The 144,179-nt window shown below is 43.2% G+C and overlaps 2 protein-coding genes across 4 annotated transcripts; one reads left to right on the top strand and one right to left on the bottom strand.

Moving 5' to 3' along the window:
• The first annotated feature begins 11,857 nt into the window (after nucleotides 1-11,857).
• LRRC66 (leucine rich repeat containing 66) lies at nucleotides 11,858-26,445 on the top strand. Its single transcript, XM_063459969.1, has 5 exons — nucleotides 11,858-12,410; nucleotides 13,680-14,132; nucleotides 19,413-19,582; nucleotides 20,248-20,587; nucleotides 23,950-26,445. The coding sequence occupies exons 1-5, from the start codon at nucleotides 12,392-12,394 to the stop codon at nucleotides 26,268-26,270; spliced, it is 3,303 nt and encodes a 1,100-aa protein (XP_063316039.1). The 5' UTR covers nucleotides 11,858-12,391; the 3' UTR covers nucleotides 26,271-26,445.
• Nucleotides 26,446-55,320: 28,875 nt separating this feature from the next.
• Nucleotides 55,321-112,668, bottom strand: DCUN1D4 (defective in cullin neddylation 1 domain containing 4). 3 transcript variants are annotated; one of them, XM_063457998.1, is made up of 11 exons: nucleotides 112,540-112,668; nucleotides 104,563-104,633; nucleotides 99,070-99,109; nucleotides 98,468-98,582; nucleotides 77,912-78,003; nucleotides 75,700-75,764; nucleotides 64,835-64,926; nucleotides 63,254-63,362; nucleotides 62,674-62,778; nucleotides 57,687-57,789; nucleotides 55,321-56,826 (listed from the first exon to the last, which is right to left on the bottom strand). In XM_063457998.1, exons 1-11 carry the CDS (start codon nucleotides 112,556-112,558, stop codon nucleotides 56,771-56,773), a joined length of 867 nt encoding a protein of 288 aa, XP_063314068.1. In that variant the 5' UTR covers nucleotides 112,559-112,668; the 3' UTR covers nucleotides 55,321-56,770. The 3 variants fall into 3 exon arrangements, with proteins under 3 accessions (XP_063314068.1, XP_063314067.1, XP_063314069.1); XM_063457997.1 differs by having other exon boundaries at nucleotides 75,700-75,770; nucleotides 112,540-112,667; XM_063457999.1 differs by lacking the exon at nucleotides 112,540-112,668 and having other exon boundaries at nucleotides 75,700-75,770; nucleotides 104,567-104,633.
• Between the last annotated feature and the right edge of the window lie 31,511 nt (nucleotides 112,669-144,179).

The raw sequence follows: 144,179 nt of genomic DNA, 5'->3' as shown, positions 1-144,179 counted from the left end.
AAAATAAAAAGAAAAATTAGTATAGCCATACCAATCTGCATTAAAGCCTTTTGCCATCCTGTCATCCAACCAAACCATCTTTCCCAGGGATCTTTTATCCCAGAATTCCTTTTTAACTCTTCAGACAAGTCATTTAATTTTTCTATAGCTAGTGTGACTTTACCATTAGGGCCTGTGTTTTCTGGGATGTAGGTGCAACATGTCATAGTGTCGGGCAAAATCTTACAAACCCCTCCTTTTTCGGCTAAGATCATATCTAGGGCCATCCTATTCTGAAAAGTCATTTGGGATGTGGCCTGTAACTGTTCGGCCAATCCCTGGAGGGCGTCTCTGGTGTAATTGACAAAACGCTGTTGATTATAATAAATGTAATTTATCCAATTTAGATTCTTGTTTGCGGTAACTATGGTAAAAATTGATTCAAATCCTGCAGCAACTTCATCCCTAGCTTTAAACTCGTTGGGCACCCCCCTGGGCACTCCAATGGCATCAATATATACATGAGGATCAAAACTTCCTTTCACTGGGGCGTCACGTTTAACCTTAGTGTGGCTAAACTCATGGGTGTTGAGGTGTGTGTCAGAAATAATATGTATAGGCATAATGGCCTTAGTTAAAGTACACTCTCCCCACCATTCTGTGTCCATTCTGGATCTTAGCTGTAAATCCCCACACAACCAATAAATGTCCCCTAGTGACCTAGTGTGATGTTGCAACAAACGTACAGGGACAGTTCTATATGTAGCACAATAGCCTTTGGAAAAGTTACCTACAAATTTACCAATACCATCGTACATGGCATAGCAAGTGTAATTACCTTTATATACGGTAATACCATCAGGGGGTTTGACGTCTTTGGCTAGAAGAGGATACTCCTTTGTCCATGCAATACATATGGACCTGTTAAAATTATAGTGATAGGCAAAAAGGCTTAAAACACATTCTTCTATATCTACGGGTAGGATTAAAGGTACGGTACCCAGGTGAGGCCGGGCACCTCCACACACATAACATGCGGTTCTATTATGCTTATTAGCATTATATTTCATCCATTCTAACCATAAATTTACATCATTAAAACCTGTTTCAGCGGCCATGGTATCTTCAAAAGTGGGGTTAGCAATGGCCATCATGTCTTGAAAGGTCTGGATATGAGGTTTTAATGGGTTAGGGACCATATGGGTGGCCCCTTGCCACTCAGAAGAGTTGCACATATCTTTAAGGTAGAAATGCCCTAATTTCTGGTAGGAACCCTTTTTCCAGTACATTCCCATCACATACTGGTCTGCATCTGTTGGGCTTGGGCGTTCAATGTTAAGGATTAACTTCATTGGTGTGCTCCCCCCAGGCTTTCTCAAAGTCATTCTCTGGAGAAGCGATCTACCATGATCATCTACTTTAGCTACGGCACTTTTTGGTTTGTAACCCCAGGCAGGCCCGGCATTCCACCCCGCCGCCCCCCAATGGTCACAATTGTGCCCCCATTGTTTGTCAACTACACAAACATATGGGTCTTTCGAATGAGGGATATCTCTATAGATGCTCTGGATTTGTGGTGTGGGAAATGGGCATTCTACAATATCACAATAGTCAAAGGTATAAGTAGCCACCTGGGTGCATGATGAATTATACCAGAAGGTGTACCCACTAATGTCTTTGGTAATGGCTACTTGCTGGGCCTTCATAAGGCTAATTAAGGAGAAGATGTACCAGAGATACATGTTTGTGCGATATTCGCTTCCTCTGGGGCAGGAGATTTCTTGCAGTGGGAAGCGTGGATCCAATTTGGCCTACCGGCCAATTTGACGGAGGTTGCGGTAATCAGGAGAACTTGGAATGGGCCGTCAAATCTCGGTTCTAGGGTATTTTTCCGCACAAACTTCTTAACCAGGACCCAATCTCCGGGGAGTAGGTTATGGGAACCTGTATCCAATTCGGGATCTGGAATTGAAGAGAAAACTTGGGCATGTATTTTGTTTAGGACATTTGCAAGTTCAGTTACATAGTCTACTAAAACATCTGATTGGAGTTGCAACTGCTGCGGATAATAACAACCTAGTCTGGGTGCTGTCCCAAATAGAACCTCATATGGGGACAGTGAATGCTTCCCTCTAGGTGTGTGTCTAACACTAAATAGAGCTATTGGTAGGCTTTCTGGCCAGGGCATCTTTGTTTCTTGTGACATTTTTAACATTCTGGTTTTTAGAGTGCCATTCATGCGCTCCACTTTACCACTACTTTGTGGGTGGTAAGGGGTATGGAAGGCTAGAGTCACCCCTAGAGCAGTCCAAATTTCTTTAGTCACAGTTGCTGTAAAGGCTGGGCCTTGATCACTCTCAATAACTTCTGGGAGTCCGAATCTACATACAATATCTGTAAGTAGGCGCTTTGCGGTTGTTTTTGCAGTGATATTGGCCACTGGGTATGCCTCTGGCCATCCTGAGAACATGTCCACTATGACTAGTGCATATTCATGGGGCCCACTCTTGGGCATTTGGATGTGGTCAATTTGAATTCGCTGGAAGGGGTACATGGGCTTTGCCAGGTGTTTCGCAGGTACTTTAACTGGTCTTCCTGGATTGCATTTTGCACAAATGACACAGGCCTTGCAGAAGCTATTGATCAATGTTGTGATTCCAGGTGCTTCATAATACTTCTGTATGAGGGCGGCCATCAATTCTTTTGACAGGTGTGCAGGCCCATGTGCCCATTGGACAACTGCTGAATACAAATTTCTGGGAAGACAAAATTTGAAGTTGTTGTAATATATTCCGTCCTTTTGGACAGCTCCTTTCTTTTTCCATTTCTGGATTTCTTCAGGAGTGACTGCAGCTTGCTGTTCTTGTAAAATTCGCAAATCAGTAGGAAGAGTTTGCAGGGCAAAAATAGGGACTTCTTCTTCTTGTCCGGACACTTCTTCATCCACTTCCTGCAAATCCCTGGCCGCTAACTTAGCAGCCTGATCAGCCAAATGGTTGCCCTTTGCTTCATCTGTATCCAATTTCCCATGGGCCTTTACTTTCAAAACGGCCACTTCTTTGGGGAGTAGGAGGGCATCCATTAGCTCCTTGATTGCAGTGCTGTGTTTGACTGGTGTACCAGCGGTGGTAAGAAATCCTCTAGTCTTCCAAATTAGGCCGAAGTCATGTGCCACGCCTAGAGCATATCTTGAATCTGTATAGATGTTGGCACGTTTTCCTTCGGAAATTTTGCAGGCTGAAGTCAGAGCCTGTAATTCAGCTTCTTGTGCAGACATTGCTGGTGGTAAGGATGATGATTTAATAACTTCATCTGTTGTGGTTACGGCATATCCTGTGTGATATGTTCCACCTTCATCGGCATATCTCGATCCGTCCACAAACAGGGTAAAATCCGGATCTGGTAATGGGTTCTCATGCACAGTTGGTAAGTGCACTGTTTCCATTTTCATCTGTTCAAAACAGTCATGAGGTGTTTCTGGGTCATAATCATTCTTTATGACCAGATCTTGGAATTCCTTTTCCAGGAAATGGCGTGGCCATGCTTCTAGAAGGTCAGTTGTTGGGTATTTGACAATACCATTTTCCTGTAGCTGTTCTTCATCCATGGTGGCCCATAGTTTTGCCATAGGCCCAAGATCATTCCATGACCTTGTCTTCAACTTGGTAACAGGAATATGTGGGATAGCAGTATCCCAATGACGGTAAAGGTAGTTAAGTTGTTGAGGTAGCTGGATCAAGACCATGCTATTGCCTTCAGAGTCACAATAGAAGTCTTGTGCAGTGAGCTTTACATCGGTCCGGTGGTAAAGCTCATCTTCATAGCAAGGTTCAGGAGTAATGTTCGGTTTGTACCACATGGTGCAGAAGGCGTAATCCGGGCCTTCACAGAGAGGTTTTTCGCCTTCATAAAATGTCAAATGTGGATGCATGACTTTCTTGATACATCCACAGAGCAGGTGAATGTAGGTTTCATCCGTGATAAATCCATAATAGATACCCCCCTCAGGGAGTGGAAGAAGAGTGGACGGATTAAGCACCTGGCATCTTTGGATGGAAATGTTGTCAGGCAAAAGAAGATGACACTGTAAGCGCAGGTGTCTGGCTGGAGACACGTGCTTGAGCTGGACTTGGTTGATGATGGCAGAGATGTCATGAGGGGCCAAAACAACCAGAGGGTGGCCAAGGACCAGGTCTGAGGTCTTCTCTATGAGTTCTCTCGCAGCAAAAACAGCCCTGAGGCAGGAAGGAGTCCCTCTGGCCACAATGTCCAGTTGACATGAGAAATATCCAATAGGCCTCTGGCGGCCTCTTAAGTCATTAGTTTGGGTGAGCACTCCTGTTGCGTGGCCTTGTCTTTCAGAGACAAACAATTTGAAAGTTTTGGAGTAGTCAGGGAGGCCCAAGGCAGGAGCAGAAGCAATGGCTCGTTTGAGAGTAGTAAAATTGTCCATAGCTTCTTTAGTTAAACAGAAAGGGTCAGACTTAAGTGCGTCATAGAGAGGTTGCATGAGCAGAGAGGCTTCTGGGATCCATGCTCTGCAGTAGGAAATGAGGCCTAGGAAGGCATGAAGAGACTTAGAAGTCCTTGGAGGCGGAATATCCAGCACAGCTCTTACCCGGTCCCGAGTAAGATGTCTGGTACCTTGAGATAGGCAGTGTCCAAGGAAAATTACTGAAGGTTGGCAGAACTGTAGCTTGATGAGCGAAGCTTTGCATCCTTGTTCTGCCAAATAACAAAGCAGACTAATTGAGCACTCTTCGGTGGTTGGTATGTCATCTCCACAGAGCAGCAAATCGTCCACATACTGAAGCAGAACAACTTCTGGGTGCTCGGCTTGCCACGGGTCAAGGATGGTGGCCATGGCCTTTGCAAATTGACTTGGTGAATTTTGTGCCCCTTGGGGCATGACAGTCCAGGTATACTGTTGCATCTCATGAGTGAAAGCAAACAGATATTGGCAGGATGGGTCCAGTGGGACACTGAAAAAAGCATTTGCTAGGTCAATAACTGTGAAGAATTTTGCAGATGGTGGGACTCCAGAAAGCAGAGTATGAGGATTTGGTACAAGAGGGGTGTCCAGGACTGTAGCTTCATTAACAGCACGGAGATCCTGAACCATCCTGTACTTCTCTGGCTCACCCTTCGGAGTTTTCTTCTTCACAGGAAATAACGGGGTGTTGCATTCAGATTTACATTTGACAAGGGCACCCTTCTCCAAGAGTGCCTTAATGTGGACAGAAATTGCAGCTGACTGTGCTGGTTTTAATGGATACTGTGGTTTTCTTGGTAACTTAGCTCCTGGAATAAGCTTTACCACCACAGGGGGAACATTTAGGTGACCTATGTCCTCTGGGCCTGAGGACCATAACTTTGCGGGCACCTGTGTTTTTAATTCCTCTGGGAAATTGGACCTTAATTCTGCTGTCTCCTCACGGGGCTTTTCTAAATGCAGCATCAGAGGCAAAGAGCATAGGGCTGAAGTGTCTGATACAGACAGGGGTGTAAACATTTCTACCTGCCCATCCGGGGTAAACGTGATGGATGCTTGCAGGCGTGAGAGGACATCAGCACCTAACAGGTTAATGGGGCATGTGGAGGATACTACAAAGCGAGCGAGCAGGCTAGAACCAACTCGCAGCGGAGATGTTAAAGGGCTACGTCTTGGCTGGCCATCCACTCCAACACAAGAGACATCAATACTGGACAGGAAGGATGGGTCTGGCAGGTCTTGTTCTCGCAGAACACTACGGGCTGCACCTGTGTCAACTAGAAATGTGGTGGGGTGGCCTTCAATGGGTAAAGTCACTGTGGCAAGTGGCCCCCCTTTGTCCCCTGTAGACACTGCCATGACAGGGGTCACAGACACAGGCTTGCCAATTTCCTAATCATCTGGTTCTTCAATAATTGGAATCTTTTTCTCGGTCTTGGGGCCTGGGGCAGGCTTAGAGAACTTTCTGGGTGCCCCGGGTTCCTTTTTAGGTTCCGGACAATCACTTCTGTAGTGTCCCTGAGCCCCACAATTAAAACAAGTTACATCCTCTAATCTGGCACCCCTGGTGCCAGAGGTGATGGGGGTAGCGCGGGCCACCATGAGTGGAGCTGGATTGGGTCTTCTTGGGGTCTGAACAGATTCCAGACCTCTAGCAACTAAAAGCAGGGTATCCAAGGGAACAACCTTGTATTCAGGACGTGCAGCAATGATTCCTTTGCGTATAGAGTCTTTAACACCTTGGACAAACGCACCTGACAGCATTTGTGAATGAATCTTATCTGTAAGATCAAACCCCAAATCTGTGAACATTTGATACAGTCTTGCATGAAACCTTTCCACTGATTCTCCTTTATCTTGAATAACATCAGTAAGGCCAGCAGCCTGATCTGCAAGTTTGTCCTTAGCCCATTCTCTTAATTGGGTGCAAAAAGTTACTCCAGAGGGGTAATCAACATCACTGCTGAGCAGATCTGTACTGAGGTGTCGGGCCATGCTTGGCCAATATGCATCCCCTGCTTTGATAGCACAAATGCTCAGTAAATCACGCCATGCGGCGGAATAAGTCTTTTGAATTTGAACTATCCCTCGGTAGAAGGGCATAGGCTGCTTTTCTGGGTCAGGGAGTGATTTCATTAGAGCACTAGCTTGAGTGGGATTAAAAGCAACATATTTAGGAGGGGCCTGTTCTCCCCGACCCTTGTGGCCAAAGGGGTCATCGATAGAACGATGAGTTGGGGCTCCCGCGGCAAGTTCCGATGAGACATGGGACACCCTGTCCATCTCGTCATCATCGAATTCTATGATATTGGCTCTTTTACGCGGTGCAGGGCCCGCATGAGGTGAAAGGGTCGGTGGTTGGGAACGAGCCCCGGATGCAGGGGTGGCTAGCGAGTCATAACCTGGGGATAGGTAGTCACCGGGAATTACCGGCATCAGGGCCGAACTGGGGGCCGCCATATTGGTGGCCGGAAAAGGTGTTACATTAGGGTTAAGGGAAGGAGTGGCGGCCATGTTAGATGTGGGCACACCCGGAGCAACCTGTGCCGGACTGGGCATAACCGGAACTTGGGGAGTGGCTTGTGGAAGGGGTAGTGGATATCCGGGATAGGGCAGGGCCATGGGATAAGGGAAGGGGTAGGGCCAGGCTGGGGAGGGAAAGGAGGTGGGGTATTGGGCTGGGGCGGAGATGGGAGGGGACGGAGAGGGATTGGTAGGGGTGGGTGTAGAGGGAGGAGCCGGGGTGAGGGTGGACGAGGTGGTTGGCTGGGCGGATGCAGAGGGGAGGGGATCATTAATGGAGAGGGATTGTAGGGAAGGGATGGCAGATGAAATGGTAGGGGAAGGTATAGCAGGTAGCGTAGGGATGGATGAGGATGATGGGAATGTCAAAGATGGGGAAGGGGAAAAGAAAGATCCATCAGAATTCAGGACCGGGCAGACAGGGGAGGTAATGGGATGGGTGTTAGGAGGATTGGGAGTGGGGAACATAGTCGGCTGGCTATCACTTACGGCTGACTGAACCTTGGGGATAGACATTCCCTGGGCGCCGGTTTTGGGCGCTGGCTGAGGGTAGACCCCAGCAACACAATTATTATGATACACAAACAATTTCACACCTTTGTGATTTATCTCTTCCTCAACCCAACCTTCTAGCTGAATAGCCTTCGCTACTCTATACCATGCTTCAGCAGTCTTTAATAAACCATTATCTGTAAGCTTGCCTTTCTTTTCCGTCAGTAACCTACGCCAACTTTCTGGTTGCAATCTTCCACATGTCGGTACAGCAATCTTACATACTTTTGCAATCTTTTCAACACCTTTAACCATTTCCTCACCCTCTCTGTCTTCGACTAAATCACATGCTAACCAGCCCTTACTGGGCTTGTTTAAATCCTGTCCCATAATCCCTTTACCCCTATACCAGCGTCCTAGATATAGGGAGAGAGAAGGAAAACTGAACAAGAACGTCTACAATGCTCGACTGCCACCCGAGAATCGTGGGATTTTCTCAGGTGCGTCTTCCCAAAACGTAGACTAGTCACTGAATCCGCCTACCCGGGGTGGTAGACACGGATTGGAGCGAGGTGAGAAGTGTGTGACCAATCACTTCTCTTTCAAGAGAAATGGGAGTGGACAGTATAATAATATAGGAAGTTTAGAAAAGATGAAAGGTAAGGAAAAATCCTTAGAGACAGACACAGGAGTTCATGAGACTCCTAATAAAACGGACAAGACAACAATACAATTGAAATACAGTGCATGCATTACAGTTCAAATAAAATCAGCAATAATCCCTTTCCTTCTACATGTGCTTACTCCAAAGTCACCTTTCTCAACCTCGTAGTGTCCCCGCTCGGAGAACGACTTTCATAAGTCTCACTACCAGCGGCCAAGGATAACAGCTAACACCGGCCCGAAATCCTTTCCAGCCTCCCTCTACTCTGCAGTCCACAAGAATGTGGCCACGTCTATCCTCACTCCCGTAGTGCCCCTATAAATCCCACTTTATAAGTCTCACTACTACGTGATGCGAAAAACAAGCAATACCTGCCTGAATTCCCCCAGGAAACAAAGTCCCCTGCCACAAGGCTAGGTCTCCTATCACAATTAAATAATCGGTGGGCCCTCAGCTCAACTAGAGCCGAAGGGTCCGGGTCAGGACGTCCCCAACTCAACTAGAGCTGGATGGTCCGGGTCAGGACGTCCCCAACTCAACCAGAGCTGGATAGTCCGAACGCGCACAGTGAAGCTAGCTAGGCTATCAAAGTGACACAAAACGGGATCACAGGGAAACTGTGATTCTACACAGATCCCACAGTTCCACAAACTTCTTTTTCCTTACAGCCACAGCCACGAGGCTCCTAAAAGAAGTAAACAGGCAAAGAAGACCCCCCAGGAACACATCCACGGGTCAACCCCTCTTTTTCCTTACAACCACAGCACCGTGGTTCCTAAAAGAGGTAAAACAGGCAACAGAAGACCCCCCAGGAACACATCCACGGGTCAACCCCCCTTTATCCCAAAAGAGGTAAAATACAAACAGACAGACACACTGAAGACCCAGGCAAGTCCCCTCAGGTCCACCCCCCTTTATCCCAAAAAGGGGAAAACAAGCAAGACAGAACCCCAGGCAAATCCCCTGCAGGTCCACCCCCCCTTTATCTCAAAATGGGGAAACAGGCAAACAATTCAAACACACCCAGGCAACAGATAGACTAAAATGCAGGTAAACAAGTGAGTAACGAGGCACCGGGCAAGATATTACCTGTCTTTGATGTCCTCCCGGGAAGCAGTCACAGACACGTGGACGGGTCAATCAAAGGGGCCGGAACGTACCGGTGGCTCTGCAGAAGTCTCTACCGTGTATCTGGAGGTGATCAATCTCCCTTCCTTCCCCCTGGATTCCTCCGTCCACCCTTGTCTTCCTTAGGACGGCTCACCGGCCAGACATAGCCCGGTGCCCCACGTTGGGCGCCAAGTTGTTATGGTACTTTTTGAAAGTAAACCAAAAAGTTCAGAGTCTATCTGTTCCTGTCCAAATCAATAAAATTAAATTGCGTATATACGCTGAAGTAATTAAGTCTGACACACGAGGTTCAGGTTAAAATAACTTCGAGAAAGTTTATTGGCAAGTGAAGAAAAAGCGGGCGCGCAGGCCCTTTTAAGAGGCATTTTGCGTCATCATTGATTATTAGAATATCAGCAAATAAACATCATCAATTGGATTAATTGTTAAGTGACGGAGTTAGTGTCTTACCTATTGGTTAGTAAAATTAAGAGGTTAGTCCCGTGCCCACCCATCAGAGGTGGGATTATTCTGGACACGGGTGGGGGACAAGGGGGTCCTAAGCGTCATTTTACACGGTCAGTGATATCAGGCTTTATGTCCAGGTGCAAGGTCTCTTATGAATAGAACATTTCATTACTACTGTGTTCTGTGGCCTTCAAACTGTACTATCTTACAAGCTCTTAAGGAGTAGCCAGCAAGTCTTAAGGAGTAGCCAGCACCTCCTGGTACTTGTCCTTGAAGGAAACACGGTCTTTGTCTACTGTATTAATTGGGTTGAGAAGTTCAGTCACGTAATGTAGTTTTAAAATGAACAAGTTAAGTCATGAGGACAAAATGGAGGATTGAAGAAGTCAGGTTAGGAGGACAAAATGGAGGACGAAGTCACAGTATAAAGTTAAAATGGAGTTAGTACAATAATTCAATACAAGTACAATAAAGATTTTTAATAATTCCACATCAAGAGCATACTGCTATACTCTCTGGAGCAGGAGAGGTCTACCCACTGGAAGCTGGATCCCTGACTTGGGTCCTGGATGGGTGGAGGACAGCGAGACCTATGCTGGCTGTGGGGTTTACGGTGGTTATAGTGTCTGGTGGGGTGCTTATAGTACTCAGGGATTACTAGGAAGCAACGATTGGCGGAGGCATCCAGTCAGGGTGCCAGGCTCCTTCTGACCCGTTCTACTCTTTGCAGACCCTTTCTGCTAATTGCAGAACCTTTCTTCTCCTTGCTGACCCTTCCTGCTCCTTGCTGACCTTCCTGCTCATTTCTGTTCCTTTCTGCTCCTTCTCCTACTTTACCTTTGTGCTCCTTCTGCTCCTTTACCTTTGTGCTTCTTCTGACCATTCCTGCTCCTTGCAGACCCTTTCTGCTCCTTGCTGACCCTTCCTGCTCAATTCTGTTCCTTTCTGCTCCATCTCCTACTTTACCTTTATACTCCTTCTGCACCTTCCATCTCATTGCTGACACTTTCTGCTCCTTTATGTCCCTTCCTGCTCATTTCCGCTCCTTCTCCTACTTTACCTTTGTGCTCCTTCTGATTCTTTCTGATCCTTTACCTTTGTGCTCCTTATGTCACTTCCTGCTCCTTGATGTCCTTTCCAGCTCCTTGCAGACCCTTTCTGCTCTTTACTGTCCCTTCCTGCTACTTGCAGACCCTTTCTGCTCCTTGCTGACCCTTCCTGATCATTTCTGTTCCTTTCTGCTCCTTCTCCTACTTTACCTTTGTGCCCCTTCCAGCTCCTTGCTGCCCTTTCCAGCTCCTTGCTGACCCTTCCTGCTCCTTCTCCTACTTTACCTTTGTGCTACTTCTGATTCTTTCTGCTCCTTTACTTTTGTTCTCCTCCTGACCCATCCTGCTCCTTGCAGACCCTTTCTGCTCGTTGTAGACCCTTCCTGCTCTTTGCAGACCCTTTCTGCTCCTTGCTGACCCTTTCTGTTCCTTCTCAGACTATACCTTTGTGCTCCTTCTGATTCTTTCTGATCATTACTGCCCTTTCCTGTAGGCTGCCCCTCCTCCATCCATCACTTACCTTATCTGTAGGCTGTCTCTGCAGTCTGGGAGTTGCTGGCTGTACTCTGTGCTGTTACCCCATGGATTCAGTCAGGAGAGAGAAGCAGGGATAAGCTGTAGCTTCCTATCCCTGCCTCTCTCCACACACCGGCACTGGTATTGTAGTTTTTTTTCAATCATACCGGCACAAGTAGCACTGCCCCTGGTTGCTGGTGACTGTTCCCTGGGGCGAAAAGCTGTACTGTTCTGCCAAAATCAGGTCCATTGGGAGGCTTACCTTTGATCCACAGAGTGGTGTAAGACAATGTTTATCACATTCATACACATGCCAAATGTCATTGGGGCATTAAGGTCCTGGAAACAAAGTCGATGTCTCAATGTTGGTGTACGCACAGTCTGTGAATGCTCAGCTACGCAGGTCATACTGGGGAAGTTTGGAGCTATATATATATAACACCTCACAAATCCATATATTAAAACCCATATATCACATCTTCTACCTGAGTAGGACCAGTCACACTGAGGTCTAAGAGCTTTTTTTGAAAAAAAAAATAGTTAAACATTACCAGCCCTTCTCTGGGACACATTCCTCGTCACAATTCTACAGCATACCTGCTACCTTTACCCAAAACCTGGCAGTCTTTAGAAATTCAATAAACACTGCAAAATACAAACTGACAAATAACAAAAAACAGGTTTGTAAGAATTGTCAGCGCATATCTTAACTGAATGGTTCATTTGACAATCACATGCACTTTCAGACTGAAAGTACCAAGTGGTTTATTAGCTGAAACTATGTCATTGATTGCATATTCACGGTATATCCTGTTGTAATTATGACTGTAGACTTTGATCAGTAATAAAGTGGTGGGGAGTGGATCCTGGGACTAAAGGTGATTGTAGTCTTTACCAACTATATATTATTATACACATCCAGAGCGGAAAGCACAACCATACTATTTTGCTCTTCCAAAGGGGTTTCCCTTACTCCACTAAACAAAAATATGGACAGAACAAAATATCTAAAGTGTAAACTGGATGTCTCCAGATGAATCACTGTTTGGGATGGTTCGGAACTAAGAGTACTAAGCTGAATGACTGAACTGCATATGAATGGTTTTAGAAACTAAAGGTAAGTTGAAGGCTAATTAGAAGTATTTTTTTTTTTTTTTATAAAATAACTTTTTATTGAAATTTTTTTTTAGATTCATACCAATGTAGAGAAGAGAGAATAAAAGGGTGAATTTTAAAGGCACTTCTTATATAAATCTTGAACAGTACAATCTCAATAGCATCTGTAGCACTCAGTGGGCACTCATGTTAACCCCCACATTTGAAACCAAGGTGAACAAATACAAACGTAAATGTTTTGGTGATGAACAACCAAAAAATTTAAGTTTGGATTTGTTCACCTTGATGTCATACAAATGTAGATTCAGCAGTAAATAGACCATATGAATTTAAAGTTATCAGTTACAATACAATGTATACATAAATTAGTGTACTTGTGATTTGGTACAGAAAGAAAACATCTGACTTGCACGAGTCTGTGTTACAATGATGGCAAAACACATAGGGGAGTGTTATAGGTGTCATTCAGACGCAGCCTGTCAGTATTAGCAATGTTAAGTGGAATTAATGACTTGGTGAACGGTGAAGGTAGAACAGAATACATTGTTAAATAGAGACCCAGTGAGGTCCAATCCCAGGTATGAACTCGTATACAGTGTCAATAGATTGTCCCCACAACAATTCTCTGTATAATGGTTGCATAGCAACCTGGGAATCCAGACGTGGAGGGGAGGCAGTGGTAGAAACAGGTGTAGTTGTAGGTATTATTTTACACTATTTCTTTATGAGGTATCTGTAATCTAGAGAACAATGTCTTGACAATAAAGGGAGAAATGTGAAGAATTCAAAGTGGATTTCAGATTTAAGGCTAAAACAGTTGAACTCGAAGCATAGCTGACATGTAGATTTTTCCTGTTTGAATTCCCAACAATTTTCACTTTAGTAAATAACCCTGAAGGTTCGCAGATCAAAGAACCACAAAGTGCTGTATCTTTTTATTTATCTTAGGACTCGTATACAGCTTAGCAATAGGGCAAACCCTGGAAATGTCGTCACACAGATTCTTTAAATTCCAATGCATATATCAAGAATTACAGTTCTGAGTACACATCAGAGAAAATGCATACATTTGTAAATTAGATCATCTCCTGTATATAATTTGCATATATTTTTATTGAAAAATATAAAAAAAAAAAAAAAAAAAATATTCTGCAAAATGATTTTCAGATAGTCAGCAAAATACAGGCCCACTGTCTTTTGATAGAAGAAGAGTGAGCAGATAATCAATATAGTATTTTCAGTTTTGTTTAAATATTTTTTTTTCATGTAGGTACGATGGTGTTTGTTGGTCTTATTGCTCTGGTTTCCAGCCTTGTTGTTGTTGGATCTACAGAAGTCCAGGGAGCACGGTCCATGTATCCTTTTTCGAAATGTCAGTGGGATAAAGGATACTCAATGATTTGCTCATTCACTGGCATGACAGCCTTGCCCTTGTTTGACCCAGGACAAAATCCTAGGAGCAAGCCTTACTGGTTCAGCTCAGTAGATCTGTGGAGGGCAATGAAGCATATAGATCTGAGTAACAATGTGATACAAACATTCAACGTAAGAACATTCTATAACTTCATTGGCTTGGAAACATTAAATTTAAGCACAAATCATATCTACAGGGTTTCACTTTACATGTACGGAAGGGATCGTAAACAAGATGTAAAAAACGTGATTCTGCCGGCATTGAAAACCCTACTGCTTGATAGAAACAGATTAAACGCTCTTCCAGAAGGTAAGAAGCAGTACTAAAACACCCTAGAATTAGGGGTACTTGTGATATGGATACCTGTGCTTTCTGCTGTAATGGGGAGAGCTAATCCATTTGTTAATGCTGCCATGATAAATGATCAGGAAAATAAATGGCTGTAACAAGCTACTTTATCAGTACAGGAAATACCTGCGGGAATGTAGTCCTTTATTATTCAGGGAAAAAATTTCCCTAAGAGACCATCATGTATGGAATATATTGGACTACTTGACTACTAAATATTTTTACTATTTAAGCTTCTTCGTAATGTTAGAAGTTTATCTTATAAGAGTCGGTTATTGTTGATTCCAGTTTCAGTTCTGCTTACTGCTTGACAGGTGGATGTCAAGCAGATTAAACTGATTTAAATACGGAGCTAAAGCATTGCACAGCTCACATCTGGTTATTAACCCTGTTCCCTGGTTACCTAAGCGTTCCCTGGTTACTTAGTACCCTGGGAAATCCTGCAAAGTTTTGTTAAAGAGAGGACCACTGTTCTTTAGCATGTTACCAATATGTTCAATTGTATTATTTCCAGGTTGACAAAGGGTCTTGGAGACACCTATTTTTAGAGTACATTTTTAGAGTACAAACTCTATTCTATTGTATTCTATTGAACACATATACTCTGAAACATCTGTGTCTCATAATTGGCAATGCTAATAAGCAGAGTAAAAGGAGGCAGGACAATCAGGGCCACCACGAGACATTTTGGGGCCCCTAACTTAGCTCAGGGTCTGGGCCCCCTGGGGCCCACCTCCAAATACCGCCCACTGGGTCCGCCTCCAAATACCGCCCACAGGAACACACACACTGATACAAAAGGACACAGATACATACCAACAGACACACATACTGAAACAGACATACACGCATACAGGCATACATACTGACACACACATACTGAGACATACACACAGGCATACGTAGTGACAGACACAAATGCTAACATACATACAGACACACATGCATGAGGACATAAAGACACATACATACATACAGACACCAACATACATACATGCACACAGACATACATAAATACATACACACACACATACATTCATACATACATACATACTGACAGACATACAGACACACATACATTCATAATGGCATACAGACATACACAGACATACATTCATAATGGCTTACAGACATACATACATACATACAGTCTGACATGCATGCATATATACAGACATACATGCATACAGACATCCATAAACACATACACATGTTCATAATGGTATGCAGACATACATTCATACTGACATACAGGCATACATATAAACATATATAATGACATACAGACATACATATATACATAGACATACATACAGACAGACATACATGCATGCAAACATACATACATACAGACATACATACACAGACATACATGCATGCAGTCAGACAGACAGAAATACATAGACATACACACAGACATACATACAGACATACACACACATACATATATACAGACATACACACAGACATGCATGCATCAAGACAGACATACATAGATATACATACATACATACATACATAGACATACATGCATACAGACATGCATACAGACATATACATACAGACATACATACATACAGACAGACATGCATAGACATACATACATACATGCATACAGACAGACAGACATACATAGACAGACAGACAGACATACATACATATACATGCATACAGGCACACACACACATACATACATACATACACACATGCATACAGACAGACAGACACAGACATACATACATACACAGACAGACATACAGACATACATACACATACATGCATACAGACAGACATACATATACATACACACAGACATACATACAGACATACACACAGACATGTATGCATCCAGACAGACATACATAGACATACATGCATACAGACATACATGCATACAGACAGACATACATACAGACATGCATACATACATACACATACATACAGACAGACATACATACATAGACAGACAGACATACATAGACATACATGCATACAGACATATATACATACAGACAGACATACATACAGACATACATACAGACATAAAAAATATAAGATAGGGCTGCGCCAAGTGGAGAAAGATAGACCAGTAAAAATTTCACTAGGATACCAGTGGATAGTCAGGAATAATTGATAGGGTATGGTTTCTTGGTAGAGGTAGGTGCGTCTGGTGTTGACCGTTCAGTTTATGAAAACAAAAGAGAGGTAGAGGCAACCAATGGTGCAGTATGTCTAAAATTCAAGGCGCAGTAGACAATATAAGTAGAGAACTCACATTTGGGAGAGCTATGGCCAGCTCTGGTGTGAATTGCGTACAGCGGTATAATCCCCGCTTATGGGATATGTAGGGAAGGGGTCTCCGTCAACACAGTCTGGTAGTCCAAAACTCAGAAAAGAGATAGAAAGCAACAATAGTGCTCTCAATTGTGATGGGGTTCAATGTGCAATAGGTAGAGAAAGGTAGAGAACTCACATTTGAGAGAGATGTGGCCAGCTCTGGTGTGGATAGCGTACAGAGGTATAATCCCCGCTTATGGGATATGCAGCGGAAGTGCGTCCGTCAACACCGTCTGGTAGTCCAAAGCTCCAAGAGAGAAAGGCAAAAAGCAACAATAGTGCTCTCAATTGTGATGGAGTAAGAGAGTAAAATAGAAGATAAAATAATACTCACAAAGATAGAGCAGAGGTACTGCTCAATGGATAAGCGTTGGTGGTATGATCCCCACCTGGGATTTCTTGGAGTACTGGAACAGTAAAATTGCCAGTGGAAGTAAAAGTAACCAAGAATGTTAAAATGCCAGGAATAAGTAAAAAAGTTTAAAGTGCATAGAGAGTGCAATAAAAAGAGGATTGGTACGGTAAAGTAGCCAAAAAACTTTTATTGTTCTAAAATACACAGTAAAATACAAGAGTAGATTTGTACTGGACTATCTTTCTCCACTTGGCGCAGCCCTATCTTATATTTTTTTTCTATCTGTGTTTTATCCACTGAAGGACTTGAGGGGTTCTCCTTCATTTGGGTTTCTGCCTACCTCTACTAATTGTGTGTTAATTAGCGCTGAATTCTTTCCTTTTTGTGTTTATCTATATACATACAGACATGCATGCAGACAGACATACATAGACATACAGACAGACATACAGACATACATACAGACAGACACACAGACAGACAGACATAACAGACAGACATACAGACACACACACACACAGCTCATTTTCCAGCCAACCTCCTGTCTCTTACCTTTGCAGGAGGGTGGCTGGGGATGATGGGAGTCGGCGCGGCTCCCTCTTCACTGGCGCGCGTGCTCCTCCCGCGCAGAGTGAGCTGGGAAGAAGTGACCACTTCCTCCCAGCAGCACTTGCGGCTGCTTTTTTTTTTTTTTAAAGGGGCCGGTCGCGCTATACCAATGCCATATCGCTGACCAGGCTCTGAAGGAGGGGGCCCATCGGGTGGCCCTAAGTGTGTCCGTTATGGTTGTCACCCCCTGATGGCGGCCCTGAGGACAATGATGCAACTCATATCTCTTGTGCAGCCAAAAGGGGCAAACCCGCTCATTAAACTAATTAAGTTTCGGAGTTCTCTGCATGGCCTTAGTGCATTGAGCGTAGGGTGAGTGTGTCTAATGATGCACACAGTACACTGGGGACTGTTCTGTGATGTCACTAAAAGTGGGACATCAGAGAGCAAATTTGGGACAGTGGGACACAACTCTGATAAAGGCATTGCCCCGCCACAAAAGGTATATAGCTCAGTCACTGACAGCACGGAAAGATCTGAACAATATAAAACCTGCATTAGAGGTATCACAACCTGTTTATAGTGTATCTGTCTGTGTGCAGTCAGGTTATGATTTAAAAGCCACTTCCTCAGTCCTGTTGGAAGTAGAGACTGCGAGCATACCTCTGATAAGGAAGTCTTTGCGGCATAAGGGGATTATTACAGAAGATCAAAGAAATTTTAAGTGTTATGCTTAGAAAAAGGTAACAGGAAGGCTAAAGTACATGTCTGAGTCACTGCACATTTTTAAATTATAGTATGTCATGATGAATGTCTGGCACTCTAAAAATATAACAAATATCAGATAGCAAGAGGCTGGTCAGTAGAGCTTACTAATATGCATTGAACACATGCTAGGGGTCATGGTATCATAGGTAGTGGTTAAACAAGTGATGACAGTGGCAGTGTCCCTTCTGAGAAAGTAGGTATGTATAACACCAGGTACGCACGTTCAGTAAATCAGTCCTGGGCTACCCTATGCCCTCCGGGCAAACAGCGCAGTTCAGCATGGTGGTGATCTACCATTGGGGCACCAGCCTAAGTAGAGTGAAGGTTTCTGCTCCTGAGATCTGTGGTGTTGGCAAGTGCTGCGTGCAGGGACATCGCCCACAATCCTGCTGTTTGATGGGGCCTTGACTTCCAGCCTGTCTTGGTAGTCTAGATTGCGGCGCCTTCCGCTTCTTCCACCTAGCAATTTTCCGGATGGGTATCCTCTTGTGGATACCCCCATTTTGGGCAGAATGTGTGGGTCGGCGAGTGGATGGAGGCAAGGTATGTGTCAGTGAACCTGCCACTGTAGTGCCAAGGCGACTGGTTAGTTTGGACCAGAAGTCAGCAAACAGAGCATCCAGTTTATTCAGTAAGGAGGGTAGTTGGTCACAGGACAATGGGCCTGAACGTGGCGTACGCCATTGTGCAAGCGACAGGATTGCTATTACTGATGATAGGCAACTGGGACACCGCCACTTCAGCACTTATTGAGAGTTCTGGGATAGCCCTCACCGGCAGGGAGGGTTAAAGATTAAAGTGGAGAACACAGAAGAAAAATTAAGTGGTATGAGGAGGGATTGGCCGCCTCCATCTCGCCAACTTTAAGTAAGCCTCTTGTAGGCCGCAGGTCTGCCCCTGTTAAAAGCCACTGTTCTCGGTTAAAGGCAATAACAGATCAGCCACCATGAACTCCTCCTGTCACCGGGTTGCTTCAGTTGTCGATTTTTAGGGTGTAAGTCGTCTGTTTGTGCTATTTTAGAGAGTTCTGTGAGGAGCTCTTGAGGTGTGCAACTGGTCAGCACGGCAGTTAGGCTCCGTCCCAGAGTACCCCTATTTTATGGCAAAAATACTGATATTACCATCTGATTTACATAAATTAATTGCTTGTACTTAGATATAGGTGTTTTATGTATTTGTTTATTTTTTTGAGTAGCATGTTACCAATTCTTTACAATTTTTCTTCCCCCAAGGACTTGGAAATCTGAAATCTCTGCAAACCCTGCAAGTATCATTCAACAGCATTACTCGCATCAACCAGGATGATTTTGCAAACTGCACTGAGTTAAAGACAATAGATTTGAGAGGAAATAGGATCTTTGAGATACATCCAGATGCATTCCGAGACACCATAAAACTCAAGGTTGCTTTCTTAATTCATTATACACTTTGTTATTAATTAGCAATGAAAACTCACTAGGAGTGGATGAATCATATATATTTTGTAAAGTTTCTAACACTTCTTTCTTTACCTGTGGAGGAAACAGCTTCAAACAAACAAACTGAAAGGCTGTAGTCCTAACACAAGTGGAGCAATGTATCTTCTGGCATTCTAATACGAGCTAATATTTCCTGAAACATCGGACTTTTAAAGTTTACCACAACTACAACTCTCTTAATTCAGGCTGGATTACCAGACTGTGGGAGAACAAATGTACAATGAAAATGTTCATGCTAACTATGACTGTTCAATCAGTTAAAGGGTTCTTGTTGGTATGCCCCAAACTTGAGAAAAGAAACAATAAAGACTAATCTCACCCTTTTATCTTGTGCTGAGCGCCTCCTTCAATATGACAGCCAGTAGAAGGGAGTGTTTATCCCTTTTCTGCAAAAGGTAATGTTTCACCTTGAAGAGTTACAACTGTAGGATCACTGCACTGATACCATTTTATTGAGATTAGGTGTCCTGGGTGACTTTAGTAGTCCATTATAATAATTGACTTGCTAAGATGCTGTCCATCATTTTCTCCAAACTTTGATTGATTCAGTTTAGTGAAGATTAAAATATTATTTTGTGTATCTTTGCAGGTTCTGAGCCTAAGAAGCAATGCACTCATTTCATTTTCACCAATGGTTTTCATGTATTCCCATATGCTGCCTGTAGATGTTGATATATCTGATAATCCATGGACATGTGACTGTAGATTGTGGGATTTAAGAAATGTTCTCAGCTTCCTGTCTGCTTATATGAACAAGGAGTGGAATGTTACTTGCAGGGCTCCTATTTATGCTGTTGGACAACCCCTGCTTAGTATCAAAGCTCTCCATTCCGCCTGCGCGATGTCTTTGGATTCTACCAATGCAACAAAAATAAATGTTACAGCAGGAAAACAGATTGTTCTAACTTGTGACATAAGCAACGCATCTGGTACGTTAAATGGCTATAAAATAATAAAAATCATAAAGAAAAAGCATTTATAACCTAAATCACAGCACATGTTAAAATTATTCTTTATTACTGCTTCATAACTAGGTCCTTTACAAACTTGTTATTTGAAAGCTAAATTATTGCAGAGATAAAAAAAATAATTCTCCAGCTTAACCTTCCTCCAACCAGAGGTATATTAAAGGAACACTGTAGTCACCAAAAGAACTTTAGCTTAAAAGGACACCATTATCACCAAAACAACTTTGGCTTAATGAAGCAGTTTTGGTGTGTAGATCATGCCCCTGCAGTCTCAATGCTCAGTTCTTTGCCATTTAGGAGGTTTGTTTGTTTTTTTATTTATTTTTTATTCTCTATTTTTGTCGTGCACATAAATATTACAAGCAGGCATGAGGTGCCCCGAAAGCAGTCCTCAGGCTTTTTCCTCGCGTAACATGCGGGACAAAAGATTAACAGGCACAATTTTTTATATTTTATGCAACTCAGGTTAAGCTTGTAAGATTAAGTATATACTGTACTAAAGCTTAGTCAATGTTTATGCTAGTCTATAGATGTTACAGGTTATGCGTGCATATTATGATAACTGCATAGACATGTTGGTACAGTTTAATTATAGTAAATGTTCAGGCTTAATTTCAGTTAGTCACTTTAATACTGTTATTAGACGATTAGTACTATCATCAGTCGCTTTGATTCTATAGCGGTGTAGCTAAACATACTTCTTGTCTGACTAGGCATGGAATATGTAACTACATGTTATGCTAAGCTTAACCAAAATATTTAATAGCTGGAGGGCAAAGGCAAGAAAACAGAGGGAGCATCAGCACTTAAGATTGCCCTACAGCTTTTCCACCCCCAGTTGGACTCCATGCCAGCAAGGTGACGTTCCGTGGATGCACATTTAGAGACCTTCTTTGGTCGTGAAAGAGTTTTAGTTTTTAAAGGGGGACACAAGTTCTGGAGACTGTTATATGAATTCTAGTCCCGTTAAGTGGCAATATAGCATGGCGGTGTTGCCTTTTATAGTTAACCTGTGGTCTTGGCGGGTGCCTGTCTTAGGCGGCGGACCAGTCGGCTGTTGTTGCCCCCATGTGGTGATCTGGGCGGTGTGGCAGGTAAGGTCAGTGCACTATGACAGTGTCCCACTCCGTGTTTTATAGCTTTGGGCTCAATCAGTTTAATGCAGCTCCGTCACAGCTTGACTTGTGGGGTCACGGCTTGTATTTGCTGGTTCCCTTGCGGCCCGCATCGGCAATCCGCCCGTGTGGAGTCAGGAGAGGTGGGTGCGCCATTTGGCCTCTGATCGTGGGTGGCTTGTCGTGCCGTCTTCGCCATTTTAAAAGCGGCCTCTTTTCACTGTGTCCGCTCTGCTGGTGCTTGAGTGCCGTTGTTGCTGCACTCTGATGGGCTGCGGGGTGGGGACCGGGATCACCCCCGCCGGTCCAGAGGGGGGGGGGACAGGGCCAGATCCTCCTAGCCTCGTGCTTCTGCCTTGCCGCTGGCGGGCAGGATAGCCGGGCAGCGGCCGTCCACCCCACTCACCGCCCGAGCGGTCCCCATGTGGATGACGGGGATCGTCCCTCCGAGGGACTAAAACTTCCCAGCAAGCCTCTCCTCGGGACCAGGGTGGCTTCATGCACTGGGACACAGCTACCAGTCTTCGGGTGAGCAGGTAGGTAATTTTTAAATTGCCAAATCTGGAGAGTATCTCAGGAGCTACTCAATTGTGCGTCTGTTCGGCATGGCGGTCCGGCCCCGCCCCCTGCCATTTAGGAGTTAAATCATTTTGTTTATACAGCTCTAGTCACACCTCCATGCATGGGACTTACAAAGCCTTCCTAAACACTTCCTGTAAAGAGTCATCTAATGTTTACACGTCCTTTTGCAAATGCAGTTTAATTTAGAATTTCTTATCTCTTGCTCTGTTAATAGTTTGCTAGACCCTGCAGGAGCTTCCTGTATGTAATTCAAGTTCAATTTACAGAGCAGGAGATAAAAACTTTTCACGTAAGTGAAGTGGAACCATTTCGCTTACATGCAGGTTGTGTCAGTTACAGCCAGGGGAGGTATGGCTAGGGCTGCATAAATAGAAACAAAAGTGATTTAACTCCTTAATGGCAGATAATTGAGCAGTGGAACTTCAGAGACATGATCTATACACAAGAACTGCCTCATTAACCTAAAGTTGTTTTGGTGACTATAGTGTCCTTTTAAGGTTGTGCAGGGCCCTATGCAGATTGGGCCCCCGTCCTAGTGCCCTGGGCTCTGTTTCTGTGAGTGATGTGTGGAGACTTTTGTATGTGTGTGAGAATATGTTTAGGGGCAGAATATTGTGTGTGTAGCAGGGTGAGAGTTGGTTGGGGATCTGCGTGTGCCTGTGAGTAGCTAAATGTTGTGTGTGTGGAGTGTCTGAGTGTGTGTTTGCTCCTCTCCCCCCGATACTACTTCCTTTTTCTGGTGAGACTTCCCTGGCGGTCTGGTGGGGAAGCAGTGTGGTCTCCCCTAATATTGGGAACAGACTTTAAGAGATTCCTTGTATTCCTGTTACAGTTAATTACTCAGATTGCTGGCTTCAGTGCTTTGAGACACTGAGAAGAGCCGAAGCACCTCAAAAAAACTTTTAAAGTAGTCAGCACCTGATATTAATCTAGTGCTCTAACGGGTAAGGGGAAACAGGGCAAAGTGGGGAGATACGTTTTATTACAATGCTAGCTAATTTGGGCCACCACACAGCAAGAGTTGTAGTCTTTCTGAGCCTGGGCCCAAGGCAGTCTCCAAAGCCATCCTATGGGTAATCCAGCTCCGCATCCAAGTTTAGAAATTTTTTCTACATTTTCAATCTGGTTTCAGTACGATACAAATAACTTTTCAAAAAAATAAACCACTGTGCCATTCAGAGTTATACTTTCAGGAGTGCCCTGCTGCCCCTGTAAAGAGTCATATAGTTTTATATCAGTTTGCCTTCTTACCTGGGGTCTGGTGGGCACAGCTCACTGTCTGCTTCCACTACCTTTGTTGGAGAGCCAGAAGTTCCCTAGTAAGAACTTCTGTTATGTCTCCTGAGCTAACTGGTTCATTATTGTCTGGGAGCGTCAGCTGATTGCTTTAAGCCAATGAGCTGAGCCTTGCAAGACTTATATTAGAAGAGCTAACAAAGATAGTGGGCTGTAGTGGTTATGGTACTTAGAGTATTCATTTAAACTATTCTCTTTCTTTATAATGGTTCACTAATTAATTCTGATGATGAACAGGGCAAATTATTATATAAGCAAATTAAATATTCTGTATTAATTGTGGGAAAACAGACGAATGCAACTCAAATGTTTACTTTTTTGTTCTTCTAGGTAATCAAAACACATTTTGGTGGACTCCCCGAGGATTAGTTTTTGCAAAACATAAAGATTCCAATAATTTCATTGACAAGATGAAAAACTTGGTTCTCACAATATCCAGTAGCAATGATGAAGGATTATACCTCTGTGTTTCTTACCTTATGCAGAAAAGAAAAGTGTACAAAGTATATGTTCATAAAGAAGATTCAACTACACTTCGAAGGAGCCCCAGAGATGTCCGAGCAGAAGTTACCCAAGGCAAGACACAACAAGAGTTCACCCTAGCAGTCTGCCTTTCCGTCATCATTTCATTCATTTGTGCATTTTGCCTTGGCGTGTTTGTTAGGCCATTTCTTGAGAAGCTTTGGAAAAAACGCTGCAAATTTAAAAAAAGCAAAAAACAAAACTCAGAAGCCACCTATGAGAATGAAGGATTTACAGAGGAACCCTCAGTAGATGGGGCTTTTAGAAATGTATCAATGAATAATAAATGCATATTGAGAGACAAGTCTGAAGCAGACTCCTCTTCTGGAAGTTGTATCATTATCCACGAAGGACAAAAAGGGGGTACTTTAATAGAAAATACCAAGATGACTAATCATTGTGAATATTCCAACCCTAGTGAGCATAATTCAGTTGTGAAAAAAGATGTAGAAAGTGAAACTGAATGTCATATACAAACTCCTTCCCCTAGCATTGTTGATGCAAAGTTCCAGAGACGCGGGACGTATAAAATAATGGAAAACAAAGGTGAAAGTTCAGATAAGGCTATTCCAGCCAATAATAACTTCCCTGAAGTCAAGCATGTTGTATCCTGCGAAATTGATGAAAATCTACATGGGAATGACATTCCTCAAATAAGTCAGAAACATCATCAGTCAGAGACAATTTTAAAATATCCTGACACAACTGGTGTAAATAATGGAGAAGGTGTAACTTCTGAAATATTGAGAAGCCCTAAGCATAGACAGCTCTTCCTAGCTGGAAATCAACATTTTCCACTGAATCCAGAGGTCAGAGGAGATGAACAAGACCACACAGCTTCCAATCTGTCCAATGGTATGGATAACCTGTTACATTCCAGAAATTCAGATTCTGAGCAAAACAGACATTTACATTCTTCGGATATGCACAACCAGCATGCTAACAGCAGTTCTTCGGATGATGGATCCATCTTCAGTTTCAGCCTTTCCAATTCTTTGTCAGATACCTCTGAGTTTATTGACATAAATAGTGAGGATGAAGTGCGTGACACTCAGCCACATATCAATGATTTGGGAGAAGAACTGAATGTAAAGTCATCACAGTCCCCTTGTGAATATACCAGTATGAGTGCTAGTGATCTCAGCACGTCTAGAGTTTCAAAGAAAAATACAGCTTCTCCAGCTCAAATTGAGAATACTGATTTTGTTGTGAACGAAGGCCCAACTAATGAGGGTATTGCCCCCATATCCCAATCAAGTCAGGGCAATGAAAACAACTTCTTCAAATGGGACTCGCAGGACAGTGCATCTAATAAATTTCATGAAAACAACAAAAAACGTCCTTTGGAGACAGCTGAGCCTAGGGCAACAAACTCTCAAATGTATATCACAAGATCAGGAGGAATCAGTAATGACAAAACAACCGTTAATCACAGTCCATTTTTAATTTTACAGAAGCAGTCAGAGACAACAAACATGGATCAATGCACAAGTGGTACATCACTCAGTATCTCTGATAAAAGTGAGAATGCCAATGACATCATTGATGTTGCTAGGACACAGCAATGTATGCAAACCCAACATTCTGACATTACAGCTGCTGCTAATGATCCATATAAAAGAGAAGCTGTGCTACATTGGTTGAAAACTTCTACAAGTGACTATGTTGCAGCCCAAGCAACAAATCTTGGAGATCTGACATCTGAGGATGAGGGTTCTTTGGAATTTAACTCACAAGAGAACAAGAGAAGGGCTTCCCTAGATCGAATTTCACAAGTGAGCAAGGAGGACAACTTAATGGGTCTTGCCCCAGAGGAAATGAAGGATTTTAATTCCTATGAAAGGAAACCAACACAAAAATCTTCTGACATGGATGATCACCTAAGTGGGCTTGACAAATTCTATAAAAAACATGAATATAGTGAACATGATTTTAATGAAATTAATGCAAACACACCTGTTATAGGTTTGGACACAAACGTTAACGGAGGGACCACATCTCTTCCTCTTAGCATGAACATGTGGCCTTCTTCTAAAGTGTCAAGAAGTCCTGGGGGTTACTTTATAAAAAGGAAAAAAGTTTTTGATGCTTTTTCTGCATCCATGAAGAATGGACAGAATATAAATTAACAGGTATCCAATAAAAATAAATACATTTAAAAAAACAGAAACGTAAGGGTTAAATATTAGCACAAACAAATATGTGTGAATGTACCTAGAAACAGATGCAGAAATGTGATGCATTTATAGTACATGTATGATATTTTATATAACAGTGTAATACATGGTCAAGAAAACAAAAAAATATGAGAAATAAAGCAAGTCTAAACTAGCGGAAACTGCAAAACTTCCAGTCACTAGGACATTTGCCAAACCATGAGCTTGATTTAATGTTTTTAGATAAGAATTTCAAATGATTTAATATTTAGAAAAATATTTTTATATTTTTGCTGTATTGATATAATATATCAATACAGCAAAATATATTCCATATATATATGGAAGGCAGGGCCTGAAGTTGTGGGAGGGACTTGGTTCCCCCTCTTAAGGAGCACCAGCCCTGCACTCACTACCATCTCAGGTCTGGAGATTTGCATACCCTAACTTCCGGTCCGTGCAAATCGCCATTTTCTATTCTGAAAACTCGTGGAAACATTTACCTGGTCCTGCAGCTCCTGGTCAGCTCGCACACTGGTTCCTGACTCCGCGGAGACTCAGCAGGTCTTCTTTACCTCGCCAACCACCCTCCGACTGGTGCCAATTTGAATCCAAACCGTAAGTCAAGGCTGCCCATCGTGCCGCTTCGAGTCATCCTGGGCTGGCCCTATCATAATTACATGCTTCTCCCTTCGTGTTTTTTGTTCGTATGATTCTTTTTTTTTGGAAATCTTTTTATTATGATATTTTCATGTTGAGAAAGGCACTCAATTGGTAAACAGTAAGAAACTCGCAGGTTTCTGTTCTCTGTAGGCAATGTTAAGATAGTGAAGCAAGTAGAATTCAACATACATTTCAATAGAGAGACCCGCGGGTCTCCGGGTATGATAAGAATAGCTATCCAGCATAACATTTACAGCGTGAGTATTATATATTGCGAGACGGTAGCTTTATACAGAATAACATGTATGTATCATATTAAAAGTTTCGATCAACAGGATTATATGCAGTAAACAAACATTGGTTGCATACGGGGTAAACCGCTCCCAACACAGAAACATGAGAGTCACCTAGCACTGTATTACACGAACAGTAGGGTACGGTGTCAAGGAAGGTATAGGAAAGATGGGTTCAGACTCCCAGTGAGTTCTGATTTGTGGGTCAGTTAAGTTCTCACAAAGTAAACCTAACACGTCGCGTTGGCGGGTGTAGTCACGTATCGTGGTTAGCGTCACTGTAAGGTAAGAATCCGGTCGTATAGGGATACATTATTGAGGTATGAGTGGCCCTCATATAAGGTCGGCACGGATTGGTTCCCACGGTTTGGCTGCGTATTGCCGCGGGAGGGTGTCCTACAGTCCTTGTCAATAGTGTGCTAATCTATGGTTGTTGCTCCTCTTGGCAGAGCCCGCAGTGCGCGGATATCCCAGGATGTGAATTACATAAGTTTGTTGAGTACAACGCAATTGTCAGGCATGAGCTGTGGAACCATGTCATTACAGTGTGTTTCAGCGTTAGCGTGAAGTTGTTCGTATGATTCATGGCATATGAACGCTTAGGTTATTCATTCGGTCAGAATCACTCAGTTCGGCGGGCTTTCGGGAGCAGACGCACAAACGTTTTGTTCAAGCACACGAACTAACCTCATTCGTATGGTTTCGTTAAATTGATAGTGTTCGGTTGTATGCACACATAGCCCTTCTAATGGGCCGTTCGTATATTTTACCGAACACTCTATTTCGGGATTTGTAAAACTGCCGATTAGTTAATTTTAATTTGCATTTATGTTGGTTATATCGACCTCTGGTGGTCAGACTAGTTATTACTTATTGTATTATGTGAAGCCAAGTAAGGCTAAGTATTGTATTGGTATGGGTAGTTCAGATAGGAACAGGAATTTTTCTGCTCGGCTCATGATCTGATTTCCATGCTGTTACATATGTTTCTGTTCCACGATACGTTCTGAATTTCTGCCAAAACTGCCTTTACTCCAGACATTCTCTTTTCGCTGAAATACAGGTTCCACTTTACTGTCTCTAGTACATAGATATCTAAACACGTACGTTATATACATATACCATTTTGAAGTGTTTAAATGTTCTACATTGTGTATGGAGCATAGATTATGTGTTTGGGTGATTTAAAGCCTATAAGTGATTATAGACCTCTTATGTTTCAGTCTCAACGGCATCCACAGGGGGCTGCTACTCTACCACCTTTTTCATCTGGTATAGGTCAGTAATTTACGATTAATTGTCCACTTAGGGTCTTACAAGGCCTGGGTACTTTTGTGTAATTTCTGCATTACTAGGTTTAGGCCATCCTTGCAGCTTTTTGATTCTTTGGTTCCAGTCTCCTACATTTGGATAATGTACCGGTAGGTATCTTGTTAGCAGTGGGGAATTAAGAGTACATATCGATATAACCCTGCAAAAACTCACAATTACTCTCGTAGGTTACTACAGATCGCCTGTATCACCTTATCCGGCTACTTACTTTGCTCATCAGGTACGTCCTTTTTTCGCAATTTTCTCCCAACCTCCCTACCCCGTCTGGTTCATAGTCTAGTTATACACTGGCATTGGAGCATATGAGCCTCTAGGTATGTTTTCTGGCCTTCTACGCCTTACGTTAGTGGTCCTGCGAGGCCATCTCCCATCCTCAATTCGGAGGTACGACATTCCCTCGGGCCAATTCATAGTTAGCTGCCTCGCTTGGTTGCATAGAGAGGGCCTCACCTCTCACTCCCATTCTGTCTTTTGCTGTTACTTGTCACGAGAGGCCAACACCCCAACCTTAATGTCAATGGCCACGTACCCCACTCGGGCCAATTCATAGGTAGTGCTTCTCACAGCCGCTTGGCAACTAGCAATGCCTCACCTGTAATGTTACTACCTAATAGTTTCGCCGCTTAGCATTAGTTACGGCAGCCAGTTGGGTATTACCCCAGGTAACCTTCTATTTTGTTTTATAGCATGTCACAACTACCAGAAGGCGGGGAAGAACTGTCTATCCCTAGTACACGGGCTAGATCAGTCACTCCATCCCGGGGTGGCGACAATGCGAGCCCTTCATCCCTCAGGTCCTGGACCATTCCTAGGATCACCGCCAAATTGAGGAAAAGGAACATCCCTTATATAGACTTATGAATACTCAAACTGATAACACCGGGGCAGATGAAGGGTCTAGTAGCGGTCAGTCTTCTGATCTGCAGGCTGTATTGTCTTCGGTCCTGACCTCCTTGGGTCGTATTACTGATAAGCTTGACAAAATGGACGCAGATAGCCAACAGCATTTGCTCATGGCTCTGGGTAATCCTGACGCTATGGTTTTCCCCGGTCCTCTTCCTCGTAATATTCCAACTGGTCCTAGAGAACCACATATTATTAACTGGGCACACATGGTGCCTGCTAACCTTAAGAAGGACATCTTGGAAGGGAAGGATGTCAATTTGATATCACTGCTCATTGCCTCCCAAGATGTCCTTGAAAATAAGACATTTGCATATGGGGACGTATTGGAGGTACTAAAAGTCAGGGACCCCAGGCTGAATCGTAAGCTATCCATCCCTGAATTCGTATTGGCTTTCGGGATCTTCAGGGACGTATTATACTCAGTGTATCCCTATAGGAGGGAAGAATTGGATCTCTACCTCCACAAGCTGGTGGATTTGGGGCACAAGTACGGTGGTACGTCTTTTTACGACTACCACCGTGCTTTCTCCGCAAAGGCGTCGGCAGCTCTATCCCAGTTTAATTATCAAGCTGACTGGAATGTGCTGGATACGGAGCTTTTTTATCAACAATTTGCGGGCCTAAAGACGCCAGCTTGTGCCATTTGTGCCTCCAACTCTCACACAGCGAATCTGTGCCCTAATACCCCGGAGGTAAATACCTTCTGCCCTCCTTCCAATATGACGCCCACAGGGAGACCAGGCAAGGTCCTTAAGGATAAACTGGGCCGCGATATAGTGTTTCTGGGAAAGTCACAAGTATGTAATAACTTTAATACGGGCACTTGCGGTTACAGTGCCTGCAGGAAATTTCATGTCTGCTCCCAATGTTTCCGGGCTCACTCTAAAGTAATGTATCCAAATAAATTATACCCCAAGCAGTACCTTTCGTCTCTTAATGTCTCACTGCTGAAAGATTTATTGTGTGGTCACCCATCTCAACATCTAGTGGAATTTTTGGTGACTTTCACTTTAGGATTTCACACGGGTATTATCCATATGCCTACAGGGGTCTTAGAATGTAAAAACTTAGACAGCCCTGGCAGATCCTGACGCTATTGACTACTCCAGAAAGAAATTGACCAAGGGTTTGTAATTGGCCCTTTCGACTCTCCACCTTTCGCGGTATGGAGAACTAACCCCATAGGTCTGGTCACGGGTAAATCCTCCAATTAGCAAAGGTTGATTCTTGACCTCTCTGCTCCCCATGCATTACCTACCCCAAGTCTTAACTCACTCATTCCGTCAGAAGAATTTTCTCTACAATACGCAACCATAGATAATGCCATCACTGCCATCCTCTCAGCGGGGGTGGGTGCATGGCTTAGCAAAATGGACATAGTGAATGCATTTAAGCTACTTCCTATTCATCCGTCCCTGTGGCCAGAGGCGGCTGTCTAATTAGGCAATTTAGGCGGCACATTGCACATTGGTGGTAGCAGCAGTGGTGTATCCTGGTTTTGTGCTGCCCTAGGCAGGACAAAACTCAGGCGCCCCCCCGCGCGCGCGCCCCCCCACCCAACCCTTCCCCCCCCCGTCCCGCCTTCTAAATACACACACACACACAAATTCACTGACAGATACGCATACACTAGCTAACAGACACACACACACACACTCACTAGCAGACACACACTCACTGTCAGACACATACACTCTCTGATATATAATATAATATATATATATATATATAATATAATATATATATATAATATAATATAATATATATATATAATATAATATATATATATATATATATATAATATAATATATATATATATATAATATAATATAATATATATAATATATATATATATAATTTAATTTAATATATATATATATATAATATAATATATATAATAAATATATAAAATATATATAATAATATATATATATAAAATATATATAATAATATATATATATATATATATATAAAATATATATAATAATATATATATAAAATATATATAATAATATATATATAAAATATATATAATAATATATATATAATATATATATATATAATATATATATATAATATAATAATATATAATATAATATATATATATATAATATAATATAATATATATAATATAATATAATATATATATATAATATATAAATAATATATATAAATAATATATATAATAAATATATAAAATATATATAATAATATATATATAAAATATATATAATAATATATATATATATAAAATATATATAATAATATATATATATAATAATATATATAATATATATATATATATATATAATATATTATATAATAATATATAATATAATATATATATATAATACAATATATATATATATATATAGAATATAATATATATATATAGAATATATATATATATATATATATATATATATATATATATATAATATAATATATAAATAATATATATAAATAAATAATAATATATATAATATAATATATATATATAATAATAATATATATATATAATATATATATATATATATATATATATATATATATATATATATAATAATATAATATAATATATCATTAATTTAACCTACCCCCTCAGCCTCCTTACCTTTGGGAATGCTGGGGGGGTTTCTTTACCTCCCTGGGGTCTAGTGGGGCTGCCGGTCGGGCTGCTGGGCTGGTTGCTGGGCGGGCGGCTGGCGAGGGAGCTCTTCCTCTGAGCTCTCTGCTCAGCTCCCTCGCGCGCCGCAGAGTGAGGCTGGGAGCCGGAATATGACGTCATCTTCCGGCTCCCAGCCTCACTCTGCGGCGCGCGAGGGAGCTGAGCAGAGAGCTCAGAGGAAGAGCTCCCTCGCCAGCCGCCCGCCCAGCAACCAGCCCAGCAGCCCGACCGGCAGCCCAGTTAGCCGCAAGGCTAACAAGGCATTTGCCCTGGGCATTTGGGGGCGGCGTTTTTTGCCGCCCCCTGGAAAATGCCGCCCAAGGCAAATGCCTTGTTTGCCTCGCGGCTAATACGCCCCTGGGTAGCAGCACTATTCTTTCCACTACAATCTATTTTAAGCGCCTGAATACACAATATTTTTGTCAATTTAGGCAGCCGCCTAAATCGCCTGAGGGCAGACTGACATGTCGGGTTCTCTGTCTATGACCGAGGACCCGACACAGGAGGGGGCCCGGCGGCTTGCACTTTGTGCCGCCGGGTGCGAGGCCCCTCCTGTCAGTCCTCCCGGGGAGAGAGCCAGCCTCAGTCTGCAGCTCCGCCGGGTGTGAGCTGCAGACTGATGTCTCGCTATCTCCAGCCAATCAGAGCGTTGCCGCGGGTTACCACGGCAACGCTCTGAATGGAGATTGCGAGACATTCCCCATGTGGTCTGCAGCTCTGCATCCGGCAGAGCTGCAGACCATGAAGCCCACTGGACCACCAGGGACAGAATGACCCCACCGGACCACAAGGGAGCCATCCAGAACACTGGACCACCAGGGACAGATTGACCCCACCGGACCACCAGGGAAAAAGGTAAACCCCCCCTCACCCTGCCACCCCACCTGTCACCCCCCTAACCCTGACACCCCACCTGTCACCCCTTGTCAACACCCTCTCACCCCCCCTCACCCTGCCACCCCACCTGTCACCCCCCTAACCCTGACACCCTACCTGTCACCCCCTAACCCTGACACCCCACCTGTCACCCCCCTAACCCTGCCACCTCACCCTGCACCCCACCTGTCACCGCCCTAACCCTGACACCCCACCTGTCACCCCCCTAACCCTGCCACCTCACCCTGCACCCCACCTGTCACCCCATGTCAACACCCTGTCACACCCTCACCCTGCCACCCCACCTGTCACCCGCCTAACCCTGACACCCCACCTGTCACCCCCTGTCAACACCCTGTCACCCCCCTCACCTTGTCACCCCCCTCACCCAGCCACTTCACCCTGTCACCCCCTCCTCACCCTATCTCACCCTGCCACCGCATCTGTCACCCCCTCACCCTGCCACCCCACCTGTCACCATCATCTCACCCTGCCACCCCACCTGTCACCCCCTCACCCTGCCACTTCACCCTGTCACCCCCCTCACCCTGCCACTTCAATATTTCACCCCATCTCACCCTGTCACCCCTCTCTCACACTACCACCCCACCTGTCACCCTGCCACTTCACCCTGTCACCTCCCCTCACCCTGCCACTTCACCCTGTCACCCCCAGCTCACCCTGTCACCCCTCTCTCACACTACCACCCCACCTGTCACCCCCTGTCACCCCACCTGTCACCCCACCTGTCACCCCCATCTCACTCTTCTACCCCATCTGTCACCCCTCTCTCACACCATCACCCTGCCATCCCACCTGTCACCCCCCTCTCACCCTGTCACCCTGCCACCCCCCTCTCACGCTGCCACCCCACCTGTCACCCCCTCTCACCCTATCTCACCCTGCCACCCCATCTGTCACCCCCTCACCCTGCCACCCCACCTGTCACCACCATCTCACCCTGCCACCCCACTTGTCACCACCATCTCACCCTGCCATCCCACCTGTCACCCCATCTCACCCTGCCACCCCACCTGTCACCCCCTCTCACCCTGCCACCCCACCTGTCACCCCCTCTCACCCTATCTCACGCTGCCACCCCATCTGTCACCCCCCCTCACCCTGCCACCCCACCTGTCACCACCATCTCACCCTGCCACCCCACCTGTCACCCCCTCACCCTGCCACCCCACCTGTCACCCCCTGTCACCCTGCCACCCCACCTGTCACCCCATCTCACCCTGCCACTCCACCTGCCACCCCATCTCACCCTTCCACCCCACCTGTCACCCCCTCTCACCCCATCACCCTGTCATCCCACCTGTCACCCCCTCTCACCCTGTCACCCTGCCACCCCCCTCTCACGCTGCCACCCCACCTGTCACCCTATCTCACCCTGCCACCCCATCTGTCACCCCCCTCACCCTGCCACCCCACCTGTCACCACCATTTCACCCTGCCACCCCACCTGTCACCACCATCTCACCCTGCCACCCCACCTGTCACCCTATCTCACCCTGCCACCCCACCTGTCACCCCCTCTCACCCTATCTCACGCTGCCACCCCATCTGTCACCCCCCTCACCCTGCCACCCCACCTGTCACCACCAACTCACCCTGCCACCCCACTTGTCACCACCATCTCACCCTGCAACCCACCTGTCACCCCCTCACCCTGCCACCCCACCTGTCACCCCTCACCCCGCCACTTCACCCTGTCACCCTCTCACCCTATCTCACCCTGCCACCCCATCTGTCACCCACCTCACCCTGTCACCCCACCTGTCACCACATCTCACCCTGCCACCCCATCTGTCACCACCATCTCACCCTGCTACCCCACCTGTCACCCTCTCACCCTATCTCACCCTGCCACCCCATCTGTCACCACCATCTCACCCTGATACCCCACCTGTCACCCACTCACCCTGCCAACCCACCTGTCAACCCTCACCCCGCCTCTTCACTCTGTCACCACCTCACCCTGCCACTTCACCCTGTCACCCCATCTCACCCTGTCACCCCTCTCTCACACTGCCACCCCACCTGTCACCCCCTGTCACTCCACCTGTCACCCCATCTCACCCTTCCACCCCACCTGTCACCCCCTCTCACCTTATCAACCTGCCACCCCACCTGTCACCCCCTCTCACGCTGCAACCCAACCTGTCACCCCCTGTCACCCTGCCACCCCACCTGTCACCCCCTTTCACCCTGCCACCCCACCTGTCACCCCCCATCACCCTGTCAGCCCCTCTCACCATGTCACCCCCTCTTACCCCTCTCTCATCCTGCCACCCCACCTGCCACCCCCTCACCCTGTCACCCACATTTCACGTTGCCACTCCATCTGTCACCCCCCTCTCACCCTGCCACCCTATCACCCGCCTATCACCCGCCTCTCACCCTGCCACTCCACCTGTCACACCCTGTCCCCTCTCTCACCCTGTCACCCCCTTCACCCTGTCACCCCACCTCTCATATCCTGTCATCCCCCTTCTACCCCACCTCTCACCCTGCCACCTTGCCCTGTCATTCCCCTCTCACTCTGTCACCTCACCCTGTCACCCCCCTCTCACCCTGCCACCCCACCTGTCACACCCTGTCACCTCTCCTCTCACCCCACATCTGACCCTGTCACTCACCCTGCCACCCCACCTGTCACCTTGCCACCCCACCTGTTACCCCCTCTCACTCCACCTCTCACCCTGTTACCCCCTCTCACCCTGCCACCTCACCTGTCACCCCCTCACCCCCTCACTCTGTCACCCCACCTCTTACTCTGTCACCCACCCTGTGACCCCCCACACTATGTCACCCCTTTACTCTGTCACCTTACACTGTCACTCCCCACACAACGTCACCCCACCTCACACTGTCACCCCCTAATTCTGTCACCTCCTCTCACCCTGTCACGCCTTAACACTATGTCACCGCCCTAACACTATGTCACCCCACTACACTATGTCACCCTCCCTCTCACACATTAGGTCTCCCCCTCTTACTCTGTCACCCCCCTCTCACCCTGTCGCCCCCTCTTACTCTGTCATCCCCCCTCTCACGCTGTCACCCTCCCTCTCACGCTGTCACCCCCTCTCACTCTGTCACCCCCCTCTGTCTATTCCCTTTTACTCTGTCACACCCCTTACACAAATGTAACCCTCTCACACTAATGTCACTCCCTCACACTAATATCACCCCCCTCTTACTCTGTCACACCCCTTACACTAATGTAACCCTCTCACACTAATGTCACCCCCTTCTTACTCTGCCACCTCCCTACACTATGTCACCCCTTCACACTATGTCATTTTCCCCACACACTGTCACCCCCCCTCCATACACACTATCTCTCCCTCTAAACACATAGGCATCACTCTCCGCACTCTGGCACCCTCCTGCTCTTTTACACTCACCCTGCCACAGTTACCCCTTTACTCACCCTGTCACCCCCTGAAGGCAATCATTCTACACACTGTCATAAAACATAGCTTCGCCATGAACTTAATGCCAAAGGCCACAGGCAGTACACAAACATACACATGCTCAGAGAAACATACATACAGATACAAAAATACTCACTGCCAGACACACACTCTCAGGCAAACACAGGTAGACAATGCAACAATGTATACAAAGACTAGCTCTCTATATCCAGTGCTGCAAGCTCTCCCTTCAATATATCTACAGCTTCTTATACACACACAAGTCAACTGCTATTTTATTTCCAATAATGGTGTTAGTGGGGGCCTCATGTATGAGTTTCGCCTAAGGCCTCGCCAAGTCTAGAGCCGCCACTGCCTGTGGCATTTACATGGTGTTAAATGGCAAGGGGCATACTATTTTTTCACACATCTCACATTCGGTTCTAAGAGCAGCCCAAGAATTTTTGATATGTTTGCCAAGACGTTGTGTTGGATACTGCTTAACACCTGTAGATGGCGCACCATTATTCATTACCTGGATGATTTTCTTTCCATAGAAAGTAACCTGTTACCTCCCAGTAGCCTCCTTACTACTACACGACTGTTCACACAACTAGGAATACCTATTTCACCGACAAAGACTGAATGTCCCGATACGGTCATCAACTTCTTGGGGATGGTGCTGGACTCTGTACATATGCAGACTAGCCTGCCCAGGGAGAAGGTCGAACGCACCCTGTCTGTCATTGACCTTTACCTAGCAGGGCAGTTATGTAATAGGAAGGAGTTGCAATCCCTGTTGGGTTCACTTAATTTTGCAATGAAAATTATACCCAAGGGCAGGCTTTCATATCCCAGCTGCTTAGCTTATTTCCCCTTTTACAGTCCGATTCCTCCCGCATAACGTTAGACGTACATGCCACCGATGACTTACGTATGTGGAGGGAATTCTTGCTGCACTGGAATGGAAAGAGCATTTTCGTTCCAGTATTGACGGACAAGTCCGTATCTATCTGGACAGATGCCGCGGCCACTTCCGGATTTGCCGCTATTTTTGGCAATGAATGGATGTGGGGCAACTGGCCGGAGGAAGTTGCTGAGATCCCAGAGTTCAAGGACACATCCTCTTTATTTAAACTTTACCCTATTGTAGCAGCGGCAGTTAAATGGGGAGCTTGCTGGTCAGGTAATACGGTGCGTTGCTTCTCGGACAACATGGCAACATGCCATATTGTAAACAAGGGATGTTCCTCTTCCCTGGCCATCATGCGATTTATAAGGAATCTCACGTGGCAAGCAGCAAAACACAGTTTTTTCCTAACTTGCATACACGTTCCTGAATATTGCTGCTGATCATTTATCCCAATCTCGTTTTCAGGAGTTCCGGGCGACGATACCCACAGCTGCCCTAACACCAACTCCAGTACCGAGGTGGCAGGAGATGGTCTTGGATTAAATAAGCTACTCACTCACGGGCATCACCTCTCACAACTAGGTCTTTTTGTTAACACCAGAAAGGCTTATGGCAGGGCTTTTCATATTTTTAATATATTTGTGCTTGACTTCAACATCTCAGACACATTTTCCATGGAAGCAATGATTGTGTTCATTTCCTTTTGCCACCTTCACCTAAAACACCATTAAATTATATATCACCGGTATTCAACACCACATCCTCACCACTTGGCCTAATAAACAACGTTTCCTGTCCTCTTACCAAGTAAAGGCCATACTTAAAGGTATCAAGGACTCCACCTCTGCAGCCACGCCATCCAGATTACCTATCCATGATCTCCTATTCCAGTTACTGTCAAACCTTTTAGATACCTCACCATTTGAAACTCACACAAACCAGGTCATGAAAACGGCCATCTATTTGCCGTTTTATGGGTTCCTTCGGCTCAAAGAGTTTACCACCACTAATTACAACACCCCCAACTTCCTCACAAGATCCAACCTGGTAAAAACACACGATCACTATTTACTGTCCCTACATCATACAAAAACTAGTGTAAAGGGACAGACGTTCACTATTACCTATTACCCTACTGGTGATTAATGGTGCCCCGTGAAAGTCTTCGACCAATACCTTTCTTCCATTTCAATAGCACCACATCAACCACTGCTAGCATTAAACGGTAATACCCTCACTATCAGTAAGTTCATGCTCTATGTAAGAACGTTGTTAGTAAGGTTGGGACTAAATCCGGCCAAATATTCCGGTCACTCATTTTGAATAGGAGCGGCTACTACCGCTTCAAAGAGGAATATTCCTGCGCATATCATTAAAATATTGGTCCGGTGAAAGTCCACAGCTTACACCAGATACATACCCCAGCCAGTTCAGGAAGTACGCCTAGCATTCAAGAATATGATTGTGTGATAATATTATGGTGTTTTGTAGGCTGAATAAACTGGTTACATCTTTTTTGCCCTCTTTTATTTCAGGCCTACTGCATCGTCAGTTCCAGCACACCACAACTGACTTTTCCCATCCCCTGTTTGTTTTATGTTACTAACTCTGGCTTTATGCCTTGACCACAATATAAATATTTTACATTTTGGAAAACACTAGTCAAGGTTTATTGAAAAATATTATATAAAAAATATATGTTAGCAAATAGTGCGCTCAGGGTATATATAGGCATTTGGTTTCACTTGACAGTTAGTATGTGTAGTAGGATAATCTAAGCACATGGTAAAAGTTAGGGGATGCCAATGCATCCCATGTGTAAGTTTTTAATATTATTAAAGACTGAAAAATTAGTACATTGACTAAAATGCTATTTCAATGAGCAGATGTTACTGCTCATACTGCATGGATAATGACTTCATTTGTGCAAATATTTCCCATAATAAAAAAAGAATTCAGGCAATAATTCACAGATCACCTTTATGCAATCTCAGGAAGAACTGGAACATCATTGCCTGGTTATTACTATTATTATTATTTTATTATTTATATTGCGCCATCGGATTCCGTAGCGCTGTACAAAGGGTGGACTAACAGACATTTAATTGTAACCAGACAACCTGACGTACAAGAACAGAGAGGTGGAGGGCCCTGGTCTGCCCTAAATCAGTAAGACATACATTCCAAGCAGCATTCCGTCTGTTATATCATGGAGTTAGAAAGCTAGTTACATTTTCTGAATTTCCATTTATTTCCATTTACTGCAATGAATCTCAGCAGTAAGCAACAGAGTAACTGTGACATTTAGTGGCGCTTAGAAATGTGGAAACAGACTTCGATAAGAGAAAAATTCCAAGGCACGCCCACTTTTCCTATTTTAACCTTTATCAGCAGTTTATAAATGTCATATTTATTTAAAACCTTACATGAAAGATATGCAGACAGATTTACATAAATAATGTATACTAGTTCCATACATAGATATACATATTTACATATACAAAGACATACACACCTCACAAACATATATCAAACAGACACAGATATAATGCATACACAAACACATTCACTCCCCCAGCTCAGCTATGTTAATGCTGATAAAGGAAATAAGGAGCAGTGATTGGTGCCTTCCCGGGTCTCTCGCGGGAAAGTGAGGGGCTCTTCATATTAGCAGGAAGAGGCTGCCAAGATATAACCTTATTTCCTAGTATACATTGACTCTTTAAAAAGAAACATAGGCAGAAGGTGGTTACGTGATAGTAACCCCACTGCTGTGAGTATGTCTCTGAGTGCCATTGCAGTATTAACCTCTCATTACCAGGCACCTGTTCTATCACTGCACAGGAGTATTTGGTAATAGAGGCATTATTTGGCTAGCGCTATGTATATGGAAACATACAGCTACATATCTGTGTTAAAACAAGCAACATTGAATTTTAAAAAAATTAAAACAAATAAAAATATGCTTCTCCCTACACCCTTGAAGATGCCTCCCATGGCTTTGGTTTCAATATGAAAAGAATACTCTGACCAACAGGATAAACTAACCAGATGTAGGGAGTATGACCTGGAATATTTAAATAGGATCTTCAAAATAATCTTAACCCCTTAAGGACACATGACATGTGTGACATGTCATTATTCCCTTTGATTCCAGAAGATTGGTCCTTAAGGGGTTAAATTGATAAAGAGTAAATAATAGTACAGCAATCTTGCCAAAATGGCACACCTCTAAATATCCTAGTAATTGAAGTGCTAACTACTGAGTCTCTGAAATGCGACAGACTACAGACTTTAATGTTATAAAATAGGGTCAAGTCTAGAAGCTCAGAGAATACAGTATCTTGATATACGGCACTAATTGTCTTATAGAACTAGGAAGCTGGTCACAGAAGTAGACCTGAAAAGTTGATATATTCCTGAGTGGCTAGCTGTGTCTCTTATAGAAGTATAAGACTGAGCCTAGACGTCCTCAGAAAACCAATGTTCAACTATTATAGGTAGCGTAACAGGCTTAAAGTTACCATAGCTGCTACAGACATCTATATAACGTTCAGTAAGAACACCTAATTGGGATTAATTGCATCCCTCACAGTTGCAGTGTATCGGACTGTAGCAATATAAAATAAGGATATACTGTTTGCAGAACTACGTAGCTTCAGCCTGAAAAGTAAATTAACCGTCACATTGAAGTGATGACCAGTTATAGAGGTGGACAGATAATTAGAGATTAAAGTGTACTAATGTGCAGAACCATACTAAGGTTGTTGGTTACCTGCACATAGTGACAGAGTGCCCTAGTGAAAAGAATGAAAAGAGGAAAGGAGCCCGACGCGCGTTTCGGTGCTTACAATGATGCACCTTAGTCAGGGGCTGAAGGGAGACTGACCTCTGGTTTCCATTTATATGTGTGCAGCTAGCTACTTATTAAGGTTGGACCTATCAGAAGCGAGCGTGACAGTCACTCTGGGCGCCAAACTGCCGAACGCTCATTATGCTATTGAGCTTAGCCGTGTCTACCAATCACGCTGCTATAGCTCTGACGTCATTGCCTATGTCTATTAACACTTAGCGTGCCTAAAAGCATTGTACTTTTTCTTGTGACGAATTGATAGCTGGTGTCAAGTGTCTCTATGAGTGTCAAGAAAAATCTAGTACTATAATGAAAGTTCTGTATATCATTAAGACCAGATTGTGACAGGATAAGTAATAAAACCGACGAAAGGTGTTGAGCAAAGATCTCTTGGATCTATTTGATATGTATACCCTAGTAGTATAGTGTAGCGGAGAGCCGATCTTGCACAGCTATTCTCCACTAGAGATTCCAGTGAGGCTCAGGAACAAGGTGATGTTAAGTCCATAGGCAAGGTTTCCAGCAGGTAAAGTAATACAGCAGTATCCCCATCGCAATCCCAATAACTGGACGACACACAGTTTCAGGAGTAGACTGACAAGCTTTATTCCACAGTTCCTTATAAAGCCCTCTCCCATGCAAGGGAGGAGGTTCTATCACTTAAGACATTATCCAATCTCTAAGTAGTAACCTCCCACAGATCTCCTCCCCTCCTCTAGCATCATAATCCCCTTATTGTGTACACAGTTTTCCCCGAGTTTTGGATGTACCCTAAATACTTGGGGTACATCCACAAATCCAACATCCCCAGATAGCTCTATTCTGGGGGACCAACATACTTAAAAATTAGCCCATTCGGATGAATGGTTCGTGAGATATGGGGTTCCAAAGATTTGACCGACCGCATGGGTAAAGTATCCGAAAACAGTTCCATGCATTTTGGCCCTGCGGTCGGTCACAAACAAGGGAATGAAAACAGGCGAATTGCCTGTGTTATAGAGCCTGGAGAGGGTTTGAATGAATTCCCTTGTTTATGGGGCTCTTTCTACCGAACGGCGGGTCATTCGGTAGTTTCCATACGAATTTCTGGAAGTATGGAGGTCTCAGCGGTGTTTGCCCAGTCAAGTGTCCGATTTTAGTTCCAGACACTCGACGGCAAAACACCGCTGTTCGGTAGTTTAAGATGGCCGCCGCCACGTGTTTGTTTCCCGAATGGCGGCCACCCAGAGGACAAAGACCACACTGCACTGATTGCCAATTACCTGTTTGTAACATTGTTGCAAACGGTAATTGGAGGCACACTCATTCCTGGGTGGTCTGGTTGTTCGGTAGTTTCATTCCCTTGTTTTATTTGAATGATTCTACTAAACAACTAGAGGAATACAATTCTTTACATACATTTAACTGTCATTATACCCGGATACCATGCTTTCTATACATGTACATACACATTAAACCAGCCATATGACCAAATACACTTATTCTCATACATGTCGTGGGACAGCCCGGTACCAATCCGCTACACTGCTCCCCCTTGCCCACAAGCCGGCATACACAGTCTGATCCAACACGGATTGGCTTGGGGATGTCCGGGGGCTCACGGATCATTTCTCTAAGTCAGTTTGTCTTGACAACCCGTCAGCATTTCCATTCTGCTTACCCGGCCGGTACTGGATATTAAAGTCAAAAGGCTGTAGCGCCAAACTCCAGCGCAGCAGCCTGGCGTTGTCTCCAGCCACCCGGTTCAGCCAGACTAACGGGTTGTGATCCGTGAGCAAGGAAAAGGGCTGTCCATATAAATAGGGTTGTAGCTTCTTTAGGGCCCACACCACAGCCAGGCATTCCTTTTCGATGGCGGCGTAGCTTACTTCTCGAGGTAACAGTTTGCGACTGATGTAAGCCACTGGATGTTCCCCGCCATCGGCCCCGACTTGACTCAGTACTGCCCCCAATCCAAACATAGAAGCGTCTGTGTGAACAAGAAAACGTTTAGTTGGATTGGGAGCTGCCAAGACAGGGGCATTTATCAGTGCATTTTTCAATTGTTGGAATGCCTGCTCACACTCCGGGGTCCAGTTTACTTGGCGGGGAAGGTTCTTACGGGTCAGGTCAGTGAGGGGTTTGGCCAGGGCGCTATAATTGGGAACAAACTTCCGGTAATACCCTGCTGTCCCTAGAAACGCTAAAACCTGGGTCTTAGTCCTAGGGGTGGGCCACTGGGCTACAGCCTCTACTTTGGCGGGTTCGGGTTTTTGTTTACCGCACCCTACTCTATGTCCCAGGTATTGTACCTCAGCCATGCCGATACTACACTTGGCCGGCTTCAAGGTCAGACCTGCTTCCCTTATCCTATCTAGTACAGCTCCGATGTGAGCTAAGTGTTCCCGCCACGTATTGCTAAAAATAGCAATATCGTCCAGGTAGGCACATGTATAGTCCTGGAATCCATCTAGGAGTCGATCCACCATCCTTTGGAAGGTGGCTGGGGCGTTTTTCATCCCAAATGGCATGACCTTAAACTGGTACAAGCCAAATGGGGTGACAAAGGCCGACTTCGGGATGGCGTCTGGGGCCAGGGGGATTTGCCAATACCCTTTACACAAGTCAATAGTGGTGAGGTATTGGCCCCTGGCCATTCTGTCCAGTAACTCGTCTATCCGGGGCATCGGATAGGCGTCAGATACAGTCTTCTCGTTCAATCTCCTATAGTCCACGCAGAAGCGGGTCGTACCGTCTCGCTTTGGTACGAGGACTACAGGAGATGCCCAAGGACTGTCTGAGGGTTCAATCACCCCCAGTTGGAGCATTTCGTCGATCTCCTTACGCATGTTTGCCCGTACCGCTTCTGGAATGCGGTATGGCGTCTGGCGCATGGGTAGTTGCCCTGGGGTCTCGACCCGGTGAGTTGCCAGAGGCGTGTATCCAGGTACATTAGAGAACGTGTCGCGTTTCTCTTCCAATAGTTGCTGTACCTCGATCCGCTCCTGTGGGCTCAGCCGATCTCCCAGCGTAACCTCCCCTAAATCTCCGGACAGCTGCCCATCCCCCAGCAAATCGGGGAGGGGTAAGCTGTCAAACTCTTCCGTGTTAGGGGCACAGATGGCGGTTACCTCCTCAGTACGCTCGTGGTAGGGCTTCAGCATGTTCACATGGAGCATGCGTCGCCCCCCAGTCCCTGTGCAGGGGCCGATAATATAGGTGGTATCGCATCTTTGCTCCACCACCTTATATGGGCCCTGCCAGGCGGCCTGTAACTTATCATGTCGGACAGGTTTTAAAATTAGTACCTTCTGCCCGACCTGAAAGCTACGGTCCCTGGCTCCCCGATCATACCATGTACGCTGGCGGGTCTGGGCCTCCTGAAGGTTTTCCCGTACCGTCTTGGTCAACGCTTCTAGGCGGTCCCGAAAGGCCAACACATATGGTAGGATGGGAGTGCCATCTGTGCTCCGGTCTCCCTCCCAATGCTCTCTAATAAGATCCAATGGGCCTCGGACCCTCCTTCCAAACAATAATTCAAACGGGGAGAACCCTGTGGATTCCTGCGGCACCTCCCGGTATGCAAATAGGAGGTGCGGCAGGAATCGTTCCCAGTCCTTGTGGGTCTCTGCGAAGGTTCGGAGCATCTGCTTCAAGGTACCATTGAATCGTTCGCAGAGCCCGTTCGTCTGGGGGTGGTAAGGGGCGCTGATAATAGGCTTAATGCCACAGATCCTCCAGAGGTGTTGGGTGAATTCTGCGGTAAACTGGGTACCCTGATCCGAGATAATCTCCCTGGGTAATCCCATCCGGGAGAATATCCGCATGAGGGCATCCGCGACCGTCTCAGCGTGGATGTTGGTCAGAGCCACTGCTTCTGGATACCTGGTGGCATAATCTACGACCGTTAAAATATACCGTTTTCCTGACGGGCTAACTTTATTGAGGGGGCCTATCAGATCCACCGCTATTCGGCTAAAAGGTTCCTCTATTATGGGTAAGGGGTGAAGTTTAGCCTTCCTGCGATCCCCCCTTTTTCCCACTCTCTGGCAGGTATCGCAAGTCGTGCAATATCTGCGTACTTCCTGGCTAATCCCTGGCCAGAAGAAACTCTGGGTTAGTCTGTACCTGGTGCGACTAACCCCTAGATGTCCGGATAGCGGAATATCATGCGCTATCCGGAGTAATTCAGCCCGGTACCGCTGTGGTACCACTAATTGTCTCCTCGCTATCGGGTCTAACCCCGTAATCTGTTTGGTTGTTTCCCTGTATAAAAGTTGTTTATCCCAGATAAACTTCTCTCCCTCCGCCCCGGGGGAACCCGTGCCAACCTTGTCCCTATACACCTGAAGCGTGGGGTCTGTTGCGACTTCAGCTACAAATTCATTAGGTGGAGCCCAGGGGACACATTCTAGAGGGGGGGTAGGGTTGCTTACCTGGACCTCCGGCAGTGTGTTGTGGTCCTGGGTGCGGGCCTGTTGTCGGGTGACTACAGGGTTGACCTCTCCTGTGGTGGGTGACTGGGGCTCAAAAGCAGAAGTGAGCCTCCCCAGATCGTTCCCCAATAAAACCTCCGCCGGTAAATGTGGCATCAACCCCACCTCCACTTCCCCTGCCCCCGCTCCCCAATGTAAATGTACCCTTGCTGTAGGTAGCCGGTACACTGCTCCCCCAGCTACCCGGACGGCAACAGTTTTGTTCAGTTTTGCCTGATCTGAAATCAGGTGGCTCTGTACCAAAGTGATGGTGGCTCCCGAATCTCGTAATCCCCGGACTGCTGTACCATTCAGATATACCGTCTGTCGATGGTGCCGTAGATTATCCACATTGGCCTGGACCGGATCTGCCTCGTGCAGTACCTCCCATTGTTCCACAGTAGTAATGGGGACTGCGGAACCATATGGGGTGGTGACTAGGTCCTGGTAGTGGTGGGCTGCGGCCGCCCTGGGTGGAGGTGGGCCTGGACGAATCCAGGTGGAACGGTCCCGTAGCTGTGGGCATTCCCTTTTATAATGTCCCCACTTCTGGCAGTGATGACAGGGGCCAGCGGTGGGTTGTCGGAACCGGGGCTGTGCAGCGGGTGGTGGAGGTGGTGGTAGCGGTCTCGGTGGAGCTGGGGTGTAGTTGTTTCCCCCGAATGTTTTAAAGGTTGCTTTTGGAGCTGCAGGTTTTTGTGACCTGCGTGCATCCAGGTAGTCATCCGCTTTCCTAGCCGCCTCGGTAAGGGAAGTAGGGTTTCTGTCCCTTACCCATTCCTGGACCTCATTGGTTACTCCCTCATAGAACTGCTCCATCAGCAACATTTGTATTACATCCTCCATAGAACGTGCCTTGCTAGCTTGCACCCACCCGAGCGCTGCCCCCTGTAATCGGCATGCCCACTCTGCGTGCGAGTCCTTCTCTGTTTTCTTTAGATCCCGGAACCTCCGCCGGTATGCCTCGGGTGTTATAGCATACCTGGCGAGTATAATTTCTTTCACTTTACTGTAATTCCTTATTTCGTCATTAGGTACAGTCCGATATGCCTCTGCTGCCCTCCCGGTTAACCTTCCGGCCAAAATAGGTACCCAGTCCTCTGCGTTAATTTTATGCAGTGCACACAGTCTTTCAAAGTCTTGCAGGAAAGCGTCTATATCTTCCTCTGCCTCCACATATGTTTTAAAAGCCTGGTATGGTATTTTAGGCTTACCTTCCTGTGGCACATTAATTGCAGAGCTTTGTTCTGGTGCCTGTGTCCTTAGGATGAATTCTTGTACCTCGGCCATTGTCCTGGTAACGATTTCTGTTGGGGGGTTTTCCCCATAAAAGGATAGCCTGAACTGAACCTGCCTCTGGAATTCCGATCCTTGTGGTGTTCCTCCCGGCTCCCTCTGTGCCGGAACTGAATCGCCCTCCATTCTGTACTCTGCCATGAGTTCTGTAACAAGTACTGCTTTCTTCTTATTGCTGGCTTGTATACCCCTTGCCTCTAGGAGGTCCTTTAGCGTGGAGCGTTTTAGCGCAGAAAAATCAATCTCCATCCGTACTCCATTTACGCTTGTTCCTCTGTGAGTTTGGATCCCAGCGCTGCCAACCAATGTAGCGGAGAGCCGATCTTGCACAGCTATTCTCCACTAGAGATTCCAGTGAGGCTCAGGAACAAGGTGATGTTAAGTCCATAGGCAAGGTTTCCAGCAGGTAAAGTAATACAGCAGTATCCCCATCGCAATCCCAATAACTGGACGACACACAGTTTCAGGAGTAGACTGACAAGCTTTATTCCACAGTTCCTTATAAAGCCCTCTCCCATGCAAGGGAGGAGGTTCTATCACTTAAGACATTATCCAATCTCTAAGTAGTAACCTCCCACAGATCTCCTCCCCTCCTCTAGCATCATAATCCCCTTATTGTGTACACAGTTTTCCCCGAGTTTTGGATGTACCCTAAATACTTGGGGTACATCCACAAATCCAACATCCCCAGATAGCTCTATTCTGGGGGACCAACATACTTAAAAATTAGCCCATTCGGATGAATGGTTCGTGAGATATGGGGTTCCAAAGATTTGACCGACCGCATGGGTAAAGTATCCGAAAACAGTTCCATGCATTTTGGCCCTGCGGTCGGTCACAAACAAGGGAATGAAAACAGGCGAATTGCCTGTGTTATAGAGCCTGGAGAGGGTTTGAATGAATTCCCTTGTTTATGGGGCTCTTTCTACCGAACGGCGGGTCATTCGGTAGTTTCCATACGAATTTCTGGAAGTATGGAGGTCTCAGCGGTGTTTGCCCAGTCAAGTGTCCGATTTTAGTTCCAGACACTCGACGGCAAAACACCGCTGTTCGGTAGTTTAAGATGGCCGCCGCCACGTGTTTGTTTCCCGAATGGCGGCCACCCAGAGGACAAAGACCACACTGCACTGATTGCCAATTACCTGTTTGTAACATTGTTGCAAACGGTAATTGGAGGCACACTCATTCCTGGGTGGTCTGGTTGTTCGGTAGTTTCATTCCCTTGTTTTATTTGAATGATTCTACTAAACAACTAGAGGAATACAATTCTTTACATACATTTAACTGTCATTATACCCGGATACCATGCTTTCTATACATGTACATACACATTAAACCAGCCATATGACCAAATACACTTATTCTCATACATGTCGTGGGACAGCCCGGTACCAATCCGCTACATATAGTCTGACTGGATAAGTGTTGAACTGGATATTATCCAGCTTTGTTGGGGGTATCTTATGTAACCAATATTAATAGACCCTTTCAGTGCCGAATTCCTTAGTAATATTGTTAGATACCCGTCATGCAGTGATGAAAGTACCTAGTATTGTACTCTGACTGTATGAGTGTTTAACAGGATATTATCCAGTATCATTGGGGGTATCCTATGTGTAATCGTGTCTGCACTGACAATGATCAGACAGTCAGAGTACAATACTAGGTACTTTCATCACTGCATGACGGGTATCTTACAATATTACTAAGGAATTCGGAACTGGATAATATCCAGTTCAACACTACATCTGGTTAGTTTATTCAGATGGTCAGAGTATTCTTTTAATTTTTCGAATAGGAGTTATGCCCCATGACACTTCTGGAGTGTCCATTTAGGTGTATTTCCACCAGTGGAGAGGGGTCCCAACCTTTGGACCCACCAACACGGGTGGATCTTTTCATTTCTATATTTGGTTTCAATATGACCTTGGTGCCATTGCACACTGGCTGAGAACCTACCTTTTTGGAGGAAAATAACTGGATATCATTTATGTCATAGCAACAATGTAATGGTGCGGAATGTGTAAGAGCACGGTACTAGTAAAGTGTAGGCCATATTTTGCCAATGTGGTATTGGGAGAGATTGGTTCAAGGCTAAGGTGTCATGTCTTCTTCAATACCATAACATTTGGGAAACAGCACACAATTTAAAGAGGTCTGATTCCACCCTCTCATGCTGTAACCCAAATGGCAGCCCTAGAAGACAGTACAATATTCAAGCCCAATGTAAAGCCAATATGTGACATCAGAAATCCTATTAGAGCAGACTACGCGTGTCTGAAGTGTCTATACCCAAGAAATAGGGCATTTATTGTATAATGCCTCAAAATGTTACTAATATTAGTCGCTCAGAGGCAACTCCAGCCAATAAAGGGGGGAGAGAAAAAGGTAGAACTAGTCATGACAGGCATAATATGTTTTTCTAACCCATATATATAATTCATCCTTACCTTAAGAATATCAATTTTATTTTTTATTTTATTGCAATAAAACCATTCCACCTGCTCCTATGGACCTGTCTCTACTGCTCATATCAAAATGTGTTTATTGTTAAGATAACAGTTCTAGGAATCAATGGATAGTGAGATTCAAATAATTTACTATACAATCCCTTTATCACTAGGAAAAAATGAAAGTACCATACGTTATCTAATCTGATGTCATTCCTCCTTGGCATTTTGTTAATACACACCTGAAAGCTCCAGATCAGCAAACTGCTAAAACTGTTGCTGTTATAGAGATGGTCACACTTTCTGATGATCCATTAATCAAGAGCATGTGATTAGCAGCACCTTTCTGCTACTTAGCCTCTTAATTCCTGTGGAAGCAGTACAGGTGTACCTAGTTTTTCACACAGGGATTCTCCATCTTGGCTTTATTTTTGGAATATGTTATGTGTTGTTGTTCATCTGAGGTTCCATTTACCTAATTTTAATACCTGCTCAGGAACAGATAATTGTTGATATGTCTTGATGATGTACTTTCTTTTTTCCCATGACTGTACATAGTTTTTCTATCACATTCTTATTTAAAATATTGTAGATAGTATTTCAAAAGTGTCTGTGTTCTACAAGATCTATTGGGAGTTGTGTGGCATGCATTCTCTTGATTGGAGAGGACAGAACATCTCTGTTATTGGGGCCTGTTTTGGCTTGTATCTCAAACCCAACAATCAATGAGAGGCTTTTGCAGTCTGAGGCGTAGATGGATTGGGAGGGAACGGGCATCTGTGTTTTTGCTTTCCAATACCGTAAGCACTACCTTTGTAGGGTTTTTGGCTTCAAGGGCATTTCTTCTGCCTTCTTGTCAATCGGTCTTTTATACAGAACACAAAATATTATTTTTTGTGGACATTCTTGTGACAGTCTGTGATCATAGCAATCTCCTGCCAGGATTTTTAGTAGAAAAAATAATGAAAACACTGTACATTATTTGCATGGAACACCTTGCTCTGTTTTTTTTCCAGCAAAGAAAAAGTCCTGTCAAATCTGAATTATTGGAAATGACTGAATATATTTTAGCCACTGTGAAACATGACATTTTCTAATTCTTTAGGCTTTTTTTTCTTCATCTTACTGACTTCACCAAATCTTCCAGCTCATCAAATGGAAATGCATAGCAGGCTTTTTTGATTTTTTTTCCCTTTGAGTGTGAAGGACACTGTATCCCTAATCTGATTCAATAAGAAAAGATTCTGGGTGAATTATTTTAGAATGATTTGTACCCCTGGCTGCTATCAGGAAATTAACCATCTTGGTCATTTTTCAGAAACGTACTACTGAAATAATTCTTTGCATAGTCACTTGCTGTATCTCTCTGGGAGTTTTATTTCATATAGAGCACACAGTGGTCTTGTGGATTTGTGTGAATGTTTTGTTGCTCTTCAGAAAATTCCAAAGAAACTATTCCTCACAAGAATAGAAAGATAACTTTAAAATGCTTTCAAGGTTAAGTGTAAGCATCAACATCACTTCAGTTTAATGAAGTTGTTTTGGTGCATAGATAATGACCACGCAGTCTTGCTGCTCAATGCTTTGCTGATTATGAGGTTAATTACTTTCTGCAGCTGAAGCCACAACTCTCCTGGTTGTCACTCACAGAGCCTCCTTTTATACTTCCCGAAAATATATATCCATTTAGACCTTTGGCAAACATGCCTATGCCACAAGCTCCTGAAGGAGCATGTTAGCTAGACTCCTGTCCCAGTCTTTATTCAGAGAGGTCTTCCAAAGGCCATTTGAGCTGGACCCCTGGCTGTTTTCACTTTCCAAACCCCAAGAAGGTATGACCCAACAATTGCAGAAACTATGTAATAAAACAACTCTGGCTGCGAGGAGAGTCCTGGCTATCCTAGGCAAGGCACAAAAGACATACTTATGCAGATATTTTTCATCTATTCACACTCGCCATCACTCAGAGGGTATTGTTGGATCAGTTTATCTCCATACATTGGTATTTGGTTTTCTAGTACTGTTAAGTTATTTTTATGTTACAACAAAAACTTTGTCGTCAGATTACAAGCTGTTCATTCTGCCTTTCTGGGACTCCACTGCGTAAGATACAGCTTCACTGGATTAGTACATTGTTCACTGTACTGGTATGACATCTGCTGTGATCATTTCATAAATGCTTTGTGCGATGTGTTTTGATCTCTGTATGATGGCAATTTAAAATAAAGAATTTAAAGCTAAAAACTTTGGACCATATCCGGAGACCCTGATAGTGAGTTAACCTGCCCAGCCTCCCCGAGAGACTTTTTCTTGGTTCCCCTGGTTCGGTACCTTCCCTCTCCCAAATTCACCTGAAAGCTTGCGTCCTGGCAGTCATTCGGATGTATAAACCCGTAAACAGGCTTCAGCATTACTTGTAATTTTGTACACAGGAGCCCCTGACAGATGAAGGCCAAAGCTCTAATCACTCTGGAACTCTTTTGGGCATGGACCACGTGTGTGGCAGGTCAAAACTTTACCCTGGTGGCGTTTGGTCAACTTTCCATGGATCCGGGTACTACTTGGACAGATTGGGCGTTTGGAGGCAAGCTATCCAGATAGGGGTTGCTCAACTGTATTGAGCGTAGTTTTGTATGTTTACCCTCTGTATCCAGGAGATAATTGGTTTACCGATTAGGAACGCAATTATCTCCTGGACAAAGAGACACCTAGGCGGGGTTATGTGGAATTCAATGGAGAACCATGCTGGGAGGGGGGGAGGGGACTATGAATAAATTCTGTGTGCCTTGCCTGAATAAAGCAGTTCTACTTCACCCTTCACCAAGTCTCAGCTAGTGCTTGGGTGAGACAGCTATACTCTCTACAGGAGAGCGTAATCACTCGGAGCTATAATACAGGATCCTGTTTTCAGGGTGGGAAGCGAAACCCCAGCCAAGCTATGGCAGCTAAGGGCTGAAACCCTACTGGTATCCCGGTGATAGCTAGAAAGCAAGCTTGGTGGAGGTACCCAGCTTGGGTACAAGGAGCTGTGTTACAAGACCTGTTTCTTATGTTGTGTCAGCAAGTTGAATACTAAAAGACGTTCAAGGATGTGAGGATATTTTCTTATCTCCTGCTCAGAGCTATCATGCGGTTAATGACAGCATGATGCACTTCCCTTGCCAGTAGCCTCCTGTGTGTTATAAAACAGGGAGTGCACTCAAAGACTGAATAAAACTCAGCAGACGTTTAAGTGTTTGTAGCAAAACCTAATTGTGGAAAATTTAGATTTTTTTTTTTTATATATACAAATTTGTTAAGATCCATTATGTACTTATATAATATTTGCATTTTTATTTTTCCAACTAATCTATTTTCATTTATGGTTTTATATACCATATTGCAAAAGTATTTGAGCCACAGAAGCCATGATCAGCTTACTGGTCTCAGAGAATAACTGACATGTTCATGTAAAATTGCACAGAATTGAAAGGTAGCTAACCTTGAACTCTACATCTGGGCTGGCTGATGACACCCCAGTGACACTGCTGGAGGTGGAATTATGTGTAGGGGTTCATACCAAATACTGCACACAGAGACTCCAGGCGCCATGACCCACTTCAAATCACTGAAGTAATCAGGGTACGTGGAGTTGGAGTAACCATATAACGTCTCAGTTGTCAATTATTCTAGTAATACCCATCTTTAATCAAATACATCTCATGGTCTAGACCAGGGATAGGCAACCTTCGGCTCTCCAGATGTTGTGGACTACATCCCCCATAATGCTCTTACACACATAATGCTGGCAAAGCATCATGGGAGGTGTAGTCCAAAACATCTGCAGAGCCGAAGGTTGCCTATCCCTGGTCTAGACGTTCTAGCATTTAAGCATTAAACATATTAACCAGGGATAATAAAGTGCTCTGTTGGCAGCTACTGTTCCAGTCTTGGTTTTTACAGCATGTGGATATATTGCATAGTGTTTTCTATGCAAAGCACTCACAAGAGAAACACTTTTAGAAGGTAGAAAGCAGCTAGGTGAGTTGCTAGTGTAGGACTCACCTTATAGGTTTGGCCTTGATGTGGCAGGTAAGCTTACTAGTGAATAGGCATTTGAGTAATACTAATAAACCTCCAGTTATTAAAAAGTGCATGGGGATTTCAGATAGTGCACAACAAAAGTATTTTTTATTTTATTTTTTATTGTATGTATTGGGCTGATGTGTACTATAGCTATTGCTGCCCCCAGGAGTAGGGGCAGTTTGAGCGCAGGACTTAATTTTGATTGTTAGAAGGTTGTTCAAATACAGTTATACTTTGATACAAAGTAATTTCAAAATAGAGTGCTATAATTCACAGCTGGTTACTCTAGAGATTAATCTTATAACATCCCAGTGTACAAGCAACAATATGGAAATTTTGCATACTGTATGTGCTCAACACCACTTATAACGTTAGTGATCCCCTAGCACACATTTAGGCACCAGGAGTGCCAATGCTTCACATTAATGTGCAAATAAAGCTTTACCTGCAAGTCAGACTTCTCAAATATGGGTACTGCATATAGAGCAGCGTAAAAGGTCATATATGGAAGGATAAATCAATGAAATAACTAGTCTCCAGCCCCTACTTTGGGTAGGTAGCTAGTCATCTGAGGTGAACTAGAAGAACACATACGTGAGATTGTTACTAGAACACAGCATTCCACTGGGCACTTACATTGTATTAGTACTAAAAGAGCTGAAGATAACCTTACATGTATATAATAAACATCACATTAGATTGGGCAGAACTCACAGGAGCAATAATATAATTATGAAACAAAGATATATTGGGATTATAGCTCTAGGACGACATTACTTGGGTTGTTAAAGAAACATGCACCATAACCACACAGTCTACTATAATCGTGGCCATGGTGAAAGGAATGCCCAGGCGTTGTCTCATAGTTTAAAACCTTTTCTGGATCCTATAGGGTGCATGAGCCACAGCAGCCACAACTTGTCTTTTGCTGGAGGAGAAGACTGATATCGCTGTAGAAGAAAACACAGCCAATGCAGGACCATGCTCAATGGCTGACATAGCTCCTCTGATGCTTTCAGCCAATGAACATGATCATGTTTGGCTCTACAGAACAACCTGGCTTCTCCTCTTGTAGAAGACAAAATGTGGCTGATATGGTGTGGGCAGCCTGATAATTTGTTAAACCATTCTAAAACACTTTTGAATCATGTCATGGGACTGCACCAATACGGTGGTTATTATGCTTGCAGTGCTTGTATAACAGCTGCAAAGTGTGCTGGCATCATCCTCATTTTTAAACAACATCTCATATAAATAAGGTTAAAGACACATTCTGGGCACTAACAAACTAAGTGCATTTAATATTTAAGATTTTGGCCTCCTTCATGCTCCAATTTTCTCAAATCTAGGGTTGATAAAAAAAAAAAAAAAAAAAAAATTGTTTGGTAGCTTTCTGTAGCAGTAAGCAGTGTAGCTCAGGCATGAGAGCAGAGTGAGCTAAACTGCAGACTTGACCCCCCCATCAAAGTTAATCACTGGCCTATAATAATCTGATAGTTAAAAAGCCATGCTAAGGGGAAAGGGGACATAATAAGAGGACAATGATTTGCTGTGGAGTGGACAACTGTCAGCAGCTCAGAATGTCTAATAAGGAAGTTGCATTGTACAATGAGAGAGTGTAGCTAAAGGGGCAGAGGTATGCTGTAGAGACCTGTGGAACAAACAGCATTAATATGAAGTTAAAACCTATCAAATGTTCTTAAGTTGTGTTGGTGCCCAGATGTACTTTTAGGAGACACGTTGATAAGAGTAGAGGGTTTAGTAGTTAAGACAAATAGAGACAGCCCAAATCTTCACGTCATAACACAAAAAAAAAAAGAGGCATTAAATGCTAGTATTGGCACTTTATTTCCTATTCCTGCTGATCTTAGCAGTGTCTCTTAAAGACTGTCCTATTGAATAACATTTATGGCAGTTATTACATTTTGAAAATGTAGTATGTCCATCCATCCTTGCCACAAACCCATCTTTGCAAATGTGCTACTCTTCTGTATAACTCATCAATATTTTAAATGATCTACCCTGACTAATGATTATACTTTTGACTGTTGTTTTGTATGGTGTTTCACTTCTCTTGACAGCTCCTTAAATACCTAATCAGCATGCTCTCTCAAGTTCTACAAATCCTCTATGTCCCAAGATGCACTTGGGGCAAAGGTCAAGCAGCTTTCTAAACAGAGATTGTGTAAAAGCATGACACCAATTTGAAAACCTTTAAACAATCTCCTTCTCTGTATCAGTAATCAATAACTACTGATGTTTAAACCACGTGTTTGTAATTTGTTTCAATGTATAACATTGTAATTGTTTCACTGTTCATCCATCCTAGAGCATATCTGAAATCAAGAGAATTCTTTGTATTCTTCCTAAAACATTTGTTGCTACAAAACGCTGTAATGGAACTTGGAAAGTTTCATTAAACCAATTAAAAATTCTAGTGATAATAATGAAGATAATAATAGTAAAAAGACCGGTGCATGACAAGTATTAACAAAGTCTATTCATAAAGTGACACTGCTCTATATAAAATAAAACGTTCCAGTAAATGATGCAGCATTCAAAACATCTGCTTTAAACCTTCATAACAGAGTTCTAATACAAGGACCAAGAAGAAAAAAAACACAAAAAAGACAAAATAAAATATTTTAAACTGTACAAGGATCCTGAGCCACTGCAGGCCAATGCCAACATAACTTTATAGTATAAACCATGTCCCAATGTTTTACTACCAACACAAAAAAAACAAAACTTATTGAACAAGAACAATGTTAATGCATTTACTTGTGAATAGGTGTTTTGAAAATCACAAATCTGGACTTAAAAGAGATGTTAAAACGGACAACAGATATATTTGTAACAAGATCAAGTGTTTCCATTTGGTTCCTTGAAAAGGAATATAAGGGACTAGAAATTTGCTGGGATGTCATTTTTTTTTTTACAATACATTTCAGAAGAAAATATCTCTAAGAGAAGCATTTATGTACAGGCATATACAAAAAAAATATATAATAATGGGCAGAAATATACACAATATCACAGTGAAGACATTGGCAACTTTACCAATCTGTAGTGTAAATACAAAATGCAAAGCAGCCTTTAAAGAGAACAATGCTACACATAAAAGCATGGCCTGTCAAACAGCTAACACCCAGGAATTACAGCAGTAGGATAACTGTGCAAAAAAGCAACATGCGCTTTGATACAAACAGCGGTTCATGGCTAATGGTTGACAGAAATGTGTTAACAATGACTCTTCAGCTGCTATGCATAGCAAATGCTTTATGCCATCTGTTTTTCTTTATACCACTCAACAAATTCATCCAGTAATACAGGCCCTTTGGAAAAAATAAAATAAAAAGAAGAGTTAGGATAAGCCACATGTTAAAACAAACAAACAAAAAAATCATATACTACAGGAGAATTTAGGCAATCTTCCACTAAGTGCGTGACATATTGATCACTTAAAAAGAGGGCTGCTGCCATCTGGACTGCCATCCACTTAGTGAAAAACAGATTAAATATTGCTCTGTGATTGGAACTATTCAAAGTCTGCAGCTCAGGCTGATATCATACCCAACAGACATTTAGCTATGCTTTTCTTTTTGTGCCATTGGGTGTTTATGTACAAATACTAAAAAGACGATGGCAAACAGTTAATTGGTAATGTTTAATTGTCTGGTATGCTAAACACATGCAATGGAGTAAAAAAAAGTTACTACAAAAATAGAAATAATCGTTTTGTTTTGCACAGCTGGACATATGAATGACTATCATGACTAACATTTAGTGCTCTAAATTTTTATCTATATGTTGTGCAAGCAAATATACCAGTCATATCTTTTTAATATATGTAACTGTACAACTATACAATATTTATGGATTTTACATAGCTATATGCATATAAATTGGAGGAGTTAAAGTGTACAGTCAAAATATTTATTTTATCATTTACACTATCTGCACCTTTGGTGCTACATGTGATTCCATATTGATGGGTTCAGTGAGAGCTTTGCACAGGTATCTACACAATTTATTTTTCTACTTTGAACTTTCTGTGTGAGGACAGTGGAGTTTTCAAGGGACTTTCCAGAGTTTGGACTTTTTTTTTCCCCCTCAAGAACAAACCACAGAAAATAAGCATAGGAATTAGCAATACAACCAATTCAAAATAAGAACAATAACAAAATTTACTCACAAGCACCATCCTCGTCATAATTGCTGAGGTCAAGGTTTATTGTTCGACTGAATTCTAGTACATTGCACCATTGATCCTTATTAATCACTTTGTATTTTGATTGCTGCAACAATCAAATCAAAATGGGAGGTGTTTATTACAAAGAAGGTAAAATGCATATTAAGCTTACAGTAATGAATATAAACAAATAAAACGTAACAAAATTACACAGTTTATATGTCCAGAAATGGTTTTACTAGGAGAAAGAGTGAAACACTATTCATTATAGAGATAAAACAAAATTAGAAAAAAAAAAAGAAATCTCACCTGTAGACATCTCTCTTTTACAAAGCGTCTGGTCCACCTTCTCTATTTTCCATGATCATCGAAGCTCTCATCACTAATGTTAACCAATAGGATATAACAAGCATGTACATGCCTACCTGCTTGAAATACTATACCATCCACAGATGCACAATGCACCAATGGTATGGCATTTACAGTACTCAAAATAGCTTGAAGGATAACACATTCCAGTAAATAGAAACAAGCTTAAATTAATAATCTATAAACAATAAAAACCTCATAATTTTCATAAATAAAACCTAATCAAACCTCAGATGTGCAAGAAGTAACAAAAATTACTCTATGCCAAACTATAGCAGAAAAATCACATATGTGTAGGGGAGCCTTTTTTGTTTTGTTTTAATAGACTTCTAAAAGAAAAATAAAAAAAATAAAAAAAACTTCTATACACTGACAATACAATTATAGATGGGAAGGCCTGAAAAATATCTGAAAAAAATAGAGAAAACATTTTTATCACTGTCTTTTCTAAAGTGTTTGGTTTTTTTCTGGAATAATTGAAAACAAATTATAGAATGTGGAATATGTTCTTATACAATGATAAATAATATGTTTGAGACATGGTATTCAAAATATATAACATGAAGACCATAAAAGATTTGAGACTTTATGTAAAGTCTCAAATCACTGCAAGTTCGCTCATCTGAAGACAACCAAATCCTGGAGCACATTTGAAATATTGAGAATGCAATTCTCAAATAAGAGCAAGATGCATTTCTGTCTCTAGGGGCGCTGCAGGTAAAAAGGTTCTAGTTTAGTTTGATTGTGGCTGGCTCCATTGGTTGATTGTTTATGTCCTCTCAATTAGGCCTTAATTATTATTATTATTGCCATTTATATAGCGCCAACAGATTCCGTAGCGCTTTACAATATTATGAGAGGGGGGATTTAGCTATAAATAGGACAATTACAAGAAAACTTACAGGAACAATAGGTTGAAGATGACCCTGCTCAAACGAGCTTACATTCTATAGTTGACAGGTAACAGGTTAAATTACTCCGAAAAATTATGTTATTTTTATAACTTTTATCTATAAGATTCCTATTAATGTTCTCCCCTTAGCTGTGTAATGTTTACCTATAGTCAGAGTCTGGCTGGCCAGTAAATTGGCTTTTCTTTTCCTCCTCTCAGTAAGATGGGTAGACCAACATTCAGTGTTAGGAAACATTTCCACAATGCAATTTCTGCTGAGAACAATACTGTAATTTGCAAATAGTATGACAAGAAATATTATTTCCCAAATGCTCCAAGGATGAAAAAACACATCCTTGCGCGCCAGAAGTGTCGTAAAGACCTTAAGAAATACTTTATGGAATTAAACGATGAGGGCCATAGCAATGAAAGTGCAAGTAGCTTTTTCCTCCAAAGTTCTTATGCCAGTTAAAGGACAACTCCAATGTTAAACCTTCAATATGAAGATTAAATATTGAGGTGGTCTTTCCACCTCCACAATGCCATGTGGCCACATCCTACTGGCACAAATAATGCCAGTTACTTACCTTTTTATTTTCAATTTGTGCCAACGTGCAAATCTGATTGGGCATTTGTGATCACTCACCCAGTGAAAGCTTTGGAGGAGGATTAGAGAAGATTTTTTTTTATGTTGATGGTTTTGCTTTTGTTTGTTTTTTTGCAGCTTTTGAGGGAAAGGAGGAGTTACCTGTTCTCATGTATAGTTCAAATGTTCTTAACATTTACGGACCTTGTTCCGTTTGTAACAAAAAAAAAATATGTTTTTTTAAAAAAAGCCAATTTAGTTTATTATTTACTGATTATGCTGTACATTTATTTCAAGCATAATACTTTGATATACACTGCATTTCATGTTCCCAGTGTAATAAAATTATTTTCAGTTTGTAAAACTACTCCACTATGCATATTTTAAAAATGTCAATCTTTTTTTCGGAAAAAGAACGGGACTTCGGGGAATCTCTAAATACAACCCAATTTACACCTTGTGTTCGTGAGATCAAATAAATATGTATACTAAGTTATATACGTACCTTGTGGTTTTGTCCAAGCTGGTTGCCTAGTACAATATGTAGATGATGTGTTACCGACAAAGTGCTATCAAAACATTTTTTCCAACATCAACAAACTTTAGAACAGCTTAGCTTTATGTTTTGTGCTGGAAGCTTAACAAAATCTCCCCAGCTTGTACCTGAATTCTACTCAGTTGTCTACATATTGTTTTTCATGTAATTCAGACGACCATAATCAATCTCCCATACTGAATATGATCTTTAGGTAACATCAAATAGCATGTTATTACAGACAGCCAATATCATGCTGAGAAAAATGAAAGTTTATTTGTTTTGACAAACATAATGCATGCCCCAAAATAATTTACACCCACCACAAACTGAAATCTTTTTAGGAAGTGCCTAAGTAAGGGCACTTTCTAGATGTGGATGACACTGCATCAGTTTCCACCCAAATGTCAAATTTGACATCCCACAATGTTGATGGCATACATGTAAACCGTATATACTCGAGTATAAGCCGACCCGAATATAAGCCGAGGCCCCTAATTTTACCCCAAAAAACTGGGAAAACTTATTGACTCGAGTATAAGACTAGGGTGGGAAATGCAGCAGCTACTGGTAAATTTTTAAATAAAATTAGATCCTAAAAAAATTATATTAATTGAATATTTATTTCCAGTGTGTGTGTATGAATGCCGTGTGTGTGTATGAGTGCAGCGTGTGTGTATGAGTGCAGCGTGTGTGTATGAGTGCAGCGTGTGTGTATGAGTGCAGCGTGTGTGTATGAGTGCAGCGTGTGTGTATGAGTGCAGCGTGTGTGTATGAGTGCAGCGTGTGTGTATGAGTGCAGCGTGTGTGTATGAGTGCAGCGTGTGTGTATGAGTGCAGCGTGTGTGTATGAGTGCAGTGTGTGTGTGTGTGTATGAGTGCAGTGTGTGTATGAATGCAGCGTGTGTATGAGTGCAGCGTGTGTATGAGTGCAGCGTGTGTATGAGTGCAGCGTGTGTATGAGTGCAGCGTGTGTATGAGTGCAGCGTGTATGAGTGCAGCATGTGTATGAATGCAGTGTGTGTATGAATGCAGTGTGTGTATGAATGCAGTGTGTGTATGAGTGCAGCGTGTGTATGAGTGCAGCGTGTGTATGAGTGCAGCGTGTGTATGAGTGCAGCGTGTGTATGAGTGCAGCGTGTGTATGAGTGCAGCGTGTGTATGAGTGCAGCGTGTGTATGAGTGCAGCGTGTGTATGAGTGCAGCGTGTGTATGAGTGCAGCGTGTGTATGAATGCAGTGTGTATGAATGCAGTGTGTGTGTGTGTGTATGAATGCAGTGTGTATGAGTGCAGTGTGTGTATGAATGCAGTGTGTGTATGAATGCAGTGTGTGTATGAATGCAGTGTGTGTGTGAGTGCAGTGTGTATGAATGCAGTGTGTGTATTAGTGCAGTGTGTATGAGTGCAGTGTGTGTGTGTATGAGTGCAGTGTGTATGAGTGCAGTGTGTATGAGTGCAGTGTGTGCATGAATGTAGTGTGTGTGTGCATGAATGTAGTGTGTATGAGTGCAGTGTGTATGAGTGCAGTGTGTGTGTGTGTGTGTGTGTGTATGTGTGTGTTGCAGAGCCTTGGGGGGGGGGGCAATTTTATTTTATTTTTTTACATTATTTTCATATTTTTTTTAATTATTTTTTTATTTACTTATTATTTTTTTTAATTATTTTCATATTTTTTTATTATTATTTATTATTTGTAATGTTATTTTTTTTTTTTTTATTATTATTTTATTATTAATTTATTTTGTTTCGTCCCCCCTCCCTGCTTGCTAGCTGGCCAGGGAGGGGGCTCCTTCCCTGGTGGTCCAGTGGGGTTGGTAGTTCAGTGGGGGGGTTGTGGGGGCTGCAGAGATGTTACTTGCCTCTCCTGCAGCTCCTGTCAGCTCTCTCCTCCTCCGCGCCGTCCGGTCAGCTCCCTCTGTCAGCTCACACTGTTAGTCTCGCGAGAGCCGCGGCTCTCGCGAGATTTACACTGGGAGCTGACAGAGGTGCTGAACGGACGGCGCGGAGGAGGAGAGAGCTGACAGGAGCTGCAGGAGAGGTAAGTAACATCTCTGCAGCCCCCAGTCTGTATTATGGCAATGAAAATTGCCATAATACAGACTATTGACTCGAGTATAAGCAGAGTTGGGGTTTTTCAGCAGAAAAAATGTGCTGAAAAACTCGGCTTATACTCGAGTATATACGGTAAGTTGAAAATACAAATACAGAAATGAAAGAAAATCCATGAAGATAAATTTTATGCTCCACTAAATTCAATTTTTCTATTTAAAGATGAATAAATAAATAATTTAAAGTTATGACAATCTAAATTTTTGGAGTATCTATTTTGATGCACACAAATAACTTGACATGCATAGAAGGTTTGGGCAAAGTTCTAAAAGAAGAGCAATCACAGTGGTAACAATAAATGTCCTCAACGATTGATTGCTCTCTTTTAAAACTTTGCTCCACTTCTCGGTTATGATTACATTTAAAAAATCTCCCCCCCCCCCCCAATGTTTACCAGGATATATTTGCAATAAATTATGCTATTCAAATACGCAAAAACTAGTCACCCCCTGCATATGTACTTTGGAAAATAATTACTATTAAACATTGATTTCATACCTCTAGAAATTGATGAAACACTGGAAACAATGGCCAAGTTTTCCCTAGTAAGAGACCCAACATGCACTTTGCTGTATTCATATCTAGACTTCTCTGATCCTTTTCCTACACAGAAACACATATTTAGTTCTTGAGCAGAAACACTGACACAAGATTACTGGCAACAAAAGATCATTGTCCATCCTTACATGCTTTGAGCAAACTATGTGATGTGTATACACAATAAGGCTTTTAAACTGTTATTCTCAGAGTGACACAAACAAATTCACGGATTACTACAATTATAAGTAAATATATTACATCAACTATACACATACTACATATTAACTACACTGAGCCATCTTTAAGAGGAAAGGAGGATATCCAGTATATTAATACTTTTATTTGTAAAAGAATGACATATTGTGGCAAGCAGCCTTTATTGCATGGATTCCTGGCAGATCAAATTAAGGAATAGGGGAAATGGAACATTTGTTTATTGGCTCAAAGGCACAAACTATTTTGATGAATTATTACAATTAAGCAACATCTTACTTTCCTTCAGGATATCAATGAAAACATTGATACATAGATCACTCACCCGTGCAAAATCAAAGGCATATCTATAAATAAGTTTAAAATTAGTTGGCTCATTTAATAACGATCTCAAGTAGTCCAAGGTATTACGTAGTTTCTCCGTTGCATCACATCTGGAATGAAATAAACACGTTTAAAAATAATTTTCTTTTAGTGCAGGATATGCACAGTTTGGTCTTTTAAGTTCTCATTTGACTTTCACAAGACACTTTGATTAAGGATTTCCTCTGGGTTACATGGTCTTCTGGAAAGAGGAATTTACTAACATGTGCACAAGAAGTTAAAACACAAAGAAGCTATTATATGGGAAACATTTTTCGTAAACAAAAGAACATTTTTCTTTTAATGATAATTACTCACAAAAAGTACCTGGTTTGGCTATGTATTGTATATACAGAAGCCACTTGAAGTTTGCCATATTTTAACTAGCTTAAACTCTTTCAAGTGAACTTATAAATTTAGGTGAACATGGAGTGATAACAGCAATAACCAATTTATCATTGAATCATTAATAGAAGATATATTAAATTGCTTTGACAGCTGGTATACACTTGTATACCTTCTGCCCCTCATTCTAGCAATGTCATTCCCGGAGGGTCTGCGAATGCCATTATTTGCACAGTGACTGTCCCTGCTGGGTACACATCCCTAGACAGGACAATTCTACCATGCTGATTTCACTGCCAGCACTTTGGCGGCTGAGCAAAAAGTTACATCAGTCACTACAATCCTATATCTCCTCCAATAAGCATGATACACTCTTGCTGGGGGAATAGCTAGGGCAGGTGAGAAAAATCACCAGCTGCATTGCCTTGTATAAATATACACAAATTACAAACATTTTGCTAGCTCACTTTAAAAAAAGTCAAAATATTTAGTTCATTACTTTTTGCTTGTAATTCGTCACATCATGATCTTTGGCTCTAGATTGAAGTAGTCCTTAATACGGCACTGACACAAGCCACAGATAGACAAACAATGCAGACAAAAAGGCAAAGTTTTGTAGAAAAGACTTCAAAAATCTTTCAAAAAAAGTCTTTCTGAAGGCTTCTCTATTGCAGGTGTAAAGGATGCGCTCTAGAACTGGTACACAGACAGGTATGCTGTCCAGTTGAACAGCATACTTAATCTTGAATCACAGAGAAAGCAAAAAGGTATGAACCTAGTTTGTTTACATTTCTTAAATACTGTACCTAATTCACCAAAATAATGTGAACAAGAACAGCAGGAGTAAACTTTATCTGAAATAAAAAGGACCACTGCAAGGGAAATATGTTCACAGAGTGATAAAACGTGTAGACACAAATTGTATAAACAATTGTGGTACTTTAAAACTGGAACCTGGTTTATAAGTCACAACAAGACTATACAGATATTGATCAACAATATTAAAAATGTTAAAAACATACCAAGATAGCATTGAACAGGTTAATTTTTCTGCAGGGTTGTTGATTTTAAAGAATATTAATTGCCCAGATCCCCATGGTGTTGGGATTTCTCATCATCAAGAAAGTTATCAAAGGTAAACTGTACAAAGAGCTTTTCACATGTCAATACATTGCTTACATTCTAAAAGTAAACTTACTGAAGGGATGTCATTCCTTTTAACCATTCCTGTAAAGTAAAGTAACCCATATTCTGTGCATCTAGTTTCCAAGCCAGAACAAGCATTACAACCTAAAGAAAAAACAAAGTAAATGAGTAATGCAAAAAAAATAAAATCAACGTTTTACTACAATGAACAGAGGCATTTGCCAGTAACAAAAAAAACCAAAAAACAAAGTTTGACATATTTGCATAAACATAGGATAAGTGTGTACAAAAATACACAGTAAAAAGGAGAAAGATAATATGTTTATGCGGCATAGCCATCATTTGTAGTGATAAGGAAACAAAATAAAATGAAGAGTAGCATTTAATAGTGTTGAGATAAGAAATTTGGTAAAAATGTCTGGAAGTGTGAAGATCATCACGGAAGCCAGCAAAAACATGGTGATTACTGCACATTAATAACTGTGCCCTTTACAGATGACAACATTCTTTTTTTTTTTTTTTTTTAGAAAGGTTCCTTGTTTCCCCAAATGAAATAAAATGCATTATAATAAAATTGCCAAACACTAATACAGGAACATTAATCATAATGGTTTAAAAGAACAAGGAAGAGAAAGAAGTAACTTTTTTTTTTTTTTTAATTCTTTATTTTTATCGTGCTCAAAAATTGACAAACAGCCTTGATACGCCACAACAGCTGTGTCAATGTATATATAACTTAATTGGTTAGTGCTGGTTATGACATTTACTGGTCTGGCACATTTTAAATTTTGTAAAAGCTGACAGTCGGTTTATACATATCTTTATACTGAAAGATACATGAGACAATTGTAGATTATGCTAGCTTTAGTGTACCTATAATCTTAATTTTATTAATGACAGGAGGCGAGTATTTGCTTAAGTCTCTCTTTACTAGAACTCCACAGCAGCACAGAAAACAACCAATCAGAAAAAAGTTAGGTACTATAAAACTCCCCTCCCCATGCATCATTTCCTCTTTCAAGCTGCGACAAAACAGAATAAAAGGCAGAGAACATCATGGGGAAGAAACGAAGTCCTAGATACGATGAATATAACGATGTCCACCATCCAAGTGTAATCGTCAAACTAGATAGTGTAGATGGACTGTAAACTGAAACGAGAGAAAAACAGAATCGAACAGGTTGATTATCCAATGAAATGTACTCTGAATAAACATGTAGGTACCCAACGTAGCAACCAAATTAACCTAATATGTAAATATCCCAACCCTACTTATGGAAAAAAACACAGACATAAGGAACAAGTGACAGGTAGCAGAGACAACAAACAGAGTTGCATACTTACCTGATAATCTAAACTATAACCTTAAACAAGGGAGGGACAAGAATGGGTGGGAAATACTCGCCTCCTGTCATTAATAAAATTAAGATTATAGGTACACTAAAGCTAGCATAATCTACAATTTTATAACATGACAGGAGACTTCGTATTTGCTGTTTCAACGCTCAGTTCACCAATCCAACGCTGTTTGTGTCGCTGGTAATTATTCCAGGAAATATCAGAGTAATCCTAATTGGACATTCCAAATATGATAAATGACAGCCGACGGGTCAAAGAAGATGCCAACCGACGAAGTATCTCAGATACGGAAAAAAGCACCATCCGCCGGTAAATCCATTGTACGTGGTGTAGCAACCTGTTTTCTAGAAGTCGGTCCATGAGCTGGTAAGCTGACCTATTAGCCACATTCCTGTAGTTGTATAACTTCGAAATCCGATCTAGGACTTAGGGTCGCGAGCAGAAAACTGACACCAAGTCTCAACTCATGACCCGTAAGGCGGCTCCTCCGATCGTGCCAGGGCCATTCGGCGATGCGGCCTTGCAGGGAGATCTCCAATCTCAAGGATTGCACCGAAGACCACCACCAAAATCGCAAAAGTAATCGAGGAGGATCTTTCGTACCTTCCTGTCCTACCCGGTGGGGTGTCTCATCCGAGCATAAATTCATAATGCAGGCGATAGTGTGGCCAAACCAGCCGCATACTAAGTGATTCCAATATTCCAAACGGACTGTGTAAACTTCGGACGCCGTAGAGAAAAGGCTCCAAAGGACGTCCATTCAGGGTTCCGAACTGAACTTGAGTGGAGGAACGGTGGTCGACTATTCTGGGAATAGGGAATCCCAGAAATCTTCAAAGGAATGGGAAGTGCAAACAGGAACGCAGATTCCCATCCAGAAATACCCCCGTCCAAGAGTGAAAGATGTCTGTGTAGGAGTCGGGGTACACCAGGTACCACCATAAGGTCTCGTAGGTCTCCTCGACGATAGTTGAAAAGTAGGGTAGCGCGAATCCAACAAAAACGGCTCCCGTGAGGAATAACTAGAGTATAGACGGAGGGTCCTCCATCTCCGAACCCTGATCACCAGGTATGCGTTTCGAGGAGACGGGGCAGTCCTGCCATCTTATCCCAAGATCTGATGACCGGGGAGGTCAAGACAAACCGGGTTTCCCGGTCTTACCATGTGAACCATACGTACGGTTTTTACCTTCAGAGCGGGTAATAGGCCCTCCTTAATCCTGTTACCCGAGCAAGGCAGAGCCCGTTTGCTCCATGTAGGTCCCCGTATCTCCTGCCACCTAAATATGGGAGAAACTGTCTGAGCAGTTGTTCACAATGGTCTGGATATCCAAAAACAGAAAGCAATCCTCTGCTTTTTATGGTGCCGAATATACCCAAACCTGCACTCACATAATACCCGAGTTCCATCCGATAGCCGAACCATCTCCAGGAATGTGTATAAATAAGTGGGAGTCACCCCTCGTTATACCTCTGTGAGAATATCCCTCCATTGCAGGAGATAGACTAGAGGAATCCAGTCTAAATATGGATATCTTGCATGACCAGGCAGTCCTCTATATCGGAATCAGTAGCACGGACGTCAGATCTACTTGAATGCAGGAGGGACGCCCCTCCATGTAGTCATCGATGTCTTGCACAGGTACAAGCCTGTGTGATGAACAAATGGATGGCACCGTAGAGCGTCGAGTGTATGAGAGAGCCGCGCTCTCTACTAATGTGGTCAAATAACGTGCTAACGTCCGGCTGATAGTCTGAGCGGGCCGCACCCGTAAATAACCAAACAGTAGAGTCTGCATCCGTGACCGTTCCTCTCTATGAGAATGTTTCCTCCAAACATGACCCCTGTATCCAGCTCAGTCTCTGGCTGAGGTTGAGGGAGGGGTGCACCCTCTAATAACAAATCAGTGTCCGGTTCCGTATCTGAGAGGGGTTCGCTCTCTGCTCCAGAAGATAAAATGTTCTCGGATCGAAGTGATGGAGGGCCGCACCCTCCTGTGATCCAAGCTAGAGTCCCTAGAGACTCAGGGTGACCAACTATAGGGTACACCAAATACGAGTATCAGCATAAGGCTGAGGGTAATCTACGGGAAAACGATGGAAAAACTATCAACTGACCGTCCGGATCCCGTGCGCGCGCGCGGTTCCAGGCGGACCGTTGGTAGTCTGAGGAAAGTTGGAGACGTTCTCCGCAATCCACGAGCACCTGGGAGGTCGGAGGAGGTCAAGTCAGGCCTCTCGACGACCCGAGCGAAAGGAAAAGGAAGTCACGAAAACGAAAAAGACAACAATAACGTAGATACGAGTAAAAACGCAAATTCTATCTCAGCTAGAAGGCAAATAGCAGGCCGGAAGGCAAGACAAGTAAGCCCCACTGAACAGGGCCAGGAGCTAACCTTACGCAGGAATAACTACCGATAGCTATATGGATACTGGGAGGCAGAAATGGAGTTAGTTGATAAAGACAAGGAAAACACCGCGTTCTCCTGTAGGTGACTGAGTACCGGTCCTTGCCTGTGCAAAGTTCTCCTTGGAGATGTGCCATCGCCGGACTGGCGCAAACCGCGGATGTGTGTCCGGGGTCTTCGTAAGAAAACTTGCCCTTCAGGTCTGAGGTTCAGGGCCTTCACCCTACCTACCATATCCAGATGGCCGTATATTGGTGTCCTCTTGGATAGTATGGCAATGGTGCTTGTCCGGACACCTGCCTATTTCCATGTCACTGGTGGGCACTGGCTTCTCCTCAGTGATATTCCCCCAGGCCCGCGGCCAAAAGGGGTTCGGCACCAATAGAGCAGGCCCAGCAGGCCAAACTAATGGACACAGGATAGTTGGCCAAGCAAATAGGCACCGACATAGTAGGCCATACAAATAGGCACCGACATAGGAGGCCAATAAATGGGGCACAGACATAGCAGGCCGTGCTTATGGGCACAGACATAGCAGGCCGTGCTTATGGGCACAGACATAGCAGGCCGTGCTTATGGGCACAGACATAGCAGGCCGTGCTTATGGGCACAGACATAGCAGGCCGTGCTTATGGGCACAGACATAGCAGGCCGTGCTTATGGGCACAGACATAGCAGGCCGTGCTTATGGGCACAGACATAGCAGGCCGTTCTTATGGGCACAGACACAGCAGGCCGTTCTTATGGGCACAGACACAGCAGGCCGTTCTTATGGGCACAGACACAGCAGGCCGTTCTTATGGGCACAGACACAGCAGGCCGTTCTTATGGGCACAGACACAGCAGGCCGTTCTTATGGGCACAGACAATAGCAGGCCGTTCTTATGGGCACAGACAATAGCAGGCCGTTCTTATGGGCACAGACATAGCAGGCCGTTCTTATGGGCACAAACATAGCAGGCCGTTCTTATGGGCACAGACATAGCAGGCCGTTCTTATGGGCACAGACATAGCAGGCCGTTCTCATGGGCACAGACATAGCAGGCCATTCTTGTGGGCACAGACATAGCAGGCCGTTCTTGTGGGCACAGACATAGCAGGCCGTTCTTGTGGGCACAGACATAGCAGGCCGTTCTTATGGGCACAGACATAGCAGGCCGTTCTTAAGGGCACAGACATAGCAGGCCGTTAATATGGGCACAGACATAGCAGGCCAATCAATGGGTTGTGTATTACCATTATATTATTATTAACATGTATTTATATAGCGCCTTCCAATTCCGTAGCGCTTTACAATGGGTATTGAATGAGTAACGGGGACCTCTGGGTTCGGATAGAGGTCCCAAAATTTGTAGATCCTCAGGGCCTCTTGTGACATAGGACCCTTAGACACCAACCCTTTAGACAGCGTAATGCCGTGTGAGTAACCCGAACCAGGACTGGCAGTCCTTAAATGCCCAGCAGGCAAACAGTGGTATTCCAGCTGTAGTGGGCAAAGCGGAAGTTGTCCTAGTGACCATCATGTCCATGAACGTAAGATACACTGGGCGATACTCTCCGTAAACCGTGAATCGGTATGCCATGCACACACAGATCGTTAGAAATGTCTTAGCATATTACCATCACCATACCACCTTAATGATATTGCAACCATGGGCACTTCCAGGAGTAGGGCTAAACAATAGCCAACTTCAATGACTCTCCCCAAGAACCTGATAAAATTGTAAGGTATCAGCGTAGACTGGTCTCCCATACCAGTTAGAGTCAGAGCCAGGTCTGTAGCTCATATATACGCCATAGACAGAGAATACATATCAGAGTAGTCCCTCCTGAGACCTCGTAGCTGGGCTAGAAAAAAAATATACACTGAGAAGGATATGAATCCAAGAGCTAACTGGCACTGTATACACCCTGTACAGAGCCTGTATAACTGTGTTCATATACACCTGCAACTCGGAGAAAAACTGTGATATACCCAGACAGAGAACGCACACTAGACAGCGATACGCACTGACCGCAGAAACTCTCCGCGATCTGAGATATACACTGACGGCAAACCCACATGTCAGTAGTAAAACTCACAGCAGTCTGTGATACAGGTAGTCAGGAAAGCTAAAACTCGGAGTACACAGTCAGTACAACTAAATCTGTGATCTACACTGTCAGAAAGCACACAGCAAACTGTAAAACTAAATCTGTGATATACCCTGACAGCAAAAATTTTATAGCAATCTCAAGAATGTAAAGCCAACTAAAAAAATCACTGCAGTCTAGATGTAAACTGTCATCGAAAGATAAAGGGTGACCTAAATATGTATGATCACACAAAGCATAAAAAAGTGGGTTATGAGAAAATAAGGACAGAATTACAAGTAACAAAATAGAATATTAACGGAAGCGTTTTTACATTTAAATATTTCTGTAAAGAAAGTCACACATCTACAGCCTTTCAGGCATCATATTACTCCTTATATGAAACACCCTGGGCATAATGCGCCAGGTCTAAGCATGTTGATGTTCATCATGTCTCTGTGTTGAGATATTAGGCATAAATGAAAAAAGCGAAGGCAAACCTGCAATAAATCCGTCGGGGAATCCCAGTAGGGCGGCAAAAAGCAGAGCTCCGATCCGTGGACGGAGGAGGGGCCGTTTTCGAGTAGGGGCACCCTCCTCCACCCGTTCGGCTGCCCGCAGCTCAGAGAAGGAGCTGAGTGTGGCGGCGGCCACGTGGAGAGCGGGGTGGCGGCGGCCACGTGGAGAGCGGGGCGGCCGCGTGGGAGGGTGGCTCGGTCGCCGGGTACTCGCTTCCGACCGCGAGTACCTCGGTTGCCAGTAAAACACAAAGAGGTTCGGGGAAATCAGGAGACAGCCAGAGGCTAGTCTCCTGAAACCCCTATGCCGTGCATGCAGCCCGCGGAAGAATGGCGGGGCATGCAGAGAGGGGAGGGGGGAAGGCATGGCTGAAAAGGAATCCCCAAGAACTCCCCTAAAACTACCACATGAGGAAAGGAATCCCCAAGAAGACAGGGGAGGCAAAATAAGAAGTAAACATCTATCTATGATACTAAATAAAAAGTACAGATAACAAATAAGTACAAAAATATAACATAATATACAATATATAAAAGTAGAAAAATATATGATACTAAATAAAAGGTACAGACAACAAATAGGTAAATATACTAAGATACCAGAAATTAATCCTAACAAATCAAAATAAAACCCAAAGCCACCCACATAAGCAGGAGGCAGTGGTACTCTGACCTGTACTGATGCGGAGCAGCAAAGAAAGAGGAAATGATGCATGGGGAGGGGAGTTTTATAGTACCTAACTTTTTTCTGATTGGTTGTTTTCTGTGCTGCTGTGGAGTTCTAGTAAAGAGAGACTTAAGCAAATACGAAGCCTCCTGTCATGTTATAAAATTATAAACAATTAATATTTAACAATGCAAGGTTAACTATGTTTGTGTAGCTAGTACCATTAGTTAAGTTACATGCATCATTTGGGTAGAGTAAGATGGCGAGATATTCAACGCTTAACAGTGCTCGGTTAGCTATGCAAATATAGTTGTAGTGTGGTAGTATGAATTGTAGTGTATCATAAGCTAGTATGCAGTAAAAATTAATTAACTAAAAGGTTGAGACAGGTTGTAGGTTTATGTTACATTGATTTGCCCATCTTGCGAAAGGCATTGCGAGCTGAAAAAGAAGCAGAACATTCTCATAAAAGGAATTTCTAGTCATCCTATCATGTGGACAGGAGCATCGGCTAGCATGCTAGGATGACTGAACTGGCATATAAGCTTTACGGCTGCGGTAAGCAAGGTGGTAAAGTCAAAGAAGTGTCCGAAGACAGATTCAAGCCAGGAGACTGCTGCAGTTCCGGCATTTTAGGTAGGTGATCCCAGCCGAGGCGTACATGTTGCGGTGTCGGCAGGGGTTAGCTTATGGAGTGTGAGGTATTGCAAACCTGTTGGTAGGCATGTAGTGCCCAAAAGCGGTATAACTTGTCAAAATCTAAATAAACAGTGAACACAAACTTAAGGTATTTATGAGAAGTCGTTGTCAGTCCCGGTCAGATAGTCTCTCGGGGCTTCATGTAGTCGCTGTAGTGTATGGTTCCTCTGCCTGTCGTCCTGGTGTAAATGGGGTGATGTTGCTCGGGTCCCAGATATGCGTGGGTCTGGTATCGGGTTGCGGTTTTAGTAAAAGGTCTTGTGGTAGTCCCTTAGTAGTGTGCCCGCATCTCGTATATCTTGGAGTTGGTGTGTGGTCTCTCCGTGTGTGACTTTGAGCATACAGGGCAGGCGCCAGCGGTATCCTATGCTGCGCTGTTGGAGTAGTGAGGTAAGGGGCCTGAGTGACCTTCGCCAGGCCATTGTACTGCTGGACAGGTTGCTGTAAAATTTTAATGCCATATTTTCAAACTGGTAGTTTGGCTTGCCCCTGATTGCCTTCAGGAAAGCCATCCTGTCTGCTCCGTGCCTGAATTGGATGATCAGGTCACTTGATGCCATTGGTGGGGCTTTAGCCGGTTTGGGGATGCGGAAAACCGTCCAGGGGTGTTGCTTTAGCCTGCTTGGTTGGTAGCAAGTCTCCCATCATTCTTCTCATTAAGTGCGGCAGCTCCGCTTCGGGGACCGCGTCGGGTACCCCCCTGATTTTCAAGTTGTTCTGCCGGTTGAGGTCTTCCTGGGTCGCGAAGCGGCGTTCATGGGCCTGATTTTGCTGTTGTAGGTCTTGCACCACTCTCTCCAGCACCTGTATCTGCTGGGAGTCCTGGTTAGAGGTAGTTTCCAGTGTGTTGATTCGGCCTGTTAGTCCCTGCAGCCCTCCACGTATCGTGGCAATGTCGGCTTGCAGGGTGGTCTGTAATTCCGCAAGGAGTTTCTTTAAGGCCAAGATTGTGACCGGGGATGAGTCCTGTTTTGTCTGTTGTGTAGGCTGGGGTTTCGCCGGTGCGATTGAAAATGCCTCTTCCTCCTCTGAGGCCGGGTCGTCCGAGAAATCGGAACAGCCGCCCAACAGCGCGGCCATCTTGGGCACGCTCGCGCCATGTGCCTGGCGTCACATTTCGCCGATGTTCATTCCCATGGTAGGTCGGTCCTGTTTGGACTTTTTTGTTTTGTGTCCCATGGCGGTAAGGTGTGCGGGTTCGGTATCTGGGATCTCAGTATAGCAGGTAATCGCCCTTAAAAGTACGTTTTTGTCCGCTTTCAGTTCGGAGCCGCAGTGTCCGAAATAACAGGTTTTTAAGTGAGGAAAGATCAAACTACATATTAATGAAGGAACATCCTAGGGTCGCCGGGAAATGAAAGACAAAAGAGTAGGCTTCTATTGCAGGAGTAGGAACAAAGGCAACTTTAGTTTTGAGATACACAATATAAATTATTATTAAAACTGAAGAGCAGGTATGATCTAATGATTACATGCAAATATGAACATCTCACTGTAAGAGATTTAAGCAAATGTTGACCATTCATTTCCTGGATGAAGTGGCAGGGCCTGAAGAAAGAAGATTATGGCACCAATAGGGGTAGCATCAGGTAAGTGTAACGTGCTTTTGGTGTACTCTGGAGATAATGCATCCAAAGCAGGGATGTCACCATGATTGAGACTGAACTATTAGCATTACCACATAACACTGAAAATATAATGTGCACATGATATTCACTAATGTGTGAATTTGTTGACAATGCAACATATATTTCAAATTTTAGACCAGAATAGCCAAATATTTAGCTATGTGTTTCACAATTGTGGCTTTAAATTCAAGTTGGGGTTAAACCATTTTCGAACGGTTTAATTCCAAATTGAGCCTCAAGCACCGATCTCAACTCCCCCCAGGTAGCATCCGGCTTCTGAAATTTCAGACTCAGGAAGTGCGGCGTGCTGCCAGGCATGGGCGCTACTGATTGGCTGAGAGTGTCAACCAACTCTGTCTCAACCAATCAGTGACTCCTAATTCATAAAACAGGTATGGAAAGAAACGTACTGGTTCCAAGCCAGGGGGCCTCCTGGCAACATAACTTAATTTAGATGAAGTTGATAAGGTGTGTAAATTGTCCCTTTAAAGAACACCATGTACTAATACAACTTTTGCATAATTAAGTGGTTTTGTTGTACAGATTAGGCCTCTGTTAATTTCGCTGTCATTTAGGAGATTAGTCACTTTGTTGTTTATGTAGCCCTATCCTCATCTCTCCTGGCTGTGACTCACACCTACACACTTCCTGAAAAAAAGTCTTATGTTTTTTAGCTTACATTATAATACAGTGTGTTTAATTTTAACTTTTGTATACACTGCAACAGCCTCCTGTGTGCACTTAAATAAAGAGGCTCCGTTACGTCAAAATGCCCTTTTCTTAAATCCTTAATAAATTCTTATTTCCTTCCGGTATTTGCAGGCCTTAAAGCAAACTCCTCCTCCTTCTCCTCATAAAACAAATTATTCCCATTATACTTACCTGCCAGTCACATCCCTTGGGATAAATTCTCGCAATCCTCACCACGAGACCAATGCTAACAATTATGGAGTGGACATGTGTGAGATTGGATGTCCACTATAGAGAAAGGGCAAATGAAGGCATAGACAATGAGTCACTGCCAGGCTACGGAATACATTCATTTCACCTAGTCATAGAAAAAAAAAAAAGGCTAAGCACATGACAGAACTGCTTTAAACCATTCTATATTTTTGTGTAGGCAGTGCCAATCACAGCTAAGGTGTGTGGCTAGAGCTGCATGAACAAAACCAAAAGTGATTTTACTCCTAAATAGCATAGAATTGAACAGTGAGACTGCAGGGGCATGATCTATATGGCAAAACTACTTTACCAAGTTGTTTTAGTGCTTTCGAGTGTCCCATACAGCAAGTCAAATCCTGTGAACAACAGGAAGTTACAAATTTAACATAACTCAAAAGAGAAAAACGTGCATTAATCAGCAAAGAAAATTCAACGTAGTCATCAATGCTTCAGTCCACATACCTTTAACTTTATAAATACATTATTTTTGCACTAAAATGTTAAAACTAACAAAACAATTTATGATGCATTAATAAAAGTCATGTGAGTGCTCCTGTTTGCAAACTGAAGTATTGCACAGGATTACTCTGGCTACATTAGCAGAATATTAATTTAGGACATACATTTTCTGGTTCAACACCAATATCTTCACAAAACTTCTCCATTCCTTCAGGGCCTACAATGTCATCTGTCCCTGCCAAAGAAACACAGTAGTTATCTTACAGCAAAGGAAAATTGCTGAAGCATTACAGAAGAAATAAGAAGTAGACACAAATTAAATGTATTGTTTATTTGTTAAAATCTTCAGGTGCTGTTGTAATCAGGAAGTGACCAAATCATCATCCATTTTTTCAGGAGTGCAGTGCATACCATATAACGGTATATATCCCTTAAACACAGCTTTAAGGGATATGAAGTTTAACACTCACAAGTGGATTCTTACATGAAAATAAAATTAAACTACACAGCAACTTTATAGATGTAGCACTACAGGTTGTATTAGGTTACCAAGTGCTTTCATACATTTTTTTCACTCCGGAATGGAAACTATTCCTGCATATGAAAGGCTATGAGAGAGCCCGTCCAAATCAATACAAAGTTGTCAACCAATAAAGCCGCTCATTGCCAAAAAGGTCTGTTACATTATTTTGAGTCTACTGTCCTTCACACAGCCACGTGCCTGCACTCTCCTTATAAATATTAACATTAGCAATTAATCACCATTTCCTTGTAGACATGTATGGGAATGTATAATGGCATATGCACAAGACTACATTTGGTGTAATGGGTAAAAATATAAAAGCATGTGCAGTGTATCACACATAGATCACTGTAGACTCGGAAATTAGCAACAGAAAGTGGTGTTTGGTTCTTCTATTCTTATGATGTTACTAGAAATGAATTCCCAATTCTTTACCAGCAGTATGGTTATAATTATTATTATTTATATAGGGCCATCAGATTCCATTGCGCTGGTTCAAGTCTATCAAGGAAGAATTTCGCTTCACAGTATCAAAGAGAAAATAATCCTCACATTACGTAATTTGATGGATTTTGGGATATCAAATCAACCATGTTTGAGTCAGAAGGTAAGCTGGCTCCATGGCATTGGAGGAGCAACATTTCAGACTGTGGTCTGCCACACAGATATGTAACTCCACCATGCCCCAAGTAACTTTGTCAGCCACACCATAAAAAGTGAAAATATTACATAAACTGTATTTTTAGGTATAGGAGTGTATGCACCAGAATACGAGATGCATCCATATATTTTAAATAGACATTCAGAAAAACGAAAAAACAAAAACAAAAAAACAACCAGTACCATAATTACAGTAAACTTTAGCAGTGTGTGTTTGTAAGGGATGAAGTGTGTGTTTGTAAGGGATGAAGTGTGTGTAAGGGATGCAGTGTGTGTATGTTAATAAGAAGTATATGTTTAGTGAATGCAGTGTGTATGTGTGTTTGTGTAAGGGAGGACGTGTGTGTATAATGAATGCAGTGTGTGTGAATTTGTGGGGTGAGTAGGGGCTGTGCTGTGTGGGTGGTTGAGAGGGGAGCAGTTTTATATTTTATTATTTTAAAATGTATTTGTTTCATTAAAAGGTTATTTCTTCCTCCCTCTCTGCCTCTTACCTTTGGCCAGGGATAGGGAACAAGACGATGCTTGGTGGCCTGGTCTTGAGTGACTTTAGCCTGCACCTCCATGGTGTGCAGACCAAGTACACTCTTCTTGCGAACCCCGGTACTATGTGTTATCTAAGCATTGCAGGGGTAATCTGCAGCAATAATCTGAATGGCTGGAGCTTGGGGGGAATACTTTCAGCCTGCACCCGGCTGAGGTGCAGACAGAGTCTTCCAGGATCCCCTCCTCAACAGAAGCCTGAGATAGGTGGATAGGATAAATGATATAGAAATATTTGCTAGATGTATACATGTGGAATATAAAACACAGGCAGTTATTTAATCCATATTTTTGGGGTTAAAAAAAAAAAAAAAAAACTGCATCCTACATTTCCCATAAATATGGTATTTTGCCTAAAATTTTAAGCTCGTTCACAACCCTTAAATAAGCAATTACTATAAGCACTTCTTGATCTTCTTCAAACTAAATATATACTATTAAAGGTGCCGGCTGAACATACAGACAGAATTAGCATGATCTACAGAGTGTCTTCACTGGGACTTATTTTGCCAAGAGCAACTGTGCATGTGCAGGTACTTCTACCGGATAAATAAACACCGCGTATGCTCAATGATGGAAGATGAACTCTAGGAAGATGTCCATTCCATTTGTCATATTGTGTTGCCATGCACATACAGAAAGTCACATACCTGCATATTCATAGAACCATTCTAAGCATCGCTTGCTTGAAAAAGCTTCATCCTCTGCTTTTATTCTGGAAGAGTCGTATTTCTTATACATTCTTAAATTAACACACAAACATGCATTACATTCAAAAACAGGTTGTCTATCATCAATAAATGAAACAGCCATAATATATTAATGTTTTAATAAGCTGAGCACACGTGCAGTGAACATTACATAAAAATAAAAGTGGCAACAATAAACACCACAATAATAATAAAGAAATAAAATCCAATAAACCATTAAAGAAATCTCAAATAAATAAAACTTAACAACATAAGAACCAATGCTGCACTTATACATTTAAAATGGTCTTTAAGGACCAGTGACATACCATAGTGTAATCGCAGAACTGGAATTTGCCCTTCAGTCACTGCTTAAAAACTAATTAACTGCTATGGGACTGGAGCAATATGTTCAGCCCCCTCCCCAGCATTTCTTTGCACGTGTTTGCTTTCAAATCTATAGGCAGGAAAAAACTGAGGTGTGCCAACACTGAATGTGCATTTCAAGACTCCCACTTACTCACGGATACTGAGAGAGCAAAGGAGCCTTGGCAATGAAAGAGGAGTAACAAAGACTTGGGTAATTACGGACATAAAAAATATTAAATATTTTGAGAAACTTATTTTTTTCTTTATCCTAATATTTGTGAACAAATTATAGGCAAAACTACACACTAGCTTTTTAATCATACTAAACAACAATACACACACTATAAAATGTGTATACACATATACACATGCATGCACATAAATCCAAATATATAATATGCAAGTCTACAAAATAAGAAATCAGAAAATTACTAGTGAAAATAACCTTGGTCCTAAGAAAGTAAAATGAAATGTTGGTGCAATCTTTAGGCTTCCACATAATTACAAGCAAGCAAAAATCTGGATTTCTGTGACCTAAACTTTTTTTTTTTTTTTTTAAATAATTAGGAAATGTGAAATGGATCAAGCTTTTACTAGTTTCTTTTCATACAAACTGCAATAATAAAAAAGTCCAACAATTTGAAGGAACATTGTTAGTAATACAAATATGTATTGCTAACATAACAGTGTTTTGCTAACTATTTAGATTGTCACACTGAAATAATTAAATAGTTTAACTTACTTGCAGTGACAGTTCGCAACATTACTGAATCTTAGCCAATCCAATGCTTTCTAATAGAAGAACAATGGGGGTCTAGTGCGCATGCAGAGCAATCCTCAAACCGTGCAAACAGAATATCCTCATCGAGATGTATTGGCTCAGTGCATCTCTATTGGGAATGTTCTTCATCTTCATGCTGAGCATGAAACGCCAGTCCTGCCAACATTGTAGGACTACACCAGAAAGGACCTATTATGGCTCTCTGAGTAACAACCAGCTTGGAATGTAAACATTACCTGTTCACAGAATAGATCGTGTTTGCATTGCTGGGGCTGCAAGGGCAGTCTCTTTGCACCAGAACCGCTACATTAAGTTTAAGTCTTTCTGGTGATTAGACCACCCCTTTAAGGGCTAGAATTCATATAGACTGAAAAAGTCAACTATTCTACTAACTTTTTATTTTATAGTTCTCCATCTATTTTACATGTACAACGTCCCTCCAGTGTAGCAGGCACCTAGCCGTATAAATAGCCTACATTCCTTAGCAGTTATAAAACCATACAGCGCAATCATAAGTCCTAATGACAACTAACTACCAGACAATTGCCCATATATAAATTTTTATCAAAATAATCCACCAGATTATAGAAAAAATGTGCAAAGACAAGTCATGACAAAGGAGGAAATTATACCACAGGAGTTTTCAAGCACAAATCTGGATGTCAGATCATTTAGAAAAAAAAACAGATGTAACAAATATATTCAACTGAATAATATTTGAATGACCCAGTACCATTCAATCAGTGGCGTTGCTAAGGGGAGGAGGGGGGGGGGTGCAGAGGGGGCCCCCTACATCATGCTGTGCCCCCCCAAATGCCGGCAACTTGCTGGCCATGGGCTTAAATTATATTCCTTCAGACTGTAACAGTCTGTTACAGCTCGAGGGAATGAAGGACTGAGGGGCTGGAACGGTGCTGGGTGTTTTCAGCAGCTTCCCCGGCACAGGCCCCGCCCCCCACACATGAGCCCCCGCCGTTAAGCAGCAGACCTTACTGCTGCTGGAAAGGATGGAAGATGGCTGTCTGACCCCCAGCAACAGCTTCCAGTGACAGGTAGGCTTGGTGTGTGTGGGTGTGTCTGCTAGTGAGGAAGCTTGTGTGTGTGTGTGTGTATGTATGGACTCAGCAGTGTGTGTGTGTGTGTGTGTATGTATGGACTCAGCAGTGTGTGTGTGTGTGTGTGTATGTATGTATGGACTCAGCAGTGTGTGTGTGTGTGTGTGTATGTATGTATGGACTCAGCAGTGTGTGTGTGTATGTATGTATGTATGTATGGACTCAGCAGTCTGTCTGTGTGTGTGTGTGTGTGTGTGTGTGTATGTATGTATGTATGTACTCAGCAGTCTGTGTGTGTGTGTGTATGTGTGTGTATGTACTCAGCAGTCTGTGTGTGTGTGTGTGTGTATGTGTGTGTATGTACTCAGCAGTCTGTGTGCGTGTGTGTGTGTATGTGTGTGTATGTACTCAGCAGTCTGTGTGTGTGTGTGTGTGTGTATGTGTGTATGTATGGACTCAGCAGTCTGTGTGTGTGTATATGTACTCAGCAGTCTGTCTGTGTGTGTGTGTGTATGTATGTATGTACTCAGCAGTCTGTCTGTGTGTGTGTGTGTATGTATGTACTCAGCAGTCTGTCTGTGTGTGTATATTCACTCAGCAGTCTGTCTGTGTGTGTATATTCACTCAGCAGTCTGTGTATATGGACTCAGCAGTCTGTGTGTGTGTGTGTGTGTGTGTGTGTGTATATGTGTAAGGAAACCAAGTTTAGACAAACCGCGTTCGGTAGTTTCCTCCCGAAAGGTCAGAGTCTAAGGTAGTGCGAGCTTGCTGTGATAGTTACAGGAACCGAAATCCATACGGAATAAAACAGCTGCATAAGATAATTCCCTTGTTACAGCATACGAATTCCAAATAACAGTCAGAGTCCAGGTTCAGGATACAAGTAGAACTAACGTTTATTCACACACATGGCTTTTTATGCAGGTCCCCATGCAAGGGGACATCCCACAGGGAGGAGTAACATTTATCCAATCCCGAACAGTAAAAATATAAAACACACCCAATACAAACAGGCAGTTCCCTCCCCTAGTCCTGGAGATAATCAGGTCTGATATAGTAACAACCTAATTATCTCCAGGCTGAAAATTCACTATTTTCCCCAATTTCTGGAACACCCCTTTATACCTGGGGTATCCCCACAAATGCTATATCCCCTGATAGCCCCGATCCGGGTGACCAACATATCCAAATTTCACCCGGATCGGTTCAGGGGTTCGCAAAAAGTATGGAAGTCCTTTGTGACCGGTCCACTGGGGGCGGACTGCCCAAAATAGTTCCAGAGGTTCGTGTGGTTTTGCCGGTCACTTCAGAAAAAGGGAAGAAATGCATAAAAGTACCGAATGAATTCCCCTGGCTCCTAGCAGCGATTGTTCCCCTCATTCGTGTGCGTATTTGTACCGATTAGCGCTCTCCTAGCTAATCGGTATCACTAGTTCCAGCGTTCGCATGATGGGGACCGGTGATTGGGAAGTCGAGTGTCCGATTTTAGTTCCAGACACTCGACGACCAAGTCCCGCTGCCTTTGTTTGGCGAAAACAAGATGGCCGCGGTTTTCTCTGCCACGTGGCGTTCGACAGTACGAACGCTGACCGCACACATAGAGGGTGAAAGTGATGCCGGCTTTGAAGTTAAGTGAGCCAGGGGTGGTCTCTGTTCGGCAGTCCCATCTGCCGAATGAAAAGTACACAAAAAGGCAAGAACTATGCAACAAAATATCTAATAATATAGTCATTTCTTCACACTGCTCCCCTATAAGTCCATAGGTCGGCATACCCGCCTAGACCCTGTCGGGTTGGCTTGGGGATGTCCGAGAGAAGTAGCGGTTTGGGAGTCCAGTTCGGTCTGGCGTGACAGGCCATCCGCATTACCATTTTGTTTTCCGGGCCGGTACTGCATAGTAAAATTATAAGGTTGAAGGGCTAGGCTCCACCGTAATAGCCTGGGATTGTCTCCAGCTACCCGGTTAAGCCATACCAGGGGGTTGTGGTCCGTCATAAGGGTAAATGCCCGCCCATACAAATAGGGCTGTAGCTTCTTGAGGGCCCACACGAGGGCCAAGCATTCTTTTTCTACGGTGGCATAGCTGACTTCTCGGGGTAACAGTTTACGGCTGAGGTATGCCACCGGGTGTTCCATGCCGTCTGTGCCCACTTGGCTTAGCACGGCGCCCAGTCCGAACATGGAGGCATCTGTGTGTACAAGAAATTGTTTAGTGTAGTCGGGTGCTGCCAACACAGGAGCCTCACTCAATGCCGCTTTAAGCTTCTGGAAAGCGTCCGTGCACTCTGGGGTCCAGGAAACCTGTTTGGGGAGGGCCTTTTTGGTAAGGTCGGTGAGGGGTTTGGCCAGGGCGCTGTACTCTGGGACAAACTTTCTATAATAACCGGCCGTCCCTAAGAAAGCTAGTACCTGGGTTTTGGTCCTAGGTTGGGGCCAGTTCGCTATGGCCTCTACCTTCGCTGGCTCTGGACGCTGTCTACCGGAGCCCACCCTGTGGCCGAGATACTGTACCTCGGCCAGACCTACGTGACATTTGTCGGGTTTTAACGTGAGCCCTGCGAGGTGGATTCGTTGGAGTACCCTGGACACATGGCCCAGATGATCTCCCCATGTGCGGCTGTAGACGGCAATATCGTCTAGATACGCGCATGCGAAGTCCTGAAACCCCTCCAGGAGCCTATCGGCCATCCTCTGAAAGGTAGCCGGGGCATTCTTCATCCCAAAGGGCATAACCTTGAATTGGTATAGCCCGAAAGGGGTGACGAATGCCGACTTGGGGATGGCCGCAGGCTCCAAGGGGATCTGCCAATAACCTTTGCACAGGTCCAGGGTAGTCAAGTAGTTCCCCCCCGCCATACGGTCTAAGAGCTCATCTATTCTGGGCATGGGGTAGGCGTCTGTTATGGTACGATCGTTAAGCCTCCGATAGTCTACACAGAAGCGCGTGGTACCGTCGCGCTTCGGTACTAGTACTACCGGGGAGGCCCAAGGACTTTGCGAGGGTTCTATTACCCCTAACTGTAACATATCCCTTAGCTCGGTGAGCATACTCTCACGCACTGCTTCCGGGATCCGATATGGTTGTTGCCGCAGTGGCGTCTCTCCCTGGGTTTCCACGCGGTGTACCGCAGCGGAGGTATAGCCTGGGGTGGCTGAAAACATCTCTTGGTATCTCTGCAGCAGTTGCGTGGCCTCACCTTTCTCCAGGGGGTTTAAATTTTGACCCAAGCTTACTTGGTCAATAGTACAGGGAGCGGTGTCTAGTAAATCGGGGAGGGGTAGTCCCTCACTATCTTCTGTGGCGGGCGCACACACGGCGCCCACATCCTCTGTTCTCTCAAAGTATGGTTTGAGCATATTCACATGGAAGGCTTTGGTCAGCCTTTCATCTGAGCATTTGCTCACGATGTAGGTGGTCTCGCTAACCCGTTCTACCACCTTAAATGGTCCCTGCCATGCGGCTTGTAGCTTATCCTTTTTAACTGGCTTCAAAGCTAACACCTTCTGCCCTAATTCTAGTACTCTATCTTGGGCTCCCCTATCGTACCATTTCCTCTGGTCCTCCTGGGCCGTCTGCAGGTTCTCCCGAACCGATGCGGTGAGCGCCCGCAGACGGTCCCGGAACTCCAGAACATACTGGACGATAGGGACTCCCCCCTCGTCTGTATTGCCCTCCCAGTGCTCCCGTACGAGCTCCAGTGGGCCCCGAACTTTTCTCCCATACAGGAGTTCGAAGGGGGAAAACCCAGTGGAGGCCTGGGGCACCTCACGGTAGGCAAACAGAAGGTGGGGGAGGAATTTTTCCCAGTTCTTGTGGGACTCCGTAAATGTTTTTAGCATCTGTTTTAGAGTGCCATTGAAACGTTCACAGAGCCCGTTAGTCTGGGGATGGTACGGGGCGCTGAACAGGGGTTTCACTCCACAGCTCTGCCACAATTGTTGTGTCAGGGTAGCCGTGAACTGAGTTCCCCGATCGGATAGGATCTCTTGTGGGAAACCTACTCGGGTGAAAATCTGAATAAGGGCTTCGGCCACGGTCTCGGCCTCTATATTGGTGAGGGCGACTGCCTCCGGGTACCGAGTGGCGTAGTCGACCACGGTTAGTATGAACTTTTTGCCCGACTGGCTGGGTCGGCTGAGGGGTCCTATTAAATCTACCGCTACTCGGTGAAAGGGCTGTTCTATAATAGGCAATGGGTGAAGTTTGGCCTTCCGAAGGTCTCCCCTTTTTCCCACCCTTTGGCAGACGTCGCACGTCCTGCAGTAATACTTGAGGTCCTGGGTGACCCTGGGCCAGAAGAAGGTTTGGGTTAACCGGTCTCTTGTCTTTTTAACCCCTAAATGTCCTGCTAGGGGAATGTCATGACTGAGTTTTAACAACTCAGCCCGGAATTTACGGGGTACAATTAATTGTCTTTTGATGACCTGGGTGGCCCCCTGTCCCACCCCCTCGGTCACTCTATACAGTAACCCCTTATACCACTCAAATTTTTCGTGCGGGTTGTTCCCTGGGGTAACGGCCGCTGCCTTCCTATAACCCTCTAATGTGGGGTCGGTACGCTGCTCTTGTTCAAACCCCTGGGGGGTATCCCAGAAAGGAAAGGTAGGATCGGGTAAGGGGGGTATTTCGACTCTTACCTGGTTTTCCTCAGAGTGCAGCGGAGCTTCCAGTCTGGCTTGAGCTCGGGTGGTAACTGGGTATGCCTCGGCAGGGGGGTCTCGGGCCAGTTGAGAGGTCAAGCATCCTACATCATTCCCCAACAAAACCTCGGCGGGTAGTTCTTGCATAATCCCCACCTCCAGCTGTTTGGACCCGGAACCCCAATCAACAAGGATATTAGCGGTGGGCAGTTTGTGAATAGCGCCCCCAGCCACCCTCACAGCGACTGTGCGTCCGGTGCGAGCTTGCGCTCTGATCGTGTGAGGTTGCACCACAGTCAAAGTAGCCCCAGAGTCTCTCAGAGCCCGGGCCCCCACGCCATCTACGGTAATCCATTGGCGGTGGTGGTCCCGGTTGTCACCCCCAGCTTGAACTGGGTTGACCTCGTGTAATACACTCCACTGTTCTTCCTGGTTAGGAACACCGGTTGTGCCTTCCTGTTGCACACAATGAGCAGCTGCCCTGGGTTGTTGTGGGGGTTGCCTTTCCCAGCTTCCCCGGTTTAAGCGAGGGCACTGATTCTTGTAATGCCCTGGTTGCTTGCAATAATGGCACACTGCAGGAGGACGTGGTGTGTTTGCTGGGTTCGGTGAAGGGTTATTCATGGAGGGTCTAGGAGGGGTAGGGGTTGTTGGAGCCTGGTAGTTAGGCTTAAAAGGTGGTCTGCTCACCCCTTGCTCCTTCCTCCTATTATCTTGATACTCATCCGCTAGCCTGGCGGCTTCCTCCACAGTTTTTGGTTTTCTATCTTTAACCCAGTCTTTTATGTCCTCTGCAGAGTGATTAAAAAATTGCTCCAGTAACATAAGTTGCAAAGCATCCTCCAGAGTGGTTGCTCGGCAGCCCTTCATCCAATTGCGGGCCGCCCGTTGTAGCCGAAAAGCCCATTCCGTATGGGAATCTCTCCCAGTCTTCCTCAGCTCTCTAAATTTTTTCCGGTATGCCTCCGGAGTTACAGCATATCTGGCCAACAAAATGTCTTTTACTTTTTCATAATTATGTATGTCCCCCTCAGGTACTGCTCGCAGCGCCTCGGCTGCTCTACCGGACAATTTACTGCTAATGACTGCAGCCCATTTTGTGGAGTCTAATCCCTCCAGCGCACATTGACGTTCAAAGTCTTGCAAGTAACTGTCAATTTCCATCTCATTGTCATTAAACGATTTAAAGGCTGCATAATTTACCTTCTTTGGTATCTCCCCAGTACTTCCCGGGGAGTGTAGTAAATCTCCTTGTGCCGGCCTATCCCGGTCCTCTCGTTCTTTTTGCGCTTGTCTGGCTTGTGCCATGACCTGCAAAAGCGCCTCTGTAGTTGGGTTGGGTCCCAATAGACTGACCATCCATCGGATGTCCTTTTGCATCACGGTTTCTTCCTCTTGATCCATCTCCGTATTACTGGTATTATCGCTCTGTATTAATTCCGCAATTAACGTGGCTTTTGTCTTGTTACTTGCCACTCTGCCTCGAGCTTCCAGTAAATCTTTTAGTGTGGTTCTTTTAAGTAGCTGGTACTGTTGAGCCATTCATTCCCTTGCTTGGTTTGTAACGTCCATTCGGGATTCGAATCCCTCCGCTTGCCACCAATTGTAAGGAAACCAAGTTTAGACAAACCGCGTTCGGTAGTTTCCTCCCGAAAGGTCAGAGTCTAAGGTAGTGCGAGCTTGCTGTGATAGTTACAGGAACCGAAATCCATACGGAATAAAACAGCTGCATAAGATAATTCCCTTGTTACAGCATACGAATTCCAAATAACAGTCAGAGTCCAGGTTCAGGATACAAGTAGAACTAACGTTTATTCACACACATGGCTTTTTATGCAGGTCCCCATGCAAGGGGACATCCCACAGGGAGGAGTAACATTTATCCAATCCCGAACAGTAAAAATATAAAACACACCCAATACAAACAGGCAGTTCCCTCCCCTAGTCCTGGAGATAATCAGGTCTGATATAGTAACAACCTAATTATCTCCAGGCTGAAAATTCACTATTTTCCCCAATTTCTGGAACACCCCTTTATACCTGGGGTATCCCCACAAATGCTATATCCCCTGATAGCCCCGATCCGGGTGACCAACATATCCAAATTTCACCCGGATCGGTTCAGGGGTTCGCAAAAAGTATGGAAGTCCTTTGTGACCGGTCCACTGGGGGCGGACTGCCCAAAATAGTTCCAGAGGTTCGTGTGGTTTTGCCGGTCACTTCAGAAAAAGGGAAGAAATGCATAAAAGTACCGAATGAATTCCCCTGGCTCCTAGCAGCGATTGTTCCCCTCATTCGTGTGCGTATTTGTACCGATTAGCGCTCTCCTAGCTAATCGGTATCACTAGTTCCAGCGTTCGCATGATGGGGACCGGTGATTGGGAAGTCGAGTGTCCGATTTTAGTTCCAGACACTCGACGACCAAGTCCCGCTGCCTTTGTTTGGCGAAAACAAGATGGCCGCGGTTTTCTCTGCCACGTGGCGTTCGACAGTACGAACGCTGACCGCACACATAGAGGGTGAAAGTGATGCCGGCTTTGAAGTTAAGTGAGCCAGGGGTGGTCTCTGTTCGGCAGTCCCATCTGCCGAATGAAAAGTACACAAAAAGGCAAGAACTATGCAACAAAATATCTAATAATATAGTCATTTCTTCACAATATGGACTCAGCAGTCTGTGTGTGTGTGTCTATATGGACCCAGCAGTCTGTGTGTGTGTGTCTATATGGACCCAGCAGTCTGTGTGTGTGTGTCTATATGGACCCAGCAGTCTGTGTGTCTATATGGACCCAGCAGTCTGTGTGTCTATATGGACCCAGCAGTCTGTGTGTGTGTGTCTATATGGACCCAGCAGTCTGTGTGTGTGTGTCTATATGGACCCAGCAGTCTGTGTGTGTGTGTCTATATGGACCCAGCAGTCTGTGTGTCTATATGGACCCAGCAGTCTGTGTGTGTGTGTCTATATGGACCCAGCAGTCTGTGTGTCTATATGGACCCAGCAGTCTGTGTGTCTATATGGACCCAGCAGTCTGTGTGTCTATATGGACCCAGCAGTCTGTGTGTGTGTGTCTATATGGACCCAGCAGTCTGTGTGTGTGTGTCTATATGGACCCAGCAGTCTGTGTGTGTGTGTCTATATGGACCCAGCAGTCTGTGTGTCTATATGGACCCAGCAGTCTGTGTGTCTATATGGACCCAGCAGTCTGTGTGTCTATATGGACCCAGCAGTCTGTGTGTCTATATGGACCCAGCAGTCTGTGTGTCTATATGGACCCAGCAGTCTGTGTGTCTATATGGACCCAGCAGTCTGTGTGTCTATATGGACCCAGCAGTCTGTGTGTCTATATGGACCCAGCAGTCTGTGTGTCTATATGGACCCAGCAGTCTGTGTGTCTATATGGACCCAGCAGTCTGTGTGTCTATATGGACCCAGCAGTCTGTGTGTCTATATGGACCCAGCAGTCTGTGTGTCTATATGGACCCAGCAGTCTGTGTGTGTGTCTGTGTCTATATGGACCCAGCAGCCTGTGTGTGTGTCTGTGTATATATGGACCCAGCAGTCTGTGTGTGTGGACTGTATCAAGGGAAATGTGTTTGGTTTTTTAATAATCCTTGGTGGAAAATAATGAATTCTCCACCAGGGATTATAAAAAAAAACAAACAAAAAAAAACAACACATTGTGTCGGGGGCGGGGCAAAACATGCAGCAGTGGCGGGGTCAAACTGTGGCAAGGGTGGGGTTAAATGTGCCCCCCTACTTTTGCCCCTGGCCCACCGTGTGCCCCCCCTTAAATTGAATCCTAGAGATGCCACTGCATTCAAGTCATGTAATACTATTATCCTCCTTTGCACGGGATCCAGGTTTTGCACTCCTTTTCCCAGAATATTGCTGTCTTGGATACAAAGTTTTTTTTTTTTTAATGTTTTTAAAAACAGTAACTTCACCAAGAATACCAGCCTTGTGAGATACACTTCATACAGCTTTGTTAAGACAATGCCACAGAGTGAATCTATCAGCTATGGATCAACTTTGAGGCTGTAGGCTTGTGCCAATTATCCCATGAAGTTTTTATTTAATACCTGCGAGCTTCACCTATTAATAATGGATCATCTTTGTTGATGCAGTTAATATGTGTGGCATTTTATGAAATTGTTGAGACTGTGACATTAAAGAGAAGATATAAGGTAAAATACTGTAATTGGAAAAAAAATTTAATTGCCATGTGTTACTTTAAAAATACACATTTCAAAGTATTTAATGGTCAATCTTTTTTATAGTGGATTGCTAACTAGCAAACAGTAGACTATGTTCCACCACTGCAGCTGCATTTGCCATTGTGATTAAGCAACTTAGAAATTACATTGCTTTTTCATACGGTTGCTTTTCATTTGTATTTTAAGAGTACAGCTTAAAAGGAACACTCAAGTCACCAGAACAACTAGAGCTTACTGTATTTGTTCTGGTACGTAAAATTATTCAGTACAGGCTTTTTGCAGTAATCAGTCTTTACAGAGAAAATGCAGTGTTTAAATTGCAGCCCAGGGATACCTACACTGGCCACTCCTCATATGACTACCAGAGGTGCTTTCTGGGGCAGTACTGCACCTTGTGCAGCACTGCAATTCAGTGTATCTACCCTGTGCACAGAAACACTGAACTTTCCTCATAGAGATGCATTGATTCAATGCATCTCTATGAAGAGATGAGGAATGGCCATGGCTGTGTTTGGCTTGCTGGATCTGCCTCCTTGACAATAACAGCCAATCCAATGCTTTCCTATAGGAAAGCATTGTGATTGGCTCAGATCATAACTTCTGATGAAGTCAGCCAAGCAGGCAGATCAGGGGCAGAGCCAGCACCAACAGACTGGAATAAAGGGCAAGAGGGACCAGATGGTGTTTTTTACACTTTAGGGTCATGAATACATGTTTGTGTTCCTGACTATATAGTGTTCATTTGAGAAATGATTTAGAACAATTTAATCACTCTTAAACATATTTTAGTTTCCAAATTAACATAAGATCTGCGATCTCACAAAAGGAAGAGAATGTAGAAACAACATTTTAAACTTGCAAATAAAAATATGTGAAGATTGTAAATTCACATCCTTATCCCAAAGAATCACATAAGCTGCAAAATGTGAGCTTAACTGCAAAATGAATTTCCATCAAATAACAAGTGTTGGATATGTTGCAGTCCATAATAATAATTAGTTAAAGCTTATGATAGGGGTGAAAGAAGTTCTTAAAAAACAAGTGGCGTGATGACGTAGACAGCGGAGTGACGTTGCGGGTGCGCGAGGAGGGCGGCTGAGCGGGAAGAGAGAGAGAGCGCTGCAGAGGCTTCGGTACAGGGGTGGTCGGAACGGCTCAGAAATGCCGGCTCGACGAACGCTAATCATCTGAACAGACAAGTGGGATACCGGCGGATTACTGAACCAGCTTACTGAACCGGCGGCATACTGAATCACTGGCTGGCTGGACACTGGATGGTACCAGTGGGTTTTCGGGAGGTTGTGCAGCACTGGCAAACCCATCTCAAGTACTGGCGGGAAAAAAAAAAAAATGATGGTGCCGATGGAGGTCGCAAGTATTTTAAATTAATATTATTGCAATAACTACAATAACACTTGTCACCATATAATTGTTTGGCAATTTGGCAATAATTGTTTGGTTACCTGCTGTACCGCAAAAGGAATAGGTTTTTTTTAGTATATTTGCATATCATTCAAGATTAGATATGGGGGGTTGTTAGATACTGCTAAGTCTCTTTTTATAGTTTCAGCAATACAAGGCTTAACTAGCAACTGGCAATTTAGACAGGTTAAAAAAAAAATGTTCCCTCTTTTTTCTTTTAAGCAACACACACTCCTAAACATTGGATAAATGAATTTTGGATGATTAGCAAAATAATTAGTATAAAGCCTCTATAAGCTTTTATAAGCTTCTATAAGCCTCTCCAGACCCCACCAGATCGAACCAGCGACACCTGGGGTAATAAGCGGAAAACAGATAACGGGGATAGAATATTCCACGATATAATTGGGAATGCAGTAGTATCAACCTGAGCTAATATTGAGCTAACATTGAGCTAATACTGAGCTAATACTCCCCAGAATTAAACATCTCTATACAGATCCTTTTATCTGGGTACTATACCTTGGATGAATTCGGATGATTAGAAAACAATTAGCATAAAGCTTCTATAAGCCTTTCCAGACTACCCAGACTACCCAGACGAACCAGTGACACCTGGGGTAATAGCGGAAAACATATAACGTGGTTAGAATATTACACGACACAACCGGGAATGCAGCAGAATTAATTTGAGCTAATACTGAGTTAATACTGAGCTAACATTCTCAAGAATTTAATCCTCTATTTAGATCCTTCTACCAGGACTCTATACTTAAGGAGGGGGGAAAAAAAAAAAAAAACCCCGAAAATGGGTCCAAAAAAAGAGAAAATAACGGAACTGGAGAAAAATAAAACATCAAATATAAATACCCTCTTTTCACCAAAAATAAACGTCCCTTCTCGGAAAGATCAAAGACGATCAATATCTCCAGAGCAGCATGAGTTAATGAACCCCTCTATAGACTCAGGACAGACAGATAAACAGAATATTGTCAAAGGCAAAACGGTTTCTCAAGAAAGCTTGGTGGAAGCTCTAGACAATCTTTACGGGAAAATTAGCAAAGACTTCAAAGAACTCATGCTCGAATTAAAGTCGGAAGTAACGGAATTAAAGCAGAAAGTGAGAGAACAAGACGAACATATTAAAGAAACAAGACAAGAAATACATCTTCTTCAAACACAAAATAATATATTAAAAGAACAAGTGAGTGTACTAGAAAGTAGGACCACGGATATTGAAGATAGGTCAAGAAGGAATAACCTGAGATTCAGAGGAGTCCCCGAAGAAATTAAATCAGACAAAATGGAGGATTACCTAAAAGATTACATGGCTCAATATATGGAAACCCACGAAATAGGAGAAGCACCATTTGAGCGAATACATAGAATTCAAAAACCTCCTAACATAAAATCAACAGAACCAAGGGATGTTATAGTACGATTTTTAAATTGTGCAATTAAAGATTCCCTGATGAAGAAAGTCCGATATAAAAAACTTCAAGAAGGAAAATACATGAATATAGTAATATTTCCAGATTTGTCACAAGCCACTAGGAACAACCGCAAACGATTTAGGGATATGACCACTACATTGAGGAATCATAATATTCCCTATAGGTGGGGGTTCCCCACTAAGCTTCTTATTACGTATAAGGAGAAAATAATCGTGGCTAAGAACCCAACAGAGGAGCTAGATAAATTGGGTATCCAGATTGGACTATGTACAGATATGTAAATAAAGAAAAAAAAAAAAATTAAAAAAAAAAAAAAAAATTTAACATGTATGAAGCACTTTGATACAACTAGTGAAGAACTGAAAACATAAGATGATTCTAAGAAGACCCATTATGGACCCCCTCAAATCTCTGAAAAGCGGGTACCAAAGTGACCTCCACAGTATATGAGAAATAAATTAACAATCATATCCTCCTACTCTGGAAAGCGGGTACCAAAGTGACTTCCACAGTAAATGAGAAATAAACTAACAATCATTCCCTCCTACTATGAAAAGCGGGTATCACAGTGACTTCCACATTAAATGTGAAATAAATTAACAATTATATCCTCCTACTAAGGATATAGCTGTACAATAAGAATGGAAGGAGACACTATATACCTCCTCACATCCGGGAAGATTAACAAATGGAAAATTGCTATCCCATAAAGAGGGATGTCTCCCACCAAGATATCATCTCAATATTCAGAGAACCATCATGGGCAAGGCACAATGGGATGAGGAGTTTAAAGAGGAAAGTGGGTACTAAGGGGAATTTAATAGAATATGAGAATTAAAACAACAAACATATCCCCCTCCCAAGGAAATAGATGTGTAATAAGCAAAATTCGCAGGAGTTATTTATACCTCCTTATAGCAGGACTGATGGACATACGGAAGATTGCTAACCCATTATTTGGTACGCCTCCATCAGATCCCAATCTAATACGTAGAGAACTATCCCGGTTAAAGAATTATGGGATAAGAATTTTAAAGGGGAATCCGGGAGATAATTTCTCGTAACTATAGAGGGGACATAATAATAATTAAGGTAGCTAGGGGCAGGGAAGGGTGGGGTGGAAAAAAAATAAATAAATATATACACACAAACAATAAAAATCTAAAGTTATAAGCACTAATAAAATATACAATCAGTAGATACAACTCACAATATAAATGAATGCAGAGAGGAAATGTATATATATTTGAGAAATTTACACACTAAAAAGCATCGAAAGAGATGACAGGATAAAATGATATCAGAAATAGGAATACTCACCATAGAATGATTTAAAAACGATTATACACTAAAATAAACCACTCACTTGGGGTTGCAAAGATTAGGGTAGGGGGAATCTTTTTTTATATATGGTTATTACTTTACAGTCTTATATAGGTAGGAGAGATTAAAATTGAATATTAGTCCCCGCCAAATAAGAAGGGGGCAAGAATACCGTTCATCCTAAAAAAAAAAAAAAAAAAAAAAAAAAAAAAACACATCTAAAGAAATAGAGATGACTGAAAAGATCTGTTCACATAAGCATAAAGGGAGGGGGTAGAGGAAGATGACTATTAATAATATCATAGTAGGATAAGGGAGGAAATTACGTGAGTTGTCCCAATTCTACGCAGGAAGGACTGGGGATAAAATATAATATGTTCTCTCACTCGCTCTAGGTCCCTCACCGCGCCAGCAACAGTATCTAGCTAAGTAATTCGTTTTTTTATTTTTGGATATTTTAGTTTGGATTCATATTTTTCTTTAGCTAGGAATTTGCTTAGCATTAGTCTAGGCATGGATTCAAATGGTATGAAAGTGTTAGAATGTATGATTGAGCGATGTCGGTTCGGGAGCGGGGTGGCGGCCTGGGTCGCTCCTGATAAGAACATAGCACCTATCGTAATTCATGACGATTAAGGTGCTCTCAATAAACTCCCAGGGCTTAAATTCACCACAGAAAAGGGGTTGTCTGTATAACTCATTAATAAAAGGAAAGATAGATATCTGTTTTACACAAGAGACACACTGGAAAGAGGGAGACAAACAAAGATGGAGATTTGCAAAATTTCCACTTGTTTTCGACTCCAGACTAGATAAAAATAAGAAGAGAGGGGTCGCTATAATGATTGCTGCACGTTTAAAATTTGAATTGATACTAGAACAAAAGGATACTGAAGGCAGATATATCATAATTATCTGTAAGATTAATGACATACAGTATACATTAGTAAATATCTACGCCCCAAACGTATACTCCCAAAAAATTTTCAGGAAGGTTTTTTCAAGAATTCTTAAAATTCAAAAAGGAAGATTGATAATAGCGGGTGATATGAATGTGGCCCCAGATGATAAACTAGACAGAACAAAAAAACAGATAATAAATAACAAAAACCAAGGGGATAGGAAGAAAATTAAAAAATTCCAAGCTCTTATGTCAGAATTTAATTATTATGACATATGGAGGGTGCATCACCCCAGAGAAAGAGACTATTCGTATTTTTCAAAGGTTCACAAGGTTTATTCTAGAATTGATTTATTTATCACAGATGCATATAATTTAAGAACGTTTGTAAATTCTAAGATAGAAGTTATTACATGGTCAGATCATGCCCCAATAACCTTGGAGATAACTGAGGAAAACAAATGGGTAAATAGACCTCAATGGAGATTAGATGAAGGTATATTGAAATCTGAAGAGAATAATAAATTCTTGCAATCCAAAATCGACGAATTTTTTAGAAATAATGACAATGGGGAGGTAAATACGGGCACTCTATGGTGCACCTTCAAATGTTATATAAGAGGAGTCTTAATTAAAATGGGGATTAGACAAAAGCGTAAGATGGGTAAACCATTACAAGATTTATATATCTCCTTGGCACTACTAGAACAGGAGAACAAACAGAAGGTAACAGAATATAATACACAAAAAATAAATGATCTCCAAGAAGAAATAAAAAAGAGAATAGAAATTAAAACATCTAATGCTATATTGAAATTAAATCAAACATGGTATTACACAGATAATAGAGTTGGGAAAGTTTTTTCAAATAAATTAAAACCTAAGAAAAACCTATCTCTAATAAAGAAAATAGTGGTAGGAGATAAGGTTTGTCTGTCTCCTGAATCAATCAGTGATGCCTTTGAAGAATATTATAAATCATTATATAATCTGAATACTCCTAAGGTATCTACATCTGATATCAGAGACTTTCTGAAGAATATTAAACTCCCAAAGGTGGATAATATAATTCTAGAAGAGTTGAACGCTCCCATAACTAACGAAGAGATAGAGAAGAATATCAAAGAATTAAAAACAGGCAAAGCTCCAGGCCCAGATGGGTTTACCGCTTTGTTTTTTAGGAAATTTGGGGGATCGGTTCTTAATATATTAAATAAACTATTCAATGGTATCTCTAATAATACGAATTTTCCTAAAGAAATGTTACAAACTAATATAATTCCAATTCCTAAGGCTGGTAAGGACCCGAATTATGTTAGTAACTACCGTCCGATCTCGTTAATAAATATCGATATTAAGATATATTCAAAGATTCTGGCGGAAAGACTGAAATATGTTATACACACTTTAATTCATTTAGATCAAACAGGCTTCGTGCCTAAAAGGAGCGGAAGCGATAACATACGTAAAATAATGAACTTATTTCAAAAAACAAGTAGAACCAAAGTCCCTGCAGTTTTTGCTGCCTTAGACGCCGAGAAGGCTTTCGATAGAGTAAGATGGGAATTTATGTCGGAAGTTTTAATAACTCTAGGTATACAAGATATTTTCCACGATCGAATAATGAGCCTATATAAATCACCATCGGCAAAAGTGTGTGGGGGGGGACTGAACTCCAAAGGATTTATGATAAATAACGGGACGAGACAGGGATGCCCACTGGCCCCAATGCTATATATTCTCTCTATTGAACCATTGGGTGCAATGATCAGACAAACAAAAGAGATACAGGGAATTAATATTGCAGCTTTAGAGCATAAAATCTCTCTTTATGCGGATGATGTAATCCTCACATTATCTTCACCTAACTCATCTATCCCCGCAGTTATTTCATGTATCGAACAATATAGCCTTTTTTCAAATTATAAAATGAACCTGACCAAATCTCTTGTTTTGCACAATAACATCTCAGAATCAGATCTTATTACTTTAAAAGAGAAGTATAAATTTAAATGGTCAACTGAACATATTGAATATTTGGGAGTCAGATTGGGATTTAAATGGAATAAAATTATTGAGATAAATTATCTACCCCTTCTCCAGGATATAAAAAACATTTTATCCATATGGAAACCTTTATATATCTCATGGATGGGAAGAATAAGTGTTATCAAAGATTATATACTACCTAAACTCGAATATTTAATGAGATCGATCCCAATGAGGATACCAAAAAAAATATTGATTGAGTTTCACGAAACCTTCCTGAAATTCGTTTGGGGATCTAAAAAGCCAAGAACATCTTATAAGACGTTATGTAGGACACAAAATGAGGGAGGGGTATCCTTTCCAGATTTAATAATGAGACATGACGCAATTATGATTACGCATCTAATTAACTCAAAGCATAAAGACTTGGAACAGAATCCCTGGGTAAATATTGAAAGAATACCGAAAAATTTAGATCCAATTGCTCTAATCTGGCTGGATAAAACTGCTTTTAAGAAATTAAATGTACAAAATAATATTCTGACAGAACTATATAACTATATGAACTACCTAAAAAAAAGATATAAAATCGAAAATAATATCTCCGCTTCCGCCCCAATAGAAGTATTGAAGGGATATATAAATGATATAGATCTGAGTAAATGGAAACAGGAAGGATACAAAGTTATAGGTGATTTTTTCATGGATAATAACATAAAGACCTTTCAAGAAATTTATGAAGTAAACTCTCTTTTAAAACCCGAGTTTCTAACGTACCAGAAAATAAGAAACATTTTGAAAAATAAACGAGTTGAAGAAGATCTCTTTGACAAAATTGTTTCTATAAATGGGAAAGATAAGCTAATATCAAAAATAAACAAAATATTATATGAATATATACCCAGGAATAAAATGAATAAAATCAGCACGTGGGAACTAGAAATAAATAAAGAGTTCAGTGTAGAAGAATGGGCAAAGGCACTTACTCTAACCAAAAAAACAATACACAACATTATTATTTATGAGAATTATATTAAGATTTTACACCGGTGGTACATGGTACCAGCAAAACTCTTTAAATTCCAAAATGGCGCTAGTGATATATGTTGGCGATGTAATGGGACCACGGGTACACATTTACATATCTGGTGGGACTGCCCAAAGTTACAACCAGTGAAAAATAAACTGGACTTAGTACTGGGTAGAATCTATGGAATGAATATTAGATTAACGTCTCACTCATTCCTATTTCATTTGGAGCTACCAGATAGTAATACCTACTCTAATAGATTGACAATACATATATTAATGGCAGCAAAGATATGCCTAGCTAGGAGATGGAAAACAAGTATAATCCCATCATGGAAGGAGATACAAGCACAGATAAACTTCCAAAAAACAATGGAAAAAGCAGTGTATGCTAATTTAGGGAAAAAACAGGAGTATCATAGTATATGGAATCCTTGGGAGATGGTTTTGGATAACTCAGGGGTGGCCTAGAAGGCGGCCCCCCCTCCCCCCGACATCGCTCAAGAATGGATGAATGTGATGAAAGACGTGAAGTTGAGGTGAATTGCTGCTACGTCACCACGTACAATTATACAATTGATAATAATAAAAAGAATGAAAAGATAAAACTGGTTAACAAATGATGATAGGGTATCTGATATTAAGCATTCCACCATAACAATTTAATATGTATCAAATACCATTATCTGATGTTTAAAAAAAAAAAAAAAAAAAAAAAAACAATGAACACATTTCATATTTTATTTAAAAATTATCTTCTGTGTTCTATGTAGCTAGTAGATAAATGAGAAACGTGAGTATCAAAATGCACACCAAAATGCACAAATATTTCTTCTAAATCAGTTTTTATTTTTTTGTAAGACAAGGTGCTATAAAACTGCTAGAGAAGAGAAGAAAAAGCAAACATACTTTCTTTACATCAATAGGAAACATCAACCAGAGGCTTTGAAAATGTGTGTTTTCCCAACAATTGTACAACCTTGTGAAATATGTCAATTTAATTCATTGATGCCCACCAAAAATACCATATTTTAAATATTATATATATATATATATCCTCCTACTACCTTTTACAGATTATAGGCGCAGTCTAGGTACCGTAACCACTAAATGCCAATGTAATCATTATGAAACCATTATGCATCATCTCCTGTTTCTTGGTTAAATTGCTTTCAAAAGGTTTGATTGGGTCCCGAAGCACCAACAGCCCAGCCCTTACTTTCCAGAATTGCTAATGTAGAATTCCCACCGTATTAATGTCACCCATATTTTAGCATCATTCATAAGCATGCAGTTTGCGTGAAATAAAATAAATAAATGTACCAGGAAAGAACCACTTACCCATCATGTCGACTTTTCTTAGCTAACAGATCATCACTTGAAGCAGGTCTCCTCTTTTTCCTTGGTGGCATTGTTTTATTAAAGCAGTCAGATGAACTGCACGAACGCAGGTTTCCTAAAATCAAAATTCACGAATAAAAAAAATTACTTAATATTAATCGGTCATGGTTATTCACTAAAGTTTGAATTGTCATGATTTCAGAGACAGTTTCAAATTTTAGTTCAAAAAGAAAAAAAAGAATTAAAAAAATTCTCCAAGTCAATTTTGTTTGAAGTTTAGCTAGTTCGGCCTAAAACATGAAATCCATTTTGAAATTTCAACAATTCTCTCTCAAATGAATAACCTTTTGCGTGCTGATTAAATGACCACAGTTTCGGAATCTACTACAATGTCCATGGCCATATTGTTGTATGATTCATATAACAAGAACACACAAGTTGATTTCATTGTGCTACTTGTGCAGATGGGCAGGGACAGAGACATTATGAGAACATGAAAACCAGACAAAATATGAGTATGCACTTTTTAATAAGCATCATCAGACAATTTGCAGGTGATGGCAAGAAGTAGTGGGCCTAAGAAAATACTACTAAAGAACTACCTGTCTGGTGCTCGTCTTGACCCACGTCTTCTGTCAGGTTCTGTAAAAGAAAATGTTGTTAATCTAGATCTTAGTATATAAAAACACATAATCCTGAACATGTGAGCTCCATTTGATAACATATAATAAAAAGGGAATTATTAAAGTGGAAACGTTTTTCCCATTAACTCAGACAGCAAAACTAATCGTTCGTTCAATAGAACTAAAGAAAAACAAGTACCAAAAGATTCAATCCAAGACTAGTTATACATAGAGGCAGAGTATAGCAATGTAATCATTTGAGGTGGCCAAAAACATGCATATATGGTAAGATACAAGTGGAAAAGGGAGGTATTTCTAAATAGTAATTGTGGAGCAAACTTCAAAATCTTGATCAATTAGCAGGAAAAAAAAAACACCAATGGGTTTCATAGCAATTACTCAACTGTTACAAGACAGTTTTTATTTTTTTTTATAAATGAGGAGTTCTGTGGACATACCTGAAAATTGATTGCTTTTTTCCATTAAACACTGTTGCACAATAAACACATTTTATAACAGATTTGATTAAAAAATACAAAAAAAAAAAAAAAAATTGTTCTGAACTTTTTTATTTGATTTCAGGGCTAGCAAGTAGAAAAGGAGCAAGCTTGTTATCTTCTTTAAAAAAGAAAATTAGTACATTTTATGGGAGAGTGACTCAAACAAGAGTAGGCAGCGGTAACTTGGATATCTTCAGTCTTTACCACTTGATCAATCGCAATTGCCCCCTCTCTCTATTTTTCACTCTTCTCAGAACTACTTGAACTAAAATGGTTAGAATACCACATCACTTTAATTGTTTTTTCTCTCTAATTCACTCTATGTAATCTTGCTTCTGATCATAAAACTTTGTCAAAACAGCTTTCACCAGGGTAAAGCAGGGTTTTAATGCATTTACTTTTAATATGTTAATGGAAAATAAACCACTGAAAGCTTAACATCTAAAGGTCCAAACTGTTGACTACCCAGTGAGAAGAGTGCATTCTGATTAAGAACATAAGAAAACATACTTTGTAGATGTAATACACACCAACAGTATCATGTCTCAAACCTGGCTTTTAAAATCTCTTCACATAAATGGAAAGCCCCAATCCTTCTTGGTATCCTCCAGGATGCTCCTCTGCCAAGATAAAGATAACACTTCTGACTGAGGCAGTAGTATATTTTAGATTTGTGTTCTCCTAGGCATAACGGAACCCCCTAATTTGAATTTGCCCCACCCCTTCCCGTTGATGCCAAACTTCTTCCTGTTGAAGACTAACACTCACTGCCAGACACACACTCCCAGATAAACTGATATACACACACTCACCTTGTCACCCTTGCGGTAAATACATCACTGGACTGAGGCACACGTATCGTGGCAGAGCTAGTTATGTAACCAGTAGTATGGTTCACAGTTGAAATGTATATCTGGTATGTTGGGTCTTTACCAACAGACTACGTACCTGATCCCAGGAGACTGCGTCCTCTCCTGACTAGAAGAGTGCTCATTTGTACAAGAATTGTATGCAAATGAGGACAACAAAATAAGTAGTTAAATGTATATATTATTGATTTTTATTGTGTTTGAAAAATGCTATTGGTATTATATAGTTCATGAATTAATTTTAATTGCTCGTTTACTAATGTTCTTTATATTTGTATTTTATTGACGTTGTCACCGCTGTCGGCTCCCAGAGGAACCCCTAATAACCAGACTCATACTACTCCTTCAAGAAAAATCTTAAGCAGCTGCCAGAGGGCAAAGGGGAACCAGAGCAGCAACCCTCGGGGCCGATGTCAGCTCCCGTCCAGCCGACGGCACCGACTGATGGGCTGATGGGTTTGCGGCCTGCTGTGAGGCTCTGGTGGGAGAAACGGCCGATCTCCGGTGCTTAGTCTGGCTGGTCCTCTCTCACGCCTATTGAGGGCCCCGTTCTCCCCTTGTGGGCCGGTGGGGGTTATCCTGGCCCCCACCAGAGATGCAGTGCTCACCCGCAACATTTGAGCAGTGGAGAGACCAGCCTGGGCCCACATGGCAAACCCAAGCTGGAGAGCAGAGGTCGTCACAAAAGAGCAACGGCTATATACCTCCAGGAAGCCGGTGGCGATCTGAACACTGCATGCTGGCCGCCGCCCAAAAACAAACGGCGTACCCCCTCCGTCCACCGGATATCTCTAAAGGGCGAATACTCACCACACATGCTAAGAGTCATACCGGCTCATTACCGAGAGCATTCTCACTCCACCCGGTAGCCAGCGTGTTTGGGGGGACATTATCAGGACTCTGACCCAGCCTATACTTATGGACACGGGGTGCAGGTTCAGCTCTCTGCCTGAGCTGATAAGACATCAAGCACGCAAGCAACCAGCGCGAGCTACACGGAACCCGATCCTGGCTGATCCAGCACAACTACAGGAACGACTAAGCGGCTGCCTATCACACATGCCCAAGTTTGTAGCAGACTACTTCTGTATATTCTTTAATTCATAACTTCATCCTTAATTCCATTTTGTGTTAAATACAGTTGATTTAATTTTGCAGCTCCCCACTGACAGCACATAACTCTCCTGAGCCTGCATGCATACCCAACCTGGCAGGCCCCGTGCTCCACTGTCCCTAGGTGGTTAAACCATACTACGTAAATGCAAGTAATTCTACCTATGTCGGTCCTGCATAGCCTAGCAGATCAGTCATGTATGAATACTAGCATGTCTACTTAAATTAATACTCACAGCTCCATGTCTCACTGGCTATGCAGGTCATCACATTAACTATAAGTATCTTCAGTTAAAACTATTATGCTAACCAATGTCAGTGCTACCTTGTCTTGCATAACTCTTGTTAAGATACCATGACGACTTCTCTGATAAGCCTGTTTATTTCCTTTGCATAAAAAAAAAAAAGTAAAAAAAAAATAAGTGCAACATATCATATTTACCATTATGTCTTTGTGTTAATGTATGTAACCAGTTAAATGTCATAACCTTACGATGTAATTGAAAACATGCTTCAAAAAAAAAGAAAAAAAAAAAAAAAAAAAGAATAATATGGGCGGGTGGAAGAGTTCCGAAGAGACCACAGCCAAATTTCGGTGACTGGTGCCAAAGCCTTCCAGGCTCCCTCCCTAACGGCTAAGAAGCGAATTGGGAAGAGGTACTCTGTTGGAATACAGGAGCTCTGTGACAGTAGTCACCATCACCTGGAGGTTAAGATGGACAATTCAATTGGGTCTCTGAATGACTCTTATATTTAAGAAACCATGTGCCCATTGCGGGTGCAGGGTGTGTGCAATGTGATTGGTTGTGGTTAAATGTTTTGTGTGCTCTCCTGTCTTGCTAATGCTTGCAATCAACTAGGTGGGTTTGGCTGTGGAGAAGGTACAGCGCCACCTCTTGGTTGCAAGAATTTAGCAACAGTTGTATGTACGACCCGAATAGCAATGATTACATATTCAAGGGTAGATTTGCATATTGCAAATTCTGCAGAAAAATTGGCAGAGGGGACGATACCTTCCTGGAAAAAAAGGCTGCAGGGGAATAGGCAGAGGATACCTGCCTGGAAAAAGGGCTGCAGCAGGATAGGCAGAGGGGATGATACCTTCCTGTAAGGAGAGCTGCAGTCTGGTCAGGTGGAAAAGCTTCGTCATTGTCCCATCTGCGGCGACTGGGAGAAAAGCGCTCCAGGGTCCACGCAAACGCCAAGAAAGCAGACTGGGCGGAGGTACTCGGTCAGAGTACAGGAGCTCCGTCACAGGCCTGGACGAGCTTCAAGAATGTACTTTGTACTAAGTATAGCAGTCAGTCCTCAGTCTCCTAGAAGTATTTTTAAAGCAATATACAGACGTATAATTTTCCAGCACTCAAAACATGGAGTTACGGTTAGTAGATATGTTGCAATTCGATAACTTTTGCATATTATTTATTATATACGGATGTCCCACATACTTTGACATCCTTATTACCCTTACCAGTTCATTGGATGGACTAAGACAACTGTTGAACTCCTAATTCCAACCCGATAACATTCAGCTCAATAAAGTTGCTATGGGACCTTTAGTTCTGGGGCACAGGGTAACCTTTCAGTTTTAGATTGTTTTTAAATTATTTAACTTAAAATTTTTACCCCCAGATGCCTGTCATGCTGCGTCCTATGTCTTCCCCTTGGCCGCTTTGTTGACACTATCAGCAAGGCTTACAATTTCAAGTCCTGAGATACTAGCCAGGCTTTGAAAGTTACATGCAGCTACAAGGCCTGCAGATGCATGGTACATTCCCTTGGAGTGAATTTTTACTAACCAGGGCAGACATTTCCACTCGTTTATGGATAGTGGTGAATTAAAATTTTGACCCCAGTTATTAGTCCGTCACTGGCCATTGATTTAAGTTATATTACATACTATTACTTGCAATGGCCGCAAACGCTTCAGTAATAGAATGGCCAAGGACAAAACAAAGGGGGCAGTGTGAAAGGTGCTTAGGAACACAATTTCTAAATAATTATTTAAACACTGTAAGGTAAGACCATCCAGGCCCCATAACTTCATTGAGCTCAGATTGGCTCTTTAATATATATATATATATATATATATATATATATATATATATATATATATATATGTTTTTAATCCCAATTTTTCCCCACCATAACCTACGGGAAAAATTGTGATTGAAAACCCCTTCCACCTGAAGTCTGTGGATAGTTAATAAAAACAAAATCTGCACACCAGTCAAGCCATAAGACTTGCTTTTCCCACAGAAATCCCAAATCTGCAGTGATGTTACAACCACAAAGGATTCTGGGTTTATTTGGGATTTCTTTTAACATCAATAAATGTGCACTTTTTTAATACTTTTCATATCCTCTATTCAATTTTTTTCTATGGATTATAGGGGTTCAACCTTGTTTGCGGACTATTGTACAGTACTTGCAATGTGATATATTTTCTATGATTGGAAAAAAATCCAGCACCAGGACTTAAACCCCATCAATAACATGTCAGGATTTCAATCCACACATTAAGATTCTACCTGATACCAACGATTCCGCAAAACTTGGTGTTGCGGCATTGTCTGTGGTTGGGATTTTACATCTCATCCACCTTTTTTCATTTCAACTTATTGTCAAAAAAAAAAAAAAACACACACTGAAATTTGAAAAGCACTAAATAATTGCAAAATAGTGATCACATGGGCAGATAACTGCCAGTCGCAAGGTAAATAAAGATGGCCATCAGAAAGGGGGAGGGGGAAAGGGAAATTTTATCATAAATGTCAATACATATGAATAATCAGATGGTATATTATAAAAAAAATAAAAAAAAGAGAGAGAGATTATATTAAGAGATAACAGTTTTCCTTTAACACACTTTATATATTATTCCATACATACATTTTATGTCATACTAGGAGCCATATTATACTCAAATAATTAATAAATTAACTAATAAACGAAGACTGTAACATAGTACATAAAATCCTTCCCATTACCAGCCTGTTGAGTGTGTGATATATCTTGTGAATGTTTGCCAGTGTTGATAGATGGGAGTTCAGCTGAAAATCTGCGTAAAACAAAAAAAATTAAAATCATGTTCAAAAGGCTCAAATACATTGAGTTTAGTCTTTTGAAATATATTGATTATTATGACTACACTCATCCAGTAATGAAACTTTTTTTTTTTTTAATGCTTATTAATTTATTTTTTCCTGTCATCACCAATACGATTCTTGATCAGTATGTGCTTTAGAAAAATAAAATTGTAATTTCCAAAGTTTTTGGATACAGTGTCTTGAATATTAAAATATATCAGAGGGCTTCATGCATTGTGTGATAGTACCTGCCTTGTGCCACTAAAACATTCATAAAAGACCTTTATCACTCACCATGGCTTCCCCTGCCTTCCCTCCCTGAAACACACCAAAAGCGCTCTTCCCCATCATGCCTACCAGCGGTTCCAGGGAGCCATAGTATACAGTCAGGACTTCAGCAGATCTAGCTATAACTGTCTGGAACTCCGGCGCAACCGCGATAAGCACCACTTCCCGGTCAAATTCCATCCTTGTTTTCCCCCTTCTTTTACTCTGTCCAGGAGAGCGCTAACTGGAGGGAATGTACAATGGACACTACTGACCAATCGCTCCCCGAAAGCCAGGGGGAGCTCCCTTTTGCCACTGCACAAGCGCACCCATAAAATGACCGGCCATAGCCACTGAACTTATGGAATGCATTTTGGCCAGGATTCAACGAACAGCCCGGTCTAAACTTTAACTCTGTGGCGTTTCTTATTGTCAGGGTATTTATATCGGCAGACATTTTGTGCTATGATAAAAATACCAAGTATATATTCTGAAGTAATCTGAACATACCAGACTCCATCTTGTTAGTTTCAAGTTAACAAAGAGACACAAAATTTCTATCCTTTCTCTAAAACTGACCGCTTTGCCCGAGCTGAATGGAATGTGTAATATAAACAAACCAAGTGATAAGAGACTGTCTAGGTGCTAATGGAATAGAATAAATTTTATTCCCAGACATAGGTGACAGAGGAGACTAAATAATTTTATTTTACTTTCTATACCTAACAGATTCCCATTGTAAGTCTTGAGTTCATTTGTAGTATTACAAACTGTCATATTAGGAATTACTACAGAAAATGGAGACGCATAGTCTGGATAAAACTGAGAAAAACCCTTTGAAGTGAAAGGATATTTAAAGTTATAGCCACCATATAGATAACGAAAATGACGTCAAAATAGCCACCAGGAAAAGTTAACTCTTTCCTGGATAGGCATGTTTAGTGGGACTAGACTGCCATCTTGAGTCCAAATACTAAAATGGTTACCTAGAAAATAACCACACCTACAGCATTGTGATTGGCTATCACCTAAGGAATTTTCCCTTTAAAAAGTTAAGACAAGGGAAGGAGAGGAAAACATTACAACACTCTCGGGATTCAAAGATTGAGGAGAGAGATCCAGGCAGAATCTGACAATGCAGAGAAGCCTATGACACTCAGAAACTCTTACACTCCATGGAGAGAAAGAGACCCATGACAACAAGCCACCTGAGAATATCTGATGAGAGAATATCTACTTAACTGGTAAATATACTGGTTTCATTTGATTAATTAATTCAAATTAATAGCATGATATATGACTGGATAAAAGCACGTTCAGATTTCCATAATTAGAAATCTTAGTAATAAGAATACATTTTTAAACTTTTTACTCTGCAGGTAAAAACGATAACATTGTATTTATGTGATCAATATCACAAGTTAGTATATTGTGACATTTATCCAGCTGTATGATTTGCTCTAAAATAAGATAAAATATCTGTTAGACAAATTAATTAAATATCAGCTTATAGAACATGTAGATTTTCTCTTAATTGGATGGATTCAAGGAAGTGGTTACTGACTGTTTAAATATTATTTTATTTAAAATTACATAGGAGTAGATCTTAAAGGACCACTCTAGTGCCAGGAAAGCATACTCGTTTTCCTGGCACTAGAGTGCCCTGAGGGTGCCCCCACCCTCAGGGACCCCCTCCCGCCCGGCTCTGGAAAGGGGAAAGGGGTTAAATCTTACCTTTTTCCAGCGCTGGGCGGAGAGATCTCCTCCTGCTCTCCTCCTCCGATCCTCCTCTTCTCCTCCCCGTCGGCTGAATGCGCACGCGCGGCAAGAGCTGCGCGCGCATTCAGCCGGTCACATAGGAAAGCATTCATAATGCTTTCCTATGGACGCTGGCGTGCTCTCACTGTGAAAATCACAGTGAGAAGCACGCAAGCGCCTCTAGCGGCTGTCAATGAGACAGCCACTAGAGGACATAGGGGGAAGGCTTAACCCATTCATAAACATAGCAGTTTCTCTGAAACTGCTATGTTTATGAAAAAATGGGTTAACCCTAGAAGGACCTGGCACCCAGACCACCTCATTAAGCTGAAGTGGTCTGGGTGCCTAGAGTGGTCCTTTAAATCCCTAGAAGAGGTCTAGCCAGCATTGAAAGGGTTACTCTGCCAGCTAAGTTTTTATTGCTCTACGCTCTGTCTCCCTGTGAAACTTTCACATTCCTTCTCTGTGAAGAAAGGGTCATAAATGTCTTGACGGCCTAATGTGTAGATTCTAAACTACGTCTTTAATTGCCACATTGTATTGCATATTGCTTTATACTGAATATTCATTGATTATTGTTACGCATGTTACTTAATATTATATTTTAAAATGTCACAATAAATTATCTATTTTTATAACAATTGTGATTTATTATATGATATACATTTCACTTATAACGATAACGACTTTGGGATCTGAGAATTAAAAATAGTGGGCAATTCTCTCTGTTTACAATTATTATCCCATAAATATCCCCACATTATGGATCCGAGCGCTCTTCTGACAGAATGGGCGCTCGGGCCAGACATTTCCAGTGAATTATTACTCATGCAGGATCGGGTTTGTTTTGTTAATGCTTTTGGAGTTTTTCTATGTAAGGCTCTCTGTATCCAGGAGAAAACTGATTTATCGAGAGTTGACTCAATTATCTACCAGACACAGAGAGGTCTACCCATGTTAACAATGGAGACCCCCTGCTTGGGATTGCCTTGTCCGAATAACGTTCGTCATTGTCCCAACATTAAGTGTCGTCTGATGTCTGGGGTAGTAAGGGCTATATCAATAAACAGGGCTTTCTTACATCTCGAGGTATATTACAGCAGAGATACCCAGCTGGGGTATAGGAGCTTCGCTACATATGGTTAAATATTTGTATTTACTGTGACCGAAAATACTGAGGACTGATTTTTATATAATGCATTTAGGTGAAGGAGCTGCAGATTTCCAGTCCCATCCCACTTACCACAACCACAGTATAGGCCTTACACCACCCAACACAGTCACACACCCCTACAGATACTAGATCCACTAAAGACAATAAATCCGTCCCTAATGACTTGAATCACCAAACAATATAAACACTTGCTTCAAACATTCATGCACACAAACAGATATTATAGCGGCTTTATCACATCTTCGTATTTATTAAAGATATTTTATCTTTATCAAATACGGATGCTGACTGTGTTGGGATTTATTCAAAATTCCCCCAAAAAATCCAAATATACCATAAGACAAATTTGTTTTCCAAGTTTGGCCTTTAATATTTTAGGCTAAACTATTAAAATGATTTAATATATCATATACTGATATTTTGAAATATAAATATTTATAAAAATATATAATGCATGAAGCTCTTTAATGAATGGGACAATGAGAAATGGTATTCATGGATTACTACCCTGTGGAGGCAAAAAGACTATAGAGACACCTCAGAAGGGTGAGTAGTGGAGGAGATTAGGGACATCGTGACCGAATATCTGTCAACACACAGCTCAGAAGAAAGGGGTAGAGGAGACCACAAGTCAGTCATAACCTATATGAATAATAATCAGGTCTAATTTTGTAATGTTAGGATATTCGTGAACATCTACAGTTATCAGTTCTTACACCACAAAAAATAGATACATTTGGGAAGAGACAGAAGCCTAAGCAGACATCCCTAATGGAGGGGATTAAAACGAAAAACACATGCAATTTTTTATATATATAATTTATTTATTTGAAATTACATTTCTCTTGATGTTTAACCCCTTAAGGACCAAACTTCTGGAATAAAAGGGAATCATGACATGTCACACATGTGATGTGTCCTTAAGGGGTTAAAGGGACACTCCAGGCACCCAGACCACTTCTGCCCATTGGAGTGGTCTGGGTGCCAACTCCCACTACCCTTAACCCTGCAACTGTAATTATTGCAGTTTTCATAAACTGCAATAATTACCTTGCAGGGTTAAGTCCTCCCTTAGTGGCTGTCTATTAGGGCACTTCCGGGATTATAGCACAGATTATCTGCGCTATAGCGTTGCTGGACGTTCTCACGCTGTGTGAGGACCTCCAGCGTCGCTAAAATCTCCATAGCAAAGCATTGAAAAGCATTTCCAATGCTTTCCAATGGAGAGGTCTAATGCGCATGCGCGGCATTGCCACGCATGCGCATTAGGTCTCCCCAGCTGACGGGCGGGATCAGCCTCCACCGCCGGCTGACGTAATGAAGGGGAGGAGCGTCGGTAGAGGAGGGCCCCTTCAGCAACCGGCGATGGGAGGTGGGAGGGAGAGGGGACCTGCAGTGCCAGCAAAACGGATTGTTTTCCTGGCACTGGAGAGTCCCTTTAAGCATTAAAGTGACCCTTTAGGCACCCAGACCACTTCAACTCAATTGAAGTTGGCTGGGTGCAGTATCCCAGGTCTATTAACCCTGCAAAGGTGATTATTGCAGTTTTTGATAAACTGCAATAATTACATTTGAGGGTTAACTCCACCTCTTTCGGTTGTCTGCCAGACAGCCACTAAAGGGACTTCCGGGTGGCTAGGTGACTTTTGGTCACCTAACTGATGCCGGACATCCTCACGCTATGCATGAGGACATTCAGCGTCCCCTAAAACACCATTGAAAAGCATTATACAATACTTTACTAAGGGGGGAGTCCTAATGCAAGCATGTCTGTGGAGCAGAGGCAGAGCCGTAATAAGCGCCAAGGGACATCAGCACTGGAATCAGGTAAGTGACAGAAGGGATTTTTAACCCCTTCTGCACCAACACAGGGGGGCACAATAGGGAGCTAGAGTGCCAGGTTATAAAAAGGTTTTGCATGAGTTCTGTGAAAAGGAGAAACAGTTTCACTTTTCTCTCAGTCCTCTCATTCCTACATGGATTGGTAGGATTTATGAACATCTTACTAACAACAGCTCACAGACAAATAAAAAGAGAAGGCAGCACAGTCTATTTACAACCAGTGATCGAAAATTAGTTTACCTTAAGAACTTTAGATTATCCTGTTAAGCTAGTGAAACCAATCATCAGTTTACCTATTGCTAAAAACACTAAACAAACAACTGTGTAATTTCACTAACGAAAGTGTTATACAATGTGTTTACTATCACAGCACTAAGTACACTTTACCAAAGAGTAAAAGCTGGCAAACTAAGAAAGAAAAAAAGTTTCCCGATTCTGTGGCAACACATGCAGACAGCTATGGTGGGTGTTTTTATTCTATCAACTTGGATTAAAATGTATCAAATAAAAGGAATTATTGTATATCTTTTCCAAATCTGTGTCACTTAAAGGACCACTATAATGCACTAGGCACTATAGTGTTAATAGCTCCCCCACACCTCATGGCCCCCCTCCCGCCAGGTCCTTTAAAAGAACACTTCAAGCACCATAACAGCCCATTTTAGTGGTTCTTGTGCCATTGTATAGCTTTCTATAGCTCAAAACTGAGGGCTAAGCCATGACATTCTGACTGTTAGACACTATTAAATTACAATATTGAATAAACTATTGAAAATCACCTTTAACTTATGTTAATCATGGTTTCATGTGACAATGTTTTCTTTTAAAAGGGTATGATATATTTAGTGAATTAAATCACAATCCAGTTCACTATGGGCACAGCCATGACACAGAATGCAAATGAGGATTAAAAAAACATGGTTGGTTATGTATTAAAAAGTGTTCGTTTTGAAAAGTGGTGCAAACATTAAAAAAGGGGAAGAATTACCAATGACTGCCCCACTTTTACTACTTTAAACACTTTTTAGAAACCAACACTGTTTATTTTCAACAAAACCAATGTGGTTTGTCCTCTTCCATTGTGTTCAATGGCCAAAAAGACAACATATATGATGGGTGACAGCAAGTCAAGATGGAGGTGTTTGGTAACATGACAGAGTTGAGTGGACTTACAAACACATCCGTTAAATATAGGGGATAAGTAAATGTTACATTAAAATCTCTAGGAAGTAACAGTTACCCATTACATAAATTACAAATTCAAGATCAGAATAAACACATTGAAATTCACTTTTTGGGCCTAAAATTGCAGATCTTTTGGCAATTCTTACTTCGTGAATAGACCAGTATCATGGGTTTTGTAGTCCACACAGTTGGAGTTAAAGAGAAACTATAGTGCCAGGAAAGCAAAGTTGTTTTCCTGTAACTATAGCTCCCTATTGCATCCCCCTCTGTTGCGGCCCCTCCACGCCAGTGGTGCAGAAGGGGTTAAAAATCCCTTCTGTCACTTCCCTGATTCCAGTGCCGATGTCCCTCTGGGCTGATTCGGGCTCTGCAGATGCGCTTGCATTAGGACTCCCCACCCCTTAGTAAAGCATTGTCTAATGGTGTTTTAGGGGACGCTGAATTTCCTCATGCACAGCGTGAGGACATCCGGCATCAGTTAGACGACCAAAAGTCGCCTAGCCACCCGGAAGTCCCTCTACTGGCTGTCTGGCAGACAGTCAATAGAGGTGGAGTTAACCCTCAAATGTAATTATTGCAGTTTATTAAAAACTGCAATAATCACCTTTGCAGGGTTAATGGACATAGGACACTGCACCCAGACAACGTCAATGAGTTGAAGTGGTCTGGGTGTTTATAGTGTCCCTTTAATGCTTAAACATCAAGAGAAATGCAACTTTAAGAATGGTTTGACTTACAATGGGAGTCGCTCCTAGGACACGCTGTATTAGTTATGGTTTTTGGGATGTTCCTTTAAGCAAAAATTGGAAACGTTTTCCGTGTTTTCAGATTGGATATTTATTTAGTCCTTAACTTTTAAGTTTACTTTGAATTCCTGACAATTCATTCTCTATAGTGAATAAACCTGTGAATTTCTGTGCACCAGTAAACCATACCAGCTGTTATGTATTCCAATAACCATAGCCAGCTATTGTGGACTACACATCCCATGTTGTATAAACAATTACTGCGGCTGTTGTGGACTACACATCTCATGTTGTACAGCAGGGGTGCCCAAAAGGTAGATCTCCAGATGTTGTAAAACTACAACTGCCATGATGCTTTGCATGCCTTTAGAATGGCAAAGCATCATGGAAGCTGTAGTTTTTAAAACATCTGGGCATTTACCTTTTGAGCACCCCCTGTTGTAGAAACATTCACTGCAGCTGTTATGGACTACATTTCCCATGATGCACAGTCACTCCAGCTGTCATGTACAGCATTTCCCATGACATTTTGACATGGACTCCAACTTTTATGGACTATATATCCCATGTTACTGGGATACTGACTCCAGCTGTTGGGGACTACACTTCCCATGATGCAGTGTGGGAGCAGGGCTAGCCAGCCATCCTGGGGGGCCATACTGTATGAGGTGCCAGCAGTTCCCAGACAGCCCTTGTCCAGCCTGGCAGTGCTCTCGGCAGTGCTGTCAGGGAGGGGGATGGGACAGCCAGACGGTGATGGCGGCGGCTGTTATTACGCAGCACTAGTTCCCGCGGCTCCCTTCCTGCCGTACACACCCGATACCCGGCCCCCCAGCCGCAGTCACCCCGAGCCGGCCCCCCCAGTGAGCTCTGTGAGGGGGGGCGCCGGGTGCGTCCATTACTTACTGACAGCATCCGAGTGCATTTTCGTGTGACGCAGCCAGCCAGGCACTGCCAGCCCGGTCCGCCCGCTACAGCTCTCACACCGCACTCACTGCACAGGGCACACGCACCCGGAGCCGCCACGCCCACTGCGCGCAAACATTCGCCCTCTATCGCCCTAACACCGCCCATCACGCTCACCGATTGGCTCATCCGCCGGCGGGCGGGGCCAGGGCGGGGAAGAAGGATGCGGGAAAAAGGGGCGGGCGGAATGAACGAAAGTGGGAGGGACGAATCGTTAGTGACTAGCTCCGCCCAACCGCCCCATCCGAGCTCCCTTTACTCACCGCGCTCGGGGATACTTGGCGTGGATGGCTATTGGTCACGCACGATGTTGGATGATGCTCATTGGTCAGTTGATTCTTGTTGGAGCACGCGCTCAGGCTCTCATTTAAATTATTTTTTTAAATATAATGACGTCATAGCTAGACTTAAAATTCTGGTCTAAAACAGGTTACATTGGACAACGCATCGCCAGCACTTTGACATAACATGTTATATTTCCTGGCAAATTTCCAGTTTGTTCAATAATCCAAAATGTCATTTTTTTTTTTTTGTCTTAAAGGGTTGTTCCAAGACCATCACCACTTCACTTGATTTGAAGTGCTTATAGTGTCTCTAGAATCTGTATGCGCTGCATTTTCGATATCAAAATCTCAACATACAGAGTTAACTCCGCCAACGGCTGTGTCTTTGGGCCATCATTAGTAGTGATGTCCCGAACAATTCGCCGGGAACTGTTCGCCGGCAAACATAGCATGTCCGTGGTCGCCACGGCGGGCGAACATATGCGATGTTCGGTCCGCCCCCTATTCGTCATGGAGGTGGGAGGGAGGGTCTGCTGCTGATTGGCTGGAATGTGTCTGCTGACTGTGAGATACAGGGTCAAAGTTTACTCAATGATGACGAATAGGGGGCGGACCGAACATCGCATATGTTCGCCCGCTGTGGCGACCGCGAACAAGCTATGTTCGCTGGCGAACAGTTCCCGGCGAACTGTTCGGGACATCTCTAATCATTAGCCATGTGAATGTGTGAATTTGGTGTCTGACGCCAACACGCCCAGTATGCTGGCGCCATACAGCCAATGGCATCAACCCCACCCGCAGGCTGCCCATGTTCTTCCGCATAGTCCACGTTCCCTAACATCCGTTCACATCCGACGGCATGAAGTGACATCAGCCATGGAGGATCTGGCTGCAGTGAGAATTTGGCCTTAACGCTGGAACAGAGATACGTTTTAGTTATTTTCTTTCTATTTCGTACATGGGCAACCCTGTTTTTGGTTGGGGTAACCCTTTAAAATGTGCTATTCCATTCGCTGTTTTATCACTAACTAGGGAATACACCTTTTCATTTTAACTTTGCCATATCTGATCTAAAGTTGGGAGCTTTAAAGGGACACTATAGTCACCAAAACTACTTTAGCTTAATGAAGCAGTTTTGGTGTATAGATTATGCTTCTAAAGTTTCACTGCTCAATTCACGGTCATTTAGGAGTTAAATCACTTTTGTTTCTGTTTATGCAGTCCTAGCCACACCTCCCCTGGCTGTGACTGACACAGCTTGCATTAAAAGAAATGGTTTCACTTCCAATCAGATGTAACTTAGTTTAAAGGTTTTTATCTCCTGCTCTGTAAATTGAACTTTACATACCGGAGGATCACGAAGGTTCTAGCAAGCTATTAACAGTGCAGGAGATAAGACATTCTTAATTAAACAGAATTTGCAGTAAAGGAAGTGTAAACATTAGAGGACTCTTTCCAGGAAGTGTTTAGGAAGGTTGTGTAAATCACATGCAGGGAGGTGTGACTAGAGCTCCATTAACAAAGTGATTTAACTCCTCAATGGCAGAGAATTGAGCAGTGAAACTGCAGGGGCATAACTTGTACACCTAAAAACTGCTTTATTAAGCTAAAGTTGCTTTGGTGACTATAGTGTCCCTTTAATAAATAAAGCAATACGGTCATTGGTAATATAGCTTTATTACACAGATCAGAACCAGTGCTATTCGGAATATCATAATTTATGATGCTGTAGATTAACACTTTACCAAGTAAAAATACATTTATTGGTGCATCTGTATGAATGCTGTGATGGTAGTGACCATCACTGGGGACTGAAGACAAACCCTTTGGGTCTGTAGGTCCCCAGATTGCTCTTATGTTGTAGTCTATTATAGGTACAGGGTGTGTGTTGTTTTCCCCACTTTCATTGTTTTCCCAGAAGGGTGTTGTCCCATTGCTCCACCATGGGGCTTTTTTATTAAATTACGGTGTGAGGGGTCTTTTTTTTGTAGACATGCCCCTATTCACAGCATAGTTAGTAGGGGCAGCAGGGAGCTGTTAAACTCCCTTGTAATAAACTGTGTTCCTAGTCCCGCAACACACCTACACTGTGACCCCAAAAGGCTATATTCCTCACGTTCCTGCCATCCCTTCTATCCCTTTGTTCTAGCCCCCCTTGCTTGCCTGCCTGAGGAGCGCTCTCTCTGGTGCTACCCAAGTGGAGATATCCACCAGAGAGACCCTCTGGAGCTGTGAGTTGGCTTCACAGCCGCAGAGTCCCGCTGGCAGCCTGGAAGTCCGTGCTGGCTATTCGGAGAAGGACTACCATTCAAACTGGTTTTGCGCCCCTTTCTCTCGATTGGCCGGCAAAACACCTCCCCTCCCTGAGCACCGATTGGCGCAAGTTGATTTTGCGCCCTTTCTCCCAATTGGCCGTCAAGATACCTCTCATCCCCGAGTGCCGATTGGTGCCAGGATAGCCATACTAAGTCAGGTAGGGGATGACGGACAGGAACACCCGGTGGCCTACCTCAGCCGCAAGTTACTTCCCCAAGAGGTCAGTTACGCCACCGTGGAAAAAGAGTACCTTCCATGGTCTGGGCTCTCAAAAAACTGCAGCATTACCTATACGGCCGGTTCTTCACCCTGATGATGGACCATAACCCTCCAGTCTGGCTGAACCGCGTAGCTGGAGACAATCCCCGACTATTGAAATGGAGCCTGACCTTATAACCATATAACTTTACAATGCAATACCGGCCAGGCAAGCAGAACAACAATGCCGACAGACTCTCTTGCCAGTTGGAACTGGAACCTTAATTGACCCCGTCCTCTCGGACATCTCTACGGCGACCTGTAGAGGTCTGGCAGGGTTGCCGAACCAAGGAACTGGGGGTAAGCTATGTAACAAACTGTGTTCCTAGTCCCGCAATACACCTACACAGTGTCTCCAAATGGCCATATTCCTCACGTTCTCTCCATCCCTTCTATCCCTTTGTTCTAGCCCCCTTGCTTTCCTGCTTCAGAGCGCTCTCTCTGGTGCTACCTAAGAGAGAGACGCAAGCTGTAGCCGACCCTCTGGAGCTGTGAGTCGGCTTCACAGCCGTAGAGTTCTCCTGGCCGCCTGGAAGTACGTGACGGCCAGTCGGAGAAGGGCTATCATTCAAACTGGTTTTGCACCCTTTCTTCGATTGGCCGGCGAAACACCTCCTCTCCCTGAGCACTGATTGGTGCAAGTTGATTTCGTGCCCTTTCTCCCGATTGGCAGGCGAGACACCTCTCCTCCCTGTGTGCTGATTGATGCCGATTGGTTCGCGCCCTTTCTCCTGTTTGGCCGCCGCGCCACTAGCCGAAACCAAGTGATTCTGTGGAGCTATTTTCGGGTATGTACGGAGCCTCAAGCCCAGACTTTATATACTATCATAGTTGGGACCAGGAGCTATTTGGGGATGTATGGTATGTGGGGATGCGTTACTGTATGGTGTGTATTTTGGTTTTTTTTGTGTGTTCAGCTTCCTGTGTTCAGGAGATACCATTATCCCCCAGACACGGCGACAGCCTTCAATAAAAACATTGTTGTACACTTCATCAAGTTTAGGTTGATGTTTGGGTAACCAAGAGCTCTAATCATTCATTCACTTGGGAGTTGGGAGAATTCCAAAGGATATACTCAGCCAGAGTATAGGGGATCCGTTACATCCCTTATTTACTAAAACAAAGTAATCTATAAACAAGAAAAAAACCTCCTATATCTTCTTGTGTCCAATAAAATTGCCTACTCTTGGAAGACTTTTGGAGTGCCTGGATTACTTTTCACATTTAAATTCTACATTTGGTCCTTTTTGGTACTGGGACCGATCCGGTTAGCACCCAAGGATTCCTGCGAGGGTTGAGTGCAGCTCCACAACCATTATACACACACGGTGACAGACAGAATGTCAGGGTATTTCCACTGGTAGACATTTCGTATTAAGATAGAAATCAAAAATGTATACTGTAAGTCACCATTAAAACAGAGGTGACTCCATTTTGTAACAGAATACAAAAAGACAGACACATTTTTTCTCTCTATGACTGTATTCATTAGCAAAGGAATGCGACTAGTGTAAACACGAAGCCAGGGCCGGTGCAAAGATTTTTGGGTACATAGGCGAAGATGTATTTTTCCGCCCCCTCCCCCCCCCCAAAATAACATCTTCACCTATGTGCCTCTTAACCAGCCCCTCTCCCCGTCCATTATTGGTCCCCTCCCTTCCCTGTACATTAGTGTTCTTCTGACAGTCACACACACTCAATGCACTCAATGACAAACACACACACTCATTCATTGACACACACACACTGATTGACACTCATTGACAGACACACTGATAGTCACACACAGACTCAATGACAAAGATACTCTCACTGATTTGACAGACACTCAAACACTCATATAATCACTCACACACACACACTGTCACACACAGTCACTCACAGACACACATACACTCACTCACACGCAGACACACATACACTCACTCACACGCAGACACACATACACTCACTCACACGCAGACACACATACACTCACTCACACGCAGACACACATACACTCACTCACACACAGACACACATACACTCACACACAGACACACATACACTCACACACAGACACACATACACTCACTCACACGCAGACACACATACACTCACTCACACGCAGACACACATACACTCACTCACACGCAGACACACATACACTCACTCACACGCAGACACACATACACTCACTCACACGCAGACACACATACACTCACACACAGACACACATACACTCACACGCAGACACACATACACTCACTCACACGCAGACACACATACACTCACTCACACGCAGACACACATACACTCACTCACACGCAGACACACATACACTCACTCACACGCAGACACACATACACTCACACACAGACACACATACACTCACACACAGACACACATACACTCACACACAGACACACATACACTCACACACAGACACACATACACTCACACACAGACACACATACACTCACTCACACGCAGACACACATACACTCACTCACACGCAGACACACATACACTCACTCACACGCAGACACACATACACTCACTCACACGCAGACACACATACACTCACACGCAGACACACATACACTCACACGCAGACACACATACACTCACTCACACGCAGACACACATACACTCACTCACACGCAGACACACATACACTCACTCACACGCAGACACACATACACTCACTCACACGCAGACACACATACACTCACTCACACGCAGACACACATACACTCACTCACACACAGACACACATACACTCACTCACACACAGACACACATACACTCACTCACACACAGACACACATACACTCACTCACACACATGCACTCACTCACACACATGCACTCACTCACACACTGTCACACACAGTCACTCACAGACACACATACACTCACACACAGACACACATACACTCACACACAGACACACATACACTCGCTCACACGCAGACACACATACACTCGCTCACACGCAGACACACATACACTCGCTCACACGCAGACACACATACACTCGCTCACACGCAGACACACATACACTCGCTCACACGCAGACACATATACACTCGCTCACACGCAGACACACATACACTCGCTCACACGCAGGCACACATACACTCGCTCACACGCAGACACACATACACTCACTCACACGCAGACACACATACACTCACTCACACGCAGACACACATGCACTCACACACTCACACACATACACATCACATACACTCACTAATTATTTTAATAAATAAACATTTTCCACCCAGCCTCCCTACCTGGAGAGCTGGTGTGGATGAGGAGTCATTCCCTGAGGACCTGTGGGGCTGCTGGGCGGCGTGCGGCAGTGCTGTGATGTGATCAGACGCGGCGAGGGAGCTCTAATCTCACCACTCTGCTCCCTTGCGCGCTGTCTGCTGATGCCGCGGGAGCCGGAATATGACGTCATATTCCGGCTCCCGCGGCATCAGCAGACAGCGCGCGAGGTAGCGGAGCGGTGAGATTAGAGCTCCCTTGCCGCGTCTAATCACAGCACTGCCGCGCCGGGGGTCGAGATGGTGGCCTGGCAGGAGGGAGAGCTTCCCTCCTGCCGGTCACTGAAATCTTGCGCCCCCGGAGCCAGTGCGCCCTAAGGCGGCCGCCTGTGCTGCCTTATGGATGCGCCGGCCCTGCATGAAGCAGAGATAAGAACATGAAGAGATATATGTCTTCAGCAAGGGGGCTAGAAAAACAGCCCACAAAAAAAACCCCACACAGTTATATATATATATATATATATATATATATATACACAGATTATATATCTATTTATCTATATATCCACATATAAACCAACTACAGTTATTTTTAATCATATATAAATAGTACTATGTTAATACTATTGAATATTCATTGCATTCACAATTCATGGGATATATCTTCAAACCTAAAATAAATTCTGCAAGGAAGCTGGTAAATATGCTGGTTTTATTTAATTTAATTTAATTTTAATTAATACATTTTTACTAAAAGCAGAAATATACCTGGATAAAAGTTGGTCAGATTTCAATTATTATGAAATCATAAATAGCTAATGAAATATACTCTTCCAAATTCTTAACTGCAGAAAGAATAAGGGAATAATATATTTACTAGTAAATTGCCAAGTTTAGCATACCAGGCTTTTACCCAGCGATATTGACCTATCTGCATTTAGGGCAGTGGCGGCTCTAGACTTGGCAAGGCCTTAGGCGAAATTCATACATGAGGCCCCCCCTAACACCATTATTGGAAAAAAATTGCAGTTGACTTGTGTGTGTGTATATAAGAAGCTGTAGATATATTGAAAGGAAGCTTGCAGTACTGGATATAGAGAACTAGTCTTTGTATACATCGTTGCATTGTGCATTTACCTGTGTGTACCTGAGAGTGTGTGTCTGGCAGTGAGTATCTTTGTATTTGTATGAATGTTTCCCTGAGCATGTGTATGTTTGTGTACTGGCCTTTGGCATTAAGTTCATGGCGACGCTATGTTTTATGACAGTGTGTACTGTGTAGAATGATTGCCTTTAGGGGGTGACAGGGTGAGTAAAGGAGTAACTGTGGCAGGGTGAGTGTAAAAGAGCAGGAGGGTGCCAGAGTGCGCAGAGTGGTGCCCGTGTGTTTAGAGGGAGCGATAGTGTGTATGGAGGTAGGTGACAGTGTGTATGGAGGTAGGTGACAGTGTGTATGGAGGTAGGTGACAGTGTGTGTGGAGGTAGGTGACAGTGTGTGTGGAGAGAGGTGACAGAGTGTGTGGGAAAATGACATAGGGGGTGACAGGTGAGGTGGCAGGGTGAGAGGGGGTGACAGGTGAGGTGGCAGGGTGACAGGTGGGGTGGCAGGGTGAGTGACAGGGGTGGGAGAGGGTGACAGTGTGAGGTGGGGTGACGGTGTGTGGGGAGTGACAGGGTAAGTTGACAGAGTAAGGTGGGTGACATAGTGTGGGGGGTCACAGGGTGGGTGACAGAGTAAGAGGTGGGGTGACAGGGTTAGAGGTAAGGTGAGAGGGGGTGACAGGTGGGGTGGCAGGGTGAGAGGTGGGGTGGCAGGGTGAGAGGTGGGGTGAGAGGGGGGTGACAGGTGGGGTGGCAGGGACTGACAGGTGGGGTGGCAGTGTGAGAGGGGGGTGACAGGGTGAAAGGGGTGACAGGTGAGGTGGCAGAGTGAGAGGGGGTGACAGGTGAGGTGGCAGGGTGAGAGGGGGTGACAGGTGGGGTGGCAGGGTGAGTGACAGTTCAGATGTGGGGTGAGAGGGGAGGCAGGGTGAGGGGGGTGACAGGTGGGGTGGCAGGGTGAGAGGGGGTAACAGGGTGAGAGGGGGCGACAGTATGAGAGGGGTGACAGGTGGGGTGGCAGGGTGACAGGTGGGGTGGCAGGGTGAGTGACAGGGTCAGATGTGGGGTGAGAGGGGAGGAAGGGTGAGGGGGGTGGCAGGGTGAGAGGGGGTGACATGGTGAGAGGGGGTGACAGTATGAGGGGGGTGACAGTATGAGGGGAGTGACAGGGTGGGTGACAGTGTGGGGGTCACAGGGTGGGTGACAAAGTAAGAGGTGGGGTGAGAGGGGGTGACAGGTGGGGTGGCAGGGACTGACAGGTGGGGTGGCAGCGTGAGAGGGGGTGACAGGGTGAAAGGGGGTGACAGGTGGGGTGGCAGGGTGAGATGGGGGTGACAGGTGGGGTGGCAGGGTGACGGGGTGACAGGTGGGGTAGCAGTGTGAGAGAGGGATGACAGGGTGAAGTGGCAGGGTGAGGGGGTGACAGGGTGAGGTGGCAGGGTGTAAGGTGGTGAGAAGTGGGGTGGCAGGGTGAGGGGGGGGTGACAGGGTGAGATGGGGTGAGGGGGCGACAGGGTGAGATGGGGTGGGGGGGGTGACAGGGTGAGATGGGGTGAGGGGGGGCGACAGGGTGAGATGGGGGGGCGACAGGGTGAGATGGGGGGGCGACAGGGTGAGATGGGGTGGCGACAGGGTGAGATGGGGTGGCGACAGGGTGAGATGGGGTGACAGGGTGAGATGGGGTGACAGGGTGAGATGGGGTGGGGGGGGGTGACAGTGTGAGATGGGGTGGGGGGTGATAGGGTGAGATGGGGTGGGGGTGTGACAGGGTGAGATGGGGTGGGGGGGTGACAGTGTGAGATGGGGTGGAGGGGTGACAGTGTGAGATGGGGTGGGGGGGTGACAGTGTGAGATGGGGTGGGGGGGTGATAGGGTGAGATGGGGTGGGGGGGTGATAGGGTGAGATGGGGTGGGGGTGTGACAGGGTGAGATGGGGTGGGAGTGTGACAGGGTGAGATGGGGTGGGGGGTGACAGTGTGAGATGGGGTGGGGGGTGATAGGGTGAGATGGGGTGGGGGTGTGACAGGGTGAGATGGGGTGGGGGTGTGACAGGGTGAGATGGGGTGGGGGGGTGACAGGGTGAGATGGGGTGGGGGGGTGACAGTGTGAGATGGGGTGGGGGGGTGACAGTGTGAGATGGGGTGGGGGGGTGATAGGGTGAGATGGGGTAGGGGTGTGACAGGGTGAGATGGGGTGAGGGGGGGCGACAGGGTGAGATGGGGTGGGGGGGTGACAGGGTGAGATGGGGTGGGGGGTGACAGTGTGAGATGGGGTGGAGGGGTGACAGTGTGAGATGGGGTGGGGGGGGTGACAGGGTGAGATGGGGTGGGGGTGTGACAGGGTGAGATGGGGTGGGGGAGTGACAGGGTGAGATGGGGTGGGGGGGTGACAGGGTGAGATAGGGTGGGGGGGTGACAGTGTGAGATGGGGTGGGGGGTGATAGGGTGAGATGGGGTGGGGGGTGATAGGGTGAGATGGGGTGGGGGTGTGACAGGGTGACATGGGGTGGGGGTGTGACAGGGTGACATGGGGTGGGGGTGTGACAGGGTGAGATGGGGTGGGGGGGTGACAGTGTGAGATGGGTGGTGGGGGTGTGACAGGGTGAGATGGGGTGGGGGTGTGACAGGGTGAGATGGGGTGGGGGGTGACAGGGTGAGATGGGGTGGGGGGGTGACAGTGTGAGATGGGGTGGGGGGTGATAGGGTGAGATGGGGTGGGGGTGTGACAGGGTGAGATGGGGTGGGGGTGTGACAGGGTGAGATGGGGTGGGGGGGTGACAGGGTGAGATGGGGTGGGGGGGTGACAGTGTGAGATGGGGTGGGGGGGTGACAGTGTGAGATGGGGTGGGGGGTGACAGTGTGAGATGGGGTGGGGGGGTGATAGTGTGAGATGGGGTGGGGGGGTGATAGGGTGAGATGGGGTGGGGGTGTGACAGGGTGAGATGGGGTGGGGGTGTGACAGGGTGAGATGGGGTGGGGGGTGACAGTGTGAGATGGGGTGGGGGGGTGATAGGGTGAGATGGGGTGGGGGTGTGACAGGGTGAGATGGGGTGGGGGTGTGACAGGGTGAGATGGGGTGGGGGGGTGACAGGGTGAGATGGGGTGGGGGGGTGACAGTGTGAGATGGGGTGGGGGGTGACAGTGTGAGATGGGGTGGGGGGGTGACAGTGTGAGATGGGGTGGGGGGGTGACAGGGTGAGATGGGGTGGGGGTGTGACAGGGTGAGATGGGGTGAGGGGGGTGACATGTGGGATGACAGGGTGAGGGGGGGGTCAAAATGTACCTTTTTCCCTGGTGGTCCGGTGGGGTCAATCTGTCCTTGGTGGTCCAGTGTCCTGGATGGCTCCCTGGTGTTCCAGTGGGCTTTCCGGTCTGCAGCTCCGCCGGATGCAGAGCTGCAGACCACATGGGGAAAGTCTCGCGATCTCCATTCAGAGCGTTGCCGTGGTAACCCGCGGCAACGCTCTGATTGGCTGGAGATCGCGAGACCTCAGTCTGCAGCTCACACCCGGCGGAGCTGCAGACTGAGGCAGGCTCTCTCCCCAGGCGGCCTGACAGGAGGGGCCTCGCACCTGGCGGCACTAAGAGCAAGCCGCCGGGCCCCCTCCTGTGTCGGGTCCTCGGTCATAGACCGAGAACCCGACATGTCAGTCTGCCCTCAGGCGATTTAGGCGGCCGCGAGGCCCCTGACTGCGCGAGGCCTTAGGCGGCCGCCTAAATCGCCTAATTAGAGAGCCGCCTCTGATTTAGGGATAATAATAATCTTTAATTTATTTACGATTGTTGATTTGGCTGTATTACATGGATCAGAGTGCTATTTGGACAACCTGGGAGCTTAGATCCTGGCTATCCATGGATGTAATACTTGTGGGGGTTCCTATCTGTCTTAAATGTATTTTGGAGTGTTTTATGTGTAATATATTGTACCTCTAGTGCCTGGGTAATAATTAGTTTAGGCAAACTCACTTATCTCCCAGACACAGAGATACCTGGGCGGGTTTACTGTTATAATGTATGGAGACCCCATGCTGGGGGTCGTGTTTATAAGCAGGCAACTTTACCTTAATAAAATGGTCCTTCTTGTACCCTATCTGACTTGTTCCGTCTAATATATTGGGGAAATTTCTTTATGGAGTGGCAGAGCTATAACACTACTGAGCATATCTGGAACTAGGACTAGCAGAGGAAGGAAGAAATTATGACAATATTCTAGTAACCCTTGACAATAATAATAACAAAGGTGATTGCACAAAGTTTATGGAGCTTGAAGACCAAAAGCAGCTGGTGACACGGCCCCGTTGCTGACCAACCCTGTCAAAAAACACCTCTTTTGGGGTCTGAACAAACATCTGCCCCATAGACGTCTGAGTCTTGTTGAGAGTAATTATAGCCGGTTGCAGAAGGGCAATAGTGGTACCACCCAAACACTAGTCAAGACCTAGTGAAGGGTGAAAAATAACGGTTTATTTCAGGCAAGATACAACGTATTTATGCACAGACCCCTAACAGGGGGTCTCCATTCAAAGTAACATGAAAACATAAGCCCGCCCAGGCGTTGCTGTGTCTGGGAGATAATGGTATCTCCTGGACACAGGAAGCCGAACACACCAAAACCACAAAAAAACACACAATACAGTAACGCAACCCCACATGCCATACATCCTGAAATAGCGCCTGATCTCAGCTGTGATCCCTGCAAATAGCAGAGCTATCGGATGTACAGAGCCCCATAAATCGTCGTGCAAAGTCTGGGCTTGAGGCTCTGTACATTCCCGAAAATAGCTCCACAGAATCACTTGGTTTTGGCCGGTGGATTCAAACTTTGCGCCTAAACCACATTGTGGCCAATCAGGAGAAAGGGCACAAACCAATTTGCACCAATCGGCGCTCAGGGAGGGGAGGTGTTTCGCCGACCAATCGGGATAAAGGGCGCCAAACCCACATGTGCCCACTGGCTTGCCTGCATAGTTTTCAGGATCCCCCTACCTGCTCCTAAAGGAGCCATAATCACTGTCCAGGGAAGAACCAGGAGCCTCATGACTGTCAGCAAGGCAGAGGCTCTTGGATCATCCCTGGCAAGTGATTATGGATCCTTTAGGAGTAGGTAGGGTAATCCCCCGCAGGGGAACCTGAAAACTATGCGGGCAAGCAAGTGGGATCATGTGGGTATGGCACTTAGTGACGGCGTTCCGTCACAAGTGGTGAAAAGGTAAACATGCTTCTTAACTTTGGTGATAAACAGCTCTCTGAACAGTAGACCATCAGCCAATGGGCCAGAATTCGTTCTTACCCAGATCCGGTAAATTTGGATCAATCTTCTTTGTCTCTTTGTCTTTCTGTGCAGGGTGGCACGTTTGCGTTGCTCAGTAGGCATATTTATATAAATCTATTTTATAGGAGATGGAAAACATTGAATGGATTGAGAAATACAGCTGGGCTATTGTGGACCTAACGCCCTTACATACAGTTATAAGCCACTGTAACGAACACTTGCTATTTTGTAAACCCGTTCTTTGTATGCTCCCGAAAGGCTATGGACTTATTGATTATAACCTGTTCGCCTGGAGCGCTGATTCGTCCGTTCCCAAAATACAAGTTGCATAAGAGTAAATCCAGCGGTTCGTCAGTCACATACCCAAACATCAGTCGAAACTTAATGAAGGGTACAACAGGAATATTTTATTCTGGCCAGATGGCCTGCTTTCATACACATCATGGATACCGTCAAACACGCCCATAAAACTCCAACAACACGCCCATGAATTGTTTAGTCAGGACGACTGTGCATTAAAGCATAAAATATAAAAAATACATAAAAACACATATAAGACATAGAGGAACCCCCACAAATATTATATCCCTAGATAGCTTGGATTTGAGCACCCAAGTTGTCCAAATAGCGCTCATATTCCATGAATACTGCCGAATTGCCACCTCGGTAAAGATTTAACCGACCGCTAATGAGGCGTCTGCCCAAATCAGTTCCAGAGTTTCGGTCAAATTCGGGAGTTCCAAGCAGACCGAAAAGATGAACGGTTCCCCTGGCTCATAGGTAGCATTTGTTCGCCTTGTTCGTGCGAACAAACCTACGGAACAGCGCTCTCCTGGCTTGCTGTGGAACGAAGCAGGCATTCGTGAAGTTTGACCAGTGTTTGCGTGTTTGAGTGTCCGACTTATTAGAGTTCCAGACACTCAACGGCCAAGTTCCGCTGCCTGCTTTTTCTTGCGACAAGAGGGCCGCCATTTTCTCCAGCACTTGTTGTTTGGTTATACGAACGGCGCCCACACAGGGAGAGCACTTCATTCTGTGGTTTCTTTCAACTTAATGAGACAGGGGGGTGGTGGGTTTTCGGTAAATTTATCCACCGAATGCAGGGAAAGTAACATGGGGAATAAAGTATATAGTTTTGTCACATTGCTCCCTCCCAGTTCGATGGTGCAGCATACCAGCCTAGACCCTGATGGATTGGCTTGGGGATGTCTGGGAAAAGCAATCACGGTTCCAATTCCGTCTGCCTGGATTGTCCATCTGCATTGCTCCTGCACAGCAAATGGGGGCTTCTCTCCAGCAACTCTGTTCAGCCAAATGAGTGGGTTGTGGTCTGTCATCAAAGTGAAGGGATGACCATAGAGATAGGGCTGCAATTTATTTAATGCCCATACAAGAGCCAAACATTATTTTTTCACAGTACATAGCTGACTTCCCTGGGTAACAGTTTCCGGCAGCCCAAAGATGGAGGCATCTGTGTGGACAAGAAATTTTTTAGTATGGTTTGGGGCCGCCAAAACAGGTGCCTCGCTCATCGCTGTCTTGAGTCTCTGGAAAGCGACCTCACACTTGGGGGACCACACAATCTGTCTAAGAAGGGACTTTTTGGTCAAGTCAGTGAGGGTGTAACCGCAGCTGGTTCCCTTATTTACCACTATAACGTCTTAAAGCATAGAACTTAGCAGGGATAACCATACAGATATCTTAGCCATAATTTTATATAATTATAAGAGATCCTCTATTTAAAATATATAAATAATTGAGAAAATAATAAAAACTAGAAAAGCTACAATTTCTGGGGAAATTGTGTGAAGTGTTCTTGCCTCCACCAGTAGTCTACAACTGGAGTGGGCGGAGTAACTGTTATTATTTATTTATATAGCACATTTAATTGCAACGTTGTTGCCCAAAGTGCTTCACAGTTACATTAAAACATACAGTTATAAAAACATTAGCAGGTGCAAAAGGCCCTGTCTATGACATCACTTGCTGCTGCAGCCTGGCACAGGTCAGAGTATTTTTGCGGTTGCCATCTTTAAATGGTCGTATTTTAAAAATTATATATCCTACAGTGAAGAGCTTTATATTGTGAGAATCACAAGACCCAGACCTACATTTTGATGTATAGTATGTCTCTGAGATATTAACAATGAAGGCACAGTCGCAGTTTAGAAATTGCCCTTCAAATGTGAGCTTTGCAGAGTGGAGTTTCAATGAATGCCAATGGACGGCGTGAGTTGCAAACAAATGGTCATATTGTTAAAACTATCAGGACTATGGCTTAGCTGCAGACATTTTTAGTGGCAGCAGGGATAACTGAACGTTTGGATATACGATTTGTGTAGGTGGGCTTGAAAATTAGGGAGTGATGGCAGTTTAGAAATCATGTCCTGATTTTTCAGCTTTTGCCAGCTCCCACTCTAGCTTTGTCATTCATTCCTATGGGACAAATTTCGCCTCAAGAACGACGATATTCCGTGAATCATTCGGCGCATTGTTCCACAAAGTAATAGCAATCCGATCGGGAACAATCTGCACGTTTTGGTATATTTTTGTCTATGTAGTGTAAAAACTGTGGGAGGAGTTAGGGTGGCAAATTTGGCTATAATAAGAATAAGAACTAGAAAAGCTACAATTTCTGGGGAAATTGTGTGAAGTGTTCTTGCCTCCACCAGTAGTCTACAACTGGAGTGGGTGGAGTAACTGTTATCATTTATATAGCACATTTAATTGCAACGTTGTTGCACAGTTACATTAAAACATACATTTATAAAAACATTAGCAGGTGTTCAAAAGGCCCTGTCTATGACATCACTTGCTGCTGCAGCCTGGCACAGGTCAGAGTATTTTGGAGGTTGCCATCTTCAAACGGTCGTATTTTAAAAACCATACATCCTACATCGAAAAGCTTTATATTGTGAGAATCACAAGACCCAGACCTACATTTTGATGTATAGTATGTCTCTGAGATATTAACAATAAAGGCACAGTCGCAGTTTAGAAATTGCCCTTCAAATGTGAGCTTTGCAGAGTGGAGTTTCAATGAATGTCAATAGACGGCGTGAGTTGCAAGCAAATGGTCATATTGTGAAAACTATTCGGACTATGGCTTAGCTGTGGACATTTTTAGTGGCAGCAGGGATAGCTGAACGTTTTGATATAAGATTTGTGTAGGTGGGCCTGAAAATGAGGGAGTGGTGGCAGTTTAGAAATCATGTCCTGATTTTTCAGCTTTTGCCAGTTCCCACTCTAGCTTTGCCATTCATTCCTAAGGGACAAATCTCGCCACAAGAACGACGATATTCTGTGAACCATTCGGCAAAACGTTCCACAAAGTAATAGCAATCCGATCGGGAACAATCTGCACGTTTTGGTATATTTTTGTCTATGTAGTGTAAAAACTGTGGGAGGAGTTAGGGTGGCAAATTTGGCTATAATAATCATAATAATATATATGTGAGATAACATTAAGTGGTCTTGCTATGTATATTGCGAGGACCCCGCGATCACATGGACGGCATAGCCGTCCATAGCAATGCCAGAAGGGGGAGTGCCTGTAATGACAGGTACTCTCCCTGCTGCCTGAAAATAAAATTAAACCTGTTAAATAAGTGAAATTAAATAATATATACTTAGATCATATATATATATGATCTAAGTATATATATATATATATATATATATATATATATATATATATATATATATATATATATATATATATATATATATACACACACATATAAACAAAATAATACTTTAGGCACTCACCCCTGAATGATGTATGGATATATCTTGCCTTCGGTGCTTCCGGCGTCCCATATATATCCAGCAATAAAGTGGAGCACTCAGAAGGACTTCTTAATAGTGAATTTATTAATATAAAAGTAGTTTACATCAACATGTAAGTCCTGTGATTCGACGTTTCGACCCCTCAGGGTCTTTTTCAAGAAAAAGACCCTGAGGGGTCGAAACGTCGAATCACAGGACTTACATGTTGATGTAAACTACTTTTATATTAATAAATTCACTATTAAGAAGTCCTTCTGAGTGCTCCACTTTATTGCTGGATATATACACATATATATATACATACACTGTCTACGTGTATTTTAATATTAATATATACATAATTATATATATATTAATATCAAAATACACGTACAATGATATTGATTAAATATATATATATCATTTTCATTATATATATATATATATTTATATATATAATAAAAAATAAATATATAAATATGTTACAAAAAAAAAAAATAGATAAAAAATATATAGACATGCGTCATTTCGTTCTAACTGTATTTAAAAATTAATATATATATATAGATATCAAAATACATGTAGAACGAAATAATATATTTTTTTCACATTAAAATTCGCCAGGTTGCCTTTGAGACCGTATGGTAGCCCAGGAATGAAAATTATCCCCATGATGGCATACCATTTGCAATAGTAGACAACCCAGGGTATTGCAAATAGGGTATGTAACATGCTATATTTGACCCTGTAACTTCCCAAAACACCATAAAACCTGTACATAGGGGGTACTGTTTTACACGTGAGACATCGCTGAATACAAATATGTGTATTGTATTGCAGTAAAAGCAAACAGTATTTTGACATTCACAGTTAAAATGTCACGTAGAACTAAAACAATTTAAAAAATTCTTATTTTCTCCCATTTTTTTATATTTTTTTCATATTAAATTATGTTCCATGCCTAAATATTTGATGTTAAACGAAAGCCCTGTTTCCCCTGAATAAAATGATATATAATAAGTGTGGGTGCATTTAATATGAAAGAGGTGAATTACGGTTGGACAGACATATAGCGCAAATGCCAGGTTTTGTTTACGGTTTTTTTGGATCACAACTTGTACATTTGGCTGCGGTCTTAAGGGGTTAAACAGGAAAAAGACACAGATGATCCAATCTAAGCGTAGTATTTTAAATACTGATAATATCAATATAAATAAAATACAGTATTGCTCACCTTGTTTAGAGCCTTTGGTAACTGGCTCTAAGTCTATAGGCCTAGTGTCAATTTGTGGGGTGACACTACCCCTCCCTGGAATCACAGGATGCAGTGAAATTTGTTAAATGTAAAAAGGTATATTTATTATAAGAAGTAATATTAAAATGTGTACAAACTTTTCTAGAAAATAACAAAATTAAAATCCCATATGGATAATACAAAATGTATTGATTGCCAAAACGCGTTTCACCGTCAAACGGCTTCCTCAGTCAGCTTCTAATCGTCCTCTGTACTGTTATGCTTTATATATTTTCAAATTACCTGCCAAAAATCTCATGTTTCTCAGTCCGGTGTGTTTCGCGTGACGCGGGTTTCGCGTCACTTCCTGTTATTCACACAACATTTCCCATAGTGCTAAGCGTCCTTTGGCGTCACTTCCGGTGAACGCCAATAGAATTGTGGGTAATAGAGAGTTCTCGGTCTCGCAAATCTCGAGTTCATTTGAGTCCATGAATACATTGAAAACGTTATATTAGAATTAAGGAAAAACAGAAAAGAAAAAATAATAATATATCGCTGTTCATTTGGATTAGACATGCAGAGATAAGAGACAACAAATAAAACGGAAAGATTTTCAAATCCTAATGTGTGAATTGTGATTTTTAAAATAATTCATTGTTTATATATGATCTTATTACCTAAAATGGGAGAAAGGCCAAAATTAACTTATATTTATAATCTTTAAAAATAGAGAATGGATGAATTGTGCTTTCAAACACCATTAGCAGCAGATATGAATGAGGTCATTTCTCATTATATGTATGAACGATAAATGTATATGTTACTGTAAATAGTTTCTGATGAGGAGACTTTGAAAGTAATATTGCCTAATGTAAATAAAATGTATAATTATTGGCTTGAATATAAAAAATTATAAATAAAAAGAAAATAGATATGAAAAACAAGTTAAATTTAACTTGTTTTTCATATCCAATTTCTTTTTATTTATAGATTTTGTATTATCCATATGGGATTTTAATTGTGTTATTTTCTAGAAAAGTTTGTACACATTTTAATATTACTTCTTATAATAAATATACCTTTTTACATTTAACAAATTTCTCTGCATCCTGTTCAAGTGATTCCAGGGAGGGGTAGTGTCACCACACAAATTGACACTAGGCCTATAGACTTAGAGCCAGTTACCAAAGACTCTAAACAAGGTGAGCAATACTGTATTTTATTTATATTGATATTATCAGTATTTAAAATACTACGCTTAGATTGGATCACCTGTGTCTTTTTCCTGTTTAATGTGGAGAAAAACGTACACGTGTATATCGTGAGAGAGGGGTCGTGTGATCTACCCAAAAAGACATAGACGTCATGAAGTTTAGAGCCTTACATCTGTAAAAGGCTCTAAAGAATGTGAGTGGATTTATATTTGTAGCTCACAAAACGAATTAACTTACTTTGATATACTGCACAATTATCTGTATATTTTCTTTTCTTTTTTATTTCTATTTAAAAAAAAAGTGTGATATAGAGGGTAAGTGCAATCAGAGCACTAATTTATTTACTTTTCTAAATCACACCCAGTGCTACACTCGAGAAAACTAAGGGTTTAAAGGTTATAAATACCCGCTAACCTTAAGTTTCTCTGTTGTTTTTGGTGATCTTTTATGTGTGGTGGGTTTATAGGAGTACCCACGGAGTGTTTTTAGCAGCTGTTTCTTATTTCTACACTATAGCTACATAGCGCCACCTTTTCCACATCTTGTGTGTGTACCCAATTTCTTAATATATTCTTCAAGTTAAGGGCTTTTCTGAAAGTGATTTTAGATCGTTCTGATATACTAAAACATAACCACAGGTCTTTTTTGAGGATTGACCAGTACCTATAAAAGATACCTATATCATCATCAAATGCCCTATTAAATGTAGTGGTAAAAACAGGGGTGGTACCTGTACCCACTTCCTTCGTACTACTATCAAATTTTGCCCTTTTCCTCTGGGAAAGATTATAAGCATTAAGCAGATCAAGAATAAGTTGATGATCATCATTATGCTGTATACTTTCTAGGTTCAACTCCTGGACCAGCTGTGATTCCCCACGATTCAAGTTAGTGAGTGGATCTATAAGATTCTCCCTATTCATAGACCTACCCTTCAGATAAGCCCTCCGAATATGTTCTACGGGGTATGCCTTTTCCATAAAACTGCAGCATAAATCAAAGACTCTCTCTCATAATCCAACAAGGATGAACAATTGCGCCTCTAATAAATTGACCAGAGGGTATATTGTAAACCCATGTAGGGTGGTGACCACTCTCTGCATGTAAGTACCCATTGACATCAACATTTTTCTGGTAAGTCTTAGTGGAGACCTTTCCTTCCAACCCAGTTAAAGTGAGATCAAGAAAATCTATAGTGGATGAGTGTCTATGGTAAGTGAAGGAAAGACCCCATTTGTTATTATTGATATAGGAGATAAATTCTTCTATTTCATCCCAACCTCCCTTCCAGATAATGAGGATATCGTCAATGAACCTGCGAAAGAGAGCGAGTCGCCCCGTCCAATGAGGGTTCCTCAAAATCATGGTGTTCTCCCAGAATCTCATGAATAATTTAGCATATGAAGGGGTGAAACTCTTCCCCATCGCATTCCCTTTGATTTGCATTGAAAAGGTTATTGCTTAAAGAAACCTGTATGAAAAACAATATGTTCCTTTTCTAACACCTTGTCAGTTTGCAATATCTCTTAAAGACAAAGTACACAGTTTGAGAAATACAATATTTGCATTTGCCCATAACACCCTCTCCATTAAAGTGTGGGCATTGTAGAGCATGTCTTCCTTAAATTAGTAAACCAAAGTTCTCCAACAGTCTTTAGGTTTTTATGCTCCCAGCGTCTTTGATCATTGTTGTAATGGTAAAACATCCGTAGTGTGATCTTTGCATGTAAAGGTAGTTGATTAAAATGAGCAAAGCTTTTGTCTGGGAAAGAATTAAAAAGAACATCACGTTCCAGAGTAAGATATTCTTGGATGAATCCTGATAGGAATTGTAATCCAAAGTTTAAAGTAGTAAATGTAGTCCAAAGTTTTTAAATGCCTGTAGAAGTTTACATTCCTTAGATACATTGCTGGAGCTTGTGTTTGTAGAATGCCCGGGTATTAGTTGTATAGTATTGGTTGTAGAGTCCAGCTATCCAAATATTTGGCTAGAATTGGTTGCAGATATTCTATCAGTCTTTGCTTGTTTTTTTGTTTGTTTTTTAATTATTTAAACAGCTTATCATGTGTATAGATTGGATACTCTCCGATATTCTTTTACGGAATAAATTAATTGATAGCATTTTCAAGACATTGCCTTAAGTGACATGCATCCCAATTATAGGATATTTTATATTTGATACAGCAATCAAAGTGGTATCTCAAGAATGCCTCTTTATGCTGTATTGGAATCTTGGTAACAACTTTACATCTCACTGACAGCCATATAACGACATCAAGTGCTGTTGTGCTAAAAATGTTAACAGGTAAAATCTGTGGAAAAATCTTTACATTTGTTATACTTTGTATAATAATAATAATAATAGATGAAATAGTAACATAGTTAATATTTCTAGTCTTTTGTTTTAGAGATAAACACCCTTGTATATGATTTAGATATGTAAGGATAATTTGGAGCAGCAAATGGTATGTAAAATTACAGTCTCTTTAAATGTAAAAAAAAATACTCTTTTATTCAAAATCTCTCAATCTATTTAGAATAGTTGATATTTGGAAACATGACATTATTCATCTTTCTTTGCCCTGTTAGGGAGAAGACAACTTATTCCCTAAGTTATAATTAGTAAATATATAACTATATATTGAACACATTTAATTTAAATATCTATTTGCAATACAAGCATAATATTTATCCCGTTAGGGTTTCATTATAAAATATGCATTCTGGGGATCAAGGAGTTAACCTTATATCTCCACCCCACACCGAACTATACATGTCAATAACATGGATACCCCGCCCACTAAAGGATGCAATTGGCTAACCAATACCAGCATCATCAAACGAAGGGGTGTTTACATCCAGCTATAAGAGCCAGCACCTTCGGTCTACATCAAACTCTTGACAAAGGCGCATTCTAGTGCCGAAACGCATTGAGGTAGACTCCACTTCTCTGTGGATTTTTAATTAGGACTGCTGCAATTGCTCTTTAGCCTAGGGTTCTCGTTTTTCAGATATGGGTTTATCTAGCTCTCGATAGATAGTTATCTCTTGAGTTGATCATAGCATACTTCAGCGATACCAGATATTACAAGCATTACAAGCATCTTTCCTGCTCTTATGTCAGACCCTCTATGTACTTTAGCGAATTTTTTCCCCAGGGACTCTCCAGCACAGTACTGAATGATTTATCCTAGGATTAGCCCAGATATGCAGTATACTATCATCACCAGTGTACTATTACAAGAGAATATTGAAGGACTTTCAGTATTATACTGGACGCAATCCCTTATCTGCCACTTAAGCTTAGAACTCGGTTGGGGGGATATCAACTAAATATCTTTTTTAGATTTTGCAAATTATACAATACACAGGGTCATTCAAGCCTTTTTGCTTTTGATACTTATGCCCTGAATTTTCCAGGGGACAATTGTGTGCTTAGTTACCCACAATTAGGTGCTATCAGAGAATATTGAAATGGGGAGAGTATTCTAATCTCTTACTTTATCCACTGTCAGCTTTCCCGACTATGATTCTATGTCATCTGGGGTCTGCTGTGGACTTCCCATATACTCTCTGACAATCTATACACCTATTGTTCTACCTGTATTCAGAGCTACACAGGCATATTTTCTCTACTTATAAGCTTGATCAGATATACTATAGGATATACCCACATTTCTTTGCCACTTCGCCAGTACCAATAGGGTTACCCAAGTATATTTACCTACTTACACATTGTATATCTCCCCATTAGTGATGTACCGAACTGTTCGCCGGCGAATAGTTCCTGGCGAACATAGCATGTTCGCGTTCGCCACCGCGGGCAAGCACATGGGCGGTTCGATCCGCCCCCTATTCGTCATCATTGAGCAAACTTTGACCCTGTGCCTCACGGTCAGCAGACACATTCCAGCAAATCAGCAGCAGACCCTCCCTTCCACACCCTCCCACCTCCCTTTTAGATTCATTCTGAAGCTGCATGCTTAGTGAGAGGAGGGAAAGTGTAGCTGCTGCTGATTAGATAGGGAAATTGATAGCTAGGCTAGGGTATTCAGTGTCCACTACAATCCTCATCTGATCTCTGCTGTAAGAACAGCACCCCAAAAAGCCCTTTTTAGGGCTAGAACATCAGTCTGCTTTTTTTTTTTTGTGTCAAGCTCACAGTGCCACCACTCACTCACTGCTGGTATCACAATAGCTTAAGCTTGCATTTAAAACAGTGTTTCACTGTAATAGATTGAAGAAGAGCAGTTAGTTGTCTGCCAGCTTCTGTGTTAGGCTCAGTGGATACTGTGCCCATTTGCCCAGTGCCACCACTCATATCTGTTTTCACAATAGCTTATGCTTGACATTTAAAAAGAAATTTATGGGACAGTCGCACGGCCCTTGAGCTCCTGCTAAACGGAGAAAAATAACCTAAAATTTAGAGGTGACCCGCAAACGAAAGGCACCTTAAAGCACCTTAAAGTAGCTCTACACTTACCAATGGGCAAGAAAACGAAAAAACTGAAGCCAGACCGACCCCAGCAGGGGAGAAGCATAGGGGACCTATGGCGGCAGGCACATGGCGCCCAGGAGTCAGCAATGGCGGCCCTCCACGGAGGATGCTCCGACTTCTCCGATGGAATGTCGGAGGAAGGAGACGACGACCAAATGCTTGCAATGGCGCGGCAGCCGGCACCACGAGCAGCACCTCCGCAGGGATCACCAGATACCGCCCCGGTGACCTTAACGGCTATCCGGGAGATCATGGCGGATCTCCACACTAAACTCTCAGCGGACATGGCCTTGATCCGTGAGGACCTCCGGGGCCTGACAGGCCGCCTCGGGGAGATAGAGCACAAGACACAAGCCCACTCACAACAAATCACTGTCCTGACAGGGCAGGTAGAGGAGCTCATGAAACAGGGAGCAACTTACGAGAGCAAGTTCGACACCCTAGAGGATAAGAGGAGACAGAGGAATATAAAACTAAGGGGAGTCGGAGAGACAGTGCCGCCGGAAGAACTCCCACACCTCGCAAGGCGCCTCCTGACAGCCATACTTCCACCAAAGCAGGCTAAATCAATATCTCTGGAAGGCACTTTCCGCTTGCAGAAGCCTACTAAGGCCCCAGCCGCAGCCGCCGGGGACATCGTGATGCAGTTCCAGAACCTCAGGGACAAGGCGGCAGTGATGGCGGCAGTCAGAGGACAAACTCCCTATAACTTCGAGGGCATGTCATTAACCTTCTTTGCGGACCTGTCTGGGGGAACCCTTGCTTGGCGACGGTCGCTCCGACCACTTACCTCCCTTCTACGCACGAAGACCATCAGTTACAGATGGAGCCAGTCTCGATCCCTACAGATCCCACGCGGAGACACAGTCATCACCATACGAGACCTATCGGATGCATCAAACCACCTACAAGCACTGGGACTCTCACCGGACTCGTTGAGCCCAACTAACCCTCACGGATGGGACCCAGGGGCTACCCGAATCTTTGTGCCCAGAAACAAAGCGCTAAACGCTGGAGCAGGGCCCACATCTTAAATGCCTTGGGAGACGTGACCACATGCCTCGACTTCGCGGCTGACATTTGCCGCAGGATACGGGACAGTGACTGAACCTGCCATACTTTTTCGGGCTGCAAGGATGGCCAGATGTATATCACCCGCTCAAGTACTTTACTGACTACTGTTTTTGTTTTCGTTCCCTGACGTGTGCTCTCTCGCATATCGAGAAAGGGTTCATACTTTTGTGTATATTTTATGTTTGTACTATTGCTGATTATGTTCAGGCACACCTCCTGCCACATCCCTGCTAGGGCTGCACTCTTCCCGCACTCCCAATGTGGATCCGCAGTGCTCTTAATCGTTGCCTTACTGGGTGAAGCAATATACAGAATGGGGCACCTTGAATCTCTCATCTCGCCCAATGCTGTTTACGGCAGATAGGTAAATGGGGCGATAGCCCTCTCCTTTAAGTCAGAACGCATACAACAGTTTCAAGTAACCTCGCCACGTCACCTGCCCTATGCAAACTGCATTTAATTATACCTAACTAGTTCTAAATTTCAGACCCTCACACCTACCCTAATGCAATATTTAAGCCGATAAGCGGCCTCGCGCCAAGCATTCATGACGGAAAGTGAAAACAATGATAGGGTTGTTTGACCGCTCCACTTAGCCATTAGCCATACACCACACGAGAGCACTGCAGTACACCGCTCCATGAGGCGTTTAAAACACAGCCCGAATATACGTGTATGAATGTCCTATTAAAGGCCAGAACGTTTCATTTTTCGAAGCTACCCTTCATATATAACTGTTGGCAAATCCTGTTATTTTGCATTTCTAACTATCCGAGTTACCACTATATATCCGTAGAACCATAACCTTGTTCTGCATCTTTGATCATTGTACGATGTTTTTCCCAAGAGTCCCCTACAACAAACATAAAATGAGCACTGTACTTCTATGTTATGCCACACAGCAATGTTGCTTACTGCTGTATAGCGGGTGCCTGCCGTTGGGGCAAGGCACACGCAAATGTTTGTTAAATCGTCTTGACTTTTAACTAAAAGAAGAATCTGCATAGGTGTAACAAAGTCAAAATTGTTAACGTTTGCCACCCCCAGACCTGCAATGCCATAGACATAATTTTAACAATTAATTTAAAACTTAACTGTCATTACCCAGACAATTCCTAGGCTTGTATAGCATAGTGTGTCTACATTTATTTACTACTGTCATAATGCCAGATACTTGCATGTTTGTTTCCTAAAAAAAAAAAAAAAAAAAAAAGTGCTGTTTCATCTGCCACAATTTAACTTGTTATAATGCTATGAAAAGCCTGCAGCTGCTATCGTGGCCCTGCACGCCTGTTGTTATCTCATGCACAATGAAAATAAAGAATTAAAAAAAAAAAAAAAAAAAAAAAAATTTATTTTTTCACTGTAATAGATTGAATAGCAGTTAGTTGCCTGCCAGCTTCTGTGTCTGGATACTGTGCCCATTTGCCCAGTCAGTGCCACCACTCATATCTGGTGTCTCTGTAGCGTGCTTTTACAAAGCAAAAAAGTTTTCCAGTGTAAGCTAATAGCAGTCAGTGTCCTTAAAGCGGGTGTTTCAGGCCTTCAGCGTGTGCCCTGCAGACCCCTGCCAGTGTACTTTGACAGTTGCCACTCATATCTGGTGTCTCTGTAGCGTGCTTTTACAAAGAAAACAAGTTTTCCAGTGTAAGCTAATAGCTGTGGGGATATTTATGGGATAATAATAGTAAACAGAGAGAATTTCCCACTATTTAAATTCTCAGATCCCAAAGAACGTATTGTGTAAGTGAAATGTATATCATATAATTAAAATCACAATTTGTTATAAAATAGACAATTTATTGTGACATTTTAGAATAATAATAATAATAAGTAACATGCGTGATAATAATCAATGGAAATTCAGTAGAACATGAGTACGCAATACAATATGGTAATATAAAAACATTTCCCAATGGCTAAGACAGTCTAGAATCTACAGCATTAGCCGTCAAGACAGATTTACGACTTTCTTCACAGAGAAAGAATGTGAAAGTTTCACAGAGAGAACAGAATGCAGCATAATGTCGTAAAAACTTGAGCTGACAGAATAACCCTTTCAATGCTGGCTAGACCTCTTCTAGGCATTTAAGATCTATTCTTATGTAATTTTAAATAAAATAACATTTTACCAGTTCATTAGCCATTTCCTAGATCCATCCAATGAGAAGAAATCTACATGCTCTATAAGCAGAATTTTATTAATTGGCCTAAACAGATATTTAATCTATTTTATAGCAAATCAATACAGCTGGATAAATATCACGATGTGCTAACATGTGATAATAATTACATTAATATATATAATTAATATTAATCCCATCTGCAGATTGGGATGCTATAACCATATATATTCTTTAATAACTAAGATTTCTGAATATCGAAATCTGATCGTGATTTATCCAGTCATTTATCATGCTACTAGAAAATATTAATGAATTTAAATTAATTAAATGAAACCAGTATAATTACCAGTAAGTAGATATTTTCATCAGATTGGTAGGTAGTCTCAGTAACTTGTCTGTCATGGGTCTCTTTCTCTGCATGGAGTTTAAGAGTTTCTGAGGGTCATAGGCCTCTCTGCATTGTCCCCGACTGCTCACTTCTCTGCTTCCTTTGCATGCCCTTGCATCTGCCTTGATCTTTTATTGCTCTGATTGCCGATTGCCCTGATTCTCTGAATGAATCTCTCTTCCCTTTGTCTTAACTTTTTAAAGGGACAGATTCTCTGTTAGTCAGTGGCTAATGACCAATAAGTACACTGGGGTGTGGTTCCCTTCTAAATAATAAATGTAGTATTTGGACTGTAGATGGCAGTCTCATCCCACTAAACATACCTATCCAGGAAAGAGTTAACTTTTCCTGGTGGCTATTTTGACGTCATTTTGGCTTATCTATATGTTGCTTTATTTTATATTCACTTTTCATTTCAAAGCCTTTCCTTGAATTTTCTTCAGACTATGTGTCTGCAAATTCTGCTATAATTTCTAATATGACAGTTTGTGAACTAAGTTTCACCTTAAATTACAATGGGAATCTTTTAGATATAGAAAGTAAAATTAAATTATTTAATCTTCTCTGTCACAAATGTCTGGGTTTAGAAATGATTATATTCCATAAGCAATTTAGACAGTCTCTTATCACTTGGCTTGTTTATACAAGACATTCTTAGCTCTGGCTCAGTAGTTAGTGTAACAGAAAGGATAGAAATCTTGTGTCTTTTGTTAGTTTGAAAATAACAAAATGGAGTCTGCTCTGTTCAGAGTGACTGACAATATACATTTTAATTTCTATCATAGCACAAAATGTCTGCCGATATAAATACCCTGACATAGCAGTCAGTGTCCTTAAAGCGGGTGTTTCAGGCCTTCAGCGTGTGCCCTGCAGACCCCTGCCAGTGTACTTTGACAGTTGCCAGTCATATCTGGTGTCTCTATAGCGTGCTTTTACAAAGAAAAAAAAGTTTTCCAGTGTAAGCTAATAGCAGTCAGTGTCCTTAAAGCGGGTGTGTCAGGCCTACAGCGTGTACTCTGCAGACCTCTGCCATTGCACATTGCCACTCATATCTGGTCTCACAGTAGCTTGCACGCATAGTACCACTAATCCCCCCAAAAAATGACAGGTAGAGGCAGGCCACCCCGCAGGGGCCATCGTGGTCGTGGTGCTGTGATTCCCTTTGGCCCTAGAATAATGCCCAGTTTTCATAGGCCACGTACCCTGAACTTGAAAAGTTCTGAGGACATAGTTGACTGGCTAACACAGGACACCCAATCTTCTACAGCTTTCGCTCGGAACCTTGACGCACCATCCTCCTCCAGCTTAGCTTCAGGCACCTCTCAATATACCACTCACACGCCTGCTGCCACCACCAAAACTAGCACCACAGCCGCTTTACTTGGTATGTCAGGAGTTATTCACACATCCGTTTGAAGAAATGAGTGATGCGCAACTATTATTGCCAGAGGACGTGGATAACAGGGATATGTCTCAGGCAGGCAGCATTACACACATGGACGTACGGTGTGATGATGATGATGTTGTACCCGCTGCTGCTTCCTTTGCTGAGTTGTCAGATACAAGTGAAGCGGTTGATGATGACGATGCGTCCATGGATGTCACGTGGGTGCCCACTCGGCAACAAGAAGAACAGGGCGAAAGTTCAGATGGGGAGACAGAGAGGAGGAGACGAGTTGGAAGCAGGGGGAGGTCGTCACAAGGAGCTAGTGGCACAGTCAGAGGGCATGCATCGGCACCCGGGGTCAGCCCGACAGCACGCCAATCAACGCATGCTCTGTCCACCACCAGAATGCAGTCATTGCAGAGCTCAGCAGTGTGGAATTCTTTTTGTGTGTCTGCCTCTGACAACAGCGATGCCATTTGCAACCTGTGCCAAAAGAAACTGAGTCGTGGGAGGTCCAACACCCACCTAGGTACAACTGCTTTGCGAAGGCACATGATCTCATATCACAAACGCCTATGGGATCAACACATGAGTACAAGCAGCACGCCTACTCTAAGCCGCCATCCTCCTCCTGGTCCAGCATCTTCAGCCACGTCAACCACTGCTGTCCTCCTTGCCCCCTCTCAACCATCCGCCACTCCGTCTCTCGCCTTGACCAGTTCCCGCTCATCTGCCCACAGTCAGGTGTCTGTCAAGGACATGTTTGAGCGTAAGAAGCCAATGTCAGAAAGTCACCCCCTTGCCAGCGTCTGACAGCTGGCTTGTCTGAACTATTAGCCCACCAGCTTTTACCATACAAGCTGGTGGAGTCTGAGGCGTTCACAAAATTTGTGGCTATTTTAACACCGCAGTGGAAGGTACCCGGACGAAATTTATTTTCACAAAAGGCAATCCCCAACCTGTACTCGATTGTGCAAAAGGAAGTAATGGCATGTCTGGCACACAGTGTTGGGGCAAGGGTCCATCTGACCACTGATACCTGGTCTGCAAAGCATGGTCAGGGAAGGTATATCACCTACACTGCGCATTGGGTAAACCTGCTGACGGCTGCCAAGCATGGAATGCGTGGCTCTGCAGAGGAGTTGGTGACACCGCCACGACTTGCAGGCAGGCATGCTGCCACCTCCTCTACTCCTCCTACTCCATCCTCTTCCATAACCTCCTCGGCTGAGTCCTCTTCTGCTGCTGCATCTTGCTCCACATCAACGGCACCCCCCCAGCTCCCCAGGTACTATTCCACATCCCGGATACGGCAGTGTCACGCCGTCTTGGGTTTGACTTGATTGAAAGCAGAGAGTCACACCGGACAAGCACTCCTGTCCGCCCTGAACGCACAGGTAAAAAAGTGGCTGACTCCGCAGAAACTGGATATCGGCAAAGCGGTTTGTGACAACGGAACAAATTTGTTGGAGGCGTTGAAGTTTGGCAAGTTGACACATGTGCCGTGCATGGCACATGTGTGTAATCTGATCGTACAACGCTTTGTGCATACACAGGCTTACAGGATGTCCTGAAGCAGGCCAGGAAGGTGTGTGGCCATTGCAGGCGTTCCTACACGGCCAAGGCGCACTTTGCAGATATCCAGGCGCTTGATTTGCGACAGCCCGACACGTTGGAATTCAACACTCCTAATGTTCGACCGCCTGCTCCAACAAGAAAAAGCCGTTAATGAATATTTGTATGACCGGGGTACTAGGACAGCCTCTGGGGAGCTGGGAATTTTTTTGCCACGTTACTGGACGCTCATGCGCAATGCCTGTAGGCTCATGCATCCTTTTGAGGAGATGACAAACCTAGTCAGTCGCACCGAAGGCACCATCAGCGACATCATACCATTTGTTTTCTTCCTGGAGCGTGCCCTGCGAAGAGTGCTGGATCAGGCCGTAGATGAGCGTGAAGAGGAAGAGGAAGAGTTGTGGTCACCATCACCACCAGAAACAGCCTTATCAGCATCGCTTGCTGGACCTGCGGACCTGCGGCAACGCTGCAAGAGGATTGTGAGGAAGAGGAGTCAGAGGAGGAATGTGGCTTTGAGGAGGAGGAGGAGCAAGACCAAACACAACAGGCATCCCAGGGTGCTCGTTGTCACCTATCTGGTACCCGTGGTGTTGTACGTGGCTGGGGGGAAGAACATACCTTCATTGAGATTACTGAGGAGGAGGAACGGGAAATGAGTAGCTCGGCATCCAACCTTGTGCAAATGGGGTCTTTCATGCTGTCGTGCCTGCTGAGGGACCTTCGTATAAAAAGGCTGAAGGAGAACGACCTGTACTGGGTGTCCACGCTACTAGACCCCCGGTATAAGCAGAAAGTGGCTGAAATGTTACCAAATTACAACAAGTCGGAAAGGATGCAGCATTTGCAAAATAAATTAAAAGGTATGCTTTACACAGCGTATAAGGGTGATGTCACAGCACAACGGGAATCTAACAGGGGAAGAGGTGAAAGTCATCCTCCTCCTCCCACGACGGCAAGGACAGGACGCTTTAAAGACGTGTTGTTGATGGAGGACATGCAGAGCTTTTTAAGTCCTACGCATCGCCACAGCCCTTCGGGATCCACCCTCAGAGAACGACTCGACCGACAGGTAGCAGACTACCTCGCCTTAACTGCAAATATCAACACTATGAGGAGTGATGAACCCCTTGACTACAGGGTGTGCAGGCTTGACCTGTGGCCTGAGCTATCCCAATTTGCGATAGAACTTCTGGCCTGCCCCGCTTCAAGTGTCCTGTCAGAAAGGACCTTCAGTGCAGCAGGAGGTATTGTCACTGAGAAGAGAAGTCGCCTAGGTCAAAAAAGTCTAGATTACCTCACCTTTATTAAGATGAATGAGGGAGGGATCCCGAAGGGACTGACAGTGGGCGATACATTAGACTAAAAAAGGCCTGATGAGATGAGCTGCCTTGGGCTAAAAATGGTCCACACGCTGCTGTATTTTAGCTCTGAATGCCGGTTGAGTTGCGTGACTTATCCGCCACCAACTAGGGTTCAAGCCGCAATGTTTTAGGGCACTTTCTGCCTGGGAAACAAACAACATTTTTTATGGCCGCTGCTACAGCAGCTGCTGCAACAATACCTAATTTTTCAGGCATGTTTACATGCCTAATTTTTTGGGCCTCTGGTGCTGCACTCTGGCTTCAAAAACCAAACCCAAAAAAAGGCACATATCAGGGATTAAACTGATCGGAATAGTACTACTTAACACACCACTCCTATCTGGTGGCACATTAGATTGCACGCGCAGTGCCCCAAATTTGAAGTAGGAGGTCCGACCAAGCATCTTTTTCTATCTCCCGGTTCCTAAAATCGATGCCATATACACGTCCCCTGATAGGGCG

Source organism: Pelobates fuscus, chromosome 6, assembly GCF_036172605.1.
Source record: "Pelobates fuscus isolate aPelFus1 chromosome 6, aPelFus1.pri, whole genome shotgun sequence".
Lineage (NCBI taxonomy): Eukaryota > Metazoa > Chordata > Amphibia > Anura > Pelobatidae > Pelobates > Pelobates fuscus.
The sequence above is the reverse complement of the archived record's forward strand: the minus strand, read 5'-3'. Positions and strand labels throughout refer to the sequence as shown.

Bases quoted from the DNA above. Each gene is read 5' to 3' on its own strand.
- LRRC66 (XM_063459969.1), top strand. The intron at 19,583-20,247 runs GTTGCTTTCTTA...GTATCTTTGCAG, and splicing joins GAGACACCATAAAACTCAAG to GTTCTGAGCCTAAGAAGCAA. The intron at 20,588-23,949 runs GTACGTTAAATG...TTGTTCTTCTAG, and splicing joins TGACATAAGCAACGCATCTG to GTAATCAAAACACATTTTGG.
- DCUN1D4 (XM_063457997.1), bottom strand. The intron at 64,927-75,699 runs GTATGTCCTAAA...TTTTTTCTTTAG, and splicing joins TTGGTGTTGAACCAGAAAAT to GTTGTAATGCTTGTTCTGGC. The intron at 63,363-64,834 runs GTAAGTTTACTT...ATTTCATTCCAG, and splicing joins AAAGGAATGACATCCCTTCA to ATGTGATGCAACGGAGAAAC.